At 44.7% G+C, this 144,179-nt stretch overlaps 3 protein-coding genes across 3 annotated transcripts; 1 reads left to right on the top strand and 2 right to left on the bottom strand.

The window, feature by feature from the left end:
* Positions 1-34,434: 34,434 nt before the first annotated feature.
* LOC311330113 (synaptotagmin-2-like) lies at positions 34,435-47,035 on the top strand (the record flags this gene model as incomplete). The annotated part of the gene is made up of 8 exons (XM_084462097.1): positions 34,435-34,624; positions 35,023-35,183; positions 41,883-42,017; positions 42,976-43,143; positions 44,738-44,905; positions 45,481-45,598; positions 46,460-46,593; positions 46,820-47,035. The coding sequence occupies 8 exons, from the start codon at positions 34,435-34,437 to the stop codon at positions 47,033-47,035; spliced, it is 1,290 nt and encodes a 429-aa protein (XP_084318223.1).
* Positions 47,036-53,835: 6,800 nt separating this feature from the next.
* Positions 53,836-65,612, bottom strand: ppp1r12b (protein phosphatase 1, regulatory subunit 12B). Its single transcript, XM_084461786.1, has 7 exons — positions 65,393-65,612; positions 60,850-60,866; positions 60,592-60,724; positions 60,370-60,474; positions 59,782-59,832; positions 59,428-59,478; positions 53,836-53,963 (listed from the first exon to the last, which is right to left on the bottom strand). The coding sequence occupies exons 1-7, from the start codon at positions 65,486-65,488 to the stop codon at positions 53,877-53,879; spliced, it is 540 nt and encodes a 179-aa protein (XP_084317912.1). The 5' UTR covers positions 65,489-65,612; the 3' UTR covers positions 53,836-53,876.
* A 3,213-nt stretch (positions 65,613-68,825) lies between these two features.
* On the bottom strand, positions 68,826-101,827 carry LOC311307249 (immunoglobulin-like and fibronectin type III domain-containing protein 1; the record flags this gene model as incomplete). Its single annotated transcript, XM_084436046.1, has 31 exons — positions 68,826-69,019; positions 71,162-71,309; positions 71,434-71,637; positions 71,940-72,030; positions 76,955-77,856; positions 78,167-78,268; positions 78,702-78,774; positions 79,042-79,526; positions 81,000-81,121; positions 82,577-82,903; positions 83,013-83,309; positions 83,461-83,653; positions 83,743-83,831; positions 83,922-84,230; positions 84,329-84,457; positions 84,557-84,736; positions 84,843-85,139; positions 85,444-85,737; positions 85,817-85,958; positions 86,145-86,269; positions 92,782-93,534; positions 93,841-94,113; positions 94,275-94,437; positions 96,796-96,909; positions 97,072-97,261; positions 97,939-97,984; positions 98,138-98,182; positions 98,293-98,392; positions 98,482-98,621; positions 98,814-98,936; positions 101,782-101,827. The coding sequence occupies 31 exons, from the start codon at positions 101,825-101,827 to the stop codon at positions 68,826-68,828; spliced, it is 6,696 nt and encodes a 2,231-aa protein (XP_084292172.1).
* Positions 101,828-144,179: the final 42,352 nt, after the last annotated feature.

The following is a 144,179-nucleotide window of genomic DNA, read 5'->3' on the forward strand; positions in this document are numbered from 1 at the left end:
TAAGCGAGCCAGACGCAGCCTGAACTCATCCACACCACCACTAGAGGCAGCGAGGGACTGATCAGGATATAACGGGTCAAACAACGGCACAGTTATAACATTACCATCTACCCCAGCCCGCTCGCCCTCCACCCCAAGGTCAGACTCCACATCAGGCTCACTGTCGGCCTTCACCACAGGGTCGTCGAGCCCCATACCCGCACTCAAACACAGGCCGTGAGCTACCGGCAGCTCGCGAGCTACCTATTGGAGACCCATGGGTATATATAATTCTAATCAGCTACATTTTAAGACACATTGATTGCGACCTAAAAATATGTTAATCTCATCATTTACATGAATGTTTAATTAAGCAGAAATAAGGCTATATAATATATTAAGTAACTCAGGTTTAAGGCATGCCTCTACTGTAGCTCCAGTTCGCTGTTCTAATTCTTCAAAAGGGACACAATAGCCTATGGAAAATAACTGTCAGGGACTAATTCATTGCAGAAATATAAAACCCAACTGTTCATTTTGACAGCCTAAGTGTTTAAAAAGTGTCCTGCAATTATTTTAACACGATGCAACAATTTTTTCTCAACCATTGTATTTGGCTATTAAACATCGGTGATGGACGATGACATAGTTCATCATTCTAGATAAGAGATGTGCAGGCTTAGAAGAGTGGGCTAATTCAATTCAGAATATCAAATCTGATAGGCCTGCAAGATATACGATATATTTATATATCATAGTCTACCAAAACAGACAAAATAGTATTTATTTACAGTGCAAACAACCCCCCTCGCCTCCCCTCCCAACATAAATTACCACTCTTCCTTTCTACTTTCCAGCTGAGCTGAGAGTAATATGGAGCTAGAAAGTACATTTCATGGAGAAAAGGTGAGGTGGGCCAGCTGCTGCAGACGTATCCTCATCTACTGCTAATACTAGCCTACAATAACTACTATAAATATACTATAAACTACTATAAATACTACTACTGTAATACAACTACTGATACTACTATAGTCTATAACTACTAACTACCATAAATATAGGAACTACTTATTCTGTTCCCATTGCGTGTAAACAGGGTGCAACTTCAACAGATAGCGAACACACATCAATGAATCCTCAGGCTCTGTCCACACGTACACGCATATTTATGAAAACATACTTTTTTCTCTCGCTTACCTTTGCGGATTTCTATAGTTGACTGCCCTCCTTGGCAATCATGTGCATGGTGGTAATGTTACTACGCTAACGCTAACGTAAAGTAAAAGTAGAAATGTTTACGACATTTAAATCAGCCAAATTTGAACTTGACATGTAATGTAGTTGTCAAATTCAACGTTGGCTAATTTAAGTTGTATACATTTACAAGACAAAATGAGTGACAACTCCTAGCTAGTTTAGCTACAGTGACAGAATGGCAGGTAATTAGATTAATAGTTTAGGTTGCTCGGACCGTGCCAAATTACCTCAACAAATTAGTTTTGAGTAATGGTCAGAAATTGCCTGATCCCTACAGTATTCCAGAGGATAAATGGATTATAGATATGTCTAAGTGGCCAGACATTACATGGCACAACATTTATACTTACCTAATCGAAAAATCCAGTGTTTATACGAAGGAACATCTGCGAGCACATACGTCTTTAGATGCCTATAATTATGTACTTTGTGGTCATGTGCAAGAGGTAAGGTTTTATGAAACGGGATCGGAGTTCTGTGTCCAAAAACAAGGCCTGCCCGGGTTTACTTCCATAGAGACCTTGGGTTCATCCTAACAGCTAACTGCACATGCATGGCAGGATAGGTAGACAAGCCTATCACACCAGATCGAAGATCATGATTTCATTTTGCTAACCGATCTATCCATCGCTCCAGCCTCGTTTCTTGTTGCAGTCATGCTGCCGCGACCATGTGCCAGGTTGAGCTGTCAGGGCGGCGACGCAGCGAGGAGCCGGTTGCCTGCACTTCCCAGGCAAACCAATGGAAGGATACAGTATGACCTTAAAAAATGTAGAGCCACAAACATCAACGCAAGAAAATCAACTTCACTCGACCAAAGAGCCCGCTCGCTGAAACTCTCTGGTGTCAGGAAGGTTTGCTAGCAGGGAGGGCACTCTGGGGGGACACCACCCTCGACAAACATTCGCCTCGCTTGTTAAAGCACCCTGCCACGGCCCAAATTGATTTTCATAGGCAGTGGGATGCAAATTACATTTTGGAGAATGCTGTAGTACTCTTTGTGTGTATGTGTGTGTGTGTGTGTGTGTGTGCTTCTGTGTGTGTGTGTGTGTGTGTGTGCTCATGTGTGTGTGTGTACAGTAGCAATCCATGTTTCTATAATGTGTTGGTTTGACTGCGTTCGCTCTGTTAAACCCCTGCATTGCAGCACAGCACTGCCCTTTCTTCTCCCAACTATCCGTCCTCACAATGCAAGGATTACATTCGGGGTAGATTCCTCCAGGGTGCAGAGCGCCACACACTCCACATTGGAAGGTGCCACACACATCGCCCAATTTTCAGAAGCTTCGCTCCAGAGAACTCGGGGCGGCCGACAGCCCTAAAAATCTCCTCTAAGCTCCCACTGCCCCACATGAATCTCCCCTCCCTCGTCTGAGTGGGAGCTGCACACTTGAGGAGAGCCACGTGTCCCTCAGAGAGAGAGGGAGAGAGAGAGGGAGGGAGGGAGAGAGAGGGGGAGGGAGAGAGTGAGGGATGGAGAGCGAGAGAGGGAGGGAGAGAGAGAGAGATTGGAGAGAGTGGAAAAGAGAGAGGGAGATGGGGAGAGTGAGAGAGAGAAAGGGAGAGAGAAGAGAGAGTGGAAGAGAGAGGGAGAGTGAGAGAAAGAGAGAGAGAAAGGGAGAGAGGGAGAAAGAGAGGGGGGAGAGGGAGAGAGAGCGAGAGAGAGAAAGCTAGGAGCAAGAAGGATCCTGAGGGCTCAGGAATTCCATGGCAATTTTAGCAGCTGCACAGTAATCTTGTTACAAGAATAAAAAGTCTAGTTGGACACTGAGTGACATATCCAGTTGTTGGGACAGTATGCCCCCTCCCCACCTTCAAACCAGTGTTGAGATGAGAGGTTGTGGAGGGATAAGAGATACAGTATAGCAAGGGTGCGATTTATGAAAAAAACAGGGGGAACGTGAAAATATATTTTTAGGACATAAAAATAACACACATTTCATAAAATGTTCTACTTTGAAGGAATTGTGCCATCTATGGGCAGTTTTGTGAAATCGGTGTAATCAATTCAATGCTAGAATGAACATAAGTCTGTCAGAAGGGAGGATAAAACACATCTCCGGCGATATTAAATTGAAATTAATGATCAGAGAGGGAAATCAAAAGCAGAGACATGGAAATCCCCTCCACCCCCCCACCCCCCTGCAAATCGCACGCTGGATATAGCTACAGTATTAATATAAATGTTTAATCATTCAGTTATTGCTAATTCAGAGTGCAGACTCATAGAGGATTCTGAGATGATGTGTGGACTAACACTTACATGTAACCAGCTTCAACCAAACATCAGACAGCAACAACAACTCAATGACAATCTAACAGACAGGTCAGCCTTTTGGCTGGTTTAAGCGACCAGGTAAAAGTATTTCTTGTAGAAACTCTTGATCATGTTCAGCAGCTTGCAGCAGAGTGATGAGAACTTTGTTCTGGTCACCAATAGCCAATTAAAGGAGATCTTCCGCCGTTCTGCTGTCGTTCTTCTGTCGGTTGTTTTTGTTCCCCAGAGGGAACACATAGGCTAGAGAAAGATCTAATTATCTCCTCCGGCAGAGAGCGAAGAAGCTCTTCGCTTTTAAAGCCTTTCAGAGAACTGGTTTCTCACAGATCAGTTTGGCCCAACAACTTTGTCAAGGTGATCCAATAGCTGCAAGTGCGTGTGTGTGTGTGTCTATGCGTGTGCATGCGTGTGTGTGTGTGCATGCGTGTGTGTGCATGCATGTGTGTGCGTGCATGCTTGTGTGTGCGTGCATGCGTGTGTGTGTGTGCGTGCATGCATGTTTTTTTTGCGTGTGCATGCGTGTGTGTGTGTGTGTACATGCATGTGTCTGTCTGTGCATGCGTGTGTGTGTGTGCGCGTGTGCGTGCATGCATGTGTTTGTGCGTGTGCATGCATGTGTGTGAGTATCTGCTCAGCCTCAACTCCATCCCCCAAACTTGCTCTCCTGCGGCACAACTTTTATCTCAAATAATGAATATGCCTCTTTACCTGAGGAGCTCTGAGCTAATGGCGCACTGTAGGCATTGTTTTTTTTTTTCTCCACCTCCGTGTCACCCTGGCCCTCCAGCCGGCCACCAGCAGCTCTGACAGTCCCCCTGGTGCCACAGCGAAGGCAACTCTCTGGCTCATAACTCACTATGCTGGAACCACAGCCCATAAAGCCCGTCTGTCGGCACAGGCCAGACTCTCCTGGCCGTCGCTCCTCCCGCCACCAAAATGGCTCCTCGTAAAAGCATTGATTCTACTTATAGCCTACTCTGGTGACAACATTTTATTCGGACGTGTTTTGTTTTTAGCAGCGTTAAAGAGTTTTTTCAAGAGTTATTAGCTTGTATTCTATGCTGATTTCCTCATGACATGTGAAGTAATTCTTGCAGCTGAGGCAAGTGGAGGAACAGGAGTGGATGGTTTATAGGGCTGGGACTTTTGCCCCAAAATCATATTCGAAGTTCGTTTATTTATTAATAATAATATTCGAATATATTCGAATTATTATTAATAATATTTTTACCATTAAATTCTTACAGAAAGACCTACCTAGGTATTAAAATAAAGTTGTGCACATTCTGTCCACTAGTGGGCATTGTATCATAGGCAATATCGATAAGCAATGATGTTTTCAGAAGCAAATACAACACACAATGTCAACAACCGTTCTTTTAATTTATGTCAGACCCTGGCTTGAACAGTAGGTTTTCACTGTTTGACAAAAATAAATTAAAAAAAAGGCAGTCAGGCTAGGTACTGAAAGACAAATAAAAGATAAATAAAGGTAGTAGGATGTATATCCCATTAATCAAACATGTAGCCTAGGCTAAATCAGAACTTGCCATTATGGGCTATCTGGCTGCAGTATGTAAGACTCAACAACCGTCGTCAACCAGGAGCCGGTTGCACCAGTCGTTACTAAGTGGTGACTAGGCCTAGTCATAGCCTAAGTGTTGACTAGGCCTAGTCATAGCCTAAGTGGTGACTAGGCCTAGTCATAGCCTAAGTGGTGACTAGGCCTAGTCATAGCCTAAGTGGTGACTAGGCCTAGTCATAGCCTAAGTGTTGACTAGGCCTAGTCATAGCCTAAGTGGTGACTAGGCCTAGTCATAGCCTAAGTGTTGACTAGGCCTAGTCATAGCCTAAGTGGTGACTAGGCCTAGTCAAAGCCTAAGTGGTGACTAGGCCTAGTCATAGCCTAAGTGGTGACTAGGCCTAGTCAAAGCCTAAGTGGTGACTAGGCCTAGTCATAGCCTAAGTGGTGACTAGGCCTAGTCATAGCCTAAGTGTTGACTAACTCGAGATTTGGTCACTACTCAATTTAAATGGGTTGCACCACTCACGACTAGTTCCTAGTAACAACTAAATATGTCCACCACCCTGGGAGGTGGTGTAAGTGATGACTAGTGCGAGGAAGTAGCATCTTCAACTCTGCTATTAGGACGGAGGTGGGCTGAAACATTGTAGCTAAATCTGTCGGTGGAAAAATTATTTTTTCTAGCAGATGTCTTAGTTATATCAAGATTAAGCTAACTATTGGCATCGGTGTGCTTATTGGTGTCATATTTAATAAGTTTGAGTAATTTCACGATCGAGCTAGCTAAGCACCTTTAGCTCAATGGTCTCAGTTGCTGGTTAGCGAGGGGAGTCCCAGCCCAGCTGATAACCCTCCGTTGCGGGTTGGGGGGAAGCAACGGTCGGCTGGGATCCTGCCTCTCATAGTTAACCAGCAACTGGTCAGTGGACGGTACCAGGCAGCCTACGGTATGTCTGAATCAAAGAAGGTTATCAAACTAGCTGGCTAGGATCATTTAAGCATAACAATCCAACGGCTCCAACTCCCCCAAAAAGAACCCCTCCACTGCACAAGCACCAACCCCAATAATAATAATAATAATAATAAGCACAAGCTACCGAGTGCAACGTTAGCCTTGCTAACGGAGATAATGAATTTGGAGGAGAGTGTTGCAGCTGGTGCTAAACGAGGCAAAGGAAGAATATTTTGTGGACTATTATCACATCCATTTCACAGTTGGGATTATACAGAAAGGTGAGGATCGAGCCTGTGTTGGATGACCAACTCAAATGCCTGGCTAGCTCAATATTGTTGTAAGTTTAACATGAATCGCAAATGCGAGCCGGAGCCCGTCGCTTTCACTGGATGACTCGTGAAGCATGCTACATTTATCTCGCATACTAAACATGTTTTCGTGGAGTAGTACAGGTATGTACTAAATCGCATGTAGTAGGCGAGTTGCAGTATGTACTATATAGTATGTAATATGGACATTCAGACACGGCCCAAGCTCCTTGGTAAGGGCTGGGTAAGGGCGATCAACCTCCTTGTTTACATTTTTACTTGCTTACCGATGGGCTATTTGGATTCTGCCGTCACAGTACAACGACTATTTTTTAGTAACTAGTTAGTAGTTACTAGTTAAGACAACGCCTAAATTGCCGTGGTGCAACCGAAATTAGACACCAACTAATATGCGACTAACTAGTAGCAACTAAGAGTTTAGTCAGTGTTTAGGCGTGACTAAATGCTTGGGTTTATGGTGCGTTCCAGGCAACCCGTAACTCGTGTTTTTCCGACCTCCTACACGTGAAAATGCTCTGGAATGGCAGTAAAACCCGTAACTTCCCACCCGGCAACTGGGAGTACATCGATCTGTACGAGTTCACGGGTGGGAAGTTCCGGGTTTGACTGCCATTCCAGAGCATTTTCACGTGTAGGAGGTCGGAAAAACACGAGTTACGGGTTGCCTGGAACGCGTGCTAACTAACGTCACCTCCTACAGGAGCCCAGGTGTCCAATAGCCTTGCTAATGAGCTCGCGATTGCAACTTCACCAGGCGTGAAAAACCCTCTGAATCTGAATCAAAAGCAACGTTTGCTAGCCAACACATTTACAAAAAATTATGCCTATAACAGGTTCGAATATTAAGGGCTGCCTAATATTCGTTCGAATACCAGTATTTCTGTCAATATTCGAATTATATTCGAATCCCGAAGTTCGGACTCCCAGCCCTAATGGTTTACTAAGCAAGCTAACTCAATTCATGTATTTAAAAACCATAACAAATTCAAATCCAAATAAAGTCTTATCAGATTAGCTTTCAGTCTGTTCTGTCTGTTGTGTGGAGATCCTAAGATCTCTTTATGATGACACTGGCAGAAAATGTCTGTGGGTGTTTTGCAAGTCAGATGAATAAATTGGAGCTGGAGCAGAACAGAATACTCTGCTAGGTCTGTTAAATGCTCTCTCGGCTTACTGGCTATATCCTCTCATGGTTTCTAGTTTAACAACAGTGGCCTCTGGCAGCCATTCGACAGTTGCGACACAGGGCACAAGCCTAAACAGCATAATTTTGAACCTTTATTTTCATCTGAAAGGCACTGAGGTTTCCTTCATTTAAAGTGACCTCGAGCTTACAGCAAAAACAGACACAGATAACAGCAATAGAAGTCACATGCAGCACAAGACAAGAAAAACTAGAAACAGCCTACAAATCGATATATACAATGGTTTGTAATTATAGTCTTAAATTTTATATAAGAATGAAGCATTTCAATTTTAAAAGTTTGTTGGAGGACATGCCAAGAGTCAGGGGCATTGAAGGAAAATGAGGATTTGCCCAGATCAGAGCATGCTTGGGGGACCCTCCGTAGCAGCCAATCATTCCATCTAGTCATGAAGGTTCCATGATACCACATCAACAACCAGTGGCGCCCTATGGGAGAGAAAAGTTAGGATTATTCTAAGGGCCTGTGACTTGCGAGCAGTGAATTGCAAGTGAGGAGTGTTGGTGTGGAGCATGGATGTATTAATAGAACTAGAAAGTACATTTCCTTGAGAAAATGTGAGGTGGGCTAGCTGCTGCAGCTGTATGTAACAGCTACTGCTAGAACTACTACGGACCGGGCAATCTCCATGCACCCACCGGCGAAGACCGTGCGTCTCTAGCCCACTCAGGGGCTGAATTGTGGGGTCCTTGGCGTGGACAGTGGCGTGGTGGCGAGACTCTGCCCCCTCAGGTCAGAGCTGGTCGGGGACAGTGTAACCCCTCAGGCCACCTACTTGACTCCACCGGTGAAGACCGTGTGTCTCTAGCCCACTCAGGGGCTGAGTTGTGGGGCCCGTGGCATGGATAGTGGCGTGATGGTTAGGCTCCGCCCCCTTGGGTCACAGCTAGTCGGGGACAGTACAGTGACCTCCAGGCAATTTCCATGCATCCACCATTGAAGATTGTGTGTCTCTAGCCCACTCAGGGGCTGAAAAGTTGGTTCTGTGGCGTGGTGGCGAGGCTCCGCCCCTTTTGGTCATAGCCAGTCAGGGACGGTGTACTCCTCTCCGGGCTACCTATCGGCCCCCACTAGTGAAGATCATGTGTCTCTATTCCACTTTGGCTGAGTTCTGTGCTACCACATTAGTTATAAAAGGGTGCCTGTACTTTTAAGAGAGGCTGCACATGCACACAAATTCAAAAAAAATTGTGTGGAGCTTCCTAAAAAAAAATCTGTTTCCAAAAACGTTTTTTGTATAGCAGGTTTGATGGTTTGCGACTGGCTGAGATTTACATAAGCTAGTAACTTAAGCAATAGTTAGCTAACAAACTGGTAACATTGCCTATACATTCTGCTGGCTCAGAATGGGTCTTTGGGGGGTGATGCGCACACAATTTTTGGGGAAACCTTTTATGCCGAGTAGCCCACCAGCATACTGTTGACTTTCGTTGTCTTTTATTATTGGCCTTGTTCAGCTCTGCGTTGTGTTTTGATTTAAATAAAAGACGGCACCCAATGTCTCACAATACCGCACAGTCCAGTGTCCCTTTTCCAGGTGTATTCCAAATGAATCTCTCCAACACGGCATTTGAGCGACAATCGAAAGCTGTTTATTTACAGAAGGTTTAGCTTACAAAAGACGATGGCATCTAGTCTAATGTCAGCTTGCCTGTCTGTATGGCTGTCTGGCCCAAATCAAAGCACCTGAGCTCGAGCAAAGTTCTTATGGTTTGGGGGCGTTCCACCCCCCCCCTTCCCCGATCAGACTGGTCTGGACTGGTCTAGTCTTTCCTGCAGCCCACGGTCTTGTAGTAGAGATCCGGCCGATGGTTCGGCGCCCAGGTCTCGACAACAATTGCTGTTGTCCAACATCATAATTATAAACAGCTAACAGGATCAGATTAAACCAAAACAGCCATTTTCCTCAATACAGTAGGCCTATATTCTTTGCTGTCGTTCTGACTGAGCTCACTTTTCACAATCGCAGGAAATCGCCGGACATGACACAAAATGTTTAAGATACTGATAACCTGTCTATTAATTATCTTGATTACGAGTGGTCCAAACCATGGACAATGCAAGAAAGAGGGATGGGCTGCAATTTGAAACAAGCTATCAAACACATTTAGAGAGGATTTTAATTGATATTTTTATTCTCATTTTAGCATTTTGGCACTAGTGATTTTCCTTTGCCTCTGGCTAAAATCTCTTTGGGGGTGCCAAAAAATCCTCTATGCAGGGAAAACCCTGCCTATATGGCCAAGCTGGCTTGGTAGCTACTGTAGCTGGCTACGATTCATATGGCTGTGACTCATCAGGGAGAAAATTAAATGAGAAAGGTAGGCTAGTGGAGAATAAATATTTGAAAGCATCACAAAATGCCTTAGAGCCTTAATGCATTCCATTATATTTTGAATTGTCACCTGGTGCCTGAATTTAGAGTTTTCTTTTAAAGAAACACATTTCCACTATAAACTGATGCAGAAAAGTCTCAAATTGGTGCATCAAAATTCACCAGAATGCAGGAAATCCAGTGTGACTTTCTTGGGGGAGGATCCCCAGACCCACCGCTTATTGTGCCCTCCCAATGTTAAAATCGAACGTATTCTACTGATGGGGCCAATGTCATATCTTTTCATGGGGCCCAAAATGCCTGGCAGCGTCTCTGTCAACAACATTGTAATATAAGAAGGTAGTTTTCTTATAAGGGCTTTAAAGTTAAACAGATGCCAGTGCTTGTTGCGTCTCTCAGTAAGAGAAGGCCAACCAACCATATTACTGTACATAACACACAGTATTTACCACCAGTGATGAATCTAAGGGTGGAGTGATAGACGTTCAGAGGCCTAAGGGTTGAGGGTTGAGTTAGCCTTAGCATCATTGAGAATGCTTTTTCTCATCTGTGAATAAATGGAACCAACTACAACCATGTATGAGACTGAGAGAGGGTTGATTGTTCTCCTGTGCGACTAATCAGTCATCCCAAGTGTTGTTGAAATGTCTCTCTTCCACCGACCCCCCTGGGGTTGTAGCGCCTGTGGTCTGTGTGTGAGGGCCTCTGGGATATTGGATTATTTGGTTTCTAATTAAAGTCGGAGCCTGAGAACATTCCCGTTCATATATTATGCACTCAATGCCAAATTCCTGTCCCGTTCTGCTGTCCTGAGGGGGCGCAGCTCCGGCAGCCGTACGCTAGTGGACTCGTCCAAAAACCTGAAGGGCTGGAGAGGCTTAGGGGAGGTGGAGGCGTTCTGCCCAGAGGCCTCCTCTCCTAACCAGACATGAAATAATCACTTACCTCTGCCCAAACACCAAAAACACAGAGAGACACTCTGCCAAACCAGAATAAGATTCATTGCCAGGTAGGTTTTTAAAAAGTTGCTAGGGATTTGTTCTGGTCAGTTGGTGCATACCACTGATGGGTGGACATTAGACATGGTGCAGGGACTAGGACAGTTAGAAGACGGGGCAGTGCAGATGAACCAATGCCTGTGCATGTGAATAAGTGTGCAGTTGGCTTTCATGCATTCTCATGTCTTATTCACACGCGCTTATGTAACCATGGATTTATGTAGCTGATGAAATCAGCCCACTGAAATATGTACGCATGACTCACGGATTTAATTATAGAGAGATCAGAGCAAGAACAGACTTGGTATATCATAAGGTGTGATGGAGGAGTTGATAACGTTTTGGTAGAGCCAGCTGCAGCGAGAGCTGCCGTCCGCCCCCCCCGCCCGTCCGCCCCCCCCGCCCGTCCGCCCCTCCCCCTGACTCCGGTCGGGCCAGGCTCGGGGCCAGGGGTGGGGGGACCAGGGAGGATCACCCTAGGGACTGGTCACAGCAAGTCCCGCCCTCCTGTCAGTCACAGACCGCCATGGAGACGCCACAAGGAAATAATTATGAATTAATTCAAGAGATGTGGGCCGCTGTAATCTGAGGACGACATAGCCTGCAGCGTTGATTCATTAGTGTTCTCCTGTGAGTCAAACTGAAAAAATCTGAATGCTCTATCGGGAGGGAGTCGTGCTTATGTGTTAATTTCTTTGTTTGTTTTAATGCACTCTGCCAGTTATATATATATATATATATATATATATATATATATAATAGTTTACTATGATTAACTATGATTGTTTATATATGATTTTCCATCAATTGTATCATGTAACAAAATGGGAGCTAAAATGCTAAAATGTAGGCTACTGAAACTTTTGCATAGAAACTAATGAAGCAGTTGTAGGCAGGATCTCATTTTAAATTGTGGCTCTTAACGACATTGCTCATCTGCCTCTTAGGTGTTGTTGTTGTTTCACATACACAGTATGTTCACTTAACTGATGATGTTTCTCCTTCGTCCTAGATCTTCTCTGTGATTACCCTCAGCCACCTATCAAGATTTGGCTGTGAGTATCCAGCCACCAATGAAATATACATAGAGACAGAGAGAGAGAGAGAGAGAGAGAGAGAGAGACAGAGAGAGAGCGAGACAGAGAGAGAGAGAGAGAGAGTGAGTGAGAGAGAGAGAGAGAGAGAGAGAGAGAGTCATTGTTTCCACTTGAAGAGGTGGCAGTCAGATTCATCTCTGGCTCTAGCCTCTTTAACCAGAGACAGTTCACTGCACACTGTCACATGCTTCCATCATCTCCAAGCTCCTGTGTACTTTCAGGAAGCCCCCATCGGCTTCTGTCTCCTTTCTTTTATTTTCTTTACAAGTGAACGGCCAGTTTCCTAGACATGCATGAATATGGTTCAAGGCTATTCACCTCCAACGCACCTCTGATTCACTTCCAAGGATCATGTACTTCGAGGATAATCTGTTCTACCATATAATCTTCTACCACATTATAGAGCCCCCTAGATTAAGAGTTATAATTAGCAACATAAAAAGTTACATCGTTTTGGGGAGGGGATCCAGTTGACTTTGAATGGTGGAGAAATTGAAGATAATTCTACAATAGAACCCCCCCCTAGGGCTATAAATGTATACGTTTTTAACCCCATAAAATAATACATGAAACTTAATTAAGATACCGGGGTTGAGGATTGTTGCTGCAGCAACGCAAGGTGAAGCAGCTCCCAGCATGCTCAGCCTAGCCAGGGTAGTCACAGTTCCTCCACATGTCCAGTACTCAAGTAAAGGGGGATGTTTCTTAGCTACAGTATGTTCAATAAGCTCGTAAGCGTTCTGCTGTTCATTTAAACGTCCTGGCTTTTTAAAGCTTAACTCTTAACAGTACACTTTGAACATAGCTGTTGTTTTTCCCCCGCATGAAATATACAGTCTGCTGGGCTCCACTAGATGTCGTCATGTACAGTAAACACCGAGCGCTGGGGCTTCCGCGGTCCGCCATCTGCTCCGAGAGGCAGCAGGTCCCCTCTGGTCGGGGCTCACTGCGTCGGAGTCAGATAGAGAGATGTGGGGGCGGATGTGGAGCCAGGCGGCCCGCTGTGAGCCAGCGTGATTTATGTTAGAGGAGGAGGGAGGAGGGAGGGACGGGGCCTTTATTACGCCCTATTCTCTACCCGGCAAGGCCTGGCCTCTCCAGCACTCACCTGATTAACCAAGAGCCGTTTCCTTGACGGATGGTAGCCTGAAAGCTCGGGGGGACCGGCGCAGTAATGAAGCCCAGAGGAGAAAGCCCTGGGCTGGGTCTGCAGAGGGCAGATACCGCCTTGGGACCAGACCGCCCTGAAACCATCTGCCGTTATTGAAGAAACACTGTGTTGCCTTATCAGCATTAACATTGATCAGTCTAACATCTCTACTGAACGGATATTGATACGGAGGCTGCTGGTGGATGTGCAGTTTGCTCTTTTGAATCTACAGCAGCACCGGCGTCGGGCTAAGCACACTCACTCCACGCTCGGTTCTGCCGCTGATGTCAGGGATGGGCTCAGGGGGAACATGTTCAAGTCACGTTAGGTTCTGGCACCGGCTTATTCGGCTGTGGATGAAAGCCGTGCATGTGTGACAGTCTGCATCATCATCATGGATATTGAGTGTACTGACCAATCAGATAATGTTCCAGTCGATGGTCTTCAGATGGTGGAGGACCAGGATCAGGCGATCGCTGTTTTGACTGAGAGAGGGACTTCCTCCTGTCACCCTACCAGACCTGAAACAGGCCCAAACACAGCTTTGTTTGGAAGCTGGATAGCAGAGGGAAAAAACCCTCATTTGAGCCCTCCATGTCCAACTCCTCATCCTTACCCGGACCCAGACCCCTTCATTCTGTCTGCAGTCGCTCCTTCCTAGGAAGCCCTTTGCTTAATGTACATTTGGAGGGTGTTCCCTAACTGCCTGACTAAAATTATGCTTGACAGACACGTTGAAGGCCTAGAGTCTACAGTATGCGTGTGTGTGTGCGTGCGTGTAAGAGAGAGTGACTGTGAGCGTGGGTGACTGTGTGAGCGTGTGTGTGGATGGGGCGTGTCCATAAAGCTACCAATACGATTATATACGCTCTCGTTGTTCTCTGCTCTGCAGCACTGACATGGCATACATGACAATTATATACTGCACGTGGAAGGATTCAGACTCATCTCTCCTCTTCTCCTCTTGTGTGCAGCAGTGTGTCTCTGCTAAGATGTCGGCCCTCTGCTAGATCCTGTGGCATTTGAAAACAAATTGGTACACAGCGATAAGAGTGATGTTGTTGTAAAGGACGCCACACATAATTCATCTAATGACTTTCATTTAGAGAATGAACAGCCATCGTATGGCTCTAAGCCCATATTATGCCCTTATTCCTCACGCTGCTCGTGCAATATTAAATATTCATTTACAGTTGTACAGAATCTCTCCAGGGGCTTGGCCTGCTTAGCTGAAAGAACGGTTCAGTCTGGTGAAGATCCTTCCCTACCTCATGAATATAGATGATGATGATGATGATGATAATCATGATGATGATGAGGACAAGGATGACGATGATCACGATTAAGATTACGATAATGATCATGCTTTTTGTTTGTTTTTTTCTCAGTGACTGCATATTAATAATACAGTACATTACTGGAAATATGCCAGAATTAGCCAAAAGGCTAGTTTTAATCCATAGACCCTGGCCAGGTGTGAAATTGGCAACCTAAAATCAATTAATGATGATGACAATTATATATTTATTGTTGTAATGTTATAGTGATATTGATATGTTTATATACATGTATTTCTTTATTTTCATTAGAGACAATCAGTAACAGAATCACAGTAACAGAGACACCTAAAAACAGGGTCCCCCTTGTTTCTGTGATAGTTCATTCCCAGCTGTAAAACTGGGGCTACAACTGAGATATCAAACCATTAAACTGAATCGGTGTTCATGAAATTAAATTGAATTGAAATGTATTAAATATACTGTACCAAAGTATTTTTTCTTATGTTGAATTTCAATTGTTTAAAATGCATGGGAATCATGGTGACAGCTTCAGTCAGTTGACTCATAATATTATTGGATGATTTCCAATGTCAAGCCGGTAATCATTTATTAAACACAAAACCAATTCACACCACTGTACAGTACATGCACTGATTGGCAGGAACAGGAAACAGATTACCCTTGTTCTCTCTCCAGGCATGGGCTGGGAAATTACAAATGCCATCCCTCTCTGTTTCGTTCTTGGTGATTGAGGCCATATTATTGATTTCATTTCCAGGTGCTCACCGCAGGCTGCTTCACTTGAGGAGGATCATTTTCTGTGACACAGAAGTCCGAAGGGCTCTGAACCATCCTGCTTCAGCTGAGGTGCGTACCAGCAACAGACAAGGACAGCCTTGAACAAACGCAACAACAACAGAACATTCAGCTATTGCGTCTCTAGGAATCTGCGCTTCGTACTCAGGTACAGCTCATGGAAATGGAACATTTTATTCAATCAGTTGAGGCACTGCAGAGGCATTGGTGAAGGAGTGGTGACAGTGAGTGGACCAGGACATCACTCACGTCCTACATCTCTCCTTCCTTCACACTTCTGTCCCAACCACTCGTTCCACTGACCGGACCCTGGACCCTGGACCCTCACTCTCTCTCACGCTGTACCACCTCCTGTCTCTCTCTTATCTCCGTTGTCCTCGTCCTGTATGGAGGTCTCGGCTCCGAGGAGATGCTGCCATGGACTGGGAGGTGGTGTGGGGTTGTCTGAAGTAGGGTCTACCTGTGGATGTGATATTATTGTCTGAAGCAGGGTCTACCTGTGGATGTGATAGTATTGTCTGAAGTAGGGTCTGGCCTGTGGATCTGATAGTATTGTTTGAAGTAGGGTCTGGCCTGTGGATCTGATAGTATTGTCTGAAGTAGGGTCTGGCCTGTGGATCTGATAGTATTGTTTGAAGTAGGGTCTGGCCTGTGGATCTGATAGTATTGTTTGAAGTAGGGTCTGGCCTGTGGATCTGATAGTATTGTTTGAAGTAGGGTCTAGATGTGGATCTGATAGTATTGTTTGAAGCAGGGTCTAGCTGTGGATCTGATAGTATTGTTTGAAGTAGGGTCTAGCTGTGGATCTGATAGTATTGTTTGAAGTAGGGTCTGGCCTGTGGATCTGATAGTATTGTTTGAAGTAGGGTCTGGCCTGTGGATCTGATAGTATTGTTTGAAGTAGGGTCTAGCTGGGGATCTGATAGTATTGTTTGAAGTAGGGTCTGGCCTGTGGAAGTGATAGTATTGTTTGAAGTAGGGTCTAGATGTGGATCTGATAGTATTGTTTGAAGTAGGGTCTAACTGTGGATCTGATAGAATTGTTTGAAGTAGTGCCTAGCTGTGGATCCGATAGAATTGTTTGAAGTAGGGTCTAGATGTGGATCTGATAGTATTGTTTGAAGTAGGGTCTAGATGTGGATCTGATGGTATTGTTTGAAGTAGGGTCTAGATGTGGATCTGATGGTATTGTTTGAAGTAGGGTCTGGCCTGTGGATGTGATAGTATTGCATATTGATTCTCAGGCTGCCCTTCAGTGTGTGGGGGACCGAGGGAGAAGAAGGCTGCATCCAGTCGTCGTGTGAGCAGCATCGCAAATCAGCTGCAGGCTGAGGGAGCGGGCAAGCACTGGAGTGGAGGAGGGTGGGCGGGCGGGGGAGGGAAGAAGACGGAGAGAGAGAGAGAGAGAGAGAGAGACACACAGAGCAGGGGAGAGGAGAAAAAGGGGGAGGGGGGGATCCACTCAGTGGGGGAGTGGAAGAGAGAGAGAGAGAGAGAGAGTGAAAAGAGGGAGAGTAGGAGGAGATTGAGAGAGGGATTGGTGGGGGTAGTGAGAGAGAGAATGTGTGTGTGTGTGTGTGTGTGCGTGCGTGCGTGCATGTGTGTGTGTGTGTACGCTAGAGCGAGTACTGCTGCAGTGGAAAACAGAAAGAGGAGCAGTGCAGTTGCCTGGGCTGGTGGGAGAGTGGAGGAGGGACATCTCTAAAGACACTGTCACATCAACCCCAAGTGCCTCTCTGGTGGATGGGTTGGCTCGTCGTGCAGAACAGGATTAAGGAGATTGATCTGGTAAGGGGCTCCGTTCCAAATCTTTTCTAAGCCTGGTTTTTAACTTTTCACTGGAGAGGGGGATCTTGGTGGATGCGTGAGATTGGAGGTGTGTAATTGACGCTGTCCAGTGCTGAAGTGGGTGTGCTTGTCAGGGTTAAGCAGAGTTGGAGCAGGATACCGGCCCTCTGCATGGTGACGGGATCCAAGCTCTCCGTTCATCACACAGTTGGATAGTTTTAAGTGGGGCAGGTCCCGTCGCTGTTGTTCTTTGCATACCGTTTCCTGCTGCACGCAGATCCAACTTGTGCGCCGAGCTACGTCTTGTAGCGGCCGTACCCGTCCTGAAACCTGGCTTTGCGCGTCTTGCGGGATGTCGTTTTAACAGTTTTGCGTTTCTGACCGATTGAAGTTCAGGTATGTGTTTGCATGGCCAGAACCCCGGTGCCGTGCCGGCGGATTCGTGGGGTGTCTCTCATCGACCGTAGCTGGTTTAGCCCCCGGCGCGTGCAGCACCTCTCGGTGGCGAGCGTCCAGGAGGCTGCCTCGATGACAGCTGGCCGGCCAGCGCCTCTCACCACCTCCCCCTGAGGAAACAGCGACATGAAGCTCAATAACATGGCACCCGGCCTGCACAGCCTACTGTACTCCTCCTGCCACTCAGGCTGCACCCAGCCCTGCCCCCCTGCCATCACATCGGTGTGTGTGTGTGTGTGTGTGTTTGTGCCAGGGTGTGTGTGTGTGTGTGAGTCCCGGGACATGTAGCAGACAATGAAACAGGGCTGACAGATACGCTGAAGACTGGAGAGAGGCTGTGGGGGGTTGTGGGGGGTTGTAAAGTGCTGCATGATGCAGTTTTTTTTGCGGTTCCTCCCGCGGGACACGCGGCTCGGTCAGGCTGCACAGTGAGGGGACGGCTCCAAGGACGAATCTGGGACTGCCTACCGGCCTGGTACTACATACCTCTCTGCTCTGCAGCAGCTCAGCCCACCAGCCACAAAACAGCACAGAGCAGCATGTCCACAGATCCATACTGATATATACATATAAATTAAGTATATGCAGTAAATATATACTGTATATATATACATATAGGAGTTGATCCCCCCTTTGCAGCTATAACAGCTTCCACTCTTCTGGGAAGGCTTTCTACAAGGAAATTTTTGCCCATTCACCCAGAGGAGCATTTCCATATAGTGTGTGTGTATATCAGAGGAGGCTCGTCCATTGAGGTAGAGGAGGACAGTCCTCCTCAGTTTTTGGAGAGAAGAGAGGGATTAAAATATAAATATATGCATTTATTTATTTATAATTAATATTTAATATTATCTCAGTTTTGTTCATACATCAGGTTTTCCCTATGGATAAAAACCCATTATTGAAATTCTAAAGCTCCAACAGTGACATCTATAACATGCAGCTGGAGGACCCATAGATATCTATGGAAGAGAGGAATTCCTCCCTTGGGGGTGTCCCTTAGGGGTCTATCAATGTAATGCAATTTTTTCATGCTAATTTGTGATTGGCCAAAACGCTGAAAAATTACCGCAAGGGAGGACACAGGATTTAATGATTGACATTTTGTTAGTGCAATCACATTCCAGATTCCAGATTTATCACAGTGAAGGTAGCCTCGCCTCGGGGAGGAGAGCCTGGTATCTATTTACTTCACTGCCTTAAGCCCGCCCCATCATCCGGCTCGAGCCTGTAGAGCCCGCCTCCAACATCCACTTGCTTTATTTTTCCTTAACCGCTAGTTCTCCTCGCATCTTCTTCTACAATTTTCGGCGGTGTTATGCCTGGTGATGCCATCGCGAATGTTATCTACTCTAAACTTCACCATGTGCAGCCTACAGTAAAAACATTACAACAACTGTTTGTCTTCCGGTCCAGACTGGATGATTATGCGATGTGTCATCGTGCTTCCGCTCTAGACCGGCGAAACAACACCGAACGAGAAAGGCCCCAGACTACCGTGAAGGCCGATTGAGTCGGCGTTGATGTCTGTGTTTCTCTTCCCTGTGCCCAGGGGTAAAAATTAACTTTTTGGCTCACGGTGAGTCACCTGCCAAGGGGACTGTAGATGAAAAAATCTACCGGCCAAGTATATATATTTTTCAGATAGCCTTCCGAAATCTAGTTGCCAATTGGAAATTTTACCTGCATTTGGCCGGTGGCAGGTGTTAATTTTCAGCCCTGCCTGTACCATTGGAGACTTTTTGTGCATATGTAGCTCCATAATATAATACATCCGAAAGTATTATGGGACATATTATACATCAAACTGTTTGTCTATTTGTCTTGATTCTAGCCATCTAAATATCTAAACTGACATAAATACTTTTTGAGCTAGAGCCGTCTGAACACAACAGTTCCACTGGCCGGTAACGTTAGCTACGGGGCTACGCGGTGTACGTCAGGCTATGGCATAGGCAGGCGTGCAGATTGGCTGGAGGCGCAAACTGTCGGCAACTCGTCCAAAACATTTCTAGAGACTGTCGCAACACCGGATCGGAGAAATGCACTGAGCAGCCTGGCTCCTGCTTGCGTGAGAATTGATCGCTTTGCGGTGCTTATTCCTCATCCAGTGATGGATGGGTGGATGGAAAACTTTCAATTGAATGTTCATATTGTTCTGATAATTGTAGGCTATAGCAACATACGAGTGACAGCTTTGACAGCAACCCAAATGAGATAATCCCATAGCTGTACCATTAGTAGCTAGCCATGAGCGAACTGTTGGATACTGCATTTGCTGTGCAACATATTCTATTGTCCAGTTGTCAAATCTATTTGCCAACAAACTGTTTGAGAGCCAGCACACCTCAGTGTCCCCTAATCAAAAACATTTTTCATATATCTTACCTCTCCAGCACCTCACCAATATCAATTATTTTCTCTCTTTAGAGAAGAGTACAATCCATTACAACAACTATTGCTTTAAATGTTTTATTGTTGTTTTGTAATATTTTATCATGATAAATAAATGCATGTAATTAAAGAAAGTGTTATTCAGTTTTTCATATGCTAAAATTGACCGTTAATCCACATTTTAAAGCTGATATTTCAAATAATAACTGACTGAGGGAAAGTGCCCCCTGGCACCCATGGGCGGTTCGCCTCTCTTCCTCCTGTCCTCCTCAGTTTTTTGAGTCACCAGCCACCACTGGTGTATGTATATATATATATATATATTTACACACACACACTTATCTATATTCTTATCCATATAGATCGGTTTCCTAGAGTGTTCTTAGATGTTATTTCATATCACCAATAATGCTTTTAAGTGCTATCTCTTGGGATTTCTTCATCATACTCCTTGAGATATTGTGCTTATATATTCCAAATAAAAATCGAATAAAAATAAATTGTGCTTCCAGCTTCTGTTTGCTCCTCGCCACTTCCCCAGATTCTGTGTCCTTAAGTGACTTCCTGAAAGGCTAAACCTTGTTGATCCCGTCCCTGGAGACACAGATTCACTTTTGTCTGTCATATCGCTCGCTCGCTCTTAGACGGTCGATTTCAGGGTGGAGGGGTCGTCGCCTGAGTGTCTAACAATTACAGTATGTAGAATTTGTATTCATAAAAAATACTGTTTCTGTGTCTGACACAGCAAAGAAGCGAGAGCACTGTACTGTAAAGGGTGTAGTTATGGAAGAAACAAATGCTCAAATGCATTTTTGTTATACAGTAGCTTGCATCTGTTTGTACAGTATATACCGCCAAAGTTGAAACAAACTCTGTCTCACTCATCATAACTCCAGTTGTCTGGCTAGGACCAAGGAAAATGACATGCACAGTCGATTCATTATGTGTGAACTCTTATCTGTGTGACAGAAGCATAGTAAACACATCACAAAGAACATCAGAAACACGTTCTCTGTTACATCAGTTTCACACAAGCCTACCGGTGAGATTGCTCAGCCAGCTCCTCTGTCCAGGTGCGAGGGTCCATCCGTGTGGCCTGGGGCAGACTGGCGGACACTGGCAGAGGGTGGTGTTGGGCCCAGAACCTGCAGTGCTGCTGACGGGGCCTTTTCGCCACTCTTTAATCTGGTCAGCAGAGAGACAAGCCGGCTGGCTTCATAGAGTCGCTTTCAGACGCTTTTCCCATCCTGCTCTTGGGCGGGATAGCTGAAGTTGTTGTGCCAAAATTACCTCAACAACTATACATAGCGGTGTATGTGTACAGAGTATAGGAGGCTGGTGAGCATTTCGCAAATGATGTATGATATGTAATGTATATATGTAATATATATGTAATGTAAATCTAAAGATTTATTTGTATCAGTTGGAGCTATCCTTTGGTTAGTCAGTGTTAAGTTTTATTTCCCGCCAGCGTATGCATATATTTGGCATTCTTCATTTCATTCAGCGTCATTCCCATACGCAATCTACTGTATCTGGCGTCCATTTTGAAATCCAGGGCTGCTGGGTTCCCAGTAGATGTGGCCTATCTGTCTGGCAGCAGGAGCGCCTGTTCTTTCTTGGGTCTCACAGCCACACATGCAGATTGGATCACTATCTCTGTGTCAGGGTGATTAATCAGCCTACCAGGGGAGGGCTGGGCAGAGGGGCTGGGTTAGGAAGGGGAGGGGGGTCACATAAGGAATAGCTGTAAATTCTTCCAGCTCCTCAATCAGCATTCAAACACTGACCCCCCCCCCAGCCTTTTGTCGATTCCCTTCAGATAGCAGCTGAGTCACAACGCGAGCATCTGCAGGTAGAAGACCCCCATTGTTTTAACAGACACAAGGCTTGCGTGTGTAAATCAGCCCTCCGGGACTGTCAGGGCACAGTGTGACACGCTAGAGAGATGCTTTTCATTGGTTCGGTTCAATGACATCATCCACAACAGGGCTTTTCTCTGACGTCCTCTTATCATACTCTCTCAGTGCCAAATTCCATTTTCTCTTTTGATTGGCCCTGGAGTTGCCGGGGTCTCTTCTGAGAGTAGTACCGGTAGGTTAAGAAGGAAGTAAGCTAAGAAGGATATGTGTCCGCGATACAAATATAGATTATAGGCTTGCATGCATTATGTATTTATTGACTATGTGTGTCTTCCTGGAGAGACACATACACATACACAGTGTGTCTGTGTGTGTGTGTGTGTGTGTGTGTGTGTGTGTGTGTGTGTGTGTGTGTGTGTGTTTGTAATAGCCCTCTCATGGGAGACCACTCAAGCAGTGCTGATGACACAGCTAGTGTCGATCAATTGCTGTGTGAATGCGCAGATGTCACCATCCTTCTCTGCCTTCTCTGTCTGCTTCTGCACTACCTTTTGTATATTGTTATTTTTCCTAGCTGATCCTTTTTTGCGCTATCCTTTTGTACTCGCTCTTGGCACTGTCATGTCTCTGCACTCTCCTGTCTCGTTCCTGCACCCTGTCCAATGTTGTCTCAATGTTATGCGCCACGACCAAAAGCAAATTGCTAGTACGCTGAAAAACTGCATGGCAATAAATAAATTCTGTATTCATATTTGTACAGCAGTTAGACTTGATACCACTTGATATGCCTATTAACTTCTCAGACAGATCTTCCTGGGCAGGCTTAGGCATTTTGCTGCATTGCCATTAGCCTGTCAGCGTGACACCGTGTGCTGCTTCACCATGAAGGTTTAGGAAGAGACTGCGCCGTGGTGTTCAGGTTCTCGACCATGAAAAACACAGGTCATTTTGAGCATCTACAGTGGCTACCTAAGATGTTCGGGTCCATTGCACTCTGAGCCACCATGCTGTGACGTGGACTTGATCTGCTGTTCGAATAGAAATCAGGCTCAAGGGCTGTACTCTTAAGACAGACAGAAAAAGCAACAGCGGATAGGGGGTTGTAGCTGAAAATACAATTAAAAGCTGTTTTGAGGAAAGCCCTGATCAAATGCACTAAATCCAGTCCCTTACTGGAAACATGAGCAGTAACAGTCCATAAATACCAAAGAAAAGAGAGGAAAGCAAGTGACAATTTGAATGGCACTTAAACATCCTCTCCCAGGCAGAAGCTGCAGAGCAGCCACTCCACCTCCCACTCGCACACTAGAGTGTTTCCTTTGTAGTCCTTTTAAAACTTTGCACAAACAAGGCCGTTAAGGCCCGGTGAACCCCTGGTCCATTCCGGCGGGGGTGAATTGCCATGCCGAGCCAAGCTGAGAGTTTTTAGCCTATCTCTAATTGAAACCGCACCGCAAGCCTCGTTTCAGCTCGGCTCGCACAGCTGAGATGCATGGAGAGTCAAATTACCCCATTGGCTATGATTATGATTGGATAATAGACGGTCGCATATCCTCCCACGCTGTTTTGCTGTGGAGAGGTGGAGAGGTGGAGAGGGGCCGAGCCTCTTCACCTGGCCCGGGGCTTACTCAGTCAGCCATAATACAACCACAACAGCCACGACCGGGACCCCTTGTTCCACCTCTAATACGAATTAATTCCATTTTCTCAACCTGTTACATGACTCAAATGATAAGCTCAAAAAGACACTAAGGCCAGCGATGACTCACAGAGAAGCTCAGACAATATTTATTCTATTTTTTCATGAGGGAGAGCCGTTCCCATCAGGTTTCTTTATGATAGTTCCCTGTGCTGTCTCACGTCTTGGAGCAATTACTTTTAAATGTATTTCTTTGTAAACCTATTCCAATTAACTCTTACTTGGAATAGTTCTATGCAATATGGCTTGATACATTTTCTCTGTGTTGAAATGGAGAGAGCCACAATGTTTCTCTCAAAGAATATTTACTTTAACCCTTACCTCTCACAATAACTTTATTTACTATAACTCTTACCTCTCACAATGAGTTTATTTACTATAACTCTTATCCTGGGGCCGCACCTCCACTCTCTACCGTTTAAGAGGCAGTTCCATAACAATTCCATGAAAATGTAAAATCATCACAAATCTCAAAGAGAAGACTCTTCACGGTAGCTACTTTGAAGATACCTTCTCACTGTAAAGACCCCAGTGAGATGCAGGAGATGTGAAGCTATAGAAAATGAATCTGGGTTCAGCTCGGGGGCATGTTCACCACCCACACACACACTCTGTATACTCACAGATGGCAGGGGGTCTCGGTGGGAGTCTAATGCTTCCATCGGGCCCCACACTCTCTCTCTCACACACACACACACTCACTCACACACACACATGCACCCATGCGCACACACACATGCTTGCATGCACGCACGTACCCACCCAACCACACACATACAGTACACAAACACACACACACACACACACACACACACACACATACACACACACACACACTCACACAGACACACACTCACACATTGATTGTCAAAGGCTCTGTGACAACCGGCCAACCAACTCTATAGCTTACTGTGCCATTTCTGTGAATACAGCAACCTTTCCACAATGCCTAACGTCCGATACTTAATTTACCGCCCGAATGCTCCCAGCAACATTGCCTCAAGACAGCCACATGCTCCTGTGACCAATTTCCTCCTTAGCTACAGTACATGAAGTGGCCATTTTGAAGAGAGAAGTGTCTTATCCATGATTTAGACTGATGTACTTCTATCAGAGTTTAAGGGAATGATCAATTATCAACATCTAACACAAGCACGCATGCACACGCACGCACGCGCACACACACACACACACACACACACACACTGGGCAGAGTGGCAGACAGCTGTTCAACTGAAGCAAGTCGTCAGGGCTGAAGGATTTGGCCGGCTGACTGTTGTGTGGTAATTAATTCCTGTCAGTACTTGTTGTATAATAAAACATCTGCACTACTACGGCTGCTGAATCTCCTAAGGTTGTTTCCCGCCTGGACTGACCGGAGTGCTAATGAGCTTCCTAGAACCAGCTACTAGCACTGCAATGCTCTCCAATGTAAACATAATTGTCCTCGGCCAGGGCGAATGGGCTGCTGCCTTGTATACATACACTACTTCCCATGCCCAATCAGCCAACGCTACCCTGTAATTCACTTACTTCCAATTGATCCCTTTTAAGGTCGGTATCAGATCAGACCAGGTCTGTTTCTCAATGCCTCACGAGGCGAGAGGTGCTTAATCGAGCCTTCCTCCACAGGCATCTACAGGTGTTTTTTTCGGGGTGATCGTTGAGATATCCGTGCCACCGATCGATCATTCTTGCCTGGATGATTTGAAGTGCGGATTTCACTTATTCTGGTTAAAGCTGAGCATTACATCAGCCCAGCTGAGAGCGACCGAGACACAGCAGGGGAGGGGTGTGAGTGTGAGAATGTGTCACCAAAATTAGTGTGTGTTTGTGTGCGCGCATGTGTGTTTGTGTGTGGGTGTGGGTGCATGTGTGTGTGTATGTGTGTGCGTGTGTGTGTGTGTGTGGGTGCGTGTGTGTTTGTGTGTGTGTGTGTGCATGCATCCTCTTCGTCGCCCTGAGGATATCGGGGTTGTTTGACGGTGTGGAAGTGTTGAACCTGGCCTCTGTTGCATCTGCATTTGCCATGCTGTTGGGACTCATCTGCGTTCTTAACCTCGGCTACCCTCAGAAACTCAAATTCACATTTGAGATCATCCAGAAAGTCTTCATGGGACTTCAAGATCAGAAGATGTCTCCAAAGGTTGAAAGCCTGAACACCAAGCTATATAAATTCTGGTGAATTGTTCTACAACTGTTAAACTTTATTTGGTAATGGCAATTTTTAATTTGTGTGGTTATAGATTTAAACCAGTAGAACAGTTCTCAGTCAAACAGATGGACTCACTGATTGATGCACCCCCCCCCTCCCCTCATTGGCTCCGCCCAGCGACCGCTGGCTGAGGGTATATTTTCGTTGTGTGTTTTTTTTTGTTCGTTCGGTCACTTAGCAGGATTTTCAAAAACTACCAGAGCGATTTTCATGAAATTCGGTGGAGGGGTGTAGCATGGGCCAAGTTAGTTAGAACACATAAAATTTTGGTGCGGATCAGAATCATTGGTTGGATACACGAATTAAAAGAAAACAACATTTGCTATACTTGGACCGGCTTCCTTCTACTTCTCCTGCGTATTTACTATATCGCTGGTGGCTGAGCGGTAATGTATCAGTCTAGCAATATGAAGGAACAGTAATGTATCAGTCTAGCAATATGAAGGAACAGTAATGTATCAGTCTAGCAATGCGAAGGCCCGGGTTTGGTTCCCGTTGATATCAACTTTTTTTATTGCTTTTTACGCCCAATATTGTCTTATGTTTCTATGCATGTAAAACAAAATCATATCTGATTCATGAAAAACAAATCAGATGTTCAGTTTAGATAAAAAAATTAATAGATAAGAAAACAGCACGGCTTGACTGTCCCTGTATTTTTTCATATGATATCAGAGTGCATTTAGTAGAAAATAGTTGGTGGGATGTTCCAATCGCTCTGGTAGTTTTTGTATAATCCTGCTATGTGACGGATAATTTTGTTTTACATGCATAGAAACATAAGATAATATTGGTTGCTTAAACCGCAAATAAATAAAGTTGATATCTAAGATGATATCTAAAGCTGACTTGATTCCTCATTGTAACAAAGAGCCAACGTTCTCTAAAGAAAAATCAACATCTTCCTCGCGGCTCAAACCAATAAAAATTCATGAGACTAACTCCTTAACCGCTCGGCCACCAGGCAATGCGTAAGCCTAGCAGAAGAAGTAGACTAGAAAGCGTTCTCAGAGCACAGGTTTCCACGCATGAATGTGTAAGTTGATAAAAATTAATAGATAAGCAGCACGGTTTAACTGTCCCTGTCTTTTTTCATATGATATCAGAGTGCATTTAGTAGAAAATAGTTTGTGGGATGTTCCAATCGCTCTGGTAGTTGTTGAATAATCCTACTATGTGACAGATTATACTGTTTTTTTCATTTGCTTCAACACTCAAATTAAAAAGAACACATAGTTAGTGAAACCTGACACTCAAGGGACAAAACCTCAGCCCAGATGTGCAGGTAGTTTATGATTTATACAGTATGTACAGTAGGCTAATACCACAGGATCCAGGCTAAGAAAATGTAACTTTTCCTAATACAGTGTTTCAGTGACGGCTGGTGGTGATATTGGGTGGAGGGGGGGTAACAAGTGCATTAGGCCTATACCCATCAATAGTTCACGCTGCAGCAACAGTAGCATCACATCCGAGATACCAATTTACAGCAATGATGCTCTACACCAAAACTAGAGAGAAGTACGCTACCTACAAAAATGGTCTGATGCCATCTAAAACGCTGTATCTGTCTTTCTCTTTCTGTTTTTTTTTTCTCTCTCCCTCTCTCTTTCTCTCTCTCTCTGTCTCTCACACACACACACACACACTGCTCTATCATAGCCTTCAATATCAGAAAAGGTCCACCTCGAGATGCACTACAAAATATGTTCCAACTGTAATGACTGCCAATAGATACTGCAACTGTTTTTACCACACACATTGTCAAACATGTCCCGAATAAAACAATTTGGCAACCACAACAAAAATAATGCTCATTATAGAAGAGAGACAGGCACTATGTAGAGGGAAACGCTAAAGGAAGCGTGTGATGGTCCTTTAAGAGGTCTATGGGCTTGGGCCTACCTTATTTGAAGAGAAGCTCACATCCACAACCTTTCTGGGATGCAAACAGGTTAAATCACCATGTCATTTAAGTCCGGTTCATAGACAGCATAGCCAGGGCGTTCAGCCTGTCCTGTCCCATAGTACTTCTGAGAAATGATTTGATCCTCTTAAATGTACTGAAACACCTGACATGGGGGTTGTGATGGCTATTTGCGTTAATTTCATTGTCTCAAAAAGTGCTCTGAAGATTGTTCTCAGTCAACATCCTCAAAAGTGACATTGCAGATGTTAACCCCACAAACTCCACACTACTGTTAAAGTAGATCTGGTAGGCAAGGCAAGGCAAGGCAAGGCAAGTTTATTTATATAGCACATTTCAGCCACAGGGCAATTCAAGGTGCTTTACATGAGACATTAAAAGCATTAAAACAAAAAGCAAGACATTAAAGACATTTAAAACAAAAGGCAGGACAAATTAAAAGCATTAAAACAAAAAGCAAGTCATTATAGACATTTAAACAAAAAGCAGGACAAATAGAATACAGGAATAAAAGTTACAGTGCAGTACAGTACAGTGCAGTACTGGTACAGTACATCACCATCAGCTCCCCTTACAGTTTCTCTCTGCAGATCATTGAGAAATGTTCACTTGCAACGTCCAGCTGCTTCTGGGGGAAACCGCTCTTAAACTGCGTAAACAGTTCAGGGTCAATAAGTTCACTAAGGACACTAAGGCGGGCCTTCTGAAAGCGAGCCTTTGACTGCTCTATCATTCTTTCACAGCACTGTGCGACTACTGACACATTATCAGACCTTGGCATCCTGCGCATCCTTGCATCTGGATGTGGCTGGGTGGCTGTGTCTGTATCTGGATGTGACTGGGTGGCATCTGTGGTCAGCTGAGCTTATCCTTCAGTTCAGCTATGGAGCAGGAAGAATTCTGCAAGGCCTGTCTAGTTTTGAGAGGATCCGTGGTTCGTTTCTGAAGAATGTTATATAGAATATCAACATGCACGAGGGCAGAGAGGAAAAAAGATGAAAAGAAAAGGAAGTTCACATCCCCCAGCATTGTGGACAAGCAGTGGGCTGGTTGGATTGACACGCTGTCCCAAGCTTGATCATTCCGGATTTTTTCAAAACACTCTTTCAAAGTGTCTTGATGTTCAAAACACGATGTGGACGGTGCGGCTTTTGAAGTTCCACCTTGTTTGTCACGAAGCGGGAATCCTCCTGCTACACACTTCATCCAAGACCGCAGTTTTCTTGGGGGACTTGGAGAAAAACGTTCCAAAAACTGAGATATTGGCTTTGGATTTTGGAAATGTTCTGACAGGTGTGAGAGATGAGAAGGCCTGCTGCATAATCAGATTTAACTGATGTGCATACTGTAGCAGTGCCCAAAGTGCGTGAGGGAACGTTTCTTTTTATCTAGCCTGCATGCCTGATGATGCGCCGCTCATTACAGTTGCCCCATCGTACGTCTGGGCGATCAGTTTATTTTCCAATTCATATGGCAGAAGCTTATCCTTCAGGAGTTTTTCGAGTCCTGCCGCAGTTCTGTCCACTAATGGGGAGAAACCGAGAAACCTCTCCACAACCTCCCCACAACCTTCAGTTGTCCTAGTATCCTAGTGTCCAACAACAGTCACAAGCCTCAGGTTCTTTTTAATGTCCTAAATTCTCTTAATCATCCCTGTGATATATCTCCTATTGTGCCATCGCCTACTCACTGTGAACATTTTCTTCAATTTTTCATTGATTAAGTCTCTGCTCTTACTGTAGACAAGCCCATACATGTGTTACCCCAGACCCTGCCCTGCGGTCTTTGACCATTTTGAGCCGGTCTCCCTCTCCTCACTCTCTGATGTAGTCAAGCACCTGCAGCCTACTAACTGCTCCTCTGACACTGTGGACCACAGGCCCCTGTTATCATGGCTCGAACAGTGTGTAGGTATCACTGGTTCCGCCCTCAACTGGTTCCAGTCCTACCTGACAGATCAGAGCTTCTCAGTGCAGTTAGGTGAATTCTCCTCTGCTGCGGCCCCTCTTACCTGCGGGGCTCCACAAGGCTCCATTCTGGGCCCCGTCCTCTTTCTACGGTACATGCTGCCCTTAGGATCTATTTTTGCCAAACATAATATTTCCTTCCACTGTTTTGCTGATGATGTACAGATTCACCTGCCTCTTAAAGACAAAAATAAGAACTAGATGCAGCCATTGCTCGACTGCCTGAGAGACATCAAATCCTGGATGGGCTTAAACTTCCTCAACCTCAATGAGAGCAAGACTAAGACCGAGATCGTCTTTTTTTGGACAAGCCTTCCCTGCTGATATCCTGGGCCCTCTAAGCTCTAACATCTGCTCCTCCGTCAAGAACCTCGGAGTGTTTTTTGATAGCGCTTTTAAACAGGTCAGCTCTGTTGTTAAAACGAGCTTTTCCAGCTAAGACTTTTAGCCAAGATCTAGAGAGGGTAATTCATGCTTTTATTTCCTCGCGTCTTGACTACTGCAACTCCCTGTATGTGGGCATTGACCAGTCCTCACTCAGACGCCTGCAGCTTGTCCAAAACGCAGCCACTCGCCTTCTCACTGGCAAAAAAAGTGTGACCACATTACCCCAGTATTGGCCTCACTCCACCGGCTCCCTGTCCTCTTCCGCATTGATTTTAAGCTTCTGCTTTTTGCTTTTAAAGCTTTAAATGGTCTGGCTCCCCTCTACCTGGCTGAACTCTTGCATCGCCACACTCCAGCCAGAGCCTTAAGATCGGCTGACCAGCTGCTACTGGACATGCCCAAGACTAGGCTAAAGACCAGAGGTGACCGAGCCTTTGCGGCGGCTGACCCTAAGGCTCTGGAACAGCCTGCCCCTCCACATCAGATCCGCCCAGACCCTCAATGTTTTTAAATCTTTATTGAAGACCCACTTTTTTCCCCCTGGCCTCCAATTCTAGTTGAGCATGACTCCCAGGCTAATGTGTGTATTGTTGTATTTGTGGGTATTGTTGTGTTTGCGTGTATGGTTGTGTCTTTGTTGTAATTTATTTTTAACTTACCTGTACAGAACTTTGGTTGATTTTAGTCGTTAAATGTGCATTATAAATAAAGTTTGAGTTCAGTTCAGTGACGTACCGGAGCACAAGCACGCACTGGCTGACACACGACACATCTGTTGTCTCGTCGGCTTGCACAGCCACAAATGGTGCCTACGATATTTCATCAGCCAGTTTCAGCTCATAAACAGCTAACATACAATCAAGCAACTCATTTTGGCTAGTCTTAGACATGTAGCCTACTGTGTTTGACAGGTGATCGGCTAACTGGCTATCTAAAAAAGAGAACTGGTCAACGAGGTGTTAAAGCGCCCCGGTGGAGTGAAGTGGGAGATTCATCGGAGTCCCTCAGAGCTCATGTGCCACACAGAATTTAATACAGTCCACAATCCGTGATACCGAATGCCTGTTTTTCGTTACCTGCTTGTTGTGTCTCTGTAGAGATGCAGTGGCCCTCATCCAGTTGACAGGCAATGTTAACTTTCCCCAACATTGACAGCTTTATGCTGTTTCCAATGTGACTTGTGCTGCATTCATGTTTTCTAATTTTGTCGGATAAATGTTTTAAATATAATCTAATTCCTTGTTGGGTCCAAGCCGTGTCTCCTCCGAAAAGTAAGTATGGGAAACAGAAAAGTGAATTCTTAGCTACGCTTGCCGTTAGCCAGTCCTTTCGTTACAAGTAACACAAATTTTACGGTTTTGTCGTTTGTCCTTTTGTGTTATTTGAACATTGTTTGGACGATGTGTCCCCAGTCTCTTCACTTCCAATTTTTCCTCCAAAGACATGGAAGAAAATGGATGGGAAAGTAAATAATCCGCCTCATTCAGCATGCTAACCCCCGCCATTGCCGCTCACTTCTCCCTTCTCCCTCCTACAGTAGCCCGGCCCTCTGTACTGTACTGCACTGTCATTGGTCAAGAGTCAGTGGCCTGGGCTGAATTAATTTAGCCCAAATGGTCAGCAAATCAAGGTGGCGTGCCACAACACCTGTCACTCACTTGACGACAACGATGATTGGAAGCTGATGCTACTGTGTTTGGGCTGTAAAAAATAAGCCCAGTTAGATATATCCTGCGTTTTTCTTGTGACTAGTTGGTGCTGTTGCTGCTCTAGGTTCCACCAAAATGTAAAACAATCAGTTCTAAGATTGAATAATTATTTATATTTTCATAATTTTTTGAATTTAATACATTTCTCATCTTTATAGAAAAAGAAAAAAGATAGGGGGGGCTTAGCCCTGTTAGCCCATTTATACCAGTCCTACCTGCAGTGTTTATCTGATTTGTTTTTCATGAGTCAGATATGATTTAGTTTTACATGCATAGAAACATAAGACAATATTGGGCAACAGCACCCCAAAAAAGTTGATATCAAAAACCGAACCTGGGAATCGAACCGGGCCGACCTAATGCTAGACTGGTACATGACCTAATGCTAGACTGGTACATGACCTAATACTAGACTGGTACATGACCTAATGCTAGACTGGTACATGACCTAATGCTAGACTGGTACATGACCTAATGCTAGACTGGTACATGACCTAATGCTAGACTGGTACATGACCTAATGCTAGACTGGTACATTACCGCTCAGCCATCGGCTGTATAGGAACTCTGGCAGGAGAAGTAAATCTAAAGGCAAGGAGCCGGTCCAAGTATGGCAAATGTTTTCTTTTAATTCGTGTATCCGCCCAGTGATTTTGATCCGCACCAAAATTTAATGTGTTCTAACTTGGCCCATGCTACACCCCTCCACCGAGTTTCATGAAAATGGCTCTGGTAGTTTTTGTATAATCCTGCTATGTGACCGACCGACCGAACAAACGAACAAATGAAATAATATACACGACTGAAAATTTACCCTCCACCAGCGGTCGCTGGGTGGAACCAATAAATGAAATGAAATGGTTTGAATTGAAATGTTATACTTGATTAAATGGAAGCGGGGGTTTTTTATTCAAGAAAACTCAATTAAGTTGTGTGTAAGAAAATGAAGCAATTTTATTAGGTAAATCCAAATTAAATATTTATAGTGTTTGTTTCAGCAGTGTTACTGTATGCTCTATATAACAACACATTATTAATTATTTTAGGAACGACTGGTTTTGTAATTTCCTGCTGATCACTTCCGCTGGGAGAGTTAGAACAGAGAGGCAGCCTATACGACCTTGTAATATGCAAGGCGGCTGACAACAAGATTGTTACAGAGCTGTAGCCATTACTAAGTGTGCAGATGAGGAACGCCCTTTGATCCCCAACCAGCTCCGAGCCACTGTGTTCAGTGATAAGGGCCCAGACATGCTCGTAGCCCTGATACTCTGGGTGATGGAGCCCCGCCATTTTGTTTTACCTCACGATGGTGAGTGAAAGAGTCCCTTACCAATGAAAGAAGCACTTTGGGAGACGGGCGTCTAAAACCCACAATGATTCCAGTCAGGCACAGAGAAAAGCTGAAGATTCTTTAAACATTGATGTGTTTTTTAACCGTTCTTAGTGGGGTGTTTTCATCCTCTGTGCGTGTATTGGTTTTTACCTCAGCCAGAGTTAATTTGCCAGGAGTGAGTGGTGAGAGCTGATCATGAACCAGGGATAATAGCTCTCATAAAACAGCAGCGTTAGCCCTGTCCTCCGAGTCCCCCACGGTCGCCAGGAGAGAACGGGAGATAAAACGCTCCACCACACCATATCCTTGAATGTTAATTTAATTCCGCCCGGCCGAGCCTGTCGTGAGGGTCAAACACAGAGATAAATCTAGCAGCCCAAAGAGAATGGAGATTATGGCTGTGTTGTTGTTTCATTCGCACCCCCTCCAAACACTGTAGCTTCCTGTACAGGGTAACCGGAGAGAGATTTTATATTGAAAGCATTTATGTAAATGACACTCACCTGTGGTTGAAATGTGTTTAATGGAGCCTGGTCACGTTCAGGCTTAATAGCTGGAGATGATACTGGCTGGAATATGAGAGTCTTATTGAATAATCAGTTTCACCAATTAAGGAGTCTATAAAAGCCTACTACAGTATTTGAATGCTCTTCTCACACTGTGTGTTTGGGCGAGGACATCAGACCCTTTTTCAATTAAGTGTAGCTTCAACAGCGCTTTCATGCATTTAGGTTGACTACTCACTGCTAAAATAAAAGTATTGTCTGACCTTCTTTGTCATGGTTGATCTCCCTCTCTGCAATATTTCTTCAGCTTGCATAACAGCCACATAAATCTGTTCCAGAGTCTTGCATTATAATGCATGTAACATACTGGTTATAAATGATAACCAGTCCTCTTCCCTGAATAATACAAAGCTTATCTTCGTCAAGCTCCAGATTCCGTTTGAATTAGACTCTTCACACTGTACTCTTCACAATGACAAGAGACAAGATCTCAGAATTTGCGCTTGAGAAAAGACGAAATCTCCCCCTTTAGTTTGCCCATGTGGCCGTTGCTTTGATGAGACAGAGTCTGAATTGGTCTCTCTCGCCGTGCTCCTCGTCCCCGCTAGCTGGTCTAAATCAAGCTGTGGCTCAATCACTCACACCTCCGACCTGCAGCCTCTCTCAGACGCACTCATCCCAGTTTGACTCCCGTCACCGATAAGAGCCCTGATTGAACAATTGTTTGTACAGTGGGAACATCACTGGAGAATGAAAGCTGTTTTTCAGTTTGGCTTTTCCCCCTAGTTACGCTGTCGTCCCGGCCGCACTGGGGAGACCGCAGCACTGATTAGCTTTAGCTTGGATCAAACTCAATAAATTGTCTGCTATACATCGCCAAGCGGCGCCCATGTAAGACGGAGAGGGTTAAGATAGCGTCCTCGGCCGCCTCGCGCTAAAACCGCTATTGTGTTGTGTGTTCGCAGGGACCCAGACACGTAGATGAAGTGGAACCTGTTCAAGAAGAAGCCCGAAGCCATGGTGGCTGCACAGCCCACCGGGGCCAGCGCCCTGACCATGGCTCCGCCCCCCGCTGCCTACACCGGCGCGGACAACTCCACCGAGGTCAACAAGAACGACGTCTTCGACAACATCAAGAACAAGTTCCTCAATGAGATCGATAAGATCCCACGTGAGTGGCTGGTTGTAGGGGGGGTGTGGGGACAGAGTAGCTCCAGGCCCACACCTGTCTAGATTGCATGACTTTTATTGGTGTGCTGTGGAACAATGGCTCTGGAATTAGATCTTAGCTTCCCCTGCAGGCTCTAACCCTTATAACGTTCCTCGGTCCGTATCGACCAACGGTTGCCTCTCCTAATGGCACCGAAATCAAATTCTTCTCACACAATCTAATAGTCATATTAGCACTTCTTACTCTAATATATTTGGGCCCTCGCATATCAATGAGCCGGCTAAATCATTGGATGGTTAAAATGTCAAAGCGTTTGTCGTTATGTCTGTGGCCTATCTGCTTGTGCGTGCGCGTCTGTGTGTGTGTGCGTGTGTGTCGGGTGTGTGTGTCCACCCCAGTGCCGTCGTGGGCCATCATCGCCATCGCGGTGGTGGCGGCCCTCCTGATCCTGACCTGCTGCTTCTGCATCGTTAAGAAGTGCTGCTGCAAGAAGAAGAAGAACAAGAAGGGCAAGAAGGGCAAGGGAGACATGGGCATGAAGAACATGAAGGGAGGAGAGGTAGGTCTACCCTGGGGGAGGTGGTGGATAGGGGAGGTAGGTCTATAGCCCTGGGGGAGGTGGTTGATAGGGGAGGTAGGTCTACCCTGGGGGAGGTGGTGGATAGGGGAGGTAGGTCTATAGCCCTGGGGGAGGTGGTTGATAGGGGAGGTAGGTCTACCCTGGGAGAGGTGGTGGATAGGGGAGGTAGGTCTACCCTGGGGGAGGTGGTTGATAGGGGAGGTAGGTCTATAGCCCTGGGAGAGGTGGTGGATAGGGGAGGTAGGTCTACCCTGGGGGAGGTGGTGGATAGGGGAGGTAGGTCTATAGTCCTGGGGGAGGTGGTGGATAGGGGAGGTAGGTCTACCCTGGGGGAGGTGGTGGATAGGGGAGGTAGGTCTATAGTCCTGGGGGAGGTGGTGGATAGGGGAGGTAGGTCTATAGCCCTGGGGGAGGTGGTGGATAGGGGAGGTAGGTCTACCCTGGGGGAGGTGGTGGATAGGGGAGGTAGGTCTATAGCCCTGGGGGAGGTGGTTGATAGGGGAGGTAGGTCTACCCTGGGGGAGGTGGTGGATAGGGGAGGTAGGTCTACCCTGGGGGAGGTGGTGGATAGGGGAGGTAGGTCTACCCTGCGGGAGGTGGTGGATAGGGGAGGTAGGTCTATAGCCCTGGGAGAGGTGGTGGATAGGGGAGGTAGGTCTACCCTGGGGGAGGTGGTGGATAGGGGAGGTAGGTCTACCCTGGGGGAGGTGGTGGATAGGGGAGGTAGGTCTACCCTGGGGGAGGTGGTGGATAGGGGAGGTAGGTCTACCCTGGGGGAGGTGGTGGATAGGGGAGGTAGGTCTATAGCCCTGGGAGAGGTGGTGGATAGGGGAGGTAGGTCTAGCCCTGGGGGAGGTGGTGGATAGGGGAGGTAGGTCTATAGCCCTGGGAGAGGTGGTGGATAGGGGAGGTAGGTCTATAGCCCTGGGAGAGGTGGTGGATAGGGGAGGTAGGTCTACCCTGGGGGAGGTGGTGGATAGGGGAGGTAGGTCTACCCTGGGGGAGGTGGTGGATAGGGGAGGTAGGTCTACCCTGGGGGAGGTGGTGGATAGGGGAGGTAGGTCTACCCTGGGGGAGGTGGTGGATAGGGGAGGTAGGTCTACCCTGGGGGAGGTGGTGGATAGGGGAGGTAGGTCTATAGCCCTGGGAGAGGTGGTGGATAGGGGAGGTAGGTCTACCCTGGGGGAGGTGGTGGATAGGGGAGGTAGGTCTATAGTCCTGGGGGAGGTGGTTGATAGGGGAGGTAGGTCTACCCTGGGGGAGGTGGTGGATAGGGGAGGTAGGTCTATAGCCCTGGGAGAGGTGGTGGATAGGGGAGGTAGGTCTACCCTGGGGGAGGTGGTGGATAGGGGAGGTAGGTCTACCCTGGGGGAGGAGGTGGATAGGGGAGGTAGGTCTACCCTGGGGGAGATGGTGGATAGGGGAGGTAGGTCTATAGCCCTGGGGGAGGTGGTGGATAGGGGAGGTAGGTCTACCCTGGGGGAGGTTGTGGATAGGGGAGGTAGGTCTATAGCCCTGGGGGAGGTGGTGGATAGGGGAGGTAGGTCTACCCTGGGGGAGGAGGTGGATAGGGGAGGTAGGTCTACCCTGGGGGAGGTGGTGGATAGGGGAGGTAGGTCTATAGCCCTGGGAGAGGTGGTGGATAGGGGAGGTAGGTCTACCCTGGGGGAGGAGGTGGATAGGGGAGGTAGGTCTACCCTGGGGGAGGAGGTGGATAGGGGAGGTAGGTCTACCCTGGGAGAGGTGGTGGATAGGGGAGGTAGGTCTACCCTGGGGGAGATGGTGGATAGGGGAGGTAGGTCTATAGCCCTGGGAGAGGTGGTGGATAGGGGAGGTAGGTCTATAGCCCTGCGGGAGGTGGTGGATAGGGGAGGTAGGTCTATAGTCCTGGGGGAGGTGGTGGATAGGGGAGGTAGGTCTACCCTGGGGGAGGTGGTGGATAGGGGAGGTAGGTCTACCCTGGGGGAGGTGGTGGATAGGGGAGGTATGTCTATAGCCCTGGGGTGGAGATGGTCGATAGGGGAGGTACGTCTAACCCAATGGGTGGGGTGGGGGGGTGGGGGGGTGTTGGAGAGGTATGTCTAGCCCTGAGGAGGGGGAACAGGAGTAGGACAGGAAGCCACTTCTGGGTCGCTTATGTTATATGACACAGCATACAAAACAATATTAATTCATTTAGGAACGACTCGTATTATACTCTGCATATGGCAGTGTTAACACTCTTTATACTGTAAGAACATATTCTGGACCAAACCTTTTTTCTGGCATCAATTTTACATTGGATACCATGGTCAATAGTATACTCAGTTGCTTAAAACAGTAATGAGACATATACATGCGAATTTATGAATGGTAAGAATTGCAATATTGGTCAAGCTTGATAAAAGGTTTTTGACGTAATTGCCTACAGTCAATCACTGGCTGGTTGACGGGGAACTGATTTGGTCATCAGGTTTGTTTATAGTGAATCTTCCGGCATGTCGGGTTCCGTGTGCCTCGATGACACCATTAACGTTCTCAGCAGACACGTCGGATGATTGACCATAAGCCTATTGTTACTGTTGAATCATTATTAGACCTTAATTGAACCCATACAGCTCTCGTTGTTGTTGTCGTTGTTATTTTACATTGTGTATTTGTCAATAATGTTATTTGTTTGTTTTGGGACCTGGGTGAAAAATGACACACCTTTTTTGTGTTGAAGAATTAAATTGATGTTTCTGTAGCCTTAAAGGCATTTAAAAAAAATCTCAATCAATTTGCATAAATTGGCCTTGAGATAATTAGAATTCTAAATAGCCAACAGCGACTTTAGCAAAGTAAACCAATATGTGTTCATGCATGACTGATCATTTGAAGTATCGTACATTTCGGCAATCTAATTATCAATTACAAGACACCTGTTTTTCAGGGCGTTATTCATTAAAACCCAACGCCCTGAGTTCTCACCTCAATAGAACGTGGTGCTACTAGAGAACCTCTGTAGGATCCTGGTGTGTCATCTCCCCCCCGGTGTCCTAGCGTAGGTGAACATGCTTTGACTTCCCTCTTCTGGTGTCTGTTGTGAGTTCAATCTTTTCCTTTCTCTCTGCTCTCCTCCTCCTCCCTGCTCTGTGTCGTATGTGTGCTCCGTGTGTCTTGACTGTGGTGGACTTCTTTGCCTTACGGTAGGTCTGACGGCACGCGGCGCCCCTCTCTGGCCACTCTGTGTAAGCGCAGACCAGGGCCGGGGCCCGGGCGGGGTGGGTGGGGCTTGGAGTGGGGTTGGTTGGATGGCAGTGATGACAATGAGTGCTATGGCTTTCTTAGTCTTGCAAGCTTAGGTGCTGCGGGTGCTTGAGGATCTATGGGAGCGATTAAGCTGCTTCGCAATACCACTGATATATGATATGATATGATATGATCTGATATGATATGCCACACCGACTGCCTTGACTCTCCAGAGGTTGCAATTGGGGTCAAAGATGGAAACCCCCAAAACGTACACATCTACATGGAAATGGAAATGTCTATGGGTTTGAAATGAACGTGAAACTCATCCCGTGGTTTAGCCTTTGAATGACGAGTGCACCGAGGCGACTCACCAGAGACCACTAACATGCATGTGCAAAGGGCGAGGTTGGCTGTTTGTCAAATAACGGGTTGAACTTTACCTCGCTGAGATCTTTGAACATGTTTTCATCAGATCACACCGTACTTTCTCATGCACACAACCCCGCACGGCCATGATCAAAGTAAGTCACTGTAGTAATTCTTTGAGTCTTTGAGTCTGAAATTCAGAAATTAATCATTTCCTAAATTGACCCGCGCAAACATGCTCAGAGATCCAGGTCAGATAAAGTGGTTTGTATCTCTCTTGACAAAGACCAACACCTGCCCTTTCAGTAGGTACCATTGAATGGCCACAACTTGACTTGAGAGTAACTACCCTGGATGACCCATGCTGCTGACATATGAGGCGTTAGTTGATGACCCCCTCTCTCCCCGAGGCAGTGAGCTGTCACTGGAGAAGACTGGTGAGCCTGGAAGTGTGCACAGTGATTCAATATGAGCTACATATATTGTAGATAATGAAATTGCTTTTTGAAGCCTGATTTAAGGTAAGATTAAGGATTTCACACCACAACGCCTTCCGTTGTGCTCATAAATGAAGAGAGGTCATAGTGGAACGGCACACTGTCAGACTTATCATGTTGTTATCCAGGAAGCCCACTGCTAGTTTGAAGAAGAACGTCCCAGTATAGCATGACCTCCCATGGCTGTGCGTTTCCCAGTAAAAAGAGTTTCTTCATGATTGCAAAATGACCACCAAGAGTATCAATGATATTGTCACGTTATCTGTCGGTCAGGAATAAGGTAACGCAGGTCACAATCTGCTAAGGAGTGTTTTTCATTAATCCTGCATTGTGTGGCCTGGCATGCTTGAATGTAGAGCATTTACCACAACCAATGCTGTCTAGACTGGCACTATGAAGAGTTGACGTGTCTGTGTGTGTGTGTGTGTGTGTTAGTGTGTGTGTGTTGGTTGAAGAGTGTTTTTTTTAGCATGCATGAGAACCTGCATGCCGAGCGCTTGTGTGTGTGTGAGAGAGAGAGACAGAGAGAGAGACAGAGAGAGAGAGAGTTTTTATGTTTCATGTGTGTGTTATGGCCCAGGAGGGTGCATCAGATACTGTATAGAGTGTGAGTCTTTAGGGTGAGTATTAAACGTATAGTGTACTGTATTACAGAATGTGTGTCTTTAGTGGTGGATGGGTGTGTGTGTGTTTGTGTGTGTGTGTGTGTGTGTGTGTGTGTGTGTGTGTGTGTGTGTGTGTGTGTGTGTGTGTGTGAGCGTGCGCATGTAATAATGTGTGTGTGTGTAAGTGTGTGTGTGTGTGAGAGAGAGAGAGAGAGAGAGAGAGAGAGAGACGGTGTCTGTATATCTTGAGTATGCTGTCCCTCTTACAGCTCAGCCATGAGTACTGGGTCCCACCTGTGTTCAGAAGACGACAGTGTTAGGACAGAAGACATAATAGAGAGACACCGTGCTGTGCCTTCGCTACTCTCTCATGACGCTACTTTGATCCGTCTGTGTCTATGTTCCGGGCGCCATCACTAGAATACCAATTAATAGAGATGAAAGAGTTACAGCGTGCTGCAACGTTTAAACTGGACAGGGCCGTCTCAAACGGGATCAGTACATTTTAGTGTCTAAAAATTACTCTTCCTCTTCTCAGCGTGTTTATTCAGTATAGTGGGAGAGAAGAGTAGGTTATCTGGCCATCAGATAAACCATGTCACTCTAGTGTAATAATGTCACTTTAGCAGTGACTGTGCAAACAGATTATGCAAAAGAATTACAGGTAGAGTTAGGATTAGGATTAATATTTGATATGAAAGAGCGAAGAGCAAGAGGGATTATAGTGCTGTAATTCTATTGTTTGTCCAGGTGTTGAGATAAACCTTTATGTACTTACTAAGCACAGTATGTTACAATGCCTGTATTTGGGACCAAATGCGAGGGTAGAGGCTATGGCGGACATCAGTATTGGATTCAAGAAGGCAACATGCAAACCACTTGCTTTGTCTCTTTTGTGGTGCAGGGAAGAAGATGGCACCTCCAGCACAGCCGAGGGCTTCTGTGCAACTGTGGGCTGTATTAAAGCCCCGTGTCACTATGATTGATGTGTCTTGAGAAGGGTCCTTGTGCCCCGAAACATCAATGACTCTTTTTAATAAATCAATGCAGTGGTGATAAGTGGCTGCCGGAATTGAATATCAGTTTCATCCATCATATTGGTGTGGTTTAGGGAAGGTGGTGGTTGTTCTACAGATCTGATTGTAACTGTGCGCACTGCATGCCTTATCATGGGTGAACCTTTCAGCCCTCTCCCTCTCTCTCTCTCTCTCTCTCTCCAGTGCCTATTTGATCCTTAACGCTGTTCTACATTCATTCTGGATGGGGACATATTTGTAGCAAATCTCTGACTACACATATTAACTGTTTTTTCCCCTATTCTACCATTTATGTTCCCTTATTTTCTTCCGCTCCCTCTTTCTCTCTCTCTCTCTATATATATATCTGTCTGCCTCCCTCCCTCCCTCTCTTTCTGCCTCCCACTACCTCTCTCTCTCCATCTCTCCCTCCCCCCTCCCTCCCTCCCTCCCTCCCTCCCTCCCTCCCTCCCTCCCTCCCTCCCTCCCTCCCTCCCTCTCTCTTTCCCTCTTTCTCTCCCTCCCTCTCTTTCCCTCTCCCTCCCTCCCTCTCTCTCTCTACACCTCTCTACCTACCTCTCTCTCTTTCTCCCTCTCTCTCCAGTCAATGGATATATATATGTCACGCCTATATATATATAAAGGCGAGGCATATTATGGCAGAGGTGTGACAAAGTACCGTAGATTTAAACGACAGAAGGAAGTTGACCTTCTCTGTCACTGACATTACCTAAAGGAACATGGGGTCATGAATTCAGCAAATGGTGTCACCCAAGGAATAGTGAAATCAAGTCATGTTGCAACTGTGGCCATCGATGAAAAGATTGCACTTGTAACGGCAGGGTGAACAGGGGTAAGTGGCAGGTAGGTGCCCGTGACTAACCCGACTGTCCGCTGACGGACTGGCTTTGGTGGCGTGACACGCCTCCTTTGTCACCGTGGCTAACCCCCCCCCCTCCCCGACCCCCCTTATCATCGCAGAAACAGGACGATGATGATGATGAAGATGATGCCGAGACCGGCCTGACCGGGGATGAGAAGGAGGAGGAGGTGAAGGAGAAGGAGAAACTGGGGAAGATCCAGTACTCCATAGATTATGACTTCCAGGACAACAAGGTACTGTTGTGGGCTGTCATATCTCTCTCTCTCTCTCTCTCTCTCTCTCTCATTCCCACTCTCTCTGTCATCTCTCTCTCTCTCATTCTCCCTCTCTCTGTCATCTCTCTCTCTCTCATTCTCCCTCTCTCTGTCATATCTCTCTCTCTCTCTCTCTCTCTCTCTCTCATTCCCCCTCTCTCTGTCATATCTCTTTCACACACACACACTCTCTCTCTCTCATTCTCCCTCTCCCTGGCATATCTCTCTCTCTCATTCTCCTTCTCTCTGTCATCTCTCTCTCTCTCTCTGTCATATCTCTGTCACTCTTTCTCTATCTCACACACTTCCTGGACAAGGTAGGCTGTCATCTCTCTATCTCTCTCTCTCTCTCTCTCAAACACACACACACACACACATACTCTCTCTCTCCCTCACACTCACTCTACCTTACTCTCTCTCACACACACACACACACACACACACACACACACACACACACACACACACACACACACACACACACACACACACTCTCTCTCTCCTATGAGTCTATACTGTATATGGATGTGTTCTGAGTCTGACATTCGTACAAAAACGATAACTTTGCTTGCTTGGTTGGGCCAAAAGCCAAGCACATAATCCTACGTCAATATATTCAGACTCAAAACCAAAAGTTTCTGCTGGTGACCTTGATACCTTTCCCCAGTTACGTAAGCTCCTGATGATAGCCACTATGTTGTGTAGTATTTCTGTCCCTGTCGTATATTTTTCATTCGCCGAGGCCACTCCTGAAGCTGGCAGGCATTGAACGAAACCTCTCAACACAAATGCATGCCTTTGTACTGTAGTGTTCACCTTGTACAGACCTGTATCCAGCTGTCGGGCCTCACGGCTTGCGTCTGTCTGTAGCTGTATGAAACGTGCGTGCGCTGAGACAAGGTGTTGTTGACCCTTTGACCCCTGCTGGGCCCCACAGCTGACCGTGGGCATCCTCCAAGCGGCGGACTTGCTCTCCATGGACAGCGGAGGCACCTCCGACCCCTACGTCAAGGTGTTCGTCCTGCCCGACAAGAAGAAGAAGTACGACACCAAGGTGCACAAGAAAACGCTGAACCCCGTCTTCAATGAGACGTTCGTCTTCAAGGTGAGCCAGCGAGCGTCGGCCCTGTGTGACACGGCCACAAGGCGTGGGTCACGGACGTGCGGTACAGAATTTGAATAGAGAGGCCAGCGTTCCTCCTCCCTGGTCAGATGCCTGACTTTCTTTGTACTCACTCATCCTGTTCGTCTGCTGAGTAAGGAAAGGATAGAGTTCTGCGCACCAGATAGCTCGCGTAAAAAAAGTTTTTTCATTGAGAGTGCATTGATGTTTTTCCTCCAAGGAAGACTCAAAACTTCACTGTGCTTGCAATAAAAAAAAAATAACGGGAGCTACTGTATCTGTTGTGTAGAACTCTATTTTTCCTCATCTACAAGAGTTTCCAGCACATATATATATATGTTTTACTTCTGCTGAGCTACAGGGCCTCTCATGCAGTGCTATTGTGTATCATGGATAATACAAGCGCAAATTCACAATAGCTGCAACCGCGTTCTGTACTTGCATTCACACATAACCTCGCAAACAATGGTCCACTCTTAGGCACCACATGTTATGATAGTAGCCTCTAATACACAATGAAAAATGTCTGCCCTGTGGACAACAGCAGCCTTGCACTTTTACAGTTTTACATTTTTGTGGACCGACCGACCAACTGACCGACCGATCAATCAGACAGGACGAGCTATGGAGCTGCTGGAGGCAGCGAAAACCAGCGAGTTACACCCAAACACTGCTGTGCTACTGTACAGCTCTTAGACTGCAGCTTCTGCCTCGCTAGCCTGAAGCACCACCATAGCAGAACCTAATTAAAGCTACTGTATGCTCTCTGGTGGCATTAATGTGTGTGTGTGTGTGTGTGTGTGTGTGTGTGTGTGTGTGTGTGTGTGTGTGTGTGTGTTGGGCGGGGGTGGGGGTATGTTCTGTGTGTGTGTGTGTGTGTGTGTGTGTGTGTGTGTGTGTGTGTGAGAGAGAGAGAGAGAGAGACAGAGAGAGAGAGAGATACAGTGAGCGAGGGAGAACATGTGTGCATGGTTCATAGCAGCTGTGGACCATTTATTTCTGAGCTCCAGTATCTGCTGGTACTGGTGATGTCGCTGGAAGTCACCAGACCTTGACCAATGATAGAGCAGGCCCTGTGAAGCCTTCTGCTTGGGGGCCAGCCAATGGGAGTCCAGTTAAAGGACAATGCCGCCTCGTTCCCCCTCACCTCTGCTGCTGACACATCAGCTCTCTGTAAGAAGGGGATCTAAGCCGCTCTGCTCTGCCTTATCAAGGACAGAGCTATTCTGCTCGTACCGCCAACCCCTGGAGCTCCACCATCACTAATCACACACACGCACGCACAGGCACACACACACGCACACACAAACACGCACACACACACTGCTCATAGCAGGTTGCAGGAGAACGGATGCGGATACGGATGCGGTCATGTAGCCTAAATGTCACTAAAGGGGTCCAAGAAACAGTATTCTGTATTCCGATGGTCCATTTTGGAATCATCAAAGACTGAGTATGTAGCGTACACACTGTAGCGTACACCTTTATATCTAATATAGATGATAGCATGGAAAACCAGAGACATCTGAGCCTCTTAAACCTTTCCCTTGTGAATTAATGATGTCTTTCATTTCAGATTCCATTCCAAGAGATGGGGGGGAAGACCTTGGTGATGTCGGTGTACGACTTCGACCGCTTCTCCAAGCACGACGTCATTGGGGAGGTCAAATTTCCGATGAACACCCTGGACCTCGCCCAGCCCATAGAGGAGTGGAGGGACCTGGACAGCGCTGACCAGGAAGAGGTGAGCGTGATGGATCATCGATCTAGCCTGGCACTCACACTGAATTCCCATTTGGTTTCTCTTCATTATTCAGTCTGAACAGGCTCCCATTGCAACCCTTTTCTGAGATGGCCTTGCCGAAAGAGTCCTCAGCGATTAATTAATCCCCTAACCAATCACGCTGCATAGTTTAATTCAAAGGATGCATACAAAGGACACTGATTGGCCTGGTTGGAATTCCAAACACAGATCACTCTGAACGAGAGGTTGTCCAGACCAATCGCATTTCGAAAAATTGGAAAATTCAGAATCAGGGGCTGGAGCCAGGCTACCACCGGTCTGCTGTCATTTAATCTTTTCAAAACATATTGTATCTTGAAAAGTTATACAAATTCTGAAAATGCCACGATGCAAATTCAGAAAAAATACAGATCATTTGCATGGTGTGCAGACTCACAGAGTACAGACACGACACAAGGTGTTGTTCTGTTGAACTAATGTTACATAATGATCATCTCGGGCGTAGAGGGCATCTTCGCAAATATTGATTCTGCTGTGGTCGTGGCTTTCACTCTCCTCCACGTTCCCACACACAGCCAGAGAAGCTGGGAGACATCTGCATCTCCCTGCGCTATGTGCCCACCGCTGGTAAACTAACCATCTGTATCCTGGAGGCGAAGAACCTGAAGAAAATGGACGTGGGTGGACTGTCAGGTATGTAGCAGCCTCCCACAACATAGCCTACTGCTGTCAGCTACGTTTCAGCCTCCCACAACATAGCTACTGCATCTACCTTTGCTCAGATAGAAATCAGGATGGATTCATTAACCACAAGTATATTTCAGCATTTATTCATGCAGTAGGCCTATGCACTCCACACCTTTATCAATTCAGCTATTTTATTGCATATTTTTTTATTGAGCTGTGTTTGCTCAACCCTTTTTATTTTTGTATTTTATTGGGTCTTCAAACTAATCTTTGACTAAACCTGCTATGAGTCCTGTGTGAACTGTGAAAGTACTTGATAGAGTGTGGTCTGCACGGTAAGCTGCAGCACAGCGTGGCCGTCTCTCCACAGTCATTCTGGCATGCGGGTGCTCACGTGCTGACGCTGCAGTACTCTGCCCATGCAGTGGTTCCACTTCCTCCAGACACACGTACCGCTCTTGCCCCATCTGGTGGGGATATGCAGCATTGCAGCCATTGCTGTTTTAGAACATGTACAGTAAACCAAAGTGATAAGAATGAATAACGGCTGTTCTTCCTCCCAGAAATGATTTCCTTGAACAACCCTCTTAGAAACAGCTTAAAAACTAACTTAAAGTGCAACCGTAAATGTGTAACGTAAAGTGTAACCGAGTGAAACTCTACTTGAGTAGCGAGTTGTTGGTGAAAACTCACTCCCCACAAGTATAAATACAGTCCACCCGTTCCGACGAAGAGCTAGATTTTCATCGGCGTAGCTGGTTAAAACGGTGTCTGTCCTGCAGGGAGACGCGGTTTCGAATCCCACCCTGGGCAATGAGCCTACCGGAACGTAGTGTGGATTACATTTGCAATTCAATCTGTTTGCAGATCCCTACGTGAAGATTCACCTGCTGCAAAACGGCAAGAGGCTGAAGAAGAAGAAGACCACGGTGAAGAAGAACACTCTGAACCCGTACTACAACGAGTCCTTCAGCTTCGAGATCCCCCTGGAGCAAATGCAGGTAGGCTAGGACTGAGGGCGCTAGCCTCGTGAGACCACGCTGATCTCGCGAGTTCACTTTCACTGTCTCTTGCCGCTGGGCTGGCTAGATCAGGATGGCCTCATGAGGCTAGGAGAGCATGTCTCCAGGAAGGACTACACCACGCCATGTTAGATGTACACAGTACACCTCAACCGTTTTGACGTGTACTGGGTCGTGATGAGCCGCTTTTCTCTTGTCCCTCCAGAAAATCCAGGCCGTGATCACGGTGCTGGACTACGACAAGATCGGCAAGAACGACGCCATCGGGAAGATCTGGGTGGGCAGCAAGTCGACGGGGGCCGGCCTGAAGCACTGGTCCGACATGCTGGCCAACCCGCGCCGTCCCATCGCCCAGTGGCATCCGCTGCAGCCAGAGGAGGAGGTGGACGCGTCGCTCGCGGCCCTGAACGCCAAGAAGTAAACCTGCACCACCCACCCCGACCCCCCCGACCGCCCCACCCCGACACCCCCTCCACCTGTAACCCCCCTCTCGCCACCGCCCCAACCCCACCTCCACCTGTACCCCCCCCCCCCCCCCCCGCCACCCGTACACCCCAGGTCCCCCATATCACCCTACACTCCAAAACAACACACCAACAGATCTGTCAGCTGTACCCCCCCCCCCCCACACACACACACACCACCACCAGCCCAGCCCAAAAGATACATCGATCACAACGCGACACGATGGGTGGGGGGATATTAGAGGGGGGGGGGGGCAGGGGGGGGTTGGTGTCAGCAGTGCCATTCCCACAGGGAGACATGTTACAGGAAGGACAGATGCTCAATTGATTTCATTTAAATCTATTTTTGTACTAGGGTAGTGGTTACACAGTCACAATGACAGAGTGTGAAGACAGGAGGTTAAAACAAACGTACATTCACTCACAATATAAATACCTGTCGCCACTTCCCTTTGCTTAGAATAACTGCTTAATGATACTTAAAACGCTTTATACTGCCATACGATAGAAGGAAAACACAAGCAGGTCCATTCCTTAGGTGTGTCACGCACCGTGTCCAACGCCTGCCAAGTAACATACTGTACTAGATATCATTCCGTTAGTCTGAAGTACATTCCCAGAGCGCGTAGGGACAGCCTAAGTTATCCAACAGACACACTGCCTTGTTTGATTAGCCCATCTTTTCACCCATATTCTCAGGTAGACTGAGAGAAAACTGAAACGCCATACCCCCCCCCCAAAAAAAATAAAAAAAATAAACGGGTTGTTATTCAGTTGCTCCACAACATCAGAGAATACGATTGGAAATCTTGATCAGTTGTGTTCCTCCCCCTCCCACCATGATCTGAGATTCACGACTAGTCTTAGTTGATCACTGACCTGGCTAAGCTTAGGGAGCGTCTGTCAACGATAGTCTTTGGATGCCAACCTTATTGTAATCACAGGGATGAGTGAACTGTGAGACTGTCATCTGTCACGATGACCTACGCTGGGGAAGGAAAACAGGAGGAGAATGGGAACTTAAAGATGGGATCAGACCTTGTATTACATGATGTTCATAAGGTGTCTTTTACTGCCTGCAGTCTACCACCTCCCCTTCCAATGCCTCGAATTCTATCTCACTTGTTCAGTGCTACTGCCATCAGTCATGGACTCACAACGAGGATTTCACTTCAAAGAAATCCCTGTAACTCTCTTATAGTCATAAAGGAGACAAGCCTTCCAAATAACAAAATAAGCAATTCTCAGCTACCAGGGACGCCTTCCAATCAGCGGTGTTGTTCTATTCTTAATTTTATTTAACCTCAAATGCTTTTATTCCTCAAGCACTTTAAATCCAAATGTTATGTTGTGCTACTCTCAGAAAACCAGAGCTTTAACTGTTTATTTTAGAAATAATACCTGGCCAGAAAGAGCACGAGAGCCAATTTGTCAAACACACTTTTTGTTGTCGCTTCGTTCGTTAATTCACCTTTCTATCCTTGTCTTCTTGTTGATTGGTCTTATTTATTTCTTATTTATTTCTGACATTCTTGACTGCAAGGGTACGGTCTGGAAGGAGACATTGTTAAGATGTGTGTTTTATACACAGATTACCAAACTGCTGAAATCGAATTGCACTACTGGATATAAATCTGTTCTGTGGTCATTGACGTTGTTCTTCTTCTGTGTAGTTTTTGTGAAGAGATGTCAGTGTGAGTTTGAGTTGTTTGTGGCGCCTCAATGCCAGACAAGTCGCCTCATAGTGAAAAGTCTTCTAATTGGAAAGGAGACACATTTCAATCAAATGCTGCTCCTCAAATCCCTTACTGAATTTGACCGGTTCAGTGTAGACAATAGACACTCATCTTTCTTGAGATTCAATTTTGAGCATTTAAGCCCTTACATTAGCCATTTGAACCACATTCACATTTTGGCTATTTCTAACTGGCCAATGCACCTCCAAGTGTAGGTACTGTACTGTTTGAACAGGTTTGAGGTCTGTAAGTCTTTGTTGTAATTCAATGAATGTTGGCAATTGGATCTTGTTCTTGATTCGACTCACATTTCTTTATCCATACCATACTGTGTATCCAGCAGAGGTCATATTCTTTCAAAATTATGTTTTTCATTGAATATACTGTAATTTGCTTTCTTCTATGTTAAACAAGCAACACTAAAGAAAAGACAACAAGCAAGCAATCAACCAGCCCATTGGTGTGTAGTTCTGTATAAATAGGTCATCCATGTTGATACTGCATGTTTATACAAAGTATTGTACATAAGAGCATGTTTTAGAGACAAAGCAAAAATATCTTGTGTACGTATAAGTGGGTGTCATTTGTCATTTAACACAAAGGAGGAAAAAAAAGATGCACTGTATATTTTCTAAATGAAACAAATGTGTATTTATTTATTGTCCATGAACGGATCATTGGAGAGAATGTCATACAATATTAGAGTACTATTACTACTAAGAACCTTTCCACACCGAAACCTCTTAAGCAAGTGTGTTGTCAAGTATGTTACTGTGGGTGAGTTGGTGTAGGATGGAAATGTAGCCGCATGCTTGCTATCTAACTCCTTGTGATCCGTTTATAATTTGTTAAATCATATTTATTTATTATTTTTTATTTATGTATTTATTTATAATATTTATTTGTTACATGTTTGTCTTTTGTCCAAGTATTCAACTCATGTTGGGGGCTCCAAGTTGAATAAATGCATTTCATTCAGAACCAAGTAAATAATCAACGATATAAAAATGAACCCCCATAATGAGTGGTTCCATTATGATACTGAGAAACACTGAAATATGAAGTCACTTGGTATCAATAGTTAAATTATGATCATCTTGGACCTAATTTATCACAAGCATACTAATTATTTGCCGTCCAGAAATATTTCGCCACTTCCTCATGGTGGACTGCAGGCCTGGAGTCCCCTACATTTGAGTTTGTTTGTTTGTTGATTGATGGATTTTGGTTCAGTCACATGACACCCTTTGCAATTATGTCTATTTTGCCATGTTTATTAACAATATATGTGTATGTGTATACAGATAAATGAATAAGATAAAACTAAAGCCATAAGACTCAAGCACTAACTCTTTAGAGCTCAGCTGAGTAGCTAGAGTTGATTTTGTCAAAAAAAAAAACACTTGTTCATTTTTCCTTGGCCAGTGTTTCTCTCCTACAGTACATTCCGTTCAGAGGTCTTTACCCATCAAGAGGGCAAAATACGTTCTACATGTGAGCATCGAGAACAGTTGTAATTTTAAAAGAATGAATGTGTCTTTTTTCTACTTTAAAATGTGTTTATGTCTGTGTTTATAGAGGAAAGATTTTGTGTGTGTGTGTGTTGTGATTAGTACTGTGTATGCCTTGTTTTGATAGTATGAATAATGGATAATGGATTATCCCTCAAGAAGTTCTCAAAGACCAAATTGGGTCACATTTTGTGTCTCTTATACCTCTTTAATAACACAGAAATCAGTATAGAGCAACACTGGAGTATTACAGTATATCATCTTGTTACATAGTGATTTAGCGCTCAAATGTAATGAATCACACATTTTTGAAGCACTGTGTAACAAATGTCAATATAACATTGTGGAAAGAGTAATTACTGCATTATACAGGCATAGAGCACCTTGATGTAAAGTGTTACTAATGACTGAAGCCTGCATCCCTCCTCCATCCCAAAAATATCTCATATAGAACAATGCTTTTTATGAGCAACTGTTTTTATTTTGTTTACAGTGGCTATGTATGACTGTAAAATCGATATTTGAATCAAAGATGTGGAAAAACTGATCTACTGTACCACTTAACTGGTCTACTGTAACTCATATCTCAGCAACTGCTAGGTATTTTTGTTGCATGCATGACAAGCAGTTAAGTGTCCCTACAGTAAGTTAATGATCTATGAATGCATCTATGATGAAAACATAGTTAGATTGACATATCAATCATGGCGACACCTTACGACAAGTTGTAGTGATTGCTGATGCCACAGTATCACTCGTAGATGCCATTTTATAATTGAGTTGCTGATGATATTTATTTATTGTCCCAATCAATCCTGTTGAACTGTGACCAACAAATGCACTGACTAGAGTGGCGATCCACTTTGAGCTTTCAGTGTCTCACAAACATACTGCCAATATTCATCTACAGTATAGTAGCAATTGCCTGTAATCATCAGCAATCTATTTGAATCTGTTTCAAACCAACGCTAATTGAATTTATGTTTGAATTTGTTTCAAACCTACGCTAAATCAATTTATGTTTTAATCTGTTTCAAACCGACGATAACTGAATTTATGCAGCGGCTAAACAGATAATTGATCACACAACTGTGATTAAAGGTGCATTTCAACATTTTCAATTTCAAAGTATAGCACAGAGGTTGATTGTTTCCAATGCCTTTTACACTGCCCAGGTCACCACAATCACACATGGCCACTTAATAATACGTTCGTATGAGGGACGGAGACTGAGAACTGTGTGTGTGTGTACTGTATGTGTGTTAAATAGAGAAAGCATAGGCCCTTTATAAAATCAGCAGTAATAGTGCACTACTATAACTTCCTGTACCTACTGTATTGTATACCATACTGTGTCCGCATGCATGGGACACACAGAACTCATTCATAGTTGTACATTAATATGGATAGGAGACTATGTTTTAGTCAGATTAAGAGAATTTGAATTATTTCTATGATCGGATATCTTATTTTTTGATAGCCTAAATGTACCTTATGCTCAACAGGATTATTTATTACCGACAATGGTTTTAGAGCACGATTCACACATACCATGGCTATTGTGTACTGTACCAGCTGCTTTGATTTTTTTTTATGGCTTTTTAGGTAATCAAGTACCTTCCTGTAATAAAAAGGTCCATAAGTACATAGGTACATTGATTAGGTCTAAATCTGGGACCGTCTTGTGTCCCTGGCCTAGCTAGTCTTGTCTGTGTTGTGGTCACTGTCAGTGTTCTGTTTCTATTCTGACTGCTGTAGAATGCAGGGCTGCATGGTCCAATGGAAGAAATGACTCAACTTTTCCTACATTCACCTCTGTTTTTTGTACCATTAAGCGTGCTGATGTGGAACCGGGTTCATTGGGCTCTCCTAATAGATCCAAGCATTACGCCGAGTCTGAGTGTGTGTGGGGATGCTGGCCTTCATGTTAGAACATGGACGTGTTATACTGCCAAACATGCAGAACTGTATCGACTTTCCCTCTTGAACTTTATTCTTCCACCTCTCATGTCACCCGTAATAGAACTGTACTCTAAAGACTCCTTTTTCCTTTCCTCTTTCTCTTCGTCATCTTTTTGAGCATCAGAGGACGGTCCGGCTGAGTCCTCTGCCCGTGTTCTTTGTGTCTAGTGTTGTGGTGCGCGTGTTCATGTCAGTACTTGTGCCTACTGTGGATCGCATGCTTTAGACCTTGACTGGACACTCAAACGTTGCTCACCAACGCCACACGGCCCTTAACGTGGACGAGCATCGGGGATCCCTGTAAAGTTACCAAGGGAACCAAATAACTCAATACAGATTTATCATATGTGTTACCAGTTCTGTACGAAACAAATAGGAAATAAAGGCCTTTTAATTACCACGCCTCATGCTGTCTATGTATTGTCTGGCATCTGAACACTTGACACAATGACAAACAACAATAACGTCTCTTCAAACAGATATAGTTTTATCAAGCAAGTGATAAAACAACAGCGATGTGTACAATAGCATCTCAGCTTATCGGTCTCTTAGAATACAGTGTTAACATAAAGTAGGTGCAATACTGCATCTTTGACTATATTTACATCAATATGTAAAAAGATAGCTGTATTGGTCTTTGAGAAAGGCACGTGAAATATACTTTACATACAGAGCGCCCTGTGCCATCAGCCCCACAAAGATCACACCTCTTTCACTGGCAATAATAAAAGATTGCATCCATATATCATCACATGCAGTAGGCTACAATTTGGTCTCCAAAGTCACTGTTTAACAAAAAAATGCTTAGGAGCATTGTACAGGTAAAAATATACTGTAATTGAGTATGTATAAAGATTCTAAGCATTTTTAAATCTGCAATGGGAAGGGCTGGTGAGCAGCTCAGGAAAGGAGTGTTTAACGAAGGCCAATGGGACGCCGGTTGAACTTGGTCGTAGACCGTAAGGCGTAATCCTGTCACACCACCTGAGCTCACGTCTGATGTGTTTGCATCTACTGCAGATGTCATCTGAATAGCGGAGGGATCTAATGCTGTTTGATCACATTGTCATAATACTGTCATGGACGTTCGGCGAAGACTATAAAGGTGGCTGAACTATCCTTTTGAGCATAATAGTTACGGTATATGTCGACATAGATTATGACCATTTCAGTAGTTTGAGAAAAGTCTTGCAGTGCACGATGTAGCAACGAATAAATAGATATTATGTTTGTGATCTCTAGCCATGCGGATGTGATGAACACTGATCTGACGCTGATGTCCCTTATAGGCTACTATTACCTCCTATATGAACTGGGCCTCATAGCTCTTCCTGAAACAGTCTCCAGCTCCATCTGGCCCTCTGACAGGCAGGCAGGTGAATATATTTCTTAAATGTACCGAGGAGGAGAGGGACTCTTCGTAGGGAAGAGAGGGAGAGATAGGGATCGTTCCTGGGAAGGGTCCAGCACCGGGAAACACCTCCTACAGACGCTGCTGCATCAGGGTGGGGGGAGGAGAAGAACGGGAGAGGACGCAGGCCTCGGGGGAAGTTCTGTATCGGGATCTCCTCTTCTTCTCGTCTTTCCTCTCACTTGGACAGCTTGCTGATGACGCGGATCAGAGCCCCGTTTTCATCCTTCAGTCTCTGGTTGTCAGACTTGAGCTCCGTCAGGACCTGAGGCAGTCGAGGGGGGAGAGAGAGCACCGTTATCACCACACAGAAAACCCCTTAGCTGACCCATAACCGCCAGTAGTATGTGGAGAAATGCCTCTCCCGTCTTTGAATGTGACCTCTCAATGAAAGGCCGGCATGCTGCACAGTGCTGAGTATAGGACCATGCAATGAGGGGAGCGGATTTATCGGACATCTCTGTGAGTGAACAGTGAGTGACACCGACAGAGGCAGCAGAGGAGAGAGGGAGACAAGGAGTGGGAGAGAGAGAGGGAGACAGAGAGAAGGAGAGGGAGAGGGAGAGAGAGAGGGAGACAAAGAGAGAAGGAGAGAGGGAGACAAAGAGAGGAGAGGGAGAGAGGGAGATGTACAGTAGAGACTAGGGGTTTCACTAGTCACGTATCAAACCAATAGCCGACCCTGTGCATTGCTGGTCGACTAGCCATTTTAAAAATTTAAATTAAATAAATGTTTATTGATCATTGTTATTGGGTGAAAAAAAGAATTGTGGTAAACCTGCAATTATTGGACTGGTCAACTATTTTGAGGAAGTAGGCCTAGTCGATGACCACTAAAATGCAGCAGTCGTGAATGCGCTAGAGATGGCCAACTTTCTCAATCTAGGTCACTTCTCCAACAGCATGAGTAGGACTATAAATAATTCAATCTTCGTCATAAACCCCTCCCCGCCTTCCCTTATCCTCCAGACACTATGAACAATAATATTTTGTTGCTAGCTTTGAAATGCCTATCAACATAGAGAAGGTTGCTCTAATACTGTTCTTTTTTGCCAACATGATCTCGTGTTGTGTCACCAGCTGCAGTACTCTGCTCTGTGGGATTCTGACAACGCGTAGCGGCGATGCTTCAGAGGAACAAGCAGTGTTTGTCCCTGCTCTGACAGAGTGGAACATAGACACACACACACACACACACATATACACACGCACACATGCACACACGCACGCACACATGCACGCGCGCACACGTACTGTACGCATGCACGCACACATACGCACATGTGCACACACACACACACACAAATGCACACTCACGCATACACATACACGCACGCACACACGCGCACCCACGCACACACATGCATACACACATGCACGCACACACTCACACACACCCTATTGTGCACATGTTGGGAGCAGTGGCGAGGGGTTTACTGACTGAATAGTGAATGAAAGCCTGTGAGCTCACACATTCCACTCTCACTTCAGCCCAACTCCCACAAACACGAGTTTAGAACGTTCAGTTACTCGCGGATCAGGAGTTCTGCACTCAACGGCGCATTAAATCGAAAATCGAAAAAATAAACTCTGGATTTCCAGACCCTTCCCATTTTTTCGTGAACTGGTTCTGGCGAAGCCGGGCTAGCTCGCCGTGGGACTGTAGGAGCGCTGTGGCTGGCGGGGACCGGGGAGTCTGTACAGCCCACCGACGCTCTCGCCCGCTGTCGACTGTGTTTCAGTCATGCAGCGTGGTGGGTGTCGCTAAAAATAGACTCAAAGACTAGTCTCCCAGAGGAGGATGGGGAGGGGGGGGGGGAGGTGCTGGGGGTTGGCCCTCCTATGGCATTATGGGACAGTGAGTCAGAGAGTGGCAGTGGGAGTGGCGCTGTGGTGGGATGGAGGGGGACCTGCCTGAGATGAGAACAGCAGGTAGGGGAGGAGGCAGGAGGAGAACCAGGTTGAGGAGAAGAGAACAGCAGGTAGGGGAGGAGGCAGGAGGAGAACCAGGTTGAGGAGAAGAGAACAGCAGGTAGGGGAGGAGGCAGGAGGAGAACCAGGTTGAGGATAGACAAGGTGTGGCAGAGGGAAGGGGTAGAGGGAGAGATGGGAGAGAGAGACGGAGAGAGAGAGAGCGAGGGTTGGGGGGGGGGGTTAGAGGTCCTCTGTCTCGGGCAGGAGGGCTCTCCTCTCAGAGAGGCGGGCGAGGACGCGCAGCATGGCCTTGTTCTCAGCCTGGAGACGCTCGTTCCCCCTCCTCAGGGCTTGGAGCTGAGCCAGAGCAGGACAGGAGGCCTGCACACAGGAACACACACACACACACACACAGACAGACATAGGTATAGATACAGACACACACACACACACACACACACACACACACACACACACACACACACACACACACACACACACACAGAGTGCAGGGGTGGAGGACAGTGCAAAGAAGGATGCAGATATCCAGTACTAGTAGACAGTACATACTGTACACCCACACAGTGAAGTTATGCCTGCGCATAAGAACGGCCGACACAAGTGGAAGGTTAAGCAAAAAAAAGTAGTTGGGTATCCCGGGGTTTGACCTTTGACCCCCCCCCAAACAAACCTGGTCTGAGGGAAGCTTAGTGGTAAAGGTGGTGGGGGGGGGGGGGGTTCTGCATAGCTTGTCGGTCATGCTGGGAAAATTGAAGTGAACAGGGGGAATTTTCACTAAAGAACCTACGATTTCAGACTCTGTAAGAGAGAGAGAGAGACAGAGAGAGAGAGAGAGAGAGAGAGAGAGAGAGAGAGAGAGAGAGAGAGAGAGAGAGATAGACTGAGAAGTTATTCTTAGGTCAAAGGAATGGAAATTATTTATTTCCCTCTCTCCCTGGCAGGTCTCTGAGGTAGACCTCAGCGCGGATCTGTGGAGAGCGCTGAGGTTTTGACGCCATTCCTGGGGGGGGAAACCACAGCACACACACACACACACACACATATGCAGGCAGGGAGGGAGAAGAGAAGAAGAGAACAGAGTTGTGAAGAGCGCCAGGGGAAGAGAACAGGGAGGAGATCCAGCTGCCTCCTGATGACCCCAGGGGCATTTTTGAGGAAACTATTTGATGTTAAGAGCCTTTACTAAGACCCAGAGATCCACGAGTGTTTGGCTGCGTTGCTTCTAAGCACACTGTTCAGAAGAACATGCACATGAAAACCCCGCTTGGAAGAAAGAGGAGAGAGAGGGAGGGAAAGAGAGAAGGAGAAACTGGGAGGGGCAGGCACATAATTATCCCTGATTAGGCTACAGTGCTCCTTAACTCTCTGGTACTGAACCAGATCACGTTTCACTAAGACAGATAAATTGCCACGTTTGTCGCCGTTCAAGTCTCAGACGAAGCCAGGGATAATCCTGGCCGTTAACGTCATCCTAACGAGAAACCAGGATCAGACACGTCAACGGGAGCGACCAGGACATGTGAACACTGGACACTGGAACAGTCAAATACCACTGAAAAGAGACAAGCAAGTACAGGTTGTGTTGTGTGGGGATGTCTGTATGGAGAGAAATGTGTGTGTGTGTGTATGTGTGAAGGTATGATTGTGTGTGTGTGTGTGTGTGTGTGTGTGTTTATCTGTGTGTGTATATGTGCTCACACGTGTGCACATGCCAAAGTCTTTAAAGCTAGGTGAGGTGAGGTGACAGGCAGGTGTCCATCACTCCTCCTCCTCCTCTGTCGTAGCGACCACTCACTCACCGTGCCCCTCCCTCCTCCCCCGCCCGCCCGCCCCCGGGGGTAGGGGCGCCCTCAGGGCTGGTAGCCACAGCGAAACCGCATTGGGGCTTCCTGCCGAGGTAACCATGACAACACGGGGGTCAAACACTCCGCTGGCGTCTCCCACATTGCAGGTAGGTGGGGGAGGGGCCACTGCTGACACACAGATCACTTGACGGACAGCTGTCATAGCCTTGCAGCGTTTTGTTTTGGATTGATTGATTGGTAATGGCACCCCGTAATCTAGGTCCTGTTACATAATAGTTTCACTTCCTGTCCACTCTTGATATTCCGCCGTTTGTTTTCTTTGTCTCTCCCCTCTTTGAAACGCAGAAATACACACAATGAGCGCTGGAATGTCTAACAAAAGCAGGTTCTCCGTTCTTGGCTGGCGCCGGGCGTTCAGCGAGGAACTAGGTCGCGGTGTTCACCAGCGCCAGAGCGGCGGGGCTGAGCGGAGCACCAGACTTGGAGCGGCCTCCCTCTCTCCGAGCCAGGCTGGCAGCGGACGGACCCAGCGGGACGCGCAACGTTAACGAGCCGATAAACGTCTCCCTCCCTCCACCTCACCTGTGCGGCTGCCCAGAATCCAGCCCTGCGTATATGGCAAGCCGTTTTAACATTTATTAACTAGACCTGACTATCCTGAATTAACATTAGGCTACAGATATCAACAACCTTTTTTTTGACTAGTCAAAATCACATTTTGACTAGTCAGAATTTTTATTCAAGATATCTATAACGTCATTCTGACTAGTCAAAACGACAGTTAGAGATAGCCTATCTATAACTCAGTTATGACTAGTCAAAACTGAGTTACAGATATCAGCAATGACGTCACCGAAAACGACACCCCACTCATCACACATCCTAAATGACAATTGCAGATATCTGTAATTCAGTTTTGACTAGTCAAAATAATAGTTGCAGATATCTCAAACATCATTATGACTTGTCGGAATGGTATTGCATGATGTTGCATGGGATGCAAGGGTTCTTTTGATATTGGCGGGCCCAGCATACCTACTAAGTCAAGCAGAAGCGAAAATGCCATGAAATAGAACTGGCATATCACCAAGGGATTTGTGGCGAACGAGAGATTCGTTCAGTAGATTGTCGGCACGGGCACGACCAGGTTGCCCTGACCTATAGCGCGGTAAAACACGGAGGTAGTATTCAAACCTCTCCCGCCTTTTCCTAAATCATTACAGATATCTGCAACGTAATTTCGCCTAGTCTAAACTCTAATTCAAGATATCTGTATTAACATTTCACCTAGGCAGAATGAAAGTTAAAGATATCTCCAATTTAGGATATCTGTAATCAAATTAAATTTGAGATATCTATAACTTTAGAATAGATATCTATAACTGAATTCTGACTAGTTGTAATTCCAGTTTCAGATATCTACAATTTAATTCAGACTAGTCATAATTCCAATTCAAGATATCTACAACTTAATTCAAGATATCTTAAAATGACATTGTAGATATCTTGAATTAAAGGGAATTAAAGATATCTTGAACTGGAATTATAGTCAGAATTCAATTGTAGATACCTGAAAGTGGAATTACACCTAGTCATAATTCAGTTATAGATATCCGCAATTCACATTGTGGATATCCGCAACTGTATTGAAGATATCTGTAGGCTAATTATAAACCCCATACACATGAATAGCAAAAGTAGTTTGAATCTACTAGGCGAAATTAAGTTGCAGATATCTAAAATTAGAGTTTTGCCTAGTCAAAACATAATTAAAGATATCCTGAATAAGAGTTTTGACTAGGCAAAAGTATGTTGCAGATATCAGCAACTAATATCAAGTCTACTTAATAAATGTTAAAACGGCTTCCCATACTGCGAGGGCCTAAACAGTCTCCGTATATCGTCTCAACGGTGAACTTGATTTAACTTGCTAGACGCACTGTATGAGCACTGATTGGTTGGATGTGGGCCCTTTTGCTGAGGCCTTACCTTCAACTCCTCCTCCATGTCAGTCACTCTCTTCTCAAGAGCCTGTTTTTCCTGAGGAAACAAAGAGAACATTCTAACAACAGCTCTTTCAAAGAATCATGGTGGCGATGTCAAGGTTCCTATACTAAGGAGGAGGGCAAAGAGATTAGATGAAAGAGGAGAGCAACAACAACAAAAATGGATGTCACAGGACTTCAACAATTCCCTCTGTGGATCATTAATCTATTTTATCTGTCTGTCAATCTATTTATCTATATATTCTATGAATAATAAAACACCTAGTTGGATGAAGTTAGCTAAGCCTGGAAAGTGAAAGACAAGATTGTAAAGATGTTAACACAAAGTGATACATACCCTTTTTTCTGATTCAAGTACACTGGATCTTTCCGATATCCTGTCTTGTTTCTGCAAGATGGAAGGGAACATGGTTATCACACAGATTATGATTATTACACCTCATTCCTGCACGCTACAGTGAAGAACAGAACAGTTCAGTTGTAACAAGTGAAAGTAAAGTTGTAAAGACTGTAGTCCCTCAGCCGTACTGTATTGAAGATGATCAGTTTAGGGACCCTAGTGAGTGCTGCTGTAGTAGAGGGTATACAGAATATACCCACTTTATCCATGGACCCACTTATGTAAAAACCAACATTTCTGCTACAGGTACCCACTTCTTTAGTCAGAGTATACCCACTTCTTTAGTCAGAGTATACCCACTTCTTTAGTCAGAGTATACCCACTTCTTTAGTCAGAGTATACCCACTTCTTTAGTCAGAGTATACCCACTTCTTTAGTCAGGTTACCCACTTCTTTAGTCAGATTATACTCACTTCTTTAGTCAGAGTATACTCACTTCTGTAGTCACCACTACACCCCTGCTAGTGTGAGGGCCTACAGTCGGTTTGTATTGGTTACTGTTAGCAGCCTGCCATTGTCCCGTACCTGGGCGACCTTCTCCAGCTGGGTCCTGATCTTGGAAAGCTCTTGCTTGCTATCCTCCAGCCTCGATTTCAGCTTCTCGTTCTCCGTCAGGGCCTCCTCGTACATCTGCAGAAGAACACGACCCGAACTCACCAACAGCTCTCTACGCAAGATAAACTAACTAAGGCGCTAACTGGTAATGTACACAGCGGTCACCGCTACTGTTTGTTTGCTTCCTCCTACCTTCTTGTAGTCCCTGGGGCTGGCGTCCCCCTCCTGCTTGTTGAGGGCTGCCAGACGGTTCTCCCTGCGGGCGTAGGAGCTGGCGCGGCCCAGCGGGCGCTCAGAGCTGCTGTCCGCTCCGCTGGAGTCCAGCCTGGGAGGGACGGCACAGGGCACTCTGGTCACAACAGCGCTTCTCCCGTAGGGAATGAATGACCGGCTGTTAAGTGACTGCTGAAGCAACTAACGGCACATGCACAAGTAGAAGCTCTGTCTTACCTTGACACCCTGTCATGCTGAGAAAAAAAAGAGATATTGCATGTTAATAAAGTCACAAACAAACAAACCAAAAAACTTGCATAGAAATAGTTTGGATAAAAATGCAATACAGTACTTGTTGGAGCCAGGAAGGTGGTTGTAATGAAGACATTTTCTACATGCAGAGTATTGACCAGAGACTTTAGAGGGTAACAGTGAGGAGGACCAGAGAGAGAGAGAGAGAGAGAGAGAGAGAGAGAGAGAGAGAGAGGAAAGAAAATAACCCTCTTTGTTGTAAATCCTATTGTGTTCAGGTGCCTTGAGATCCAAAGGAAGGAATTGTGCAAGTCAGCTGGTGATATAACTCACTCAGGCCCTGCCGTGACAGCGGCCACACGGGTCAGCCTGAGCTGAGCCAATCGTAATCTTAACCGGTGGGGGTTTCAAGGCCGTAATTTACATATATATTGAGGGGAACACATCCCCCGCGATATTCAGATATGCTCAAAATGCCCCCCAATATATAGCCTGACATAAAAAAATGTATAGACAATCTGTTATACAACAGGCAACCATATACCAATGTCTGTAATAATAATTAGCAAATGACAAAAAATTAAAAATAGAAAAAGACATGTAAACATAATCATAACTAAACGTAACTAATTGTTAGTATTACTACCGGTTCTAGTGATTGCAGTTCTGTGCGTGTTTTGTCCAAGTGGTGTTGCCATAGTACTCCAACTTGTTGCCCGATTGCTGTGGGTAGGCAATGTCAAACACTGTCTCTCTATTTCTAACTTTCAAACATATTAAAAAGTGGAAAACAAGAATGTATTGTGTTATGTAGCCTATTTTATAATTGTTGATTGTGAATTTGTAAAGTGTTATGAAAATGTAATTTCATGAATGGTTATCGCCTTGCAATGTTGCACAGAATGTATACTAGCTAGCTAGCTAGAAATAAAAAGTATCCCATGTGTAGATTTTTTAACTTGAATGGCAGGAAAGGGGGGGGGGGCAGATTTGGTCCCTCCCAATGTTGACATGCAGCCTTGGGTGTTTGAGATGATGATATGTTGCTGAGAGGCTGAGTCTCTATATGAGCTACAGTAGTATTTACAGTCTAGTGGATGACCTCAGGGACAGTAGTATTTACACAGTCTAGTGGATGACCTCAGGGAACATGCGGCTGGTATAAGTATGCCTGGGGCTCGGGTCCTGCTCCTGCACTGACTGGGTCTGCATGGCTGCCAAAGCCATTCGCTTGGGGTAAACTGTGGACAGACTTGTGCTAGTTGCTCCATTCACGGCACTTGAGTTAAGTAACCGGGCCTAGAATCTTCTGTCCAACAGATGAATTCTCATTTTTTCCATTTGTGTTCTTCTCGAGACAAACCAGATGGCGCCACTGTGGATCTCTCCTCAGTCACTTGTCAGACGCCAAGAGATCAAATGTGGACAGGAAGTCCACCCTGCGTTCCCTTCATCCAACTAGCAGCGCTTCTCATCCAAACTGTCCGGACAGGTGTTGTCTCTCCGCAGCCTGACCCGCTGACCATCTGAGCGCACAGACCCACGATCGACGAGGGCTGTTCAAACACCGCGGAGAGGACGGCTGATAAAAGGGGATGAAACTAGTGAATACATGACAGATAGATGGCTGGAATGTAAGAGAGGGGGGGGGGGTGAAGACAGAGAGAGACAGAGAGAGAGAGACAGAGAGAGAGAGCGAGAGACAGAGCGAGAGAGACAGAGAGAGAGAGACAGAGAGAGATGGTGTGTGATCTTGTGATCTCTGCTCAGATCTCATGTTCTCTTACATTCTTGGAGATTAGGAGCTGCTCTGTGGTCGGGGAGAGCGCTCCGAAACATCCAATGGGATTGTCTTATTCCCTGGCCACTGGGATTGTACTCTGCTTGTAAAAACACTCTAGAAGAGTGCCTCATTCCTAGTGCGTGCAAACCTAGATGCGAGACCAACACTAGACTTTTGCTCCCACTTTAAAAACAGAAGACAAAAAGTTACATTTTTACAAGTTCTTTCCCTTTTAACAGCTTTGTGGATTCCATACTGCTCAAACACAACGCATGGCCCCATCTGCAGTATACTGTAACGCATGGCCCCATCTGCAGTATACTGTTTGGGTTTGATTGGGGGAAGTATTTCGAGGAGCACACGGAGCTCCTGGGCTCTCCTCGCATGTTTATACAGCACGGCCAGAGCTGCCTGTCCTTATGTGGTCATGTGCTGGACTCTGGGAGAGGCAGACCCCAGCGACCTTCCAGGGAGCTGTGCCAGGAGAAATGAGGAGAAGCTCCTCAAACAAACAAACACCGGATGGTCTCCTGATCTGGACAAACTGACCGACCGGCTGACAGAGCCACGCTCTGGAACTCACTCCCGATGGACACTTAGCAGCCATGTACAAACAGGTGGGAGCTATTACACTGGGCGGGAGTACAGTATACATTTGCCTCATTTGTTTCAGAAAAAACTAATGATCCTATGCCAGGTTTAGCAAAGTGGTTATGGATGCTGGAACAGTGTAGGCCTCAATACTGCTTTGATCTCATTTCCTGTCAATTTGACTAGGGTAATGGCACTGATGGAGACAACATAGGGCAGAGTGCAGGACAGGACAGTGCAAAGCCATCACAGTGTAAATACAAGATACATATAACCAATAAGAACCACAACGTTCCCTTCTCTGGGATAACAGAGAGAGAGAGAGAGAGATCCATGTAAGGCTCTAAAGCAGAGGCCCCGCAGAGACCAGGGAACAAAAAAATAAGAGGCCCCCCCAGATTGATGGAAGCGGCCCCTGGACCCTGCTGGGCTTGCGGTAAACAGGGGCTGTTTGGTTTACGGCTTGTCAGGAGGGGGCTGCTGTACACATGTGAGGGTGGGATGGGGGGGGGGTGGGTTACTGTGCTGCTGTGCCGGGTGCCTCCTCACACTCCTATAAACAACACTGTTAACAACACTGCGGCCAGTAAAACCTTCAGTCCCTCCTAAACACCTTTGGTATCTCTGGTTGTAATCAACTATCCCCCACCGCCCGTGTCTGCCCTCTGCCCCATCACAGTAAAGGTCACGGTAGAGGTCATCTCTCTGTAAACTCTGTTGAAGGATTCCCCCTGAATGATCAGACATCCTCTCCTCCCTACTCACTGTCGCTCGCACCCCCTCTAACCCGTATCCCCTTACGGCTAACTACTTAGTTACTTACTACCGCCTGTTCTCTCACCCAGTGGAAGATATCAACATATCTCAGCCTTGCGGAGTAGCCACATCACCATAAAATACAGTTTCTTCAACAGTGTGGATCTCTCCCCCTTCTCACTGTCCACGTGACCCTGCTCCCTTTATTCACTCCAATTATTTCCATCCCATAATTTAGGAGATGAGACTAAACATGTAAATAACCTAATTTCGGTTCATTTGTACAGAGTACAGAGACATGACAGGCAATATTTATCCGGTTGTCTGTTGCCAGGGGGCAGATGTCACTGGATGTTTACAGCTCAGCCTGAAGCTTGTCCACAGCTGTGCACGGCACGCATGTCTAATTTAGCCGAAACGCGCCAGGATCTCGTCGCAAACAATGAGGAGATAATTCTAAATATATCACGTCGGCAACATGCCCTTCCACGTTTTTCGTCTCTCCCGCTTGCATCTTTCTCCCAGGAAAATGTTGCCAGAGAGGGGGTGGCTGACATCATGGAAACTTCATGCCTGCGTTCTGCAGTAGATAACGGGAGGGATAGAAATGACAGCTGATGAAAAGATCCTCGTGATCTACTGAGAGTTCCACGACGGCACTGGAGAACAAAGACGGAGCGACAGATGACCGCCCGCCTCCGGTCTGTTTACCCGCAAATGGATGGAATGACAGTTTCCTCCCTTCTAATTGTGTCCGTTTCAACTTTGTGCACATCACACGCTGGGTTTGCCTTGCGCAACTGCAGCCGAGGCAATGTTGTGAAAGCACTAATGCTAATGTATACACACTGTTGATGAACACATCATTCAAGCAAGACCCCTGGGAGAAGGCTCTCAGAAACAACAACAGGAAATCGCAGACGGAATGTTTCAATCCAAAAGTCTTTTCCAGATGATCCGGCTGGTCCAGGCGCTCAGTGCTCTGGAACAGATACTCCCCTCCTCTCCCCTCGCCTCCTCTCCTCTCCTTCAAGGGTTGTCAAAGACTCAGGTGGTTGGCAAAGTGACATGTCCGGTCATTAAGTGCCTCCAGAGCTCTCAACTTTTTTTTTACAAAAATAAAGAAACAAGCAAAGCTTTGCATTTTGGTCTAACAGCATTAGATCAAATTAATCTACAGTAAGTGATAAGCCTCTCTCGAAAACCCACGTGAGGTTTGTTTAGGTTTACATTGGTGACAAATACTGTACAGCTATGAGTTGTCAGGCCAGAAAGGTAGCATCCTGACCGTTTTTGATAGTGAAGTCGACTAAGAGCGACACACTTAGGCACAGCAGCGAACAAACAACTTTAGCAGAAACTCTGACATTCTCTCGAAAAGAAAAGGCAAAGTCTTACTCTGAAGTTCTTGGCGGTGGGAGATGGAGGTGGAGATTCGGACACTGACTTCCTGGTGCGAGACAGCTCCTTGGTGCGTGGGTAGAAAGATGACATCTCACACTGTACCCAGGACAAGATGGGACAGGCGGATCCTCTACAGAACCATCCACTGAGGTGTCCAGACAGCAGCTGTTCAGACCCACTGATCCTCTGATCCGTTCAGGCAACTACTGCGCAGATGCCCATGGCTGCCCTCAATGGGAATCTTCACCAACAGGTGTGTGTGTGTGTCTGTGAGAGAGAGAGTCCGGCTCCACAGTCCAAAGAGCTGGAGAGAACAGCGGCTAAGTTTGGAAGGAAGATGATTGGAACTCCCACCCTCTCCAGAGCACAAACAACAGAAGTGCTCATTAGATACCGTAACTATGAAAACAAAACAGCTTGCTCTCTCTCTCTCTCTCTCTCTTTCCTCAATACACACGCGTCACACAAACGGCTGTTTTACTGAAAAGGTAGACCGGTGGCTAACTCGAGGACCCCGCCCCACTCTCAACACCAGCCTGACTTCAAAAGAAAAAGCGTTCACACCCAAAGATAAAACCATCAACAGAGCAAGGTTGGTTCCAGATGCTATCCCTTCCCCATGTTTCCTCTAAATATACACCCTCGCTCTACATCTCTCTCTCTCTCTCTCCCTCTCTCTCTCTCTCTCCTCCCCTGCTCGATCCCCCTCCCAGTTCACTCCCCTAAGCCCCCCTCTCTCTCCCAGTCCAGTCCGGCTCTGGCAGCTCTGCCTGGCTGTGCGCCAGGGCCTCTCTCTCTCTACGCTGGGCTCCAGGCTGAGGCTGTCCACTGATGTGGACGAGGATAAGAAGAACAGGGGCGGCGTGCGGCCGGAGCCGGGGGGGGGGGGGGGGGGGGGGCTTGGGGGGGTGGGGGGCAGAGGTCACGTTTTGCCACCTGAGAGGAGACATGACCGAACGGTCGAGTAACCCCGTCCTCCCCGCTAGCACACGCTGTGGGGGGGCTATGTTGGTGGGGGGGGGGGGGGGGGACTCCTCGGACTCTCTCTCGTCTGTGGCCACGCCGCCCTGGAAGGCGTCGACCGTGAGGTCACGGGCTAATTTTACGGCGACACCTCAGCGCTGCGCGACTTTATTCTAACCCCCCCCCCCAAATCGGTGACCTCGCACACAGGGGGGCTCGGCCCGCGGTGACTCGGTCGGTGGCCGCTGCCGAGTTCGAGGAAGGTGGAATATGAAGTTCTATCTTACGGTTTTTCTCCATCTCACACCACCCCTACCCCCCCCGCCTACCACCCCCCACCGCCACCATCCCCCCATGCCGCCACCCGGAGTCTGCACAGGCTCACTGCTACCTTCCTTTTATAGACAGGTTTGCAACTCCGTAGCCCCTCCTGAACTCTCTTATCCCCGCTCATCTATGGAGGTGGGGGGGAGGGTAGAGAGAGAATGAGAAAGACAGAGTGAGTGAGAGACAGAAAAAGAGAGAGGGAGAGAAAGAGGGAGTGCGAGAGAAGGGGGAGAGGGACCTAGAGAGAGAGAGAGAGGGAGTATGAGAGAGAGAGAGAAAGAGAGAGTGAGTGAGAGGGAGAGAGAGAGAGGGAGAGAGAGAGAGTGAGAGAGAGGGAGAGAGTGAGAGTGAGTGAGAGTGAGAGAGAGGGAGAGGGAGAGAGTGAGTGAGAGAGAGAAAGAGAGTGAGAGAGAGTGAGAGGGAGAGAGAGAGAGAGAGAGAATGCAGCGGGTGCTCCAGGCTTGAGCTCTGGCGTTCCCGCCCCAAGCCTTGAGTCACTCAGTGACTGCTCACCAGGACTGGCGCAGCCAATCACCTGTGTTAAGATGCTCCCCAGGACTAGCGCAGCCAATCACCTGTGTTAAGACGCTGTACGCTTTACGCAAAGCATTTGTTTCACATCACACCGCAATGGGGTAGATAGAACCTCGCAGATGACGGTCTCTGAATAGTTAAACATCCCAACATCTCACCCCCTGCAAATTTTGTTCTGAACAGTGAACCTGTGATTTAGAGCCATGGTGTGCGGAGGTACTCTGCCTTGCGCCATGTCCTATCAGTGATACATTACGCGTGCTTTATGACCCACAGTTTAAGATAAGTTACGCATATATCAAATCCCGAAATAGGAGATACCGATGCGCCTGTGTGTATTGTTCCAGCGCATATTCGGCCCGCTTCACAGACCATCTGTGGAGAGTATGAGTTTCTGAGGGCTCGTCAGGAAGTCCAATTGGCTTCCCTGTGGCAGTGAACTGCGCAGGACCCAGCCAAGGAGACAGGCCATAGGAGACCTCTATAAAGACTGGATTTCAGCTGCAGTTCCCCCAGATCGGCTCTGGGATTGAATGGACTCAAATGGTCTCGGGGTCTCTCTCCCTCCCTCCCCCCCCCCCCTCTCTCTCTCTCTCTCTCTCCCTCTCTCTCTCCCCCCCTCTCTCTCTCTCACTCTCTCTCCCTCCCTCTCCCTCTCTCTCTCCCTTCCTGTCTCTCTCTCTCTCTCTCTCTCTCTCCCTTCCTGTCTCTACCTCTCTCTCCCCCTCTCCCTCTCTCTCCTTTATGACTTTCCATACGGAACATTCTCCTCCATCTCCTGGCCGAGCCCACTTCCTCCATCTCAACTGCTTCAGGATAACGCTGATCCTTCCCACTCTTTGAAGTCAAACACTTACAATACTGAAATATTCAGGCGGGTGTAATGTTAGGTTACTCTGGCAGATGTTAAGGACTGGGTTAACTTTGCAGGAGGCTGGATGGCGAGGTTGGTACTACACAAGCAGCAACACACACACACACACACACACACACACACAATAAAAACACAAACATAACACAAAGATATATTCACACAGACAACAAAATCCCCATCTGTTTTTCTTGCCGTCGCTGGCCTGTCAAATTCTTCCGTGTCTTTACGGAGAACAAACTGTGGCTCACAGCTGGGAGACGGGATCCGTGAGAGGTTTGCGTTTCAACACCGGGCCGGTCGGCCAACTGCAGCAGACGCTTCTCTGTAGCACGCACGGCTGAGCTGGATCAGAACCTGCGCTGTGCTGAGCTCCTATGGAGCTATGGACACACTATCAAACATCTCTGCGCTGAGCCGACGAGAGATTTCTCAACTTCAGAACAAGCGAGTAGGAGGGAGAACAGGGGGAGCTCTCTCTCTCTCTCTCTTTCCATTTCTCTCTCCGTCTCTCTCCCTCTCCCTCTCTCTCTCCCTCCCTCCCTCTCTTCCTCTCTCTCTCTCTCTCTCTCTCTCTCATAACCTAATTTCCAGAAAGGCGGAAGGCCAACTGCTGGCAGTGAAGTTGGCCCCTGCGTTGAGATGGCCGCGCTCTGCCGCATCTGCATGCGTTCTTGGAAAGCAACGAGGAGGAGGAGGAGGAGGAGGGTCTGCTCTGCTCTGCTCAGAACGTTACAGAGTCATGTGCGGGTCAGAGCTGCTGAGGGCGTCCGGGATGACTATCGCAGACAGATTTAGTCCCCAGCGATGCCGCGGGACACTCGGGTTACAGAGCGGCCCGTGGGTCAGATTCCTCGGCCGTGACAGCCGGCCGGATGGCTGTGGGGGACAGCGAGCTCTGAGCCTCTCTTCCTCTCCGCCCTGCGCTGTCGACCGTTCACAGGCCCGACAGGGTTCTATGTCCTATGATCCGTCTCCGCTGACCCGACGACCCCTCGTCCCCTCCCCCAGGCGCCTCACTGCCACCCCCTCAACCCGACTCCCTAACCCCAAGTCCTAACTCACCCCAACCCTAACCCCCCAGTCTCAACGCCAGACCCATGAGAGTTCTCTCGCTGATACGCTACGTAAGCTACGCTAACAACGTCACTGCATGATGCAGATCTCTCTATGGGTGTGGGACGCTTCATACAAAAATCTGGTGTTCAAATCCTGGAAATTGACCCAACTCTGTGTATTTGCTCACCTGTACTATCCTGAGTTAGGTACTGTATGTAGGGGGAGCTTTAGGATCTAATGTACCTGTCCTCTACCTGTCTAGGTAGACTGTGTGAAGAAATGGTAAATGGACTGTACTTATATAGCGCTTTTCCACCTTAGCGGCACTCAAAGCGCTTTACAATGGCCTCTCATTCACCCATTCACACACACATTCACACACCAATGGCGGCAGCTGCCATGCAAGGTGCTAACCTGCTCATTGGGAGCAATTAGGTGTCTTGCTCAAGGACACTTCGACATGTAGACAGTCGGAGCTGGGATTCGAACCACTGACCCTTCCATCACTGAACGACCCGCTCTACCAACTGAGCTACAGCCGCCCCACAAGAAGATTGTTTGTTACCTGTGTGTTCTCTGTCTTTGCGCTGCCCAGTATAATTTAAGCTAGTATGCGAGTCCCGAGTCCTCATTGATATTTTGGATGTACAATGTTATGTCACGCAAACTCCAACTCCCTAACTCAACCCAGCCGTGTGTCTATTTCTAGGCAGCCTTTCTATTTTGGGCCTGTTGTTGAGAGAAATGAACAGAAGATGTGAGAGAGTGACACGGCAATCTTTTGCTAGAGAACAAACGCACCGCTTTTAATGGTCGCTCTAGGTCCGAGGCTGTTTCCCCCTGCGAGGAGGGTTTTACACGCCGGGCAGGGACAGGCTGAGCAGATGCTTAGCCGGTTACAGGTGAAGGGCACCGAGTGATTCTGGCTGCACGCCGCCTACTAAATCCAAGGCTAAGACGCGGGAGAGAGGCTCACCATTTTGCCCAATATGGTATGGAATGTTAAGAGCCGTCGGCCGTGTGGTAGTGGAGGGGCGGAGGGAAGATGAGAGGGGGGATGGAGGGGCGGAGGGAAGATGAGAGGGGGGATGTTTGGGTCCTGTCTGTCCTGGATTCTCTCCCAGTGCGATAGCGCCATCAGCCCGTTTTATAAACACCCTCCTCCAGTCGGGCCGAGCTGATATACAGTCCGTCCACGCCGACGCCGGTTGTTACAGTGAATCTGTAAACATTGCATCATGGTCTAGGGTTTCCAAAACACTTTCACATCAATCTCAGGCGGCCAAACACAAACGTTCTGTTGAGGATCAGCGAAACCTCGTCACTTTGACGTCAAAGCAATTGTCAACTGATTGACATCATGAATGTCAAATCAAAGGACCTTCCGAATATTAAATGCACGTCTCACAGATATCAGTTTCTTAAAATGGACATGGCTGGGCATCAATACTACAACACTTTATTACAAGTTACATAATTCTAAATATACAAGTTTCCTGACTGCATTAAATCAGTGTTGTACTGTGTGTGAATACTATGGTCAGAATGTTAAGTCAAGAGCCAGCTGCAATTCGTTTCAGGACATTTATACATGGGAAATATCTTGGCTCCATCTAGTGGTAGTACACAGAAGATAAGCCACATCCAATTTTTATTTGGCGGGCTTGCTTCAAATGAGCTCTACATTCAATACATACAGTACCTCTATACTAGTCTTGTAGGCTGAACCTCCCATTTGGTAGCAGTGTAGATCTTGCGAGGCAAAGGCTGGTTTGGAGGCGTCTTCAACAGGGTTCTGGTTTTCATCTCTCCATTCAACAACTACAGAACCAAACCAAACACAATCCAAACAAAGGATCATCACTTGTTCTTGATCTTTAATCTCTAATTCAAACATATCTCTCTCTCATATATATATATATATATATATATATATATATTCAAGAAGATTTACAGATGTAAATAACTATGGATAATAATGAATAAGCTAACAGAAGCATGCTTGTGACCTGTGGAGGGGTTGAGGTTGGTGAGGTCAGAGGGAGGTCGGAGGTCGCAGGGCCCACTGGCAGAGGGAGACACGAGGCCAGAGGGAGACATGAGGCCAGCGGTGGGGCTCTCTGCCTGGGTCTCCAGCCTGGCCCTGTGGTTCCCCAGCTGGAGACGATAGAGACGAGACGGACATGTCGAACGTGTGTAGATCTATGAACAACGGCAGGCTTGTACTAACTATTCTACAATCTCTGGTAAAAGTTTTGATCCGGACTCAAGTCTGGCCGACCTCGTCTGTGCCTCTGCTCCATGTGGGACGGTGCTCCTCGGACTCCCTGGACCGAACCGTTCTGGACTGGCCTTCTCTGTCCTCTGCTGTCCCTCTCCTCAAATACGACCACTCAGCCAGTCGACCTCCGTCCTCCACCGGTCTGTTGAGAGCCGACAGGCTGTAGGTCTTCTGAGCTTCCTTCAGCTCAGCCAGAGTCACTCCCTGCAACAACACACAATCTCCTCAGTTTAAGGACTGTATGACTAAGCAGATCACAATTCAGAATCAATTTTATTGCCCGGTCGGTTTTTACACATACCAGGAATTTGTTAGACATTAGAACATTAGACATGGTGCGGGGACTAGACAGGACAGTGCCGATGGCAATGCAAAAAAAAAAAAAAAGTGTGCAATGTGTGTATACAGTATGTGTACAATGTGTTAATGTGCAATGTTTTCAGAATGTTTAAATGAACATTCTAGCTTAAACGTCTATGGGCACAGCAGAGGTTGTGAGAGAGTACCTGTGTGGATCTACGCGTCTGTCTGGCCTGTCGTGACCTGGCTTTTCTCTGAGACTCCGCCTCCTCGTCCCTCACCGGGGTCAGATACGATCTGGGGAAGCGACACGCCACGTCACAGAACACGGGACAGGGATCTCAGTGGTGATCTCATTGTTGAGGTCTATGAATAGCTTCAGGGATTTGATAACAGACTCCTGGTCTCGTGCCACCACCCCCCCCCCCCACCACTAGAGGGTGCTGTTCCGACAGAGGTAGTGAGTGTGTGGTTTGGTGTTATGCTCAGATTGCTCAGATGATGAGAGGCTGGAGGGCGCCATTTGATAGTGTTCCTAATTAAGGTGATCATTCTAGCAGATTATCAATAGGCATAAAACCATCATAATACTCTTATGCCGGACTCACACTACAGGATATTTAAAATCAATCTAACCGATTTCGAAATCGGCTTACATCACGCACATAAGGAGAATCTTAACAGATATTCTTCTTGCGCATCTCAAACAAGCACACACAGCAAGATTTGAAGATCTTATCGTGCCCGAGGGAGCAACGAACCACTGGTCTCTCCATCTCACATATAAAGTCATGACGTAATAATCTTAAATATCAAACATGTTCGATATTATCGGGGCCGCCCCGATGGGTCTGCGAGCCGATAAGATTGGATCTGTAAACCTCTCACAATACAAGATCATCTGGGCCGATCATCGGCCCCGACCAACGTTCCAGATCAGATTTCTCATCCGATTGTCAGGAGGGGTGAATCGGGGATAAATCGGCCCAAAAATCCGACAACACTGGATGTTTGCAACTAGGATTTGATGTAGTAGGCTATGATTATCGGTAATATCAGTTACATATAATTGTATGATATCATTGTATGATTGTATTATATTGTATCACTGTATAGGCCTATGTAACCTCTGATCATTGTGTTACATTTGTCCTGCTCTATCAAAATATGATTGCACTGTAAAGCAAATATCAAGGTTAGACAAAAAACGTACAATTATTTTCAGAGGGTTTAAGCATGTATCGCTGCTCAGTGGTGCTCTTACTCCACATACAGTAAACGTTTAACATGACAAATTCCATTGTGACCAAGGACATCATTGTCCTACACTGTCCATCAGCCCTAAAGAAGTGTTACTGTACTACTTAAACTCTTTACAATCAAAAATATAAACTTAAGAATTGTTTCGCACACAAAGTGGTTCACCTTGAAATTACATGAAAACGCCAGAAATGTCAAGTATTGTGGTCATTTTGGGTCAATCCCATTCTAGTCTGTATCCAGACTCGAATATTACATTGAATCTCTGTGCTCCGCCTACAGCATGCAGTAACGTACTGTAGTTAGCGTAGTTTACGTAGTGGATCAGCGAAATAACTCATGGGTCTGGTGTTGAGACTAATCCCCCTCTATCAATGTTTCAGCTCGTCTGCCCCCCTCTGCTGTCCATATAGAGTGCTGCCACCATATATAATATAACATTATAATATATACACATCATATTATACCATATGTATATATTATACAACATATATTATATACATATTATGCTCAATGCGTTTTACACGATCTGACAGGCTCCTGAGTAGACTATACTTTTGATACACCAAGCATAGTTTTTTATGTACAATGCAAAATGTACTTGGCAATGGGAAAATGAATTGTGCCGAGCGCCCCCAGGTGGTGGGCTCTGGTACATGACAGACACGCACACACTAGTGTACTGTACAGGGGTCAATCTAATAGTACAACAAAAATGAGAGACATGCAAATCATACAATTAATAACAAGTGAGTTTGGCACAGCCACTTCAAGGGTCCTAGAGGCCCAACTCGAGTGAAATCTCTTCTAGTCACATTTCATGACCAGGGGTGTGGACAGCACTTAATGACCTTTCAGATGCAGACGGTTGCCTCTGTCATCTCCACAGAGGCAGAGGAAGAGCAGAGTAGGCAGTCGAGTAGGGTTTCATGTTATTGGAGAAAGCTGAAGCCGGCAGACTGAAGCCACCTCCCCAGCCAGGCCTTTTACTGTGTATTGATCAGCCTCTGCACCCGGAGAGAACGCTGTAGTCAACGGGACTGTCGAGAAAGCACTCTACCACATTACCTAAAGCTTACTGTACCATATATCCTGTAGATGGCTACAAAGGCACTGTACCGACACTCTGTTGCAACACTGCATCTTTTTATCCATGCAGGATGAAAGTGGTTTTATAATAGCATCGCTTCTGTATTGAACCATACTACTAAGAGACCCTCACACTTGTCAGTATTTAATAGATCTAATCCAGACATAATGTAATACTCCGTCACACGCTTTCAAGGGAAAGCAGCATGCATCACTCTTTAAGAAAGACACTATGACACCATATTCAGAGAATAGAATCAGAACCTGTCCGACCAACGCTCCTCCTCTGGAACAGACCCTACGAAACACAAAGTCAAAGACGAGCAGAGGTCCGCTTCCCTGTCGGATCCCAGTTACTACTGGCGTCTAGAACCAGGAGATGGCATCGGTCAGAGCAGGGGGTACACATGCAGGGGGGCATGCGTTGGGTCGGGCTCAGTACTGTACCTGGGCAGACAGGCGTGCATGGTCCCTGAGGAAGGTCAGACACTGAGGCCAGCACAGAGAGAGACTGCAGAGACCGTACCGCCAGAGGAAGCCACGCGATGGGATGACTGTGAAGAGGGTGGGAGAGAGAGAGAGAGGGAGGGAGGGAGGGAGAGAGAGAGACTGCTTCCCCATTAGCCCATCAGGACGGGGCGAGGCACAGTGCGGTCTGTCAGTTCCCAAGCAGATTCTCTGACTGCAACCAGGGATGCAAAGCACTGCAGATTGCACACTTTGACACAGCGAAAATGATTTCCTCACAAAGGAAACTGAACACATCAGGTGTCAGGGTATCACAGTGCAGTAAATAGAATGGAAATCAGTATTTGACACCCATAATATATATTTGTAACATGAAATGAACAGTGCAATAACTATCCAGTAAGGCCTGTGGCCATATTTGTTAGTCACATTTCATAGGCTTTTTGGGTTCATCCTTTAAGCAGAATGGTTTTCTTTCTACCGTTCAGTAGCTCTTCAGCGACAGTACTGTAGCTTCACACACATAATGACAAAGCAGTTCACATCCTCCAAAACCAAGGCAAAGTCCTCACTCATGCACCAGTGCGGTCACTCATACACGTGCAAACACTCACACATAATCGGCATTCTTCACATAATTGTGTACTGATGTGAGAAAAGTTGCTGCTTCTCTCTCTTCCCCACAGTAATGGATATATTACACACTGAATATCTGTTGTGTGGCTCTTGGTGGGAGCACAATTTATAACAAATGATCATGAATGATTCAATATCCAAGTCTCAATATTGTTTAAGTGACATCGTGTTGACCTTGGAAGTGATTGTGAAAAGCTCCCCGTACAGAGTGCTAAGTGTGTCACCACACTATCACACCGTGCCCCTAGAAACAGACATAATTAAGGCCACACCACCGCCATTCCAGAGACACCAATACTACAATACATGTACAGCAGGCATATTGTGCAAAAATACCGGTATCAATGATGGTTAATCCAGTACAAAACGCTGCATAATCCACAGGACACAAACAAACAACACATGTTATTGAGTGTAAAAAATGAGGAACCAGGGTTTATTATAGAAAAGATCAAATCAGAAAGATGAGTCAGATGAGCTGTTGTGAGGGAGAGAACCTCAAGAATACCTCGGCAGTAACAGTGCACTTGTGAGAGTACCGACCAGACCTTGGTAAAGTATGTCAAATGCTTTAAGTTGAGCTTGATATGCCAAATGCTTAAGTTGAGTTTGATTTATAGTCATTTGCCAAGCAAATTGGAGCCAACAGAATCATAACCAAAGTCCAAACCCTGCCCATCCAGTGAGCTAAGCAAGCCGTCAAGCACAACTCAAGTATTTGAAGAAGTATTTATGTCCAGGTACAGCAGACAACACAAAAAGAAAAAGTCAGTAAAAAAAGAAAGAAAAGAAAGTCAGTAACTACAACTTCAGTATACCCTACAATAAAGCCTACTTCAGTGAAACATTTCAAACAAATTTTCTGTTTCTTATCGTTTTTCTTCACAGATCACTTTTGAAATCTATTCTAGTCCTCTAGTAGGCCGCTCCGCCTGTGTAAACAAATAAGAGAATTTACATGGCTGTATCCCTCCCTTATTACAATGAAAATCCCAAGACACATTTCAGACAGTGACAAAAGGAAAGCCATTCACATGTCAGCCCAGCAGGCACAACATATGGCTTTCATTATTGTGAAAACATGTTACTTCCTAGTTTTTGTTCCTGTGAGTAAAGACTGACACTTAAGAGAAAAATAGCGAGCCATTTTGATTTATGGAAAACATTAGAAAGATGTGTTCTTAAAATAGATTAAGGCTTCCAAGGTTGATATTGGCAGGTAACTCCTGAATATTGCCTAACCTGATAACCCTCTCATAAAGACACTACATTGAGGTAAAGGACAGTACTACTGTTACTCCAGGAACTCTTTGACTAAATTGTTATTGACCAGCTTTTCCTCTGAGAGAAAAACAACATGGATATTGCACCTTGAACATTGGCAATGCCTTCCCATTTGTCATGTTGCAGACAATGTGTCCATTCTCCACTGTAAGTTTGGCCACTGTGGAAGACCATCCTTTCCGATTACATTCACTCTGCAAAAAAAACAAAACATGAAATGCTGTATATTAGAAGACACTCATCCAGGAGCCCTCATGTGAGAAACAACACTCTCTTCCAAAGAGAGACTACTATTGGTATTAAGTTGGTTCATGCTCAACTTTGGTACTACTGTATTAGTGACGTTGACAAAGTGATTACAGATTAAGTGCTACCATACGACGCTCAAGACTTACATTCCTCCTCCAGCAGAGCATCGTCCTCTTCAGGTCCTTCCAGCTCCTCCTCTGCCTCCTCCTCTCCTTCTACCAGCTCCTCCTCCAACACCTCCTCCTCTGCAGGAGCAGTCTGTCCCTCTTCCTCCTCCTGTGCCTCCTCATCCTGCGCCTCCTCCTCTGCAGGAGCAGTCTGTTCCTCTGCCATCTCCTCTTCCTGTACCTCCTCCTCGGCAGGAGCAGTCTGTTCCTCTTCCTCCTCCTGCACCTCCTCCTCGGCAGGAGCAGTCTGTTCCTCTTCCTCCTCCTGCACCTCCTCCTCGGCAGGAGCAATCTGTTCCTCTTCCTCCTCCTGCACCTCCTCCTCAGCAGGAGCAGTCTGTTCCTCTTCCTCCTCCTGCACCTCCTCCTCGGCAGGAGCAATCTGTTCCTCTTCCTCCTCCTGCACCTCCCCCTCTGCAGGAGCAGTCTGTTCCTCTGCCGCCACCTCCTCCTCTGCCAGCTTCTCATCCTGCACCTCCTCTTCTGCAGAAGCAGTCTGTTCCTCTGCCAGCTCCTCCTCTTGCATGTCCTCCTCCTTTTGTACCTCCTCCTCCTCTGCAACCTCCTCCTCTGCAGGAGCAGTCTGTTCTTCTGCCACAGAGTCCCCCTGTTCAACAGGAAGCCCGTCCAAATGACCCACCTCCTCCACCACCTCTCCTAAAGCAGCTCCCTCCAGCTGCGCCTCCTCTTCCTCAGCTGCAGGAGCAGCCTGGTCCTCCACCGGCTGCGCCTCCTCTTCCTCAGCTGCAGGCGCAGCCTGGTCCTCCACCGGCTGCGCCTCCTCTTCCTCAGCTGCAGGAGCAGCCTGGTCCTCCACCGGCTGCGCCTCCTCTTCCTCAGCTGCAGGAGCAGCCTGGTCCTCCACCGGCTGCGCCTCCTCTTCCTCAGCTGCAGGAGCAGCCTGGTCCTCCTCCGGCTCTGACAGCTCAGCGGATTTACCGTCAACATCTGGTTCGGTCACAGCTTCCAGCTGCAAACAAAGGACCAAGAATGTGAGTTTTTTTGTCTGAGATAATACTGGCTGATTCAAAACTGGATGTGGAACCATACCAGGATAACCATACCAGGATAACCATACCAGGATAACCATATCCAGGGACAGACATGTGCCCCGCATGGGGACCATGCAAATGTTGAATGTATTTGGGGAAATAGTGCTACATTGTAGCACTATTAAAATTGAGCATTTACTAAGAATACATCCAGGGATCTACCCCAAGCAATTAGCCTCGTCTAACTAATGGAATAGAAGGTAGGAAAGGTTCCCTATGGACACACACTGCGCTAAAACGGTTCAGGGGGAAGTCATGCTCCTCCACACTGGCGTTTTCTGTGCTAAGAAACACCAAAGCTAGGATCTCTGGAATATCGATGTAGCTCTTCTAAAAGTAGAGTTTGTGACCTGAGGTAGATCACTAGTCAGACTGCTTTTGATAGAAAATGCTGAACAGACTCCTACTAAAACATTAGGAGTGATTGTCTTGCATGCGAGCTCCAGGTGTGCTATCTATCTGGGCGACCATCAAATCAAGTTCATTTCATACACAGAGGCAACACAATGTGCTTCACAGAGAGGAAGGGAGGGGAGAATGTACATAATGATCGTACCCCTATTTTACAGAGGGAAGCAAAGTAAACAGTTCACCCGGAGGGCCAATAGTGAACTGTAAAAAATGATTCCCTGACCTCTCTCAACGATACGATGGAGCAAGCTCCTGGACCATGTCTCTGGACGGTCCCCCCAGCTGAGCCCTGGGTTCAGACTGGACGCCCGTGGGCTGCGGTCGGGCCCTGCTCCTGTGGACTCTGACGTACCGTAGTGAGCTGCTCCTCCACGACCGCCTCAGCTTCCTGGGCCCCCTGGGGCCGCACTGTCTCCAGCAGCTCTCTGAAAAACACACGCAGGGCCGCTACGGTCGGGTCACACACACCCAAACCCATGGAGAAAGAGAGAAGTGGAGAAGAAGACACAGAGATGTGGTGCCAGCCAGCCAGCCCCCTTAACATTTCTGGAAATATTCAAACTTCCCTACGGAAATGTATGGAAATTAATGGGAATAAACTGTGTTTTCCAGTTAATTCCCATTAATTCCTGTTAATTCCCATGGTGAAGTGAATATTACCGGAATCCTGCAACCCAAGACACAGCACTGACCTGACAGTGGCTACCTCCAGTGTGCTGGCCTCCAGCTGAGCCTGATGGGTGGCCAGCTGCTCCTTCAGCCCCAGTAGCTGGGAGGCCTGGCTGTCCAGGCTGGAGCTCAAGACGCCCGCCAGCCCCGCCCTCTCCTCCAGCTTGGACTCCACGGTGGCCAGGCTTCCCGTCAACGCTTCCACGCTCTCCGCCAGCCCGGCGCTCGCTCCCGACAGGCCCTCCACCTGCAGCCGGACGACCTCGAACTCATCGCTCTTTCCCCGGAGCACGGCCTGCAGCTGGCTCAGCTGGTCCATGGACACGGTGGCCTGCTGCATCTCCGACAGGCGGGCTTTCATCTCGGTGTGGAGGGAGAGCACCTGAGCCGGCAGGTCCGAGGTCTTCAGCTGCTCGGCGGTGGCCATGGCCACACCCACCTGCTTCTGGGCCAGCGCGTACGACTCCTCCAGGGCGTTCAGGCGGAGCTCAAAACCTTCTGCGGCCTGCTGCAGTGAGGGAACACAGTGTCACAACAACAGCCATCACACCACGTCTACCGAGCCTGTATGGCATATGCACTAAAGAGCCATCTTGAGAGCAGACGAGAGACATTGAAACAGGCACGACACCAAATGTCAAGAAGTGATGGTCATATCCTCCTTTATGCTGTGAATTCACATCCTGGGTCTATCTAGGATCATTCCCCCTTGTCAAAAGTTAATGTCTTATGTTCCAAGTCAAAGAGTGCCTCAATGGACCATCATATTCAGTCCATGGTACATAAGGTCAGAACACTATGGCTGCTGTAGAGTAATACTGCAGCTTTTCCTAATGTTTAACTATAAAAGGTACTCTTAACCGTGTCATACACATTACCCTATATGCAAAGCAGCACTGGACCTTACTTTAAAGTGGTTGAATCATTGCCAGCATCACATGGGATTTACAGTTCAGCAGTACAGTAAACAGACCTAAGTTAAGGTCTGTTTGCTGTAGGCGCAAAGTGCAGCAGCTACATAATGGACATTTCATATTTACTGAGGCTGTCAAACTGCAGCATAACTGGATCTTTACATTGAAGAACCATTTGTATTTTGTAATGTATGGAGAATGTGAATGGAGATTTTGTGTAGCTCCAGTAACAAGTTAAGCTACGTTATGATATTACGTGAAGGGGTTATGACAGAAAAACACCCAATTTGGGCAATTTCAGATCAGAGGTACAATGTCCAGCCAGTAGGCCACAGGCCTTTCTATTAAAATGAGTTTGTTTCTTCCAAACAGAGTTCCAAACAACTATATGAGCATGAGGGACTCACGACTGAGCAAATGGTTGACTACAGGCTATTTATAACGTCAGCACACAACTGGCCTTTTAATTTTAGAAACACCACCACACTTAAAAACACCATCAGGCTAACTGTGTCAATGAACTGCCAATGCACCCCTTTCAATGTAACATTATCTGAAGGAAGTTGGAAGTTCTTGTACCATTTAGTCACGTGTGGCCTACACTGGACTGACTGGCCTCCTTGTGTGTTAATGATGGTGCTGTCCTGGACACAGTGTGTGTTGGCTGCTGGTGCAGTGCCCACACTGTAGGTCAAGTAACCTCATTACAAATGTCACCAGCTGCGCGAGGCTCTACCTTGTCAAGTGGTTTAGAAATAGCATCATTTTTTGATTCACTTCAGTGAGCGAATTCTTGGCAGCTTGAATTTCAATAAAGGCCCAAATGTACGTCGTGTTTCTGGAAGCTCCAGGCCTTCAACTTGCAGTGTAGGAGATTCCTATGCCACATGAGGAGGAACACCATGGATACGTGTCCAAATTGAGAAAAACACCACAAAATGCTCATGGTAAAAAGAAACAAGTCCAGCAATATGACTGAGATATTTTATGTTAAGTCCTTAAATAACAGCGTGCCCTCTCTGTTCTTGGGCATTATCAAAATGCACGAAAGGTTAGTCAGGGTTTACCTTATTATTTGACTGTCGAATTTCCTCCTGAAAGGACTGCAACTTCACCATCTTCATCTGCATGCCCGTCAGGTTATCTGCTAAGTAGGTTATAGTTTGGTGCTGCTGGAAGCAGAACCACGCTGCGGTGGCGCTCCCGATTACAATCATCAGAAATAAAATAAACAAAAGCGTATAGTGGTGGCCTCCTCCGCGCGTCTCTGACTCCAGGACTTCGTGTCTGAATGAGTTATCTTCATTCTTTTGGTTGCTTTTCCCCTTTCCCCGATGCTTTGCTGTCATTTTCACACTATGTTCTAAGAGGCGAAAGGGGTGTTCAGGAGACCAGTTGTTGAAAAAGCTCGTTAAGGGCGCATTCAGTGACTTCCGATGAGTTTTTTCCAATTTGTTAATTGATAAAACGCGCTAAGGAGTCCTCATTCAATTGGCTCTAGAAAGTAGCCGAAAGCGCTAGTTGACGTAGTAAAGGGGTTGGGCTGCAGGAGAGAAAAGAAAAGGGCGTGGATGTGGTACCCCGATCCAGGAAGAGAAGCGTGGCCGAGGGGGCGTGCCGGGACCGTGAGTGGCTGGTTTCTCTGTACCATGTGTGCAGTTATCTAATCAACAGTTCACACGTGTAATAGTAAAGCATATGATTTCCACCATATAGGGACCCTCAAACCATGTGCTGACTGCCCCCCAGACTGATGAATGCATGTCACTGTGAAGGTTTAGCGTCAGCAAGATCCAATCCATGTTTGCTAATACATTCCATAACCACAAAATCTATTTTGAAACATGTTTTATTGTTGTTGTTTTTTTGTGTGGAGACATTCAATATGTGCCCCTCAAATTGCCATAAACTCAATATGCACACTGTTAGTTAAATCTATGCACTCTCTAAAACAATTATCCACGTTGGTATCACTGCTACAGACTATGGGACTCTCACAAAACACTTTTAAAGTAAATATTGTCTCATGATAACTCAAAGAATGTCAACATTCATCAGAATTAATATCAATATTATTGGAATCATAGTAACCTACTGTTAAAAAAAGTGTGATCAGTTGAAAATGTCAGGTCAATGTACATGCAAATTGGTGAGCCTAAAACAGACAGACCAGATTACTGAAATGTGTCAGTGGGGTAATTGTTTGCCTGTTGGCGTGGTCATTTTTGGGAGACATTTTACTGTATCTACTCTTTTAATTATGAACAATTTTCTAAAAAGTAATTTATTTATGTTGACTCACTGATGATTGACGAAAATTAATATCTTTTTCTTTTTTTTAATGAGGGCATGCCTTTCAGGTATTAAGCATTTAGCAGTTAATGCATTAAGCAAAAGCAAATTCAACCACAATACATGCTCATGCAGTACCATATTTCACCACATTAATATTACTCTTAAATAATTTAGAACCATAAAGGTGCTAGGTTTCTTCATTCTGTGTGCGAGGGGAAAAAAGAGAGAGTGAAAGAGCACATATAAGCATATATATACTATACAATATACTATAGTACTTTCACATTCTATTTGACTCACTTAAACTCAAAAAGCAAACATGATAAAAACATATCATTAAGCCCCTCACCTCTGACAGTAAGCTTGGTGGAACACTGGGCTCTGCCGAGGGCGTTCTCTGCCGTGACTGTGTACTCTCCTGTGTCCTTGGGCCCCACACGGAGGATCAACATGGAGCAGACGCCACAGATGTTGGAGATGTAGTAGTTGCTGTTGGTGCTGAGACTGATGTTATTGCGGTACCAGGTGATGCGAGGCCTGGGGTTGCCCTTCACGGCACAGCTCATGTAGCACTCGTAGCCTTTTGGGGCGTTGTGTAGTTTCAGCGGCACCATGAAGGCCGGAGGGCTCCTCAGATCACAGTCCTTGTAGATCGGCATGTTTACCACAAACTTCTCTGAAAAAGAGACAGGAAAGAGTGATCAGAGATAACATAAGTATGTGATAATAAACTACCAAGGGCTATACAAAAATGACTTGGCCGAGGCCATCTCTTTGCCTGGTACCTTTCCTCTTCTCCGTGCCCCAGGTGGGTGACTCAGAAGGTTCAGACAAGCCCATGTCGTTCTTGGCATAGACACGGAAGTGGTACTCCCGCCCCTGCATGATGTTGCAGACTGTAAACTTGTTGTTGAAGATCCTGTCGGCCACCGTGCTCCAGGTGTGTTTGGTGGAGTCCAGCTTAGAGACGATGTAGTGGAGGTGGTCGTCCCGCTTCTCGTCAGGCGAAGGCTCCCAGACCACCGTCACCGTGCCTGGCACGTTCTCCTCCAGCTCCACTGGCCCCGGAGGCTTCGGGTCATCTACCGCCAGGGTCAGAAACACAGTCGTTAGGCTATGATAACGTGGGAGGAATCCCCACCACCTGGAAACTACATTGTAGATCTTTAGGAGAGAGGAAGCTACCGTGACTGCTGTTTACTGCCACTCACCTACAGTAAAATGTTACTGTACCTGTAACCCTGACCTCCACACTGAAGGTCTCCTGGCCTACCAGGTTTTTCAACATAATGTTGTAGACCCCAGAATCAGAGCGCTCGGAGCAAGGAATTAGCAGCTGAGATGACCCATCAGAGTTGCTAATGGTAGCCCGCTTGGCCACAGGAACATTGTCCTTCAGCCAAACCACATCTGGCCATGGAGAGGCCTGTCAACAGGATTCCAGTCATGGCAAATTAATAAACACCAAACAAAAAAATGGTATTAAGTGAAAAATTAGTTATCGATTTCACCTACCTCAAAATTTACAATGATCCTGACAGAATTCCCTGCTTTCACCACCATGAAACTCTTCACCTTCTTGTTTTCCGTGAAGCGTGGCCTCACTGGAAGGAAATTAGTATGTAGTAAATTGTTTTCATTAGATTCAGATTAGAAAACAGATTGAGTGAATTCCCAGTGGAAGCTTCACCTACCAGGAGAGGGCATAGCCAGGACGTACTTGTCCAGGTCTTGGGGCACGCCTTCCCCTCCCTCATTAGCAGCGATGACCCTGACCCAGTACATCGCCATGGCTTTCAGCCCTTTGACAGTGAAGGAGGTCATGATGATAGGGTTGGCGTTACAGCGGTTCCAGTCAGTGCTCTCAGCCGGGCGGACCTCTACATAATAACCTTTGGGCTCATCTTGGACCCCCTTCTCTTCTGTTGGTTTGCCCCATGCCAGAGACAAGCTGGTGTAGCCAGTGTCTGTCACTTTCAGATCTTCCACCTTCCCTGGGGGCTCTACAACACCAGAGACGTTAGTGGTACTGTATATGTAGCTAATTGTAATTGTAACTAAATATTTAGTTGACATTTACATAGATGTATTGTATACTCACTCTTAGGATCTCTGGCAAAGACAAACTCTGAGGGGTTGCTAGGTTCGCCAGCTCCAGAGGCGTTGATTGCAGTCACCCTAAACTCGTATTCCACTCCTGCTGCAATGTCTCTGACAGCAAACTTCCTCCCTGGAGTAGAGATAAGGGTAATGTTAGGCATTATAATAGCTTCCATTTGGCATCTCTATACATCCAGCTTTTAAATTGGCAGAAACAATGTGTAGAAACCTTGTATTGGTTGTTCCATGGGGTTGACAGCACTCCAAAGATTACTTCCCTTCTTGCGTTTCTCCAGGTTGTAGCCCACGATGTGTGAGCCGCCGCCATTGGAGGGTGCAGCCCACGTCAGGTTTATACAGTCACTAAATGCACTAACCACTTTTGGTTGAGCTGGGCTCCCAGGGAAGGCTGGGACATTGGGGAGAGAAAACGTAAATGCATTCCCAGGGCACAGAGATGGTGGTATTTAATTATTGTTGATGTATGATGTACGGGTATTGTTTACTAGACCCACCCAAAGTGCCAGCTTGGATGTCATCCGTTTCCATCATCTCGCTGATGCCTTCTTCTGTGACCGACCGGATGCGGTAGCAGTACTTCCTTCCGAGGTCCACGTCATTGTCCTTGTAGGTGGGCACGCCGGGTATCTTTCCTATCTTCTTCCAGGTGTTACGCCCCACCTGCTGGCGTTCGAGCAGGTAGTTCTTCACGGGACAGCCTCCGTCATCCTTTGGTGGCCTCCATTTTATTTCAATACCAGTGCCAGAGCTCTCCACCACCTCTGCAGGACCCTGAGGTGGGGTGGGCTTATCTGATGGATCAGAGAGAGACGTTTTCTGACACTATAAAAAAAAACAGCATCTGGCTCTGTGTGTCATTAGGACAAGTTAGCGACCATAGCAAATAGATACATTTGACTGACTCCTGTATGTTTACAGTATCGTAGGTTGTTGGACCATTTATAGACACTGTTCCTTCAGTTTCCTTCAGTTTTACAATGAATTGGGACACCTGCCTCTGGGCCTGCATTGGCTGCTGTGCTTTTTTCTGCTCTGTAGTTATGAACCTAGGATGTCATAGTTTTGTTATATTTGATTTATCGTCCTTCAACTTACCAAGCACAATCAGTCTGGAGAGAGCCTCAAGGGTACCGTGTTCATTTTTCACCTTGATCCTGATCTCTCCCGTTTCTTTGCGTTGGCACTTGCTAAGGAGGAGACGGCTGTGGCTGGTACTCTTCTCTATCTTGACGTTGTTGTCATCCAGGAGCTCCTCTCCCTCTCTGTACCACTGGATCTTCACGGGCTCGCGGCCAACGAAAGGCAGCTTGAAGATGGCGTTCTGCCCAGCTTTGACAACCATAGGCTTGGAGAATGAATCCAGGTCCTCCTGATTAAGCCTTGGAGGGTCTGTAAGAGGCTCACAGTTAAGTTTTCTCGCTCAAAATTTAGATGAAATTATAGTATAATGACTATAATGTTCTCTAACCTTCAACATTGAGAATTGCCTCGGTTTTGCGTCCATCCACCTCAAAGCGATATTTCCCTGAGTGTTCCTCCTGGCAGCTACTGATGAGTAGTTTATGGATGGACCCATCTTTAGATACTGTAAATCCTTCCTCTGCAGATATCTGAAAGGAGAGTAATATGTGTACAATGGAAAGTAATAAAAGCATAATATATTGCCATAATTAACGTAGCATTGTAGTTTAAAATAATAAGAACAATAACAATAACAATAACAACAACAACAACAATAATAATAATAATAATAATAATAATAAAAAATAACATTTTAATATTCCTAAATGCCTAACCTTCTTGCCATCTTTGAACCAGGCACCATCACAGTCCTCGCTGCTCAGTTTGCACATCATCTCTACAGGCTTTCCCAAGATGGCCTTGACGTCAGACAGTCCGCTGACAAATTGAACCCCTGGATCTGATACACAATGATAGCATGTTAGAAACTATTTACTGCTTCACTTGTGCTCTGGCCAATACTTACCAGTTACATTGATAATCTCTTCTTTTCGGCCTGATAAAATCACTTTTGAAATGGAGAGGTATATGTGGTAATAACTCAAAATGCTGTTGGTGTTGTTTTGATGCCCAGATCACGTCATTGCAGACTTTCTTGTTCTTCTCTTCAACTGCTTCTTGTCTTCATGCTCTTCAACATGTTCCCCGTGTTAGCAACGGTTTCCCTCATAAAGAACCTAATATGAAAAACATGCAGAAGAAGCTTGATATAGTATAGATAGATATAAAAGAGTATTGATATAGATCGCTAATGCTGTCCTGCCCTGACAGAGACAAGACAGGAGCACTTGGATTGGCCCCCAGGCGCGCGCCTACTGTTTGCTCCAGGCTGCCCTGACAGGATGGGTAAAGAGCGGAGAGGCATTTCATTGACGACCCTGATATGTGTGTGTATGTGTTCCCATGTGCCACCCATTGCATGTGTGTATTAGAGTGTATAGCCTAGTGCTGCATGACAAATAAAGACTTCTTCCTCTTCTCCTTCTTCTTCTTTGCGCCATATCCACCAATACAAAGGTTTTTTGGAGTGAAAGATATTACATTATATCATATGAATGAATTTCTCTCAACATTTGATCATGTTTCTACATTACCATACTTGGTGGCCCAATTTTTTTTTTCTTCCAGAATTTGCATATTCTTTGTGTTGCTTATTCTTTGTCATTTGGTGTCTTCTTGTCTCTGAATATCATATCTTCTTTGGAATGTCATTTGATGAAGCTGGTCTTCAAATAAACACCAGGGCCTGGGGGTTCCATCATCCCCTTCTGGAGGTGCGTCTACATAAGTCTGGGGGAAATCTGTACCCCTGTTTCCATATGGTTGCAAAGAACGACATTCCACTCAAGATCCTGCAACAGGAGCCATTTTGTAGAGTGACTGTTGAGTTAAGAGTTGGAGAAAAAAGATTGAGTGCATTTATGCACAGTTTACACAGCTTCGTGGTTAGGTTTAGGCATGTAATGTAATGAAAGGTTAAGATAAATGGAAGGGTTACGGTTAGGTTGGATTAGGCTTACTTTCGTGAGCTAAAGGGATGGGGTCCCTAACGTATACTGTAACATAAACTCAAACACATTACAAGACTTACTACTGGAAATCTGAAGTTAGAACTGGAAACACTGGATACAGTTAAAAGTTTAGGTGCTGGCTTTAGATGAATGTATCTTATAAACTCTTCACTGACTCTTCATAAAGCCTCTACAGTATATAGCACAAAAATGCATCAGTTCTGCAAAGCATTAGAGAAAAATGTGGCATATCTGTGTGTCGCACAGTTATGTATGTCTCACAATTATGCCACATTTCAGGACCCTTGTTGACTTGTATAGATATTAATGTAGTGCCTATAGTCTTTATGAAGGTGCAATAAGGCCTTTATAAGATGCACTTCATCTGAAGCAGGAGCAAAAGTGAATTAAGAGGCTAGTACATGACATACAGTAGCAGTTCCACATACCTCCCCCTCACCTGATTTTCAGGTGTGGGATTGTTAATGTCAACATCCCACCTGTGGGAATGTTTCGGCTGACAGTTCTTTCCAAACTTCAGAACATCATCTCCTCCGTCATGCAGTCAGTGCAGCTGATGTGTGCTCTCTTACCAATCACCATCTTTCCCAGCAGTGAGCCTTGCCTTTTGCGCGCTGAATGTGTGCCAGCAGGCCCAGTGGACTCCTCAGTCTCAGTTGGCTCACTTTGGCCAGCATTTGGATCTGTGATTTGGCCTTGGATTTAGAATATTCTTGGTGGAATCTACATTCATTTTTCAGGTGGTTCAAAATAAATGTGGGGCTTTCTGACCTTAGTCAGACAAAAGAAAACAGCAACAAAACAAGACAGCAAAGAAGAGCAACCAAGGATGGTCTGTACTGTACATATGACAAGAAACGGTACAAGAAATGCATGTTAATGGGACAAAAACAATCAAAAACACTGCAATCAAACATAGAAAACACAACATAAATCACATAGTGTACTACACATAACAGACTTGGACAAGTCACACCATAGTAGGCATAATTTCTCAAGAGGATCAAGACCGACAAAAATCACATTCACACGCATGACAGACATTTACATGGTGATTTTTTCTATGCTTAATTTAATATGCATGTTGGTTAATTGCTTTCGACTCTTTTCCTGTTCATCATGTGTTGGGAGTCCTATTTGTGTCTTAAAGCAATTCTAAAGTAACATGTACAAGCATTAAGATAAGAGAGATTTGAAAAACGGAAGCCATTTTGTGGTTTCGGGTGGTGCCTCCATGCAGTAGTCAAAGCAGCCATCTCAGCTAGTCTCTTACCAATGACCGTATCTGGGACCAGATGACCAGTAGGCCTATGTCCCTCATGCCCGTGGTTGACCCCATCACCTGCTTGTTCGTTTCGGTCAGTGCCATCGTGTTTTGATGATGCTATCAGTGTTGTTGTGTAAAGCGTCAATATCATGACAATTTTTTGTTTCAAGAAATGAACAGCATACAGTATAAGCAACTCGTACAAGTCCAAACATACAGGTAGTAGATACAATTCTTGAGAGAGAGAGAATCAACGTTAACAAATTCACATGCCTGACATTAGATATGTACTGTGTCCATGGCGATTGTCTATATGCTTAATCTAATCTGCAGATCGATGAACTGCTTTTGAATCAATTTCCTGTTCGCTACACAGCACTGAACTTCAGCTGCACAGACGGCAGCCATATTGTGGTTTGTATGGGGTAGTGTCTCCATGCAGTAGCCAAAGCAGCAATTTCAGTAGCTCTCTTACCATTGACCGTGTCTGGGAACAGAGGACCAGTATGTCCCTTATGCCCAGAGTTGACTCCATCGCCTGCTTGTTCGTTTGGGCCAATGCCATCGTTTATTGATGATCCTATCAGTGTTGTTGTGTTAGTGTCAATAGCATAACTTCCCTATCATAAATGTAATCACTAGTGATATTATTTTGACAATTCTAAGATCTTTTGCTTAACAAAATGCACAGCACATAACAGACGTCACAAACAAAATACATAATTCTCGAGAGAGAATCAAGATGAACAAATAGTCACATTGAAATTCTTTGAAGTTGAAGTCGCATTACATATTTACTGTCCATGGTGATTTTATTTTTGCTTAATTTAATCTGCATGCAGGGATTTTAATTGCTTTTGACTCAATTTCCTGTTTGCTACACAGCACTGAACTTTAACTGTACAAACTGAAACCATTTTGGGGTTTGGGGTTGTGTCTCCATAGCCTCATGAGACCATCCTGATCTTGCGAGCTCACATTCTGTTTCACTCTGCAGATCAGACTGGAAGAGCTCCATAGAGATGACCAGGCCAATCAAAAAATGACCAGGCCAATCATCGTTCTATGAGGGCGGGTTTAGGTGTGACGACTGCGAGGAGCGGTTGAAGTTAACGCATTATAGACAGTGATAGACAGATGGTTCATCCAATCAGCTGCCAAGTATTTTTGAAAGTGCCGGCCTTTTCTAAACAGTTTCCAACGGAGAGTTCCTAGATGTTTGTGTGAAACAAGCCATCTGGCCCATCAGATTAGTGTTTCCATGCAGTAACCAAAACAATCATTTCAGTGCATCTCTTACCAATGACTGTGCCTGGGACCAGAGGACCAGTACGTCCCCTTCGCCCAGAGTTGACTCCATCGCCTGCTTGTTCTTTTGGGTCAATACCATCGTTTATTGATGATCCTATCAGTGTTGTTGTGTAAAGTGTCAATAGCATAATTTCACTATCATCAACATAATCCCTAGTGATATTTTGACAATTGTAAGATTTTTGGCTTAGCAAAATTCACAGCACATAACAGACGTGGACAAGTCACAAACAATACAGTACATACAATTCAAGAGAGAATCAAGATTAACAAATAGTCTGATTCATATGCATTAGATATTTACTGTCCATGGCGATTTTCTATGTGGTTAATCTAATCTGCATATTGGTTATTAGTTGCTTTTGACTCTATTTCCTCTTCGCTACACAGCACTGAACTTCAACTGCAGTCTGCAGCCATTTTGTGGTTTGGGGTTGTCATCATAGCCTAGTGAGATCATAATGATCTCGCAAGCTCACATTCTGTTTCACTCTGCAGAACAGTATGGAAAAGCTCCATAGTGATCTGTCTGGGCCCCCCAAATATTGATTGGCCCAGTCAAAAAATGACCAAGCCAATCATTGTTCTATGAGGGTTGGTTTAGGTGTGGTGACAGCAAGGAGCGGTTGAAGTTAACGTGTGATAGACAGTGATAGATGGTTCATCGAATCACCTGCCAAGTATTTTTGAAGGTGCCTGCCCTTTTCCAAAGTTTCCAACGGAGAGTTCCCAGATGGTTGTGTGAAAGAAACCATCTGACCCATCAGATTAAAGAAACCATCTGACCCATCACATTAGTGCTTCCATGCAGTAGCCAAAGCAGCCATTTCAGTGGCTCTCTTACCAATGACTGTGTCTGGGACCAGAGGACCAGTACGTCCCTTACGTCCAGAGTTGACACCATCGCCTGCTTGTTCATTTGGGTCAATGCCATCCTTTTTTGATGATCCTATCAGTGTTGTTGTATGAAGTGTCAATATTCAAAGATTTTTTGCTTACCAAAATGCACAGCACATAACAGACTTAGACAAGTCACAAACATAGTAGATAAAATTCTCAAGATAAAATCAAGTTTAACAAACAGTAATATTCCCATGCACAATATTAGATATTTACTGTCCATGGTGATTGTCTATATGCAAATTAATCTGCATTTTGATTAATTGCTTTTGACTCAATTTCCTGTTTGCTACACAGCACTGAACTTCAACTGCACAGACTGCAGCCATCTTGTGGTTTGTTTGGGGTAGTGTCTCCATGCAGTAGCCAAAGCAGCCATTTCAGTGCATCTCTTACCAATGACCGTGTCTGGGACCAGAGGACCAGTACGTCCCTTACGTCCAGAGTTGACTCCATCGCCTGCTGGTTCATTTGGGTCAATGCCATCGTTTTTTGATGATCCTATCAGTGTTGTTGTATAAAGTGTCAATATTCAAAGATTTTTTGCTTACCAAAATATACAGCACATAACAGACTTAGACAAGTCACAAACATAGTAGACACAATTCTTAAGATAAAATCAAGTTTAACAAACAGTAATATTCCCATGCACAATATTAGATATTTACTGTCCATGGTGATTGTCTATATGCAAATTAATCTGCATTTTGATTAATTGCTTTTGACTCAATTTCCTGTTTGCAACACAGCACTGAACTTCAACTGCACAGACTGCAGCCATCTTGTGGTTTGTTTGGGGTAGTGTCTCCATGCAGTAGCCAAAGCAGCCATTTCAGTGCATCTCTTACCAATGACCGTGTCTGGGACCAGAGGACCAGTACGTCCCTTACGTCCAGAGTTGACTCCATCGCCTGCTTGTTCATTTGGGTCAATGCCATCGTGTTTTGATGATCCTATCAGTGTTGTTGTATAAAGTGTCAATATTCAAAGATTTTTTGCTTACCAAAATACACAGCACATAACAGACTTAGACAAGTCACAAACATAGTAGACAAAATTCTCAAGATAAAATCAAGATTAACAAACAGTAATATTCCCATGCACAAGATTAGATATTTACTGTCCATGGTGATTGCCTATATGCAAATTAATCTGCATTTTGATTAATTGCTTTTGACTCAATTTCCTGTTTGCTACACAGCACTGAACTTCAACTGCACAGACTGCAGCCATCTTGTGGTTTGTTTGGGGTAGTGTCTCCATGCAGTAGCCAAAGCAGCTATTTCAGTGCATCTCTTACCAATGACCGTGTCTGGGACCAGAGGACCAGTACGTCCCCTACGCCCAGAGTTGACTCCATCGCCTGCTTGTTCATTTGGATCAATGTCATCATTTTTTGATGATCCTATCAGTGTTGTTGTGTAAATTGTCAATCACCATCATAATGTCATACAGTAAATATCACATGGTTACTTAATATAAGTGTCAGATTTTACAGTATGGCTTCCCGCAAACTCACATTAAACATGCAGAAATTGAATATTATTTTCAAAATGATCAAGAATGTCAAGTTCTATGCATTGACATTTATATTATTTTGCATTCAGTATTTTGTATGTGTTTTATGAATGAGTATAATAGCTAAGATTCTGCAACCTTCATGATGTTTATCAAAGAGATGAGTTATCTTACCTATGCCTTTTGCAGGAACCCCTGGACCTGTTTTCGTACGTTTCTTTTTCTCACTTCCGTCTTCCTTTCCAGGTGTTTTTTCTGTGGCAGAATTTTTCAATACATCCCCCTCACCATCTGTACTTTTAAACATGCCAGGTTGTTGTGACGTTAGGGTTGTTCCTGTTCTTTTTTCTGTAGAAGTGTCCCTTCCTGCTCCAGAGCCTTTACCCAACCCACTATTATCAGTCTTCCTCCCAGCCCCACTGCCAGAGCTCTGAGCCTCCAACTGCTCCTTCTCCCTCCGCAGTTTGGCAGCCTCCATCTCCTCCTTCTCCTTCTGCAGTCGAACAGCCTCCATCTCCTCCTTCTCCCTACGTAGTCTGGCAGCCTCCATCTCCTCCTTCTCCTTCTGTGATCTGGCAGCCCCCATCTCCTCCTTCTCCCTCCGCAGCCTGGCAGCCTCCATCTCCTCCTCTGTCCGCAGTCTGCCCGCCTCCATCTCCTCCTTCTCCCTCCGCAGTCTGGCAGCCTCCATCTCCTCCTTCTCCCTGCGAAGCCTGGCAGCCTCCATCTCCTCCTTCTCCTGCTGTGATCTGGCAGCCCCCATCTCCTCCTTCTCCCTCCGTAGCCTGGCAGCCTCCATCTCCTCCTTCTCCTTCTGTGATCTGGCAGCCCCCATCTCCTCCTTCTCCCTCAGTAGTCTGTCAGCCTCCATCTCCATCCCCTTCCGCCGTATGCCAGCCTCCATCTCCTCCTTCTCCCTCCACAGTCTAGCAGCCTCCATCTCCTCCTTCTCCCTCTGCAGTCTAGCAGCCTCCATCTCCTCTTTCTCCCTCCGCAGTCTAGCAGCCTCCATCTCCTCCATCTCCTTCTGCAGCTTCGCCTGCTGCTCCTGTGCCAGCTTCTCCAGGTCAACAGCCCCACCAGCCTGGGTCGTTTTGCGGGCCTTCTTTTTACCAGCGGATGCAGCGTCCGCGCCAGCTGAAAGGGTGAACACGACACAAGGGAATCAGCGAGTGGGTGTATGAAGATCAGTATCAATATGGCTCCTTTGGATTACTTTTTAAATCCACCCAGTGTAAAGGTTCCTGCATATGGCCCCAACCAACTCCCAACACCCAACATTCTAAACTTGGCAGTTGCTGTTAGAATGTTGAACGTTTAAAATTCAGCTACAAAATCCATCCAACCAACACCAACAGTCACCAACAAAAATGGTACACCAATCCAACGTTGGTGTTGGTTGGAGTTGGTTGGGGGAATGTGCAGGCACCTTAACTCATTCACCTTCCACTATCAGCCAGGCGCTGCAGGACGTGAGGCCGGCCGTAGCCGTGTAGATGCCTTTATCCAGCTGCATGCAGTCCCTGATCAGCAGCCTGTGCACCAGCTTATCCTCTGACACGGTGATGCAGTACTTCTCGCCATCCTCCAGGGGGACATTCTTGCCCAACCAATTGATCTTGCGTAACGGATGGGACAGGACGCACTCGAAGAAGGCATCCTCTCTCTCCTGAGCTTTCACCTCCTGGATCTTGGCGGCAAAGTCCACTTTGGGAGCTACAAGCACACCGTGAACACAGGGTGAAGCCCACATGGAAACGGAAAATGTCTACAGGAGGACACGTGTTAGCAATCCGGCCCATCAACCAACTGGCGCACTTGCAATGACTGAACAACTGAACAATCAACAACTGATAATTGATTTCTCTTGAGCTTACCCTTGAAGTCTGTGGAGAAGAGATTGACCTCCTCGACATCTAACTGATACAGCCCAGCATCTTCTGGCCGGAGATCCTTGACTGTGAAGACCAACTTCTTTCCAACACACTTCAAGCTGTGTTTCATTGCCATGTCCTCACTATACGGTATCATCACACCATCCTGGAGGTAATAGTTCACAGGTGTGTACAGGAACAGCCATATAGGCGAGATACAGCACCACATTCAATTGAACTTATGTTATGTTATTTTTTAAGCGGTGTAGCCGCTTCAATACGTGACATGTGTGTCCATGTGTCCGTCCGTCCGTCCATCCGTCCGTAGCATGAGTTTTGGACTAATCAGGATTCACCAATACCATTGCACACCAGCACTAGAGGGCAGGCATGAGGAAAGCATGGCTGGCTTCAGACAGCTCTATCTCAAGAAGTATAAGTGCTACAGCTTAGGTATTTACATTGTAGGAATCCAGGGAATCAAATTAACCTTTTAGTATTATGTCCGTGTAGCTCAAGAACTGTACGAGTGGTGACAAGTTAGAAAACAGGTATGTTCTAAATTAGCAACTCAAAGCTAGAGAGGAGCACTATTTGTTTCAATGGTGAGCATGGTTGTCAAATAAATTATCATAACTTGAAAACTATAAATCGCACAGCATAAATAATCATATTGTATGAATCAGTGGAATCGTGTGAATATTTCGGTGTATACTGTAATGTGCATGAGATGTAGTTTACAAAATGTGTGGATATTTACACCACTGCCACCACTCTAAAACTGAACATTCAAACAATCATTTTAATGGAATACAATTTGTCACTGCTCCTACATTTTTTAAGCTACGGATATATAATAATGTTCCAAAATGTTCATCTGCCTCCAAGGATTCTTACAGTGTAAATACCTAATAATTGAGGTCAAAACCAGGAGGAAGTGGGGTGCCCAGGCTGCTGTGTGGCAGGCTGAGTTCCGGCTTCGGCACATGATGCTGGTAGGACAGGTACAGTATAGCGTCCGGAAGAGCTAGACTGGGGAGCATCACATCAGCACCTCCTGACCTGGCCAGCTGCAGAGGTACAGCCAGACACTAGCTGCTGCAGCAGGAAGTGAGAGCTGGCATGGAGGAGTGCGCCACCAGAGCAGTGGGGATGCGACAACAAGGGGCCTTGGTCTGACTTATGGAGAGCTGAGCTCCAGTGCCTCAAGTTCCTAGTCCAATCAGTCTACGACATGCCCCCAACTCCATTGAACCTTCACTGCTGGAGCATACTGTAGCTGAGACCCCTGCATGTCCCCTGTGTTCCAGGCCTGTTACTCTCGAGCACATCCGCAGCTGCTGCCCAAAAGCCTTGGGAGACAATCGCTATAGTTGGCGCCACTACCAGGTTTTGAAGACGGTCGCTGATTCCATCTGCTCAGCCATGGTAGTGCTGTGTCAAATATCAGAAACCAGCAAGACACCATCCCATTCGTCAAAGTTGGAGAGGCAACAGGACTCCTAACAACAACCGGCGACTAGCAACTGAAGGTTGACCTGGGAAAACAACTTTGGTTCCAAGACACCATCGCAACAGCCACACTGAGACCAGACATAATCCTGTCGTCAGAAACAACAAGACAGCTGGTTATTTTGGAGCTCACAGTCCCCTGGGGGGACCAAATGGAGGCAGCGACTGAAAAGAATAAAGCAGCCAAATACTCATAGTTGGTGGATAATTGCCGCAGACAAGGGTGGAAGACATGGTGCCTACCTTAGCTGTAGAGGATTTGCTGGCCGATCCCTCTGCAAGGCATCCCACCTCCTCAGTATTACAGGTGTCTACAAAAGCAGGCTATCAAGCACAGCACTGAGGGAGCAGATAAGGCCTCAAGATGGTTGTGGCTAAGAAGGATGACCGTACCATACCGTGGAGTTGTGCTACTCAGACACAAGTCAGGGTCTGATCAGCCCCGGCTAGGTCGCCTGGGCGAGGGGGTCTGATATTTCGAGACTAGAAACACCCTATAATCCCGGGAAACATCAATGATGATGTGTCTGAGAGCATCGCAAGATTTATCATCATATAAGTATCAGCTGTAACATTTATGCTTCTTGAGACAGCTGTTTGAAGCCGGCCATGCTTTACTCATATAGAATGAATGGTGGTACTTAGGAGAGAAGGAAAACCATGCCCCTCATTCACAAAAATACTGAAATGTTCAGAACACTATAGCGCCAGTTGATAATTTCATCCTCTAATGCATAGTGGGCCGCAGAGATTGCTCATAAACCTCTTACTGAATGTGATTTTTGAACTTGTGCAGCATGTGTCATAATGACTGATCATGGGAAATACAGTTACACATCTTGAACCATAGAATACAATGAATTATACTGTATGTTTGGTAGATATGTGGGTGGTCTCTCATTTGTGAAACATTGAAACATCATGTTTTCCTGTTTGCTGAAACGGGTATGCCTAATGTGGAGTATGGACAGATTCAGTGATTAGCTTCTGCAATAAAGTATAGATGTCTCACCTTGTAGAGTAAAATTCTACTGGATGGATCTTTGAGCTCCATCTCAATCTCAAAGGTGGCGGTGTTGTCTCCTTTCATATCGATATGTTTCAGGTTACTGATATACTCAACGTACTGAGCGGGAGGATGTCCGGTTCCAGGAGAAAATGGATGGAAAGAGAAGAATGGAAAGAAATTAAGATAAAAATGAAAGAAACATAGAAATAAGGTGATGGGCTAATTAGCATGATGGCACAAGACAACCGACACATGGTGCCAAGGGGCCAATTATCAAACCTTGGACTGCTCCTCCACTCTCTCTTGTTTCTTAACTTCTATTTTCTTGAGGATCACACGGAGGTCTTTGACACCGTGCTCCATGCAGATGCGCTCGTAGTCCTTCCTGTCTGCACTCACGATGACCTCCCAGAACCTCTCATCGATTCCTCCTTCTCCTAGCTTCTCATCTTTTTTGTCCACCCCAGCTCTGGTTTACACATTGCAGATACGTGCAGGTTAGGGATATGAACCAAACAAAAATGTCTCTCATCACGTCTCTAATCAGCCTCTGGCCAGTGAGGTATGTTATGTAGGGGTGCCGTGATACGATATACGAGTTTTGCAATAATGGTGATATTTTAAAAATGAATACTAATATAATTTAAATAATCCAGCTGTGATATCAACAAAACAACAACAGCAACAACAACAACATCAACAACAACAACAACAACAACAACAACAGCATTTTAAAATTAAATTAATGAAATAAAAAATGAATGATTACATTCATTGTAATCAGTTGTTTCCACAATTTCCAAAAGTTAAAACAAACATTGCTACAAAATAAAGTTACAGATGCATTTGAAGTGTGTTGTTTTTTACCCTTCAGGGCTTCCGTACATTCGTAGCGCTAAGCATGCTGTTTTTTTTTACCCTTCAGGGCTTCCATACATTATTAGCTCTAAGCATGTTTTTTTTTTTGTTTTACTCTTCATGGCTTCCATACATTATTGGCGCTAAGCATTTTTTTTTTTTTACCCTTCAGGGCTTCCCCAATCTGATTGGCTCTGCTGGAATTGAGCGGCACCAATGAGAGGCTTATCTCAAAAACCTACTGTAGATCTGTTGAGCCAGACTGGGGCATCATTAATCCTAGGGTACCTTTTCCTCAGCATCTTCCTGAACTCTGCTGGGTCTGTTGGCTCTGCTAAAGATGTAACAGAAACTCAATTTCAGTGGATGGTTCATTGATATACTATATGATCCAACCTTAGGATATGGTACTGTGAGTGTTGTCACATTCATACAAAAGTTTTCTCATTGTGAGATGCCAATGTCAGTAGGGAGCCTAAATACTCACAGGTGTCGAATAACTCCTCCATAGCCTTTTTTTTCTTGAATCCAACTAACAAAAAACAATGAAGATTAGCACGGAAATGTCATTCGACTAAGTGAGTGTATCAGTGTTAAGAAACAAGCATTCAGTCCACAGTCAAAGAGCATTCTGAGCCTTACACTCTATGATGTTCAGGGTCGCAGTGCAGATAGCCTTTCCATACTCATTGGAAGCATAGCATTTGTATGTGTCTGCCTGGTCACTAGACACTTTAGGCATCTTGCAAATACAAATAAAATGGTTTAAGTGCAAGAATGTTGTATAATGTTGCCACACAATCAGTGCAATGTTGACAAACTGACACTAACCTCTAAATGGTATTCGCCAGAAGCTTCATCAAAAACACTTTGATATCTTCCCTTGTCTGACATGTCCCCATTGGCGCGAATCCATGTGACCTCCGGTTTGGGATTCCCGTTCACCCTGGCTTTGAAAATGGCCAACTTCCCTGGAGGAGATTCACAACAAGCAACGATGTTCAGCAATCTACCAGCATCTTTTCATGAATCATACAGCTATAAGTTTGTGGGTTATGCCAGAGTCAATTATGATCCAGGAGATGCGTTCTTTTCATTTCTCCCTCCTGTCGTGTACAAACAATGTGTACAAACAACTAGGAGGACAATACAGGGATACTCACCCTCTTGGATGGTTAAAGCTATAGGTTTACGTATGAAGTCTGGGTGGCTCTTCCCCTCTGGTATCTCCTCTACATACTGTGTGATCATGACCCCAGGAACCTTGGATTTCTTCTTGATGCCAACTATACCAAATACGGATAGAGAGGTAGTCAACCAAGGAATGGCAACAAGCAGAACATGAATCCAACTACTGTATATGGTTTAGTCATAATTCAATACACTAGTAACCAGTAACATGGTTTTATATTTCTTAAATGATTTAACACATTCTATTCATCTGCTGTATGGTCCTGCATAGCCTTGTTTGCTGTCTGTGTGGCTACAGTGCATTCTTCATCTCTACCAGCAGGTGTCAGTCATGGTCTGTGGTAGAGATGGTGCTTTGGCTGTAGACTCTAACATAAGATTCATTCAATTTCAGTTTCAGGTAACATGAGACTGGGGGACCAGTATCTGTCTTGTGTATTGAAGATAGCCTATCAAGGTGACTTTTTTGTAAACTTGTGTGGAAGATTACGGAGGGGAAAAATGTATCCTGAGGAGGACGGGTGAATCACATCACAGGAAAGGGCACAGGAGGAGGGGAACCACCTTCCTGCCAAAGGTATGGCTGAGGCCTACTGCTTTGACAGGATGGCAAGAGGAGATGACAGTTATCATGCATACAGTGTCTAAAAAGACAGGAGTGATTTCAACATGGGGGACACATAGGACACACATTAAAATAAACCTACTTGAACTTGAATTTGAACACAGTTAAATCGATTAAATGGAGTGAAACCAGTTCAGTCAGGGAACTATTATAAGCAACCTCGGCAGCTGACAGCCAGTTGGCTGTGTATCGAGCAGCGCACCAATCACTAACACTCAACTGTGCTGTTGAGTGTTAGTGGTTGAACCTGGTGTCATGTGTTTGCTGTATGTGCCATTATTGCTGCTGCCCACCACCACAACCACTTGTTCTCTGCTCTACGTTCTATTACCCGCACACGGGGGTTACTGTATGTGCTCCCTGCTCACTGGTGTTACTGTATGTAGGCTATTGCTGTCATGCATAACTGATTCTTACCTATATTGGGGAGAACTCCCCTTGAGCAGAGCCACATACAGTATGCCAAGTTTAAATACAGTACATTGCCAGTAACAAATGGTAAAACTGAGTTTCTTGACTGAACTGAGCATAATGGGGACAACACAGGGGCACACAGGTATAGACTTACAATTACTGTACTGAACTGTGCTGAAGTGCTGTAGAACACATTTGTCATTCATGGACAGCTATTAAAGGCAGGGTAGGCGATTTTGGAGAAACCAGGAAGAATAAACTAGATTTGGAAAAACACAACCAACAAAATGCCCGCCCCTCCCTTCAGGCCTCCCTCCGAAGCCACTCCTCCAAACTGGAATAAAACAAATAACACATGCTATAGGCCACCCTGGGGCCTATTCGCTTTGCAGTTGTGGTTTCCGGTTTAAGCAGATCCGGATCCCCCTGCCCTGTCCAAAGACGTGCCATGCTTCAAAAAAGATGTGGCAGGTTTCTTCAATAACGTCTTTGAATATTTGGTCCATGTTTTATTCTAACTCGTAGCCACTGGCGAGACTAGGTTGCTCGATTCGTCATTGTGTGGGGTAACGATAACACCGGGGCACAAACCAGATCCAGTTTTTGAGTAGGCAGGCTCTAGACAGGATCCCAGCAGGCTCTAGACCAGAAACCAATCACTGAACAGTGAATAGAAACCAGGCACCCCCCGAGGAGAGCCTGGCGGTGTGAGTTTAGCTATATGCAGGTAGATAGGTTGAAAGGCAGGTAGGCCTTCCAATAATTTCAAGGTGGTACCTCAAAATGATTGGACTTATTACAGTCCTGCAACTTCCACTGTTTTTTCTTTTCTTTTTTTTCGTCTCAGAACATTTTATTGATTTCTGTCTGGATGTAAAGATAATTGCAACAAAAATATTACAAAATTTAAAAGTTCATTAAAAAAGCAACTAGTCCAAGGCACTCTTCCCCAGATTAAAAAGCTTTAATAAGTGGCTAGTTCATGATCGAACAAAAAGCAACCAACATGTTTCGGCATCTCATGGCCTTCATCAGTTCCTCTGAGCCAAATCACCCACCCGGCCTTTAAAGACAGAATGACAGTACCCACAGGAAGCACATATAGTTAGTCAGATCAGTGACATTCTTTCTATTCCACCATCCTCTTCCTTCTTGAGACAGCTCCATTTGCAGTATTATAGTCAGCGCTGACATCTTTCATTCCGTGTCTGATAGCAAATGGAAACGTGACGTGAGGTTATTCTGGGAGCGCTCTCCTGGAGATCAGCAATGTCGATAATTAATTTAGTTTATCTCTTCAACTAGTCTTCTGCATTTCGTTGTGTCTGGTGCTTGCTGCTAATACCGATCATGACTTGAAAGAAGGCAAGGAGTAAAGACAGGCCAAATTGATTACTAGTTTGTCTGGTGGTTCACATGGTCTGAGCACAGTATCCTCATCGGAGAGAGCAATAACAAAGCTATGAAAGAAAATAATATGATAAAAAGAAAAAAAAGTTTGTCAAACTCTCAAGACCTAAACTGTCATGAATTGTATATCAATCAATCAAATCAAAATACAGCAACTTTTTCATGATATGGTGTCTCCTGTCCAGGGACAAAAAGGTGTCTTCAAATCATTCATTGAGAATATAGTAGAATGCACTGCTGTTTTATGCCAGAAGGTTATGGAATGCTTTTGTTCCATTACATTTTGTTTGATTTCACGTGTGGCTTAAATACTTTTTTTACTGGAAATGTATTTGCTGGCTTTCATAAGACCATTGCAACAGTTCTTATGGTCACATTACTACTTTCATTCTAAGATTGGGGCGATTGCATTCCCAACCGAGGTCCATCTTCTGCTTGTTTTCCTGAACCTGCTGAGGGAATAAGGAATGTCTGGGGTGATGACTGTCTACCTTGGCCGGCGGCCGTTTGGTCTGTGACCTTCGCCTTCTTCCACATGTTGGAACGTATCTATTCCAAAAGTCCAGAGGGTTTTCTGTAAGTAGAACATGTACATTTAATATTATTACCTTTTTGTCAATATTATTTTACTAGATTCACTGAGCCATGTTTACAATCATTATTTATTTTTTTTACTCGCTCAGCTGGAGTGTGAGTTACTAACAATAACTATTATTTTTATTTGACCAAACATACAGTACATTACAGTCATTTAGTAGACACTTCCAAATTCACTTACATTGCACTTAATGTATAGTCAAGTGTAGATTACTACCAGCCTACTCGCTCATAAGTGCATCTCCTTACTAAGTGTCTAAAAGCTTAACCTAGAGCTAAAGCATTTCATTTCATTTCATTGCAAACCTTTATTTATACCCAATACAAGTTACAGTAGGTGCTGGGTGGAAGGGTCACAGTAGTCGCCTACTTCTTGAAGAGAAAAACAAACTCTCAGATAAAACAAACACAGCTGCATTGCAGTAAATTAGTCTTTTTTTTATCAAAAGGGCAAGAAACAGTGACTGACAACTGTGATTGATTTCATGTGCCTCAAAAGTTGTGTTGCACAGCCATAGGTCAGTCCCTTGAGGACCATAATGACATGCTCTGTGTGAACAAGATACTGTAGGAACTTATCCATTAAATGGGGTGTGTGATGGATGGGGCTTTTGCAAGAATCCTTAAGACTGATGCCCTTCTCCTGTGACAGATACTGTAGTGACACTGCTTGTGACAGTGACGCATGTTCAGGACACCCAATGTCACCTGTTCAATCCATGAGATGAAAACACTTACTTTTGGGTTGCATGTGAGCTCTGTGTCTCTCTTTCATCTCTCTGTGTCCACTGGGGGTGGGCTTGTACAAGTGTGTAAGTGTTTCTGTTTATCTGAGTATGATACTCAGTATTATAATAGTAACTATAAATAGAAAATAGTGCAAAATGTTTCACATTTTTTTGATATGGCCATCCAAAACTGTCAATAAACACTTAATAATCCGGGAGTTAAAGGATTTAGTGCAATTAATCTCCCAACCCTATGGCTGAGTGATACTGTCGTTGACAGGTGACCTCATAAAACTAAGGCCGTGCTTCCACAGACAATTGTGCAAATCAGTGGGTTCAACTTGAACCAGTATGGCAGATAGAAAAAGCAATGTCAAAAATGATTTTCAGTTGTCAAATATACCTCCATGCATATACATCTACTGTAGGAAAGCATTCCTCATGCCCATGTTGTGTGCATGTTCTGCACTCAATAAAGAAATATGATGACATCATGATGACATATACTGTAAAAAAAAACAAAAAACATAAATATATATATATATATATATATATATATATATATATATATATATATATACATGCCAGAGATTTAGTTTAACAGCGCAGCAGGAAGTGAAAGACCATTTTTATTTTGAACTGAAATGTGTGACTGTCTGGCACGGCCGTTGAGAGGCCGTGCGTTCCGGAGCATTCTCTTCCCGTCACGCTCCTCAGTCGCCTACGTCTGCGTGTGCATTGGCATGGCACACACATCTCTACGCTAGCTATAGTTAGCAGTGACCCTGCGCTACAATGACTTCATACTTTATTGACATGACATCTCCTGACCTGGTGCAAGACCACGGGTTCCATCTGTCTGAAACCGAAGCTGGGCCTTGTGTCCCATGTCCTTGTTTTAAGCAGGTGAGGTAAACATTAATCAAGAAGAATAATCTGATGAGATGAATGATTAAGAGAGGGAATAGTTTAACAGTAGAAACAGTAGACATCAGATCTAAACACTGATTTTCATTGCTGCACCTATGCAGCTATGACATTTGATGTTGACCGGTCGACAGTTATAGTTTTGTCATATAACAGTTGGTGGAAGCTCATACAAACAATGGTGTAGCCAACTGTTTTAAACAAAACTGCTTTAGATTGGGGCAATAGGGGCAGATGTTGGCATTGCATTCCCAACCGTGGTCCGTCTGTTTCTTATTCTGAACCTGTTGAGGGGATAATGAATGCCTCAGGCATTGCCAAAAATCCTTGCAAGTGAGGCTAACTGCACCCTGCCCTTCCACCCAGTAGCCTATACCATTCAAACTCTTTATAATCATACCTTCAAACTAGGGTAGGGAGCCAAACATTTTAGTTTGCCTTCGGTTCCCATCAGCATCACAGGCATCACATTCCCATTTTGACCCAACACAATGAGCTGTAGATGACAGAGAGGTCAGGTACCAGAGACTTACCTGTTGCCTGTCAAGGTTCAAGGTGTTGCTGGATAGTAAATTCTCAGGAGAAATCAGCTTGACTTTGCTGCCGGCCAGCTCGTATAACTAGACACAGTGACCATGAAGGGGAGACTCCTGTATTTAGGCAAATGGATCCTCAGAGGGGGAGGGAAGGAGGGAGGGAGGGAAGTGTGTGTGTGTGGGGGGGGGGTTAGAGTTTGAGCCACGGTGGGGCTGGTGAGTTAAGTGAAGGAGAGAGAGCGGGGTGACACAGGTTTTTCTCCCACTGTGATAATTACCGATGACAGTCTAGCCATCTTTCCTGAAACATTTGATGACAAGAAATGATTGGTGTGTTCTCATTTTAAAAATCTAAGGGCATAAGGATGGTATCTGACAGAACCCGACTGTGCTATCCAGCAATTAGGGGCTGGATTTGTGTTACTGCATCCTTATAGTCCAAAGTGGAATTATTGTTGTTGTACTGTATATAATGTTACAGGGAATGTCAACAAATCAGTCATGTATCTGTTTTTATTGATTGCCTTTCATGGACTTGATTGTCTGTGGGGGTTTTTTAATCATTAAATTGGCCATCTAAGGAGGATTATGCTAGATTAGTTAATTGGTAATAAGGCAAAGTTGTGTTCTTAATAATAACAACAACAACAATAATAATAATAATAAAGATACTACTACTAATAATAATAATAATGACAATAATACGAATAACAATAACAATAATACTACTACTACTAATAATAATAATAACTAATAATAATAATAATAATAATAATACTACTACTACTAATAATAAAAATAAATAATTAATAGACCTCAGGGGTCTTTAATAAACCACACAGCAGTGACATACACAAGTACACACAGATGAGTGGCGACACAGCACACAACACACAACACACATGCAACTTCAGGGGTCAACGGTGGAATTTGTCCTCTACATTTTCCGATCCAAGCTATCCTCCTCCAGGAGCAGTGGGCAGCCTTGTCAGTGGCGCAAAGTCCAAGTGCTCAGTCCAAGTCCTGGTCAGGGACCGGACTGAAGAGCATCTGTTCTTGGACCTTCTTGCTGTGAGGCGACAGTACTAAGTACTGCGCCACCGCGTCGCTCTCACTTGCCATGAATGACAAACACAAAAGGTGTCTGGTGTTGACCTTGGTGGTGCTGTAGCTTTCATGTCTGTCTGTTTGGTCATTAGCGGGCATGAAGGAGCCACTTTCATCACTCATCATGTTACATGGTATTACATCATAAAGGACATGGCATTGTGGCATTCTGAGACAGTTGTTCTTCCTTGGGGAGTAAAGAAGAGCCCTAGGGGTTAAAGGGGAAAAGGATTGCATTTGTAAGATAAGCCATTATCCAGAGTTGCGGCAATAATACGACTACTACTACTACTACTACTACTACTAATAATAATAATAATATAAATAAAATAAATAAATAATAATAATACATTTTATTTGTTACACACTTTTCATTTAAAAATCTCAGAGTGCTAGCGTGCTCAGCGGCAGCTAGTGCAACGATGGCATTCTTCTACTGTACTGTAGGTCCTGCCTCACACTGCTGATGCCACAGGCCTGGACACTGACCATGTGTTTTTATTATGCTATGCACTGCTACCGCAAATGTATATGGAACTGAATAAACTTTTTTTTTCAGTCAGCTGCATCAGAGACAAAGTAGAGCATTTTAAAAATTAATTAATTTAATCAGCAATTGGATAAAAAATAATAATAATAACAATAATCGTAAAAATGCTGAATATCGGCCGAAAGTATCGGCCTGGCCAATAATCAGTCTATCCCTAAGATCTGTGAACACTGGTTATAGCTGCCTATGTTTAACCTCCCAGAACTGAGTACTGTAAAATGGTGTTGTGTTGTGATGTGAAGCTAATACAGCTAAGCAGGAGAGCTAACAACTGTTATGATCCTCCTGATCAGATTGGGAGTGGTATCTGAAACTTTGTTTTTGCAGCTGGTGAAACATTTCCACTGCTGACACCACATATCTGAAGGGAACAGGTTTATACTCAATCCTCTCCATGGTACTGAACATTTCTGTTCGTGATATCATTGACTTCTTGATCATCGTCCAAACACTCTCTCTCTCCCTCTCACACACACACACACACACACACACACACACACACACACACACACACACACACACACACACACACACACACACACACACACACACACACACACACACACACACAGCCTCTAATTACCACCTCTCTTAGTAAACCATTCTGCCACACTGATAGTGAGCTATCTCCTTGGAAATCACCCAGACATGACACAAACATATGCACCTGATAGTTAGCCTGAGATCTGAACAATTTCAAACAACACCTTAAAAAAAACGGATGATTCCAGAAGGACAGACATAATCTACGGTGCCCTCTAATGGAACTGAAGTGGATTCTGACCTGGCATGATTCCACATAAACCTCCTGGATTAGGAATTAATCCCCTTTAGCCTATCCTTTTCCACATTGCTGAAATGTCATGCCACATTGCGATCATTCCTGGCGTGGTAAACCAGGTGCCGCTATAGTAGGTGTTAACGAGACAGCTAGTCCCCCCCCACTTCCCCATTTACACACATGGCCCAGCTTAACGTCAGCTTTATGTCACTGACATTCTGCTTACTCAGAATGACAGTCACAATGACACGGAGGAAGTCATATCAGGTCAAATGAAAAGAAATCGGTTAATTCACATTGCAAACATTGGCTCCCTCATTCAGAGGGACTGTTCCAGTGTAACATGACTAAGGGCTGTAGAAACAAACAAAGTTGATTCAGCGTCCACAACATTGACAATCTGTCAAAAAGTGTGGTCAGGACACACCCTTAATCTTCAAAAGTCTTCTTCCGCCTAAAGTCATCACTTGAGGGCAGTGGCTGTGGACAAATCCCTCTAAACTTCCAGAAATACTAGCAAAAGGGCTGAATCAGTCTTTGGAGTGTAGATAATAAATGTTTGAACAGACAAGCCCCAGGGTGATATATTGAGAGGTTGAGTAAACAAGTTTGTCCATTCCTCTGGACCTGGTATGCGGGGTGAGGGGGCAGTCCCCTGTGGGGACCAGATTTATCACTCTGCGCAGGCCGACTATGCAGAGTGAACCTTCTAAGGCCACAATTCAAGGCCACATGAATAAACCAGCAGCTATTTTTGAGCATACAGCATGAAATCATAAGCTGCAGAAAGGTCACGTGTAATGATGTACTGTAGTAGCTTATACACCAATTCATATAATAAATAATTAATCTGTTTGGTCAATTCAATTATATTATTGTGTTCAAATAAGTTTCACTTAGGTTTATTTTGAATTCTTAATAATAGTAATGATAATAATAGAAATAACAATAATAATAATAATAATAATAATACACTTTATTGATAATGCCCTTTACATTTATATTTGCCAATATAAGCATTTCATTGTGATTCTAACCGCCCTAACATTTTTTAGGTGGGCTAGCTTGCAGAAGCTAGCCCAACTTGTGATATTCCCACTATTTCTTTCTTTCTTTCTTTCTTTCTTTCTTTCTTTCTTTCTTTCTTTCTTTCTTTCTTTCTTTCTTTCTTTCTTATTCTAGTTCTCCCCAGTTTTTGTCTCCTTAACTTCTTCTTCATACTTTGTGCTAGAAACGTCATTCAAACTTTTAAATGTTCACGATGTTTAGCTCTTTAACAGATCCATCAGATTTTTTATATTTTTTATAGTTTTTTAGTAATTTAACTTTTAATAGTAATTTTTGTGCCATTGAAACTGCTGGTGGAATATTCACACATACTGCTACTTCACACAAACTGCTGGCACTCCTACAGTTTTGAAAGCTCAAGCACACATATTACACATCAAAACATTCACACAACTGTGCTGATTCGTACAATGTAAGTATCTAAGCGTTGTGACTTATAGTTTTCACGGTATGACGATTTGTTTGGCAACTACGATCCGCATTGAAATGTATGGTGCCGCGCTCTAACTTTTGAGCTGCTAATTTTGAATTTTTACCCTTTTTCTAACTTGTCGCCATGCCTACAGTTTTAACAGCTCATACACATATTATACATCAAAACGTTCACACAACTGTGCTGATTCGTACAATGTAAGTATCTAAGCTGTTACTTACCGTTTTTAAGGTATGACGATTTGTTCAGCAACTGCGCTCCCCATTGAAACATATGGTGCCGCACTAACGTTTGAGCTGCTAATTTTGCATTTTTACCCTTTTTCTAACTTGTTGCCATGCCTACAGTGTTTAAGCTATACGGACATATTATACATAGAAATGTTCTGCAAGTTCTCATGATTCCTATGGTGTCAATATATAAGCTGTAACATTTATAGTTTTAGCGATAGAGCTGTCTGAAGCAGACCATGTCTAGGATCAGAGTGTCAGTTGGGATTAGAGTGGTGGCAGCTGTTGCTTTTTTTGAATTTGTGTGCATGTGCAGCCTCTCGTAAAGGTACAGGCACCCTTTTATAACTAATGTGGTAGCACAGAACTCAGCCAAAGTGGAATAGAGACGATATGATCTTCACTGGTGGGGGCCGGTGGGTAGCCCGGAGAGGAGTACACAGTCCCTGACTGGCTATGACCAAAAGGGGCGGAGCCTCGCCACCACACCACTATTCATGCCACAGAACCCACTTTTCAGCCCCTGAGTGGGCTAGAGGCACACAATCTTCAATGGTGGATGCATGGAAATTGCCCGGAGGTCACTGTACTGTCCCCAACTGGCTCTGACCTGAGGGGGTGGAGTCTCACCACCACGCCGCTATCCACGCCACGGGCCCCACAACTCAGCCCCTGAGTGGGCTATAGACACACAGTCTTCGCTGGTGGGTGCATGGAGATTGGCCAGAGGTTATTGCACTGCCCCTGACCAGCTCTGACCTGAGGGGGCGGAGTCTTGCCACCACCCCACTGTCCACGCCACGGACCCCACAATTCAGCCACTGAGTGGACTAGAGACACACGGTCTTCGCCGGTGGGTGCATGGAGATTGCCTGGTCCGTAGTAGTACTAGCAGTTGCTGTCACATACAGCTGCATTAGCTAGCCCACCTCACATTTTCTCCAGGAAATGTACTTTCTAGTTTTTGTCTTGTCGCCCCAAATAATGTGAAATGTGTGTGAAAGCAATTGAATGTGTAATGTGAAAGCATTTGAAAAGATGCCCCCACTACTTTTTAAAGTAGGCTTACTGTATTTGTCATATGTCCAGGTTATGGATCAATGTAAAATGAAGTGTTTGTAAATCATTGTCTCATGTCAAATCAGTGCAATGGCTCCGTTGTAAGACAATGCCCTGTAAATAGACTGTATGGCTTCATCTCTGCTGACGTGTAATAACTCTGTTTACAATGTGTAATGTGGTGCCATCTCTTTGTGTTGTATTGTACCTGTATGCTATCACCTGTTCATTGTTGCCATATGGGGCATACTGATTCAGAGCCCTGATATCTCTGAAACCGCAGCAGCCTTCTCGTGTGCCTGATGCACCTTAGACAACTATAAATCACATGGGGCCAAGGGCAGCTGGCATGCAGTAGGCAATAAAGCAGGCCATGGGGGGGCTGTAATTGTAATACTGACATTTATTGTGTCTATTCTCGCTCACAAAGATTCCCCTTACTGCTCCAGTGATCTGCTTTCCCATGTTGGGCTATCAGGTGAAGTGAAAGACAACACTCTTTAATCAGTGTTTTGGTATCTCAGAATAACAGGATGCAAGGCCTCAGTAGTGATTACTTGTCATTATGTGTAAGATACAGTCATAGATGGATCATGAAAATATGGGCCCCTGGGCGTGTAGAGGGCCCCCGTCCCTGCCAACTCCCCCCACAACCCTGTTGTTCTCATTGTTTGTTTTCTTCTTTTTTTTATATATATATTTTTAAGGCATTTCTGCTTTATTATATAGGACAGTGTAGATGACAGACAGGAAAGGTGGGAGAGAGAGAGAGCACGCGGAAGACATGCAGCAAAGGGCATAGGCCGGATTCAAACCCACATCTCTGCAGAAAGGACTAGCCTTTACATGGTAATCGCCCCAGCCCATTGAGCTACCGGGGCGCACCAGCTTGTTTTCTGCTGTGCTGTAAAGCATCTTATTGCCTTGACTCTTTTTCTTTTCGTATCTTTCGTTTTGCTGCTCCACTTAAAGGAGTAGTAAAGGGAAAATGCATGTTTAGCCCTGTTTTAAGGTTACTTATGATCATATACAATGGTTCAGATCAAAACGTTGACAAAACTAGCACTTTTGAGAAAGTCTGATAATTGCTCTACCACCGTTTTGGTCATACAATGGATGTGGGTGGGCACCGTGAAAAATCGTTCAAAAACATGTTAAACTCTCGATTTCAAAGACAAGAAGCTCACCTAGGGTGTAATTGGTGTCCGTTGGTGTTCTGACATCAAATTCGCCGCAAAGTATGAATCCTGTAGGGTTTTATTGATCATTTTATGAAATCCATTGACTTGTATTGACGCGACCGTTGTAGATGTGTAGATCAATCCGCAGAGGTGATTCTACTTGCGGTAGGCTAGCTATTGTTTACGTTAGCTAGGCTAGCTAGTTTGCTCACTGCTCACGCTACTCTTTAGCTCACAGACAACCCTACTTACACACGCAGGTTGCGCAAACGTTCTACATACGGCCGCTATAGGTGACGATTCATCTGCGCCACGTGCGGAAATTACGCGGCCATTTACGGAAACGCGAGATCTGCCGATTAGTAGCCGCTACGTTAGAACGACACGTCATTCAGAAGTTGCGGCCGCGTGCAAAAAACGCACGTGATCACGTGGGCAGGAACTTCCGTAATAAACTCACTTGGCTGACACTTGATCTACACGTGAGCAGCAAGTACCGTCTTAAACTGACTTGGCTGACACTAGATTTACAGGTATTTATATGACTTGGTCTGCACGTCTTTTTCGCACGGTCACTTACTTACTAAACCCTGACCACTGGCTATATTTAGCATTTGCAGTACCACTGGCTATATTTAGCATTTACCAGTACAAAAACGAATTAATGCTATATGGGGATATAGCAGCAAGCATTATGATACAAACCAATATAAGACTGAACACCATTAACAGTTTAGAACATTTTATTACACAAAGTACATTGCAAAACAAATTAAAAGTATACATATTTACAAGGATGAGGTTTACGGTCTGTCACATTACGCATAGCCAGAAAAGCAAAAAAAAGTATGTACAAGCTCTGGCTAGCAACCCATTATCTGACAATTGCACAAGTTATAAAAAAAAAATGAAACAAAGTGCGCATTCTGTGGCAGGCAGACCGGGAACAGACCGTTGTATCCCACAAAAAAAAGGTTAAAATTTACAAAAACTATTTACAAAAAAGGCATCCATCCTGGCAGGCTGGAAAGGCAGGTTTAGGGAGACGGGCTGGGGGTCACCCACATCTAAATCGAGGGTCTGGGCAGAAGAGGTCATCCTCATCTGAATACTCCACTATGGTCAGGGCTGGAGCTGCGGTCAGGGGCTGGGCTGGGGAGGTCAGCTGGGCTGGAGCAGATGCCTAAGGACAAAATGAAATGGCTGTAAAAGCAAGTCGCATACGTTCATTGGAAGCGTGCCATGTCACTGGATACGAGAAAATTAACTGCCTGACATCACATACCTTTTTGCATCGAGCAGGGGCATGTTTCAGCATCTCCTGCAGCTGGGCAGACACCTCCGTCACAGTGGTGCTTGGCTTACAGGCCATAACTGCACCTTTTAACCAAAAAGGGAATGGTTTCAATGCACATGGCATGAAGCAAAGACAATGTATTATTTTGCGAAAATATGAACAATCCCTTACGTAATGACATTGTAGAGGGTCATATTCTTCAGAGGCTTCTTCCCCCTCTTCCCATGGACGCTGTAGACACACCACACTCTGTGTATGGCAATGGCTGACAGCACCCGCCGGACCACATCTGGCAGATCTTTGCCGCCAATGGAACTCGGATATCGTGTCTGCAAAACATAAAGACAATCATTTACTTTTACGTTTCCTTAACACTTCCCTGCAAAAATAAGGAACAAAGTTCTGCCCTGAAGTTACTCACCATCTTCCTTTGATGATCCTTGTCCTTCAGCTGCTCCTCCAAGACCAGCAGCTCCTCCTCCGTTTTAGCAGGGTGCAGGTCATCCAGTACTGCTCCCCGATAGCTGTCTGCAGACTCGCCGGACAGTCTCTGCTCCAGCCTCTGCTCCAGCCTCATCATTGTCTGTGCCATCTCCCTCAGACTCTGCATGACGCTGGAGAACTGCTGACACATCATCCTCTGGAAGTCTGGATATTAAACACAGATGTGGCTATAAGTAATTGTACGGTCCCATAATGGATATTCAACTCAAAGTATATCCCTACATGCAGCATGAAGTAGTTCACAAAATTCAGCATACCAGCATCTGCAGAGCTTGATGGCAACACTGCTGGAGCTGTTGGTCTCACAGGCGATGGCATCAGAGAACTACCTGAAAACCAGAGGATAAAGGGATGAGCAGGAAACTATGGTGCTGGCGGCGTAGTGATTCTGGCATAAGGGGAAGAATCAACTCGACATGAGACATGTCAGACCCTGACCTGGTCTGGCCGGGGTGCTAATTGCTGATGCATGCTGCTCGTGCCTGGACGTCTGAAGGGCTGAAGGGCCTGGGCTCACAGCGCCTTGGCTCAAAGGACCCGGGCGATGAACATCTACTGCCGAGTAGTGAGATGTGAGATGAGCGAATTAGTGAACTGAGTACATGAGTCTTCAGAAAGTCCTGAGTTAACTGTCAGTGTGCAAATATGCATAGACATTTCACCAACACAAACATGCATGGATACCTGCATTGATAACTGGCAGAGCAGGCCTTCCGGCTCTGGCACCTGGCATAGCTGGTCTGGTCTGATTTCTGCCGACCGGCTGCCTGGGCACTGGAACATATAGTAGAGGTAAATTAGCTCAGATTAGTCAACTCAAGTAGTACTCTTTTGGGACTGTTGAATGCACTTTATTATATTACCTTCGTCACTGGAGTCATAGCGCGTGTTGCGCTGTCTCTTCCTTGTGTCTTGGGAGTTAATCCATTGATGACTGCTGCTCAAACACCTTCGCCAAGGCACTGGCTACTTCATAATGCTCTGTGTGTTCCTCAGCAGAGACAGAGGTTGTCATGGCTCCTCTTGATGTGCTTGTGGAGGAAGATCTGGGAGGTATAGGAGAACACCCAAGTCTTGCACAACTCTAACATCACAGCTAGGAGAGCGAATGAGAGAGACCATTAAAAAGGATAATCTCACCTGTAGTACAAGTTCAAATATAGAGTGATTATACGTCATTGTAAATGAGAGCTTACTCTCAATTGATTCACGAGGTTAAATAAAGATTGAATGAATATGTAGCTAGTGGGGGGTAACAACCACACAACTGTGGAGAGAGAATGAGACACTTGGTTCCCTCCTCTACTGGTGTTCATGGCCATGGCCACACACCTGGAATACTCCAACCCTGATTTAAAGGCATAAAAGTGGGGAACACATTCTTGAGACGGTTCCTAAAACTGGAGGGAAAAAAAACGGGAAAATGATCTTCCCTCTCCTCATCACTCACTTCTGCATGGGGCTGAGCTCTACCCTGTCAGCAGTGGCAATACATGGGATAGCGGCTCAGCACACAGGAGAACTGCACAGAGAGGAAGGAGGAGAGAGAAAACCAACAACAAAAAAGGCAAGAAGGGTTAATAACTGAGCGAATCTTGCAAGTTTGCACTACAGGGAAGCAATTGCTCAATTTCCCTGATATTGTGGCGTCACTGGCGTCAGTGATGCGTCTTATGAATCTCACATGTCTACCGCTAACATTAACTCAATATCAATATTCCCATTTGTTTATCCCGTCTATGGAAACTTATGTGCATTTGTACTTACGTGTGCCTGCCTATATTAATGATCAGGTGTTTCTCCACCTAAGGGCTGGCCAGACAGAACCATCAGAGACCATTGGGCTGAGCTGAGGAGAGAGCGACATGTTAGAGTGTATGTGTGCATAATGTATATGGTGCTCTTCTGTTAATACTCATGAGGGCATTCAACTGAACAAGACTCACAGAGCCTGTGGTGCTGTCCCAGGACTGCCCCTGGCCACGCCTGTCCCCGTCTTAGCGCCTCTTCCTGTCCCGCTGACCTGCTTCTTGCTCAGTTCAAACAAGAACTGGGAGGTTGGCAACTGAGAGCATGGGAGGGGAGAGAGGGAGAGAGAGAGAGAGTGGGTGGGTGACCCTCTCGTTGGCTGACATGCACACTCCACAGGACCACGTGATTTCTGACACGTTTAGAGGAATAGGGCAACATGTCTACCACCCTTCACACTCAGTAATTAAATAGATTTTGCAAGACACTATATTAGTAGTCCACATCATGAGTACCTATTATGCAAAATTTGGATTTGTATGTGAGTGAAAACGTAGTACACAATTCTTTACCCGTTTGACAGCATGAGCAACCATTTCAACAGTTAAGAGTAACATGAAATCACATCCCAAAACCACCAAGATGGCTGCTGTAACCAAAAAAGCCAAGATGGCTGCTATAACAAATCCTGCTAGCTAGCCTAGCTCCGTTGTTGGGGCTTCTAGTATTCTGTTAACGTTAACTTCGGAAAAATGAATGCCTAAAAACAAACACATACTAACGGTATCGTGGGTTAATGCGAAATCAATGAGTAAGCTAATTATCGCATTTTATTCCAAGCGATGAAACAGTATGAACGTGCAGGAGCTCGCGCGAGCCTGCTAGACTCGAGAAGACTCCACCATTGCCCGTAATTAGGAAACAATGGACCAAGACAACACTTCATAAAAGTTATAGTGTACACAACTGAAATATTCTCAAGTTGCCAAGCCAACATTATAATTTAAGCTACAATTACACAAAAGCGAAAGTTATAACAATAATTGCGACAGAGTAATTTTACGTAGGCTACTTAGCTAGCCATGATGTACAGAAAAAGGCTAATCACGTTAGCTGGCTAGCTAGTTAGCTAACATTGGAAAGAGAGCATCTGCATATAGATAATCATTACAAAAGGGTAGCTTGCACATAACATTGGTGTTTTATCTGGGACGATACCAAAATACATAGCTAGCTGTGTATACATTGAAATTGAGATACTTACAGGATCTGTGTTGTCGCGGGGACAAAGACAGCGTGTTGGTCTTTCTCAATCGTTTCTGTTTCAAACGGAACGGAAGTATAACCAGTCGTCGTCTTCTTCTTCTTCGCTGGGTTTAGTGGCGGATCGCAAACAACTTTAATGTGCATACATCCACCTACTGTACCAGAGTGTGTAACTTGTTTGTCTAGTTCTTCAATTGTGTCACCTAAGAAAGTAGCCCAATGCCTTGCATTCTTTGTTTTACGTTCACTGCTCAGCATTCATTGCTCACATTTAGGTTGCAAAATTTGGACTTTATTCATAGGCATATTTTTTATCATTATTTTTATTAGGCCTAGACTGCACATCTTTAGTGTTAATATTAACTGTAAATGAGAAATTACACACAAAACAGACATGCAGGATTTCTCCTCATTATTACAATTCTGTAACTGTATGACTTCAAAATTTATTTTAAAACCTAAGTAATTTACAAATGTTCTGACCCACTGTGACACATTTCCAATAAAGTCAGATTGGGACTGTGATGTAACCACATTGTCACGTTATTTAATTACATCGTAGTTACGGATTTAAGCAGCAGTGGCGGCTACGTTCCCTTACAGTGTCCTTGAGGACGGCTATTTTGGTTATTTTGCGACTGAAAAGGCAAGTGTCAGCTAGGTGTCAGCTAGGTCCGCTGCTGGTACCATCGCAAAGTTACCACAATACCACCAATGTGTCCCGTCAGTTTTACGTACTGTGTTAGTAGGGAAGGAAGGCCTAGGCTACATTTCAGAAAACACTTATCAAAATGGTTGATCTAGAAGATCTTCAAGATGCCCATCCACATCAATTGTATGACCAAAACGGTTGGTAGAGCAATTATCAACTTTATCGAAAATGCTAGTTTTGTCAACGTTTTGATCTGAATCATTGTATATGATCACAAGTAACCCTAAAACAGGGCTAAACATGCATTTTCCCTACTATTCCTTTAAACAACCTAGTCACTGACGACCAGCTCAACACGACGCCCTGGACTGGTCAGGTAAATTCTGGTTCAATATGTAAAGCTGTATAGAAACATCACATAAAACATATTTAAAAATATATCTGGTGTGTTGAGGGAACATTTGCTACTCAAATGTTAATGCTACTTCATGTTACGGCAACTATCTTAGCTAGCTGTTAGGTTAGTTAGCTTATGTAACGTTAGCCTAGCCACCAGCTACTGCATAACCCACTGTGTTAGTAGGGTTGTAGCTCTTTAGTTGTACGTCTTTTATTAGTATAGAGATGGATAACTGTGAGGGGTGATCATAATTGAACAAGGTGATGAAAGGGTACAGGTTCAATCCCTTAATTGTAAGATTATACCACAATGTTTTATCATTGCTTAGAAATGCCCGGTAGATTAGTGTTAGCCCTATGTTGCTAGCTATATTAGCGTTAGCCCTATGTATGGCTTTGGTAGGGATTTTAATAGCTTCTTCATACTATTATCATCTAATCTCTGGTTATAGGCTATTGGTAGCTAAGAGTAACTACTTTGTTTTATTTTTATGTTCATTACGTTCTGTTGTCCAAGTATGATTTAGTCCACGTTCTTGTTAGTTGGCTACACACGTGTATTACCCGTGATAGACTGCATTTATCGTTTTTGGCCACAGGAGCCCTCCTGTGGCCAAAAAGGCTTAGCAACAGGCTTAGATAGCAGCAGAAGCAGACAGAAGGGGTCTTCAGAGAATCATCAACGCGCCGCAGAAGATCATCGGCCGCCCTCTCACTCCCCTCCCGCTGCCTCAGCGGAGCAAAGAACATCACGAAGGACGGCTTTCACCCTGGCTTCCACCTGCTTGACCTGCTGCCCTCCGGCAGGTGCTACAGGTGCCACAGGGCCAAAACCAACAGACTGAAAGACAGTTTCTTCCCCAGAGCCGTGATCACCCTGAAAGCCAACATGCACTAATTCCCCCCCAACACACACGCTGTGCAATAAGTAACTTCTGTGCAATATTTCATCCAGTGCAATGTTTTATATTCCAGTGCAATATTTTTTATTTATATTCTTATTGTGTGACGTTATATTTTTATTGTGGGATGTCTGTGTATTGTGATGTTGTCCGCACTCTGTGATGATGCATGTTCTCCAACGACTCAAGTTGAGGATAATTTAATTTGTTGTACCTTGGCACAATGACAATAAAGACATTCTATTCTATTCTATAATGCTAAAAACCACAAAAGAAGCCAGAGGTCTTGGTGTAGTCATGGACTCAGACCTGAATTTCAACAGTCACATTAAGACAATTACAAAGTCAGCCTACTATCACCTGAAGAATATATCAAGGATTAAAGGATTTATGTCTCAGCAGGATCTGGAAAAACTTGTCCATGCGTTTATCTTCAGTACGCTCGACTACTGTAACGGTGTATTTACCGGTCTCTCTAAAAAATCAACCAGACAGCTGCAGCTGATTCAGAACGCTGCTGCTCGAATCCTCACCAAGACTAAGACAGTGGATCACATCACTCCAGTTTTGAGGTCTTTACACTGGCTCCCTGTCTGTCAAAGAATTGACTTTAAAATACTGCTGTTGGTTTATAAAGCACTGAATGGTTGAGGGCCAAAATATATTTCTGATCTGCTGCTACGTTATGAACCTTCCAGACCTCTCAGGTTGTCTGGCACAGGCCTGCTTTATGTCCCCAGAGTTAAAACAAAACATGGAGAGACAGCGTTCAATTTTTATGCTCCACATATCTGGAACAACCTTCCAGAAAACGGCAGGTCTTCTGCAACTCTCAGTTCTTTGAAATCAAGACTGAAGACTTTTCATTTTGCCGCTGCTTTTTATTAAAACAAATATTTATTCATTCATACTGTACACCGCACTGTAACTTTTATTTCTGTTATTTTTTTCTCCTACATTTAGTTTTAAATGTCCTTTTTTTAACATTTCATTTTATATGACCTTTTATGTGTTTCTTGCACTTTGTCTTGATGCTTTTAATGTCTCAGGTAATTCACTTTGAATGGCCTTGTTGCTGAAATGTGCTATATAAATAAACTTGCCTTGCTTCTCATACTGTAGGCCTACTGTAACTTTTGGCAGGTTTCTCTGACATCATGGTGGTCTTGGTGTGTTTAGGAGAATCAGGAGGAGACAGTGGGTTCTGAGGTGACTCTTTTAAAACAGGTTTACATACTGTAGGCCTACAGTACAACAGCCAAGACAGTTTCAAGCAGTTATTAGAACATTTGGTTTGTTTCGTGACAAGAAGTTACCCAGATATAGCTGTGAATCAATAGTAGATTCAAAAGTGAGCATCCATAAAACTACAGACTGCCTTAACTTATCCCATTCATCAAGTTGCTTAATTTCTCTTCATATGGAGCCTACTGTGGTGTGTCTTCATCACATTATCTGTCTGACTTTTAATAGCATGTACAGTATATAGGCCACCCTGTTTGAATAGATGCAAGTAGCCATGTGTTCATGAAGCTGTCTGGTCACAACAGTGCATCGATCAGGCCAAGCGTGTCCGGCAACGTTGTCAGGTAAACTGGGCCCTACACAGTAGTTTAATCACAATACTTCAATCACAATGGTCTTCTGAAATCTGACCTTGTGGCGTGCACTCTGCTGATGCCAAAAATAGCTGGATTCTAAAAGGTGAAAGAGTAGCCAGGTCATGTTTGCTGGGTAATTTGTTTTCTAATTTCTTTCTCACTAAGAAACAACGGGAAATAATACGAATTGTCCGTAAATTTGCAATGCACAACATGTTTTAACATTGTTGTTACTAGTGTTAAGTCTATAACAGTTATTAGGAGGACATTATGTACACATGACAATTCGGTTACCTGTATAGGCTATGCTTGTTTTAAATGTGCTTGTTACTGTCATGCCCCCGCCTCGCCAGCCCGCCTTCGTCAAGCTACCCCGCCCTCTGAGTCTGACACTGACTCAGGCTCCCCTGGTACATCCCAGAGGGCGCAGCGGGAACTGCGCTCTCACCAACGAGCCGGGCGCGCTCCCACTCCACACCTGCCTGACATCACCAATCAGCCACGAGCCGGGCGTGTTCCCACTTCACACCTGCCTGACAAGAAGCCGGGCTACTCAGCAGTCGGTGCCAGATCGTTGACCAACCTATCTGACCTCCCTGCCACTGCCTGAACCTTGCCTGTCTGGAGAACCAAGAACCTGCCTGGACCCCATGCCTGTCTGACTGCCACGAACCTGCCTGGACCCCACGCCTGTCTGACTGCCACGCTCCTGCCTGACCCCTCGCCTGCCTGACCCTCGCCATTAAACGTGCTCCAACGTGGGTTTGTCCCCTTACGCCTGTCGTGTCTGCTCTTGGGTCCTCCTCGCCTAGCCCTAACAGTTACATACACAAATCCATGCATAATTAAAGTGTGAGTTTATTACCATCAAATTAAGATTAAAATGTGGTTGGAATAAAATAGCTTACTGTATAATTTATTGTCATGATCTTGATTTCAGAATGGTTCTTTACATTAAGATGAAGGAATCAAGTTATCCCAATACTGTCCCAAAAGGGAGAGAACAGTCGAGCATAGGTCTCAAATGTCATGTCACTATGCTTGAGTTGTTGCTGATATGATTAAACTACTTGTCAACAGGTTCTCTCTGATTCTTAGGATGGACAGTATGGGCTACTTGTGACAGTCATTTGATTCCAGAGTATTCTGATGCTTGGTTATAAACAAGGTCAGTTTCACAGCCAGAGAGTGGGTTTCTGTCCACAGGCCTCCACCAGGTGGCAGTAGGATACCTTGATAATGTGGCATTAAAACATCTGAAACCAAATTGCCAATCTGCACCAATATCCTTCTAAATATAATAAAAACATGAATGATAAAGCTTCTTGATGCCTCATCTAGGACATTCGCTTAAAAATAACAAAACAGACATTTAAACACAGGTATCATCTCTTATAATGGATCTGCAAAAGACAATACATCTGGCCAATATGTTGTTGAAGGTAGAAATTATCAAAGTGTCAATTAACTCTCCCAATTCTATATGAGTTTTTTTCAGAAATACTTAATTAAAAATATTGTCATATGTACGGTTGGCCAATTTGATATGGGTACCACAATGAAATGCTTAATTGCTCCCAATGTGAGGCTCACACCTGCATCCCTGAGAACTGCTGACTGAGCTTGCTGGGCAGCACACAAAAAAGGCTATAATACACAAGTACAATCTATAGCTAGATGTATAATATATATAAGAAAACATTCTATTGAATTTCATTATTGAATTTCAAACACTTTTCCATCCAATATTTCTATTCAGTACAGCCTTTTCATTCCCTGGAGACGAGTTAGGTAGTTCACAAAATGAGACAGGAAGGCTATATCCTTCAAAGTAAATAAAAAAGCATATTTGAAGAGATGTGAGCCTGTCGTTTTGTTGATTGTCACCAAGCAACTGCAACAGAGGCAAAAGCCTAAAACCACCCCTACAGTAAGTATTAGTCTACTCCATGCTTTCAGTGTTGCTGAATCTTTAGCTATAATTCTTTGCGGTACTCCTTCTCTGCTGGCCACTTACTTCCTTTCTACAAAGTTTTCACACATAGGCTACGATGTCAAGGTATTTACAGTAGTGTACTGTAACTGTAGTCTCCTGTAGACAGCCCTGTCATTTACAGGTCTTTCAAAGAACTGTGCTTTGGAATATGAGTTTAGACTATTGTTCTGGTGTGCAAGGACTCCAATTAGTATGTATTGTAATGCATTCAACCCAGAAATCCATAAACACAAGGAAGACATTTCTTAAGTGCCAAATCGTGCCATGGAAGAGAATGAGAACATGTTGATAAGTTGTAATCATTTCCTAAAAATACAAAATAAAAAAAGTGAATGGCTTGCTTCTCAATGGGACCTCTATACTGTATAGTAAACCATGTTTCAGTGTTCTTTTTCAAACCATGTTTCAAAGATGAACATAGACGATCACCGTTCTCTTGTCAGTTTCCAACATTACATTATTTGTACTCATTGTTTGGGGACAGTATAGTCAGCATGCAATAATCTCAGGAGTCTCAGGAGAGTAGCCTACAGTATGACTTCCATTGGCTCATATCCCCACAAAAACATTCTGGGGAAGCATATCTTCAGACAACAGCTTCCCCGACTGCCAGCACTCCTCTGGGTCATCTAGTTTCAATCACTTTGTGGCTACAGTACTGAAAACAAACATTACCATGTAACAATATTAATGTCGATATCTGTCCGTTCCCACCAAAAGCTCTCTGATCTGGCATTGGTCCTCATAGCTAAATGCTGCCTCAGGGCTTATTGTGAAGCTCCTGGAGTCTCTTGCCCTTTGTCTGTGATGTCAGTGACATCTGCACAGCGTTAATTCTCCACAAACCTGATCCTCAGCAATCAGCAGTGTGCATATGGTGCTATCCCCTCTACTCCCATATACTATACATACAGTAGTGGAGGGTTTCTTTTTTTTTTATCAAGGAAATAATTAACAAGGTGTTTTCCCCTCTTCTGTCTGCTTCAAGCTTGGTGGGGGAAAATAAATCCTATATTCATGGACTCCACCAGTGTGACTCTTTTAGGGATCCAGGACAAGAGGGGATTTTGTAAACTCCAATGAAATGCTGACTTAGGGACTTGGAAATGTGTATTTACATTAAAATACATTTCATTTCATTACATTACAGTCATTTAGCTGGCACTTTTATCCAAAGTGACTTACAATAATTGCATTTAATGTAGGAAAAGTCAGTACTACTTGCCAGAACTCACAAGTGCATCTCCTTTCTAAAACAAGTGACTAAGAGCATAATCTACTTCTGAAGGGCAAAGTGAAGAATAGCCAACCAAATATGCAATGGGCTCTTGAGAGGGAGGATCCTGGTAGTACTTCTTGAAGAGGTGAGTTTTGAGCCTGCGGCAAAAGATGGGCAGCGACTCTGCTGTCCTGACATCAGTATGCAGTTCATTCCACCAGTGTTGGGCCAGGACAGAGAAGAGCCGCGACTATGTCGATCGACCGCAGGGGCCTCAGAGTGATGGAGCAACCAGTTGCCCTGAGGTAGCAGAGCGTAGTGGTCAGGAGGGGGTGTAGGCCTTGACCATGGGCTGGAGGTAGGAGGGAGCTGTTCCTTTCATTGCCCTGTAGGATGGTACCAGCATTTTAATCGAGATGCAAGCTGCTACTAGGAACCAGTGTAGAGAACGGAGAAGGGAAGTTGTGTGGGAGAACTTTGAGTGATTGAACACCAGGCGAGCAGCACCTTATATACAGCTGAAAAACTATTTTCACCAACTTCCCCCATAGTACACAACCAATACTAGAAATGGTGCTCATGAGAGCACAAACCTCCGCCCCTGAATGCATTTTGTGGCTCTGTGTATGCCAAAATTGAATGGGTTCTAAATTGGCAAATGCTACACCCCTCCACCACGTTTCATGAAAAGTGGTCTAGTAGTTTTTGCGTAATCCTAATCCAAACTAGAAAGGGTGGTCAGAGAGGTAGCTGTTCAGTGGTGTAACTGGTAGCTGAGATTATGAGAGGTTGTCTTGTGTGTTTCTAAATCAGGACCAGGGTTTGATCCCAGTGTGGAGTAACAAATCCATGTCCACCAATGAGTTATATGAAAAGAGAAAGACTATACGCACATCACTTGAATAGGTGCCAGGCCGGATAGCATCAATGATAGAAGGGGAAGACCTGCACACTATACCTGTAGCTCCATGCCACTAAAGAACTTCGGTCCTGTCTGGACCTTCGGCAGGTTAGTAAGCATAACTAACCTGCCCAAGGTCCAGATAGCACCGAAATGTTGTTTTGTGTATTAAAGTTATTTTGTGGCATGGAGCTATAGTGTGCGGGCATTCCCCTTCTATCACCAGTGAGTTATATGCAGAAATCACCAGTGCCAAAATATGTGGCATTATTTATTTTGTCCAATCTGGCTCTAATGTGTTTTTGGTAGCAAATCCAGGACATAGCTCAGGGTCCCCTGCAAGTGTGAATGCAAACCCAGGTGTGAATCTAATCCACTGTGGAGACATTGCTCTGAGATTGCTCAGATTAACACAACTGGAGGGAATGTTAATCTGACCAATCTGGTGAATGTTCCTTCTCATCTCCTCTGGCTGAGCACTGTATACAATGGCCTGCTTATTAGCACTGAGATACTAGACTATACTGAGCAGTAGCCTTTGTGGCAAGATGACAGAAGAGACCTATATCTTAAGGGCTTATTTTGCAATGGGGGTCAGACATGAAATTCGTAATTCATTCAGAGACACAGAGCCTGAATATGACCATACCATAGTGCTAGTAATGTTATTTTACAGATTTGTCAACATATTTTGACACAGTGCTAGTCGGATCCACTCCAAAATTAAATGGCTTCTATGTTGAACCATGCTACACCCTTCCACCGAGTTTTGTGAAAATTAGTTCAGTGGTTTTTACCTGCGCTGTCGCTGGGGTGTACTGTATGTGATGAACCAAACCCGGGACACAGCATCTATGGACTAAGGTCTTAAACAGCTGATATCTCAAACAGCATGGCAATTATTAACCAATTAATACATTGGTATGGCTTTTCACATAAATTGCCATAAACCAGAGAATGTTTACTGTACAGTATCCTATCAAAACAAAATTTGGTTTTGTTTATATGTTGCATACATATATGTATGTTAAGTGTCTATAATGTGTGCATTGTTTGTTGCTTGTTTAAGTTATCCCATTTAGACACTTGTTTAATCATACATACACTAGTTTGTAAATACACATTATGGTTCATGAGATATTTTCATTAGCAGATTTGTATTGTAGCAATGCTAATTCATATGTATGTACTCAATAGCCTGCTCTCCTCATGAGTCCTAAGGAGTTAACCCATGGTGTTGTGTGAAGACCTCCAGTATTGTGAAGTGTATGGGCTGAGGGCTGGTGATGGATGTCTGAGGCAGATCTCGTGGCAGGAGCCTCCTGAACACGATCCTGCTGATCCGCCAAAGCAGCATCTTATTACTGATAATCCCCTCACAGGAACACTGACAGAGCTATCTGGGCTGCTCAAAGGCAATCTGGACGGCTCGAGGACACTATGTACTGTGAACCATTTTGCTCTTGTCTGTCTTCAGGGAACACATTCAAAACAAGCTGAGAAAGGAGCTTTATGAGTGTCGAGCGAAGAAGGGAATATCATGGATGATTAATTTCAAAGGTGCAGCAGTCTAATTGTATATGCATAATGTTGATTTAGAGGAGTGTGGTGGCTGTCGATTCTACAGTGTTTCTTTTATGCAACCGTGAGTCACCTGTCAATCATGTGATATCTCTGATCATCTCCCATTATGCTGTAGTAATGCTGAATCATTGAAACGACAGTACTGACACGCTGTTACATGGTGTTACAACAATATATTTTCCTATCATCTCTTAAGTTAACATTTTGTAGCGTAACAGTATCTGCCGTCAGATGGTTATAAATAAAAAAGGACTCCAGGACAGTCTTGTAATATACACTATATGCACAGTATTTGGACACACCTCTTAGTCACTGAATTCAGGGCTGCGTTCCGAATCGCATACTTCTACTTCTTACTACCAGTACCTACTACAGCTGCCCTTAGAAAGTACGTACTTTGCAAGCAGTAGGCATCCAATTGGGACATACTACCTTGTCATAACATTGCGCCTTGAAATTAGGCCACATCCGTCGCTGTCCATAACGCGACATTCGTCTACAGCTGTCAACTCGCGCATGTGACGCACATTACCGCTGCGCAAAGGATTGTGGGTCAGAATAGCCAGAAAAGCCTGCTGGCGTGCATACTACAAAATACGACCGGATGTAGTAGGACATCCTGGTACTTTTGCCATACTGCATGTGGCATACTATGTATTGGGACATACTACATTCTGTTTTGGCATACTATATAGTAGGGTAGTAGGCGATTCGGAACGCAGCCCAGGTGTTTCATTCAGTCCATTTGCCACAGGTGTATCAAATCAAGCACCTACTGTAGCCATGCACACACAAACATTTATGAAAGAACGTGTCATTCTAAAGAGCTCACTGAATTCCAGTGTGGTACTGTAATAGGATTCCCCCATTGCAACAAGTACGTTTGTGAAATTTATTCCCTCTTAGATATTCTACGGTCAACTGTAAGATATTTTGAACAATTCCATGCTCCCAACTTTGTGGGAACAATTTGGGGAAGTGGAAGGCCCTTTTCTTGTCCAGCATGACTGTGCCCCAGTGCACAAAGCAAGGTCCATACTGGCATGGTTGGGTGAGGTTGGTGTGGAAGAACTTGACTGGCCCGCACAGAGCCCTGACCTAAACCCCATCGAACACCTTTGGGATGAACTAGAACGGAGATAGCGAGCTAGGTGCTCTCGTCCAACATCAGTGTCAGTGTCTGACCTCACAAATGCTCTTCTGGATGAATGGGCAAAAATTCCCACAGATACACTCCAAAATCTTGTAGAAAGCCATCCCAGAAGAGTGGGAGCTGTTATAGCTGCAAAGGGGGACCAACTCCATATTAATGCCTACAGTAGGAATTCTATTTTTTAGGTCTATGATAAGACTTGCATTGCTGTAGGTGTGGACAGCAGGTAGACTGTAAGATGGTGTGCTGTTTGTCAGAAGCTCCCATTCTCTCAGCAGCTCCTGAGGCCATAGGGCCAGGACACCCCCCCTCAGACCGGGGTATCTGGTGGAGCACGGTATTCACCACCCACTGAACAAGACAGACCAGCAGAAGCAATTTTGGGGAAAAATGAAATGCTAAGGAGGGTTGAAACAAGGTGCATATCCATCTTTGAACTACTTCTTAAACGGCAATGCAGCAAAAAAAAAAAACTTTGTCAAGATGTCAGATAAGCCAGTGAAATGCTAAGCTTGCACTGAAGATGAACATCTTTGAGCTTAATTTTACTGAAGCTCTGCAGATCTGGAGGGATACATTTCTCATGATAAAGCTGAGAGCTCGAGCTAAAAGGGCTTTCACAATGCAAACGATTTCATAGAAGAAAAAGCCCCAACATCATAATCTATACACGACTGCTCAAAGATGAGGTCACACACTAATGTTTTCATACACGTGGATTAAAGGTGGGATAGGTAGTTTGCTTTCAGTTATCAGTAACAGAAGTGCTCTGAGAATAGACTTGGATCTCTGTGTTTACCGCTGCCTCTGTATTTTTGATTCAAAGAATGCACCGCGCCTGAATGTATTGACCAATCAGGGTCTCCATCTCACCACACCTACAGTACCAGTCATGTTTGGAGGGCTACATCATGATTGACAGGAGGGAAGGGCGGGTTCTTTTGAAAAATATGACCAATCGGAGGCCTTGTTGACGTCAAACTACCTACCCCACCTTTAATTGTTTTTTGAAAGATGCTGCTGTGATAGAGCAGTGGAATTGTTGGAAATACCACTATATCCTATTTCAATGGATTTCATCACACACATATGCAATTTAATAGTAAAGGTCATATTATAGTACTGGCGGTGATTGCAAATGGATTTTACCAATCAATTCCCTCACCTTTCACCTTGACAAGCTTCAGTATATCTACCTTATCCACACATTCTGCTTTCTCTTTCTTATCCTCCATCATCTCCAAATCCAACGTTTTCATCGGGCATGTAATTTAACTTTTAATTTATTTTTTGCTTCCAGAGATACTGCAGCCTGCTTCATTCTTCCAATAAATCCTCTCATTCAAAGAACTAAAGAAGACTAACGTAAATAACAAGCTAAGCAGGCTGCTGGTCATGAACAGATTGTACCTATGAAGGTAAACTGATGCTTTCTTTACTCGCCTGCACAATTTGCTGTAGAGGAAGTGTTGTTTCATGTGTTTTATTTTAGCCAATTAAAAGAATATACAATAGCAGTCATGTATTGTAATTGTTGAATATCATCTCTTCAGTATGGCTATTGTGCACAGTAATAAGCTATATCTCTTAGACCTTCCTGACAGGTAAACATTTACAGCAAACTGTAATCTTACCATTTCCCTCACTCATCTGTGCCTTCATCTGGTGGCTCTGGGTCGAAATGATGGGGCCGATCTCACACTTTCCAATCAAGCGGTCACTCTAAATCATCCCCAGCCGACAGCTTTAAGTAGCCATAAATAAGCGCAAGCCCAGCTCCTCATTTGTCATGTGAGACCCAGGCTGTTGTATATCTCCCCTTTTAGAGACCATGCCTCTTCTTTACAGCCCCTGTCTCCATCCAGGCGATGCCAGCAATGATGGCTACAAATAACTCTGGGATAATAATGGGCCCTTGGCCCTCAGTAATGATGAGAGAACCCCAGTCGTAAAAAAATACCTCTTTAAGCTTTCATTTTATTAAACAACAGAACCTCCATTAGTACCACAAAATGTATACAGTGGTGGAACTCTGGAGGGACATTTGGGCGGGCAGGGCAGGTAATTATAGTTAAAGTGCCACCCATAGCCCTTCCTCTGCAATTGTAGAGATACTGCTTGGTTCTATTATTGTTATTTAATGGATTCCGAGTGTATGGAACAGGTGTTCTGTGCTATTGATAGAGCCCTGGCACACATGTATATCCACAGCAGCTGGACCCAAAATTCAAAACAGTTCTTCAATGAAGAGTGCAGTACATGGAATTATCTCCATACCTACTCATATCAACAAAGTAGTAAAGGGTACATGGTACCACTTTACATTACAGCACAGTAATAACATTATCACCAGCCTCAATTGATGCTTGCGTGCGGACTTTCCTCTAGGCTACGTGTTGCCATTAATTTAAACCACCATGACCACCAACAGGTCATGGAAACTACAATCTCTGTTTCCAGGTAACAAATTGTACCTTAAATAGGGATTGGGGGTAACAATATGGTAACTACTACTAATAACTACCGATAACTAATAGAAATTACTTGGTAATTTACTAGTAATTGTGTAGATTATTACAGGGTTTATTAGTTGGTAACTACATGGTAACTACTCCTGGTAACTACTAGTAATTTGTTGGTAATTCCCCAGTAATAATGTAGATATTACCAGGGTATTACTATGTTATTACCGTGCTGTAATGTAAAGTGGTACCGGGTACATTCTCCTCTCAAAATTGAAGTAGTTTACATGCAATAATCTGGAGCTGTTTGTACAGGTAGTAGACCTGGGTCAACATACTATTAAAATCCTTTCAATTACTGTTCTTTATTTGTTTGATTCACTCTCCCTGGAGTGTCAGGTTGATGGGGTCTACAGCCCCTTGGTTCCATTGTGCCAGAAAACGGGGGTGGGGGGGTTGTAGACTGCTCTGACAGGATGGGCAGTCAAATTTACTGTAGTTGTGAAACTCATGGAAACAAGTTGTGGCAGGAGAAACAGCCAAAATAGCACAGTAGCATAGTACAGAAACGGCAGTAACACAAATCAGCACGGCCAATGAGTACAACATAAATTACTGGGTTGAAACAGTGAATTTACAGTAGCCTAATTCAGAGACGCACACACTGCAGTGCTGCACAGATGAAGTTATAGCGTGGCGAACTTGACTGAATTCACCGTTCTGGTACAGGATGAATGAAAGACCCAGAACGCATTGCGCACTTAAGGTGCCAGGTAGATATTACTCACAGCTTAACTCTGTTCTTAAGGTGGAAATAATAAGCAAATATAATAATCATGTACTTAAATATTTGGAACCTTTCTAACACCTTGTGAATGTAAATGTGCAAAATAATCCCTTCAGTCAATGTTTATCGCATTATATGATTTCACTGGTACTGCGGTGCAAAATATTATGTAGATTTCTCTCATTCAAGGCTAATTGTGTTGCACATACAAAAGTAATATCATGCTGGAAACCCATTATTTTCTGTGAATATGGGTTAATAGAAACACATACGAATCTAACATAAACATTAAATCCAGAAGGTATCCCGCTGTAATCCTAACAGACCTGGACTACGCTGACGACATCAGCCTGATATCTAACCATGTGAGGCAAGCACAAGAGCTCCTGACCAGAGTGGAAAAGGAATGTTCCAAGGTGGGTCTTGGACTGAATGTCAAGAAAATTGAGGTCACCACCTATAACACCCTGGAACATCTGCCCCTAATGACAGCTGAAGGTACTGCTCTGAAGGAGGTTGAGGACTTCAAATACAGTACCTGGGCTCTTGGGTGAACTCAATGGAGCAGGACCTTAAAGTGAGGAGGGCACTCAACGTGAAGAGCTCTAAACGGCATGAGCAATGTGTGGAAATCGAGCTTCCCCTTGAAACCAAGCTCCTCTTCTTTGATACCACCGTGGATGCCGTGTGAGTGCTGGACCCTGAGCCACTCCCTTCAGAAGTCGCTGGACGGATGCTACACCAGAATGCTACGTGCAGCACTGGACATAAATCACAACGAGCATGTCAGTATTGAAGATCTGTATGGTGAGATGCCAAGGCTGAGTGGGAAGATAGCAGCAAGGAGAATGAGGCTGGCTGGGCACTGTTACAGACACCATGAGCTTCCGACCAGCAAGCTGGTATTATGGGAGCCATCTCCATGACGCAAGTCGTGAGGACGTCCCACCAAAACATTTATGGACATAAGATGGATGCCGAAGTGGAGACCACCGATGAGATCTCTAGGTGTATGGAGAATAGGGATAACTGGAGACAAATATGGAAGGTCCATCTGTGGACGACTCAATGCAATCTGTGGTGTCTTTGAAATGTTACAGAAAAGTGACTTGTGGGCAAATCAGATATTAAATAATGTTGCTGCAGCAACAGTACATCCTACAGTATGACTTTGGCAATAAAGGGACACCCCATAACATAGCATATACATACAGTAGTGGTCTGTTGGTCTATTCTGATCTATAGAGGTGTGGTCTGTAGTGATCTGTGGTGGTCTAATCTGATCTGGTCTGTAGTGGTCTGTTGTGTAATAGTCTGTAGCGGCCTTATCTAATCTGTTTAATTTGTTTCTGAGTGTGGCCATGCTGCTTCATTCTCCCCACCATGGAACATGCATCAGAGCCCGTCAGCACGCTGAAAACATTGGGTGTTTACCATGGTTAAGTGTATTTCTCTGTGGGAGTGAGAGGGATAATCACCATTAAAGTGAGTGTCTGCTGTAAATCAGAGGGCGTTGGTGTGGCAGTTGTCTGTGACACTGTGATAGTGATTCATAACAGGGTTGCAGGTACATCAGGGTCTCTCTCTCCATACATAATGGAGGACATTTACAACCTCTATTTCCAACTGCCACTGAGGATAACTTGGAGTGGACGTTAAATGAATTCTGAATGCACTCTGCTGACCGGCGGGCAAACGCACAGCCAGTGGGTGAGCCTGTTCTTCAGAATAAATCGACAGAAATTATATGCCACTGGTGGTCAGTCAGGGCACTTCAAAAGCTCCCAGGGGAATGTGTTTTCTGGCCTCTCTGTCACTTTGAGTGGGCCCTTTTCCCACGACACCTTTACCTCTCTTTTTGGCGAGTTTAAATGCATCTATTTTCGACAGAAACCCATACAGTACATCCTGAAAAAGTAGACCAGAAGGAAAGAGAATTGGAGAATCAACAGTTCAAATAACATACTGTATTAATTGATTTATAGGAAGAGGATTTGTAGGAAACTCTTTAATGATTATACAGTAGAATTCATCTTTTCTTTGATTCATCTTTCATCTTTGAGGTGTCATAGTGGAAATGAGGTACAGTAGTGAGCCCTTGGGGGTAGTAATCTTACCTGCGGGATCTCAACACCGTCTGCGGCATTCCGCACCACCGCTTGCATGCCCATAGAGGGAGAAGTAATATTACTCATTGACCCATTGCTGTAGCCTCATCTGGCACATTAGATGGGCTTACCTTGTTCTCAAACTCCTTGTTCTCCGTCTGGTTGTAATTTAATTATTACCAACATAGCCTGTAACTGACGTCAGTCTGTGAACTCATAATGGAACAAGGTATTGGGACAAATAGAGGTTTAACACAGTAGGCTATCTCACAGAGCTAACTAGCCAGCTAGCAGTGTTCTCATATGGAACGAGGCATCAGGACGAGTAAGCTAGCTAATGGAGCTAGCTAACGCTGTGTTCAAAATAGTTCCCTCACTCCCTATTCCCTATGTAGTGTTACCGACATAGTGAACTACATAGGGAACGATTAAACGGTTTTCAGACACTACATGGAACATCATTGCGTCGGATATTCATGGACATGTCATAGAAATTATAGTTTCATCACCTCCTTTTGTAATTCACCACCTCCCTCAACCTTTCACATAGCTGTGCTAACCTAATTCATGACAGGATGACCTCCAGGAGGTCAAAACACCTAGACGTTGTCTACTCCAGAATAACCATCCTTTGTCCCTTCAAGAAATTACCGCCATTTCTCATGTCATGTGTCTGTATTCTCGACCACTGTTGATGACGCCTGCCATTTAATATGACGTACAATGGGTTAGCCAATCACATTCTGGAAGCGCCATACCTGTGTTTTGCTTGAATATAAGGCTGCGCAAGACCAGGGGGCGGCACTTCACTTGGATAAACCACTCACGTGCGTTGTCCTGAAGTCCTTGCGCTCGTATGTTTTCTCAATAAACCAGACTTTACTGTTTGAGCGAATCTTGGCAAATCCTTTTTGACTAGATCAGTTAGAATCCATTACAGACACAAGCAAGGAGACGTGCCCAGTATCATGTTAACAACCCGAGGACTGATGGCAGCAGGTTGAAATATCAGGTAGTATTCAGTTTCCATGTTCAATTGGATGTTAAATCCCAAATAAATGGTTGAAATTCTAATGATGTGCAAGTGTGGTTTTGTCAACTTTAGTGCTGTCTGCTAATAGCAAGCTGTGAAGTTGCACAATAAGACCGTGATAGCCAGATAGCTCACAACAGCAGCTTCCATAATATTAACGGTAGCTGTCGGTGGCTAAAAAGCAGTGAGCTAATGTTATGATTCTTGTAGACTGCTCAAATGTCTCAAAACAAGAATTACGATTCACTGTAGACTTGCGATCCAGCTAAAATTGCAATCCACAAATGGCTTTTCTATCCACTCGTAGAATTGAGATCCACAAATGCTTTTAAGATCCACACGCATAGAAATGAGATCCACAAATAAAACAATGATTCACGAATGCCCTCTCAAAAGTTATAAATGTTAGAAAGATATTCACAAAATATTCAAACATGCTTTTCATATATTTGTAAATGGTTGTAATATATTCACAGATATGTTTTTTATCTGTGGAATCCATGTGTGTATTTGCAGATCGATTTTACATTTGCAAAATATTTTTGTGAGTTTACAAATCTTTTAGGGGTATTTGTGGAGGGTGTTTTATATTTACAGATAACACACTCACACACGGGTTGTTGACCTGTTCACATAAATAATATTGTGACATCTACATCCATAATCAAGCCACATGGCCACTTAAGCATTTATACTACATGTGTAGACATACAGTTTATTAACTCCTTGATTTTGTACTTTTCGCCCATCTGAGGGTGATTGAACTCTTTGGTGGTACGTGTATTGGAACAATGTGTGCACCTTCCACATGGGTAGTTTTCATGTACCTCTTGTGCTAGCCAATTCCTAGCAGGAGTGGGTTCCTTATACATAGAGGAGACAACAGTATCTCTAATATTCCTACCTCTACGGAAGCAAAATCTAGGGATGCACTGGGACAGTGCTTTTAGGCTTGGATCACTGCTTAACATACTCCAATGTGTTTTAATGACACATTTCACTGCAGTAGATGCATGGCTATATTCTGACACAAAGGTAACATTATTTTCCTTTTGTACATGTCTCGGTGTCAACAGACCCTCTCTGTCCTTCTGTCGAGCTCTGTTATACGCCTTTTCAATAGTTTCACTCCTATAGCCTCTCTGAATAAATCCCCCTCCCATCTCTTTGGCTTCTGAATCAAAACTTTATTACAGATCTTCTTTAATCTTAGAAACTGTTCATGAGGGATATTGTCTTTTAGAGATTTGGGATGGTGGCTCTGGGTGTGCAAGATAGTATTCCTATCCGTCTCCTTACGAAAATATAGATGTAATGTTCTCTCTTCATTATTACATTAGAGATAAGCAGGTCTAAAAAGTGTATTTTATCTGTGTTCCATCGTACATTTTAGGGAAGGATACGTGTTGTTAATGTAATCTCTGAACTGGAATAATGCCTCTTCTGGGCCAGTAAATGCACACGAAATATCATCGATATATCTCTTAAAAAATACGATATTATCTCTAAAAGGATTACTTGGGTTAAGGCTATTCTTGTTGAGGTGAACTGACCAGCTGCTTCAGGTTTATATCAGAAATAACACAGAAGTTTGTAGGCCTACTTGTGAATAAATGAATGTTTTTACAAATACGCCAGACACAGAGGCAACACAATGACTTAGGTACAATATTTTGAAATAAATGCCGTTGGTCGATTTTTTTTTTTTTTGCTTTTTGGGGGGCAAAAAAAGGCTCTAGCCTACACACATCGAAATAGATACACAAAACAAAAAATGCCAAACAAGTGTGTACAGTATTAGTAGTGCACTAGTACCGTATAGCCTGCTACAGTTGAGTATAGTGGAGGCTCGTCCATTGAGGCAGGGGAGGACAGTCCTCCTCAGTTTTTGGAGAGAAGAGAGGGATTAAAATATTAATATATGAATTTATTAATTCATAATTAATATTATCTCAGTTTTGTTCATAAAGCAGGTTTTCCCTATGGATAAAAACCCATTATTGAAATTCTCTTGCTGGCGCAAAAAGGGGGGCAGCCACTCCTACATTGCACACCTCGGCACTGGTCCTGGCATACTCCGCTGCGGAATACTGTGCCCCTGTTTGGTCAAGGTCAGCCGATGTGCACCACGTGGACTTCCAGCTCAACTCAACTATGCGCATAATAACTGGGACCATCCGTTCAACACCCCTCCCCTAGCTCCCTGTCCTATCCAATATTGCCCCCCCACATATCAGGCGAGTAGCATTTACTCAAAAGATGCTCCAAAAGGCCAAAGACTTTCCTCATCTACCAATTCACAAAGATATTTTCAACCCACCCTCTGCACGTCTTCCATCCAGAAAACCAATCTGGAAGAACACGCCTCCAGCCGACTCTAACACTCAAACAGCTTGGAAAAAGGAATGGGAGTCCAAGGAGGTCCCAAACAAACATCTGGTGTCAGACCCTACACAACAGGTCCCTGGCACCAACCTCCCAAGGAGACAGTGGGCAATGCTCAATAGATTCAGGACTGGACAAGGCCCCTGCTTGGCCAGCCTTCACAGATGGGGAAGCAAGCCAAGCCCACTTTGTGCTTGTGGAGAGACACAGACAATGGACAACATTATCGAGGCCTGTCCACTCCACAGACTAGAAGGGGGGCTCGTCGCCCTTCACACTGCAGACCAGGAGGCAATTGAATATGACGAGACATATTGAACAGGTTTATATCAGTAGTGATGAAGAAATGGCGTAAGTATTATGGTGTGTGAATAAAACAAAGAAAATCAAACCCTCAATGTGAGAAAGAGAGGCTTTGCAGTTTCCGTAACTACTATTTCCCTGCAAATACTTTCATCCTGCAGGTGCCACATGGTAGTAAAATATACAGGATAGCCTACCCCTTGAGGAAAAGCTTATTCTGTGATGAGTTATTGATTGGAAGGTATTTGTAATCATCAGATTAGAATATCAACGATGCATCTGCCAATGTTTTTTTCTGTTCATTTACAAGCTACCTCTAATTTATTACACTATCTGTTGTCTCCCCTGAGGTCACCTCTACAATTAGTGGAAACTCATGCATTTTAGTGCACTTCACCCTCCAATCTACTGTTGACTCATTGGTACGCACTCATCTGTATGATCTACTGTAACATGTTAAGTGCATAATAAAGATTGACACTAAAAGGTGTGAGAACAAATTTAGAAAAATATGCTCAATGCGCTTCATGTACAGTATGTATATATGACTAGGGGTGAGTGTACAGGTTTGTTTTGTTTCTTTTCCTCTTTCTCCACATTGAAGTCTCCAACCATATGTTATTGCAGTACCACTTTACATTACAGCACGGTAATAACATACTAATACCCTCGTAATATCTACATTACCATGTAGTTACCAACTAAAAAACCCTGTAATAATCTACATAATTACTAGAAAACCATTAGTTATCGGTAGTTATTTAATTACCATATAGTTACCCCCCCCAATCAGTATTTAAGGTACAATGTGTTGTATTTAAGGTACAATGTGTGAAACAGAGGTTATAGTTTCTATGTAATAATGTGGAAACTGAGCTGGAAAATGCCACATGTTACAAAGTATTTTAACACAGCTTCCAGCCAATCAGAATCAAGAACCAGAACTAACTGTTGTATAATACTTTTTATACCATGGCCTGGGTTAATACTCTTTTCAGATTGGCCAGCAGACGTGCGTTAAAACCGTGTATATGCACACGTAGTTCAGCTGAAGTTTAATTACCGATCTAAATTAATGCGCCGGCTTTGACAGCAACCCAAATTAGCTAATCCCATAGCCTGTTGTACCATTGCTAGCTAGCCATGAACGAAGTGTTGGATACTGCATATTTGCAATGCATCCATTGTCCAATTGGCAAATATATTTGCCAACAAACTCTTTATGATAGCCAGACACCTCACTGTCCCCAAATCAAAAACTGTTTTTTCACTTCATGTTATAACATTAGCCTATCACTGTCAGTTATCCTCGCAAATCAACTCACAATGAACGTAAGATACGACTGACAGTGATATACCACGACATGAAAACAATACTTTTGGAGTTGAGGACAATCAGGTGTCTGGTCTGTTTGTTGGCAACTAGGTTTGAAAGCGTGACGATTTATATGTTGCACAGCAAATATGCAGTAGCCTACACTTCGCTCATTGCTATCTAGCAATATCAAGTAGCTACAGTCATAGATATATGGGTACAGTAGGCTATGGAATTAGCTAGTTTGGGTTGCTAGGCTCATTGTTTGGTTGCTAGGTCGTATCCAGGGTTGAGAGACATTGCTGAAAGAAAAGGCAACGGACACTTTCCATTTCAATTACGGTTCCAAACACATGTTAACTATTGGATGTCATCGCTGTTCCTCCAAGATGTGATATATTCAATTTGTAATTCCATAGCAACATGATTTAGCAGTGAGGGATTATAATGAGACTCAGCAATGAGCAACACATAAATAACATTTTTTTTTATATTTGAATGTAGAAAATGTGAGTAAATGGCACATATTTATTTGTCTTTGGCATGTGGGGCCATGGTATAAGCAGGATAATCAACTCATAAGGGTGCGTTAAACGGTTTTAAGGCACTTTGCGGAGGCAAGGTTCTTCGCCTCAACGTCGTTCCTTAAAAATGTTTAACGCACACCTATGAGTTGATTATCCCTTACTTATACAACGGTATAGATCCGGCTCCGGTCCATTAAAAATACATTTATTTAAAGTTCGTATTGTCTTTCTTTTTGAAATATTGACAGATAAATGTGGCAACCGTTGTATAAAAGCATGGAACTCGAAGCCGTAGGATGTCACGGATATCGCCACGGCTAGCGGGGTGTAACGGCACTCCGCTGCACGTCGTGCCTAACCACTCCCGCTAGCCGTGGCGATATCCGTGACATCCCACTGCTTCCCGTTCCATAATGCTTTAGTAACACACACCTGGGACCGCATATCATTCCATTTTCAGTATTAATGCGCCTCCCATTTGATCCAATGCATTGTAGGCCTATCATTGTGTTTTTTCAAAACAACTGGGGTGCGTTCAAATTCAGCGAACATAGCGAACGTTTGCGAACGTTAGCGAACTATTTTTTGTTAGCTTTGTGTTCGCCGCAAACGGTTGCTAACAGTCTGGAGAGGTAGTTCGCCAGTAACAGAACGAAGATCACAATGGACCCAGGCTTACTGGAGATGTGCTCCCAGATGGGGATTGTTGCATTCATGAAAACTATTTGGAACGTTCATAAAAAGCCGTTCAAATGTGACCGTTTGGAGAAAACATGTTTGCCATGAACGTTCGCCTCCGTTAGCTGAATTTGAACACAGCCCTGATTCCATCCAATGCATCTGTTGCTTGGCAACCCTTTTGTTAGAGGAACTATTTTGCTCGGCGGAATTGAGGGAATGATGCTTTGTTTTGAATAAATGTTAATATTTTATATTGTGTGTTTATTTTACACTAATAGCTGTAGTAACCGTTGTATAAAAGCAATAAACCACTCGAGGCCGTGTGTTATAAGGATTTTATACGGTAACAGCTAGGGGGGTTTTAGGCACTCCGCTTCACGTCGTGCCTAACAACGCCCCCTAGCTGTTCAAAATCACTATAACACACGGCCTCGAGTGGTTTATTGCTTAAATAACAGAGTGATAAGTACTATGTCAGTATAACAGACTTGTAAGTACTACATCAGTATACCAGAGTTGTAAGTAGCATGTCAGTATAACAGAGTTGTAAGTACTATGTCAGTATAACAGAGTTGGAAGTACTATGTCAGTATAATAGAGTTGGAAGTAGTATGTCAGTATAACAAGAGTTTTAAGTACTACAGTATGCCATGTATAACAGAGTTGTAAGTAGGCCTACTATGCCAGTATAACAGAGTTTTAAGTAGTATGCCAGTATAACAGAATTGTAAGTAATATGTCAGTATAACAGAGTTGTAAGTAGCATGTCAGTATAAGTCGTAGAGTTGTACTGTAAGTACTACAGAGGTACTACTATAACAAAGGTGTAAGTACTGTAATGGAATTTAATCTGATCTAAAGTAAAAAGATTTGCCAAGGTTCACTCAAACAGATCAAGTCTGATTTATTGAGAAAACATACGAGCGCAAGGACTTCAGGATAACGCACGTGAGTGGTTATCCAACAGAAGTGCCGCAGTCTGGTCTTGCGCGGCCTTATATTCAAGCAATACACAGGTATGACGCTTCCAGGGATGTGATTGGCTAACCCATTTGTACATGTCATATTAAAGGAATAGTAAAGGGAAAATGCATGTTTAGCCCTGTTTTAAGGTTACTTATGATCATATACAATGGTTCAGATCAAAACGTTTACAAAACTAGCATTTTCGAGAAAGTTGATAATTGCTCTACCACCGTTTTGGGCATACAATGGATGTGGATGGGCATCTTGAAAAATCATTAAAAAACATATTAAACCCTCGATTTCAAAGACAAGAAACTCACCTAGGTGTTAGTTGGCGTTCTGGCATATAATGCAAACCATGCACAAAAAATCATTGCTTCAATTTGACAAGGTAAAAAGATGACATGGTTACTAGTCTAAAACAGTCAATATTCTGAAGAGGGGAAAAAAACCTCTTGTTCAATTTAGAGGAAAAACCCAATAGAATTTACCCTTCAAAACAATTTTCCAGCTCATGTTTCAAAACATTAACTCTTCTAAACAAATAGCATACATTTCTTCAAGATAATTTCAAAGTTCATTCACATCTGTTGTGGACAATAGAATGTAATTGGGGAAAACAAGGCGACTCCTCTTCTGGATCGCAGCTTCCATGTCTCATTGTCTGAATGTTCAATGTTAGTTGCAGTGTGTGCGTGTGTGTTTTGATGCAGTCATTGCTGTTGAGCTTCTCCACGTTGCCATAACAACGACCATGAGAAGGAGGTGACCGGCAAGGTCACTCCTCCTCAGATTGCTCACCAGAGGACAGGACAGTGTGGTGGCCCACTGCTTTGCCCTTGAGATCTCTGGTTCGGCTGCATCTTCAGCCTCATGGTGTTTGCGATCCCTTTGTGGACCGTCCTCTGCTGCTTGGACCCGCCGACAATGGCTCGCATGGACCCACAAAGTCCTCTCAGCTACTTTGACAGCTATTCCACACAGGCCTGAATGCCATGGTCCTGATTGCTCCATCTTCTGCAGGTAGGTTCACCCCGCCACCTTTACTTCTCAGGCTGCTCGTCTGCTCCTCTGGTCTGGGACGACCCGGCAATGGCTCTCATGGACCCACAAAGTTCTCTCAGCTACTTTGACAGCCATCTGCGTGGTGAGTAGAATCTGGTACGGACTCAGGTCGCGGATCAGGACCCAATCCCCAGGCTTGGTGTGATGCAGGAACCCCTCTTTTGCATCAGGACTGGTTATCAGCAGTCTGTTGAAGATATTCTCAGAAACATTGTTAAGTGCAAGTCACATTCTATCCTCTCCTCTTCATGGCATGAAACTGATCCTGCTTTGGGGAAACGGTGTTAGTCATAGTCAGGAAAACTTAAACAGTTGGTTAGTCTCTGTTTACGCTTTTTTAGAGCCAGTCGGGCTCGTCAGTCCATGTAGTTTGTTAGTGGGGACCTAGATTTTGTGCATTTACCGAATCGGACAGTAGCAGGGATCTAGGCTCTGCAGTAGCCTACAGTCCCAAGCAGTGACATCAGGGGCAATGTAAGAATTACTTTAACACGCCCAGTCCCCAGTCGTGATCAAGGTAATTGACCTGCTCACGCACCAATTGGATCTTGCTCTTAGAATTTCTGTGGCCATTTCATGAAATAAAACAACAACACGCTTGAGTCTTTCGGACCTCCCACCCAGGGCGCAGTCCCAGACTAGACCCCTTTCCTTCTGAAAGCTCAGCCCGGGCTTCCCCAGAATGAGAGCTCTTCTGCTTCCCGATGTCTTCTTTTCAAAGCCCACCGATCACAGAAGCACTACTCGCCTACTAACGCATTCACTTTTGGCTTGTAGTGGCCTGACTGTACATTGAGCCGGGCACGGCGGCCACCTTGGTGGTCTTACTGCCATCTGCGACCCGACCGACCGACCCAGTCGATAGCGATCCCGGACACTGTAGTGATTATTAGTCGCTCAGCTCAGAACCGACAGTCTGATCCTAATTCCACGTTGCTATGGATATTAGAACTTTGACCGTTTTCACCAGCCTTGCCTATTCACAGAGGTAGTCTCTTACGCTCCTCTGCTTTGGTGTGGACTGTCGCCCACGTACCACACAGTGCCAACCCCTTAACGGCGACACAGTGCTGACTAAGCGGTACCAGAGCAGTATGTTGATTCATACTTCACCAGACACGGGGGCCTTCAGTCTCCTCCCCAACACTTCCACTTGCAATTCCGCCCCCGCTTGTTGGAGACTAGGTCCAGGGGTGCCCACTCCCCCTCCCTAATCTTGTCTCATCAATACAACAACGCCCCCTAAGGGTGAAAACGAAAAATTCCCTGAAGTTAGGGTGAACAGAGATGGGGGGGAAAAAATGCATTACTCCACCTGAAATATATTCAAAGTGTACCGCACTTTCTCTGTATTTGTCGACCACTGTTGATGATGTCCGTCACTCTATTATGACGTGTACAGATGGGTTAGCCAACCAAATCTCTGATAGCGTCACATCCATGTATTGCTCACATATGAGGCCGCGCAAGACGAGCCTACTTCACTTCTGTTCAGATGAACCACTCTGTGATTTATCCTGAGGTCCTTTTGCAATCGTATTGTTTTCTTAATAAATCAGACTGAACCTTATTTGCGAACCTTGGCAAATCCTTTTTTACTTTAGATGAAATAATTCCAGTACATCGCCCATAGCGAAAACTGCACACAAGCATCATCCCAAAACCTTCGTGCAACAATCTTAGCTGGGCCAGACAGCGAACTAGTATAGGTATTCATAATTAACACAATAGCCTACAGCCTATAATTCAAAAACAACGATGAAAGGAAACTTATAGTTAAAACCCATGGCGGGAAATAAACAAAAGAATACAATTTTGAAAGAAACAAAGACACATTAAACACCTACGTAACTCACCCAGCAACCGGTGTCCTTCCTTTTTCCCTCTGGCTGGATGACAGATGGCAGACCAAGGGAGAGCGGAGAGTTGTTGTTGGTTCCTTTATCTCCCAGACGACCAGCTACCAGAAATCTAGCAGTTACGATTAACGTCAGTCGAAAAACAGTGTCGGAAATGTAAACAATACCTACCTGGATAATAGGCGCGCTTAACAAACCATACAAGACAGAGCCGAAACTCAAAAAGTAAACGACAAAACAAACAACCCCGTGCAGGGACAAGGAACACAAAGGACAAACAAAGGCCTACGTTTAAACAAAAAGCATATGCCGGCCCAGCTGAAACACCAGCCCCTTGGTTGGAAGCTTCAGTAACTCCAAGTTACACCAACCACCCAGGATAAAAGGGAAAATATGTTTCTCCCAGAAACGCGGGTTGGGAAACCCAACCACTCCCCGTAGCTACCTTCGTTGGTAATCGTTCTAAAACGAAGCATCACCAATCACTTCGAAGCTAGTTGGCAATCGTGCTAACACGAAACATCAACAATGAGGCTTAAGCTAGTTGGCAATCGTTCTAAAACGAAGCATCAACAACATTGAGGCTTAAGCTAGCTGGCAATCATTCTAAAAACGAAGCATCAACAACAACAAGCGCCCTACCTTCGTTGAGAAACACCCAACTAGATGCGGTTTAAATTTCACCTGCGACCGGCCAAAAGGGAACTCACTCTGTGCTAACCTTGGAACATTCGACTCAAACCAACTCAAACGTTCTAAACTACAGCCGACAAACAATCAAAACTGTACATCAACTGCAAGGGAGCAAATGAGTCACAAGACCAACATTCCACTTCTTCGGAGGATAGTCCCAGCCAACGAAACAAGGACGAAGTCAAAGAACAATGCAATATCACCAATGATACACCGCTATTGTTGAATTACAACTCCTTAGATCGCCACCAACTCCCCCAGGGGGCTTTGTTTTCAGAACACGCCAGACCAACAACACAATCCTAAACGAAAACAAGGCAAATACCACCCTGTAGCACCCGATAATGTAATAATCAACCGATAATGTAATAATGCCTGATAATGTAATAAAGGTTTGACTTAAGTCCATCGAAAATGTAATAAAACCTGATAATGTAATAACTTAACCAATAATGTAATAAAATGTCCTGACTGATAATGTAATACCATTTTTCTGATAATGTAATACCTTATTACATTATTGGTCAAGTTATTACATTATCAGGTGGGTCTTTTTTTTTCAAAACTGGTAATGTAATACTTGACTGATAATGTAATAATTTAAAAAGTGAATGAATAATACTGTTAGGGTACTTTGTGGTATACTTTAGCGTACTTTGTGGTACTTGTGGTATACTTTGGTGTGTCTCATGATACATTGCAGTATACTTTGGCTTTGAGGTACTTTGTGGTATACTTTGGGGTACTCTGTGGTATACTTTTCAGTACTTTGCAGTACTTTGTGGTATACTTTGGGGTACACAGCAATACTTTGCAGTACTCTGCAGTATACTTTGGGGTACTTTGAGGTACTCTGCGGAATACTTTGAGGTACTTTGTGGTGTGCTTTGGAGTACTTTGCGGTACTTAGTGGTATACTTTGGGGTACTTTGTAGTACTTTGCAGTACTTTGCAGTACTTTGTGGTATACTTTGGGGTACTTTGAGGTACTTTGCGGTACTCCGCGGAATACTTTGAGGTACTTTGTGGTGTGCTTTGGAGTACTTTGCGGTACTAAGTGGTATACTTTGGGGTACTTTGTAGTACTTTGCAGTACTTTGTGGTATACTTGGGGTACACAGCAATACTTTGCAGTACTCTGCAGTATACTTTGGGGTACTTTGAGGTACTTTGCGGTACTCTGCGGAATACTTTGAGGTACTTTGTGGTGTGCTTTGGAGTACTTTGCGGTACTTAGTGGTATACTTTGGGGTACTTTGTAGTACTTTGCATTACTTTGCAGTAAACTTTGGGTACTTTGCAGTATACTTTGGGGTACTTTGTGGTATACATTGAGGTACTACTTTGCTGTATACTTTGGGGTACTTTGCTGTATACTTCGGGGTACTTTGGTATTTTGCAATATTTTGCAGTACTTTGCGCTTTACTTTGGAGTACTTTGCGGTACTTTGTGGTATACTTTGGAGTACTTTGAGTTACTTTGTGGTATACTTTGGAGTACTTTGAGGTACTTGGTGATTAGTAGGGCCCTTCAAAAAGGGGTTCAGTATTTTATCTTAACCTATATAGTAGGAGACAGGATTTAATTTAAGACATAGATTTAATAATATGAATTGAAAGCAAAGTGTATGAGGCAAATTATGTGAGGCTGCTGTTCATCAACTATAGTTAAGAGCTGCTATCCATTGACTATATTTCAGATTGCAATACCATACCAACTTCTTATTAGCATGAACTACCCTTTATCCTCACATGTCACCTACCTCTCCAGAGCACATGAGACAAATGGATGGAAGTGAGGTCTGAAGATGTGTTTATGGGGAAAACCAATGAGGTGCACACAATAACTGACATTCAGTGCCACATTGCCCGTTTGTTTATACAAACTTTTTATCATGTTATTCCAGTTTTTCGGTTAGCCATAGATGTTTTAAAAATCATAATTGCACTAGCCTACACAGGCATTACATTAATGAGGACAGAATTAGTGAGGACAGAATTTAAGGTAGGCCTACTCTATAAATCCAGACAGTACCAGCACCGTCAGGCCAGATTTGTGGAAAAGCCCATCCTGAAGCTAATCAAGGATGTCCAGACCAGACACCAGATTGATCTTGTAGATATGAATAGATGGAAAGTATGGTATGGCAAAGCCACATAAAGATATATTCTAATGGTGCCAGACATCTTCAGTAGATATTTCTGGCTTAAGCAGCTGACAGGGAAAGGTAGCAATGAAATAGCCAAACAAACAACCACATTTATATTAAACATGGTCCTCATAC

This window comes from Borostomias antarcticus (genome assembly GCF_949987555.1).
Source record: "Borostomias antarcticus genome assembly, chromosome: 3".
Lineage (NCBI taxonomy): Eukaryota > Metazoa > Chordata > Actinopteri > Stomiiformes > Stomiidae > Borostomias > Borostomias antarcticus.

Bases quoted from the DNA above. Each gene is read 5' to 3' on its own strand.
- ppp1r12b (XM_084461786.1), bottom strand. From the start codon at position 65,488: ATGTCATCTTTCTACCCACGCACCAAGGAGCTGTCTCGCACCAGGAAG. The intron at 60,475-60,591 runs GTAGGAGGAAGC...GTTCTTCTGCAG, and splicing joins GCCCCAGGGACTACAAGAAG to ATGTACGAGGAGGCCCTGAC. The intron at 59,479-59,781 runs GTATGTATCACT...TTGTTTCCTCAG, and splicing joins TACTTGAATCAGAAAAAAGG to GAAAAACAGGCTCTTGAGAA.